Raw genomic sequence first — 141,622 nt, 5'->3', positions numbered from 1 at the left:
GATGGGGGATTTTAATTCCCTCGATATTGATTGGCATCTCTCTCGAGCCAAGGGTTTAGATGGGGTAGAGTTTGTCAGGTGTGTTCAGAAAGATTTTCTGACACAGTATGTAGATAAGCCTACAAGAGGAAAGGCTATACTTGATCTGGTATTGGGAAATGAACCTGGTCAGGAGAGCATTTTGGAGATAGGGATCACATTTCTATCTCCTTTACCATAGCATTGGAGAGGGATAGGAGCAGACAAGTTAGGAAAGCGTTTAATTGGAGTAAAGGGAAATATGAAGCTATCAGGCAGGAACTTGGAAGTATAAATTGGGAGCAGATGTTCTCAGGGAAATGTACAGCAGAAATGTGGCAAATGTTCTGGGGATATTCGCCTGGCATTCTGTATAGGTACGTTCCAATGAGACAGGGAAAGGAGTAGAGTACAGGAACCAGGGTGTACAAAATCTAGTCATGAAGAAAAGAAAAGCTTACGAATGGTTGAAAAAACTAGGTAATGATAGAGATCTAGAAGATTATAAAGCTAGTAGGAAGGAGCCTAGGAATGAAAATTGGAGAGCCAGAAGGGGCCATGCGAAGGCCTTTGCAAGCAGGATTAAGGAAAACCCCAAGGCATTCTACAAGTAAGTGAAGAGCAAGAGGATAAGATGTGAGAGAATAGGACCAATCAAGTTTGACAGTGGAGAAGTGTGTATGGAACCGCAGGAGGTAGCGGAGGTACTTAATTAATACTTTGCTCTAGTATTCACTACAGAAAAGGACCTTGGCGATTATAAGGATGATTTAAAGCGGACTGAACAGCTTGAGCATGTAGATATTAAAAAAGAGGATGTGCTGGATCTTTTGGAAAGCATCAAGTTGGATAAGTCACCAAGACCAGACGAGATATACCCCAGGTTACTATGGGAAGGGAAGGAGGAGATTTCTGAGCCTCCGGCAAAATGATCTTTGGATCATCAATGGGGAACGGAGAGGTTCCGGAGGATTGGAGGGTTGCTGATGTACAACAAACATTGACATTCTCTCTCTCTCTCTCTCTCTCTCTCTCTCTCTCTCACACACACACACACACACACACACACACACACACACAGTGCTTATTTCCTACACATACATCTCTGAATGTCCTATCCCTGTGAGAATCCTCCCATGGTTCTGTAGGAAACATGTTAGCCTGTATCTGGGATATACAGTTGTTGGGAAGGAGGGTAGGGGAATGATAACCAGTTTATTCTTGTCATTTTTACTGAGCCATTGTGTGAAGCTTTTATTCGCGTCCTACCATGGCAGATCATTCTGGTCGTACAGGGCAGTACAAAGGGAAAATTAATAAAACAATTTACAGTACCATTGTTACAGTTACAGAAAATGCCAAACCCAGCAATGGAACACCTCGGCCCACGTTTTGCATCACCGTGTACCTGTATCGTGAATGTCGAGGAAGGACAGATAAGAAGTTCAGCCAGTACAGCGAACTGGATAACGATGAAGACTTTCCGGAATACAGAACCTGAAGGATGAATGCTCTAAAATGCCGAGAAAAGTGGCGACATGACATACGTCTGAAAGCAGGATCAACGAAAATCCCAGAGCAACAGTTTCGGATGAGTACTGCAACCAGGTGAAGGGTATGGCTGTTGTCGAATTGAAGGGGAAACCTGTTGAGTCGATGAGGTTTCAAGTGGAGAAGGGCAGCAACGGATCGGAAGTGCGGGTACTTTGGGTTCGGATGGAAATGATGGCGTGAATAGACATCACTTTCCATAGGAGAGATTTGAGACCAAGAGGATGGGGGAGTTAATTGGTTAAAGGTGAGAATTTGGCGGTTCAAACGCGGGCCACGAGGTGGGAATCGGATCTGCTACGATTAATATTGTGACGCGTAGACCGACACGTCAAAGGGCAGGGCAAAGAGGGTGCAGTCCTCTGGGGGCAACTGCTGAGCAGATGGAGAAAAAGGACTTGTATGGACGTGGTGGGCCAAGAGGCGCGATTCACTGCTCTACTATTCTGCGTCGCCAGAACTCTAGTTATTATCTGTATTTGTGCTGTTTATAGAAACATAGAAAACCTACAGCACAATACAGGCCCTTCGGCCCACAAAGCTGTGCCGAACATGTCCTTACCTGCGAAATTACCCAGGGTTCTGTTTTTCTCAGTTCCATGTACTACCTCACAAACAGTTCTTTCAAATCTTTCACCAATTCGTTCCCATGACATTAACCGACCTATCAATTATCATGAGCAGCAGTCCCCCTCGACGTCTGGTCACTTTTCGAGGATGTGAGGCAAATCCAGATCTTTGGACCGAATGGGGATGAGAATTCAGTTGAAAAGGTGCAGTTGCTGCGTTCCCACAAGACCTGGACTCGGAGCATAAATATCTCCTCCACGTGGTTTGCTGTTACTGAACGAAGAGATGCTTGAGAAAGTACCGTTCTTCTGCGTCCGCATCATGCTTGAACGGATTCAAGAAGATGGCAGTGTTACAGAAAGGCAGGGTGAGAAATTGATTCCCTCCGACACATTGTATAGTCGGACAGCTTTGTCTCTCTGCTGAATAACGACCATTATGTTTTCGTACCCGTGACTGATCTATCTATACACAGAGGTGTATGGAGGGATATGGTCCGTGTGCAGGTCAGTAGGACTGGGCAGAAAATAGTTTGGCACAGCCAAGAAGGGCCAAAAGGCCTGTTTCTGTGCTGTAGTTTTTCTATGGTTTCTATCTGTGAAGTTGAAAATTATCACATTTTGCACGGTTTCCTCTCTGAAATGATTTAAGTTGATAGTTTGTTCCTCGCCAAAACCAAGGTAACAAATGTGTTCCGAATCTGGATGGAGTGCCATGATTTGTCTGTGCCCGTTTCTCAGTGGGATGCTGAGCTGAAATAATCTCTAGACTCAGTCAAAAATGGAAAGCGTTATCTACAAATCAGTGGCTGATTTTATATCCCGTTAACAACGCAAAACTGCAGTGGGGCCTGCCAGATGCAAATCGATGATAAAAATCAAGCCATTAATGAGATTGCGGGACGTCTTTGATGGTAGGGCAAAAGGAGTCGGTGGGCAGAAATAACAGGATATTAACCGGGTTATTCCACTGCACCATTGAAAGGTCCGCTGTGCCACGTACATAGGGGTGTCTTATGTTCAGATATGTATTGTGAAGGAAACGGTGTTTCCGGAAGCAAGAGGTAAGTAAGATGAATATTTAGGCTTTGTCTTAAATTTGATAGATAAATCATAATAAATTGACCAACTGAGATGAAAATTGGAAGACATCCAGATGACATCTTATACTGGTGTAATGCCCTGGTTCACATCTTTACTGTTATGCTGTAGGTATTTCATTTAGCAGTTCTGTAAGAACACTCCGTACTGCTTTCAGCCTGTTTGGGCTGTTGTTGAAGATAAGGGATGATGAGGAATACGTACCATCCAATTAGGATGGTGGAACTGGGAGGAGTTTTTCTGGTGAGTGTCACCAAGGTTGGTCTTGGGGTTTTTTGTTCGGTGGGAGATGGAGAGAGAAGATGCTGGGGAGAACAGGTCGTAGGACTGGACCCAGTGCGGAACCGTGATTCAATGAAGCAAGGGGCCAAGATCGATTGAGGATCGGTGATTATGATGAAACGTTGAGATCCAGCTTGTGCACATCTGACTGTTTAATTAGAATGGGCCCTTTTAGTTTTGTTTTTCTTTACTAACCCTTTAATTAAGTTAAGATTCATAAATATAACTGCTTTAATCATATGCCGTGTACTCTCTGTTATTTCGTGGCACAAATTTGTAACAGATGACCAATTTTTCCCCTTGCGCTCGTTTATCTCCGAATGAAATTTCAATTTTGATGGCCTTCCACTTTGCAAGTACCCTTGAACTGAATCTCCCGACCCAGGAAGGCTAACACACGATAAGTCTTCCTAACAACAGAAGTATCTTGGTTATGAGGTTTAAAGAATCTATGGACGTGTACTCAAAGAGCCCTCTGCTGTGAATCCTGTCGCCACCCTGTATTCTGCCTTCAAATTCGACCTTCAGAAGTCAAACATTATTTTACTCCATTTGCGGTTCTCAGCCCAGCGCTGCGTCTCGTCAATGTCCCGTTGTAATCAACGACAACCTTCCAAGCTACCAACAACAGCAACAACCTTCTTACCATCTGCAAACATACTAACCCAAACATGAAACCAGGTTGACTTTGGCTTATTTGGTCATGTGCATTCAAGTTCTTCGAAACCATGTCCTTAATAATGGACTCACAACCACTGAAATCAGGCTAACTAGACTGTAACACGCACAAAATGCTGGAGGGACTCGGCAGTATGAACAGGACGATGTTTATTAAGAATACCAGGGAAGTCAAGGAGGGAGGACAAGATAACAACATGGACGTAGACGTAGGATACAACCTGGGCTAGGACTTGGGACCTGGACCTGACTAGAAACTCGGTCATGACTCGGAACTCGGGTCTTGACTTGGCTCTTGACTTAGAACTCTGGCTTGGCTTGACCAGGAACTCGGGCCTAAGCTCAGACTCAGACTTGACTAGACTTTGACTCATCTTGGACACGGGGCCGGGATCCTTCTTAGACACAGGACACAGAGGCAACCTAGAGTCCACGATACTCAGTAGCTGCAGTAATGGTCGAGACTTACCACACTGGCTGAGGTTACGTGTTTCTAGTAACGAGTTCCTTGGTGTGGGGTTCTGATGCCGAGCTTCCTGGTGTGGGTTTCTGACGGGGATTCTAACGGGAACGGTCCAGCAAAGGAATAGCTGGACCCTGAGCTATTTCTGGTGCAAGCCCGAAATGCGGATCAGCTTCCTCAATTAAGGCGCCCACAGGAACAAGGGAAATCAGACACAACCGGAATACGGATTTCACGGACCGGACCCGTGACAACTAGCTATGTAGTCAAAAAAAAAAGCAAACTAAGAAAGAAATTTCCCCTCTTCTCCCCTAAGGCTCTTGGGCCGAATCCTCAAGCTAACCACTCTAACAATGTCCACTCACAAAATAGACGCTCCGCTTAAGCTAACTTCTTTCTGTTGGACGTTGCCAAATGCCGAATAAATCAGGAGGAGTGAAAGCCGTCGAGATGTCCCGAATGCCCGTCCTTGTTATAAGCCTGGAGCTGGTTCTACAATACTTGAACTTTACCCACCTACCCCCTCTGGTGGTGGAGCTGGCGGCAAAAGGGGCTTTCGGCCTGGACGTGATGCGTGGGAAATCAAGCGGTGAACGTGAAGAGCTGGGCCCGTCCTGGAGACACCGCGGCCACCACACGCCTGAATTCACGGCGCGGCTTTATTAATGAAATGAAGCAGTGAGGTGACCGGATACTTCACCGAGCTCTTCACCTGCTCCCTGAACTTGGACTGAGTCAGCGCGTAAACAAATGTGTTGGTGCGGCAGCTGAAATTCCTCAGCAAATACCCGACGTAGTTAAAGATCCACTCGGAATCATTGTAATATGTCCCTGTGATCTGATAATAGATGAATTCTATAACCACCGTCATCCACAGGAGGATGAAGCTGACGGAGAGGGTGAAGAGTAAAACGACGGACCGTCTCCTGCTCTCCATCTCCAGGCCACTGCGGTTCTCCCTCTTGGTATGAACTCTCAGCCCCTCACGGACCCGGCTGGCCACTATAATGTGCCTGACTGTCAGAACGTTGAACAGCAAAATTGCAGCGAAAGGGAGGAACGGAGTTAAAACTGTATGAAAGCAGTCAAATTTCACCCAGCCGGGGTCAGTGAAATAACTTTCCACCGTTGCACGTTGCACGTTCCATTGCACATTGCTGATTATCTCTCTGGGTTCTCGTGTGAAGTAGCGGGGAACGTTTTTCAGACAGCAGAGAACGCCAGTTGTTGTTAGAACCGCAGCCGCAGTTTTCCCGGTGCAATATTTTGTTTTCAGTCTCCGGCAGCAAATGGCGATAAAGCGATCAAAGGTGAAAGTGACAATGAACCAGACAAACAGTCCGTGGCTGTAAACATCAGCACGCCGGAAAACTGCACACAGGGGTGATCTCCAGGAAAGTCCCCGGAAAATAATGAGAAGCGAGCCGATGCAAAATGATTTCGGTGACAACGGTCAGTAGATCCGCCGCTGCCATGGCCACCAGGTAGCGAGTGGTGCAGGTGGAGAGGCCGCACTTCCCCCGGGACAGGATCACAACCGCCACTATGTTCACTGAAGAGAGAGGCGAGAACACATTCACGGGTGTGAAGGCACGCTCGGGTTTCCTGTGAAGAGCTCCTTTTGGAGTCGGTGAGTGGCTACAAATACATTATTAGACACGGGTGGAAACGTGTCCAAGGTGCCTTAGGGGTGAAGAAATTTTGTAAAAATTATTTATAGATTGGTTTAGAGATACAGCGTGGAACAGGCCCTTCTGGTTCAATGAATCGCACCGCACAGCAACCCATCTATTTAACCCTACCCTATTCACAGGACAGTTCACCGTGACGAATTAGTCTCCTAACCGGTACCGTCTATGGACTGTGGGAGGAAACTGGAGCAACTAGTGGAAACCCACGCTCTCCTGAGGAAGACGGACAAACTTCTCACCGAGGACATCGGAGTTGAACTCCGAACGCCGGTGCCCCGAGCTGTAACAGCGTGGCACTGCCCTCTACGCTGCCAATAAGGTGATGGGTGGTGAAAGGGCCGGGTAAATCGAGCTGCAATGAGTAACCTTGGACGGAATCGTTCTTTCGGTGCGAATCCTAATTGCGGATGGCACGGGCAACTGGGAACCAGCGACAGAGTGGCTCCGTTAATGGATTAATTCCACCGTGGAGTTCAATTCAGTAGCGGACGCCAACAGTTCCCTGGTTCAGATGATCGGACCAACAAGCAGCGGAATGACACCGTGACAGACCCCGCAGTGCGAGGTGTTCACGGGACCAGGTGATCGCTCTGATAAATACCCCATAAAAAGTCACCTCAGAATGTAGAACCCTCCCAGTCACACTTTCTTGGAGAGACGCCGGTCTCCAACACTGGAACTACTGTGGACAAACGTGCAGCCAAGTCGGTGGATTGTAGTGAATTACATGTTGGAACAAAAGTAGTTTATTTTCCGTTGTTTGAAAATGAGAAAACTCAGGGTTAATTTAGCAGAGACAATCCGTCTCACTTTTTGATTGCACAACGATCACCATTTGGGAATCCTGTGGCATCATTAAAACTGCATCAAAGCTGGTTAGAACGCATAGGTACTAATCACAAAATGCTGGAGGAACTCAGCAGTCCAGGCAGCATCTAGGAAAAGATTGCCGAAGGGTTTCGACGCCAAACGCCCACTGTACTTTTTTTTCCGAGACGCTGCCTGGCCTGCTGAGTTCCTCCAGCATTTTGTGTGTCTTGCTCGGATTCCCAGCATCTACAGATCTTCTCCTGTTTATGATTAGATAGTAATCATGAACTGCTCTGCTCACTTACCAGGAGCTCCAATGGCGGCAGTGATTGACTACAATATTTTCTCCACGCTGATATATCCTTCAAGCGTTTTCTCTGCCCGGCGATGCGTCCCCCTGTGCTACGGACGATCTGTCGGAATAAATTTTGAGTGAGAACGATCCTGGTGTTTTTATACCATTTAACGATCTCCACAGGGACAGATTTCAACAGAGCTAAAATATATAAAACAATAGAAACTAATTGTTTCAGTGAAATGAATATTCCGAGGTGACAGATTGTAATTAATTCGCTGAATTTATTATGAAACCCCAAACAATGGAAATTGTGACAGTACTGAGAGATGTAACTTGGAAGCGACGCTCTTCAAGCAAAAGGAATATTGTTTCAAACACCAGCAGACCAACTTCTCCACCTCATGTTGTGCGTGTGATCACTACAATCTGCTTCATTCAGCGAGACATTCGCAAATGTCCGAAGGCTTCTCAGGGCTTATGCCTTCCGAGTTAGAAAGTGGACTGTGCGATTCATAGGTTGAGTAATTAGCTTAACAGTCCGGAAGTACAACGGCCCGGCCACTCTGATTCTCCACTCACGATGAGCGCGGCTGTAACCTCGATCTCACTCTCGACATCAACAGCCGTTTTGCATGAAATATATCGAACTTAGTCCTGGATCGAAAACAAAATAAAACTCTCCGTCTTCATCACCATTAAAGGAATCGTGCAGTGTGAAAAAGAAACGTTGCTGCCTTATAATTATTTCGCACCTACACGGAACATGGTATACTGTACAAATAGATACAGAGCACATCAGACTACAAGGAAACACAGGCAGATGACAGGGCAGAATTGTAGTCTGCGGTTGAGTCCAAGTGTAACATAGGGCCAAGATCGAAAAGGGCGATGAATACAGGACTGAGGGAGTTATATTTGAATGTACGTAGTATATATGTTCTCCATGGACTGTCACCTTGTCGCGGTGGAGAAGCTTGTGTGGTCCTGTGATCCCGAGAGCAATGCCGCCTGGAGCTATGCTCCTGGTAGGGTCACCCATGGCGGTAAGGTCGAGGGTGAGGTCCCTGACAAAGAACAATCCAACCAAGACCTCAACGGTGGAACAGGGAGATGAAGTTACTTCGAACTCAAGGCGGATGAAGCTGCAACAAATCCATCAGCTCCAATCGTCGGGGTTTCCATGCCGTTGGAATCAGTTGGTTGATTTGTGAAATATCGTGTGCTTCTTGGAGTGCAACATCAAGTACACGTTAAACAAATACACGCACAGGTGTCTTCGCTCTGTGGGCCACTTCTTCAGAACGAAGACCATCACCCTCAACCTCGAGGGACAGCCACTGCGACGAGTGTACGCAAATCAGGTAGACGAAGTTGTGTCGCAATTAAATACTGGCAGGTGTAATGTTGTTGGCATCACTGAGCCGTGGCTGAAAGATATCTGGGAGCTGAACATTCAAGGATACACATTGTATCGAAAGGACAGGCAGGTAGGCAGATGGCTGGGGTGACTCTGTTGGTAAAAATAAAATCTAATCTCTGGAAAAAGGTGACATTGGATCGGAGGATGTAGAAGCCTAGTGCGTAGAATTAGGTAAATGTATGGCAGGGTATGGAGGGCTATGGTCCCGGTACGGGACGATGACAGGCCATGATCATGTTTGTGAATCAAAGTCGAACGAGATAATGCCCTGGAACAGGAGTGCCGGGTCAAAGGATCATTTCATTATTGATTATGGTGGGAGTGCCGATTCATTATTATCCTGAACTCCCCCTTTTTTACGACTGGAGATTCGAAGTGCTGTGGTAATCCGTTGAGCAGTTACGGGAATGCATAGCTTTGAGATTAGATGAAGGTAAATATCAGGCTCACCGTGGGTAAATAACTGTAAAGCATGTTCAGAATCAGAACACATAATCAGATTTATTTTCCCTGATATACAGTTTATCTGAAGTTTGTTTTCTGAGGTATAATAAAAGCGCATAACATAACATACACTGTAAATTACAATAATAACTAAATTAGTAGTGCGAAAATAGTGAAACTGTTTAAGGCATGTGCTTAGCTGGAATACTACGGGAGATAAAAAAACGAAAGGAATGAGGGGTTGAAAGGTATAAAAGGCTATTCCTTTGTGTAAGGCGGAGCAAGGTCGAGACCCCCGCTTAAGGGACAGACTGGCAGAGAGCAGCGAGACTGTTGGAGCAAGCTGCTGGGCACTTGGAATTCTGCTTCGGCGTTGTATCCGATTAGCTGATAATTATTTATTCCTCTGAATTTTATTGAAGTGGTTAACGTGCAGCTTTTATAAGTCTAATAAAGTAGTCTTATATCACTCAGCAGTGTAGCATGTCTCCTTTGTTTGTAAAAGAATCTTCAAAAGGTGGTGCCTCGAGAAGGCGGTATGTATCATAAAGAAATCAACGCCATGAAGGCTTTTCATTAGTACCATCGGGGAGGAGGTACAGCAGCCTGAAGACGAACACTCATCGTTTTAGGAACAGTTTCTTCCCCGTCGTCATCGTTCCTGAATGGTGCGTGGATCATGAACACTATCTCATTATTCCTCGTTGCCATGGTTATTTATTTCACTTCATTGCCACGTTTTGTAACACATCTGTTTTGCACTGTACTGCGGCAGAAAACAACAAATTTGACGATACGAGTCACTGATAATTAAATGTGATTCTGATTCTGAGCAGCATTTCTTGCTGAATCGGGTTAGGACATGGACGGACTGTAGAATATTAAATTGCGCTCCCAGTATTAGAGAGCTGGAAAGGACAGTGTTTCTAACACGTTGACACCCGGGCCCTGAACATGAAAGAGTTGTGTATGTAGAACCACGTTACACCTGTTTCGCGTGGACGAGTCAGTCGCTCGCACTGTGGCGCCTAAACGCAACGAACAAGTGAAAATTTCACCCGATGTAGCTCAACACCGTGTCGCAGAAAGGGCAACTCATGCATTGCACCCGGCGCTCAGGTACCCCTGTCCGAAACAACTAACTGAAGTCCATCAAACGAGTTTTTCATTCTTCGACAGGTGGGTTTGGGAATCGTAGCGAGGACACTCGGCACTTGAGTCTCATCTGGGCCAGGATATATTGTCCTCGTGCCACACTTAGAAAGAAGCGAATACTCTAGTTCATGTAAAAAGTGTAAATCTAAATCCAACGACATTCTTCGCTACTGATGGGACAATGCTCATTGCTTAACTATAACCAGTCCGATAGTTCATCATTCACACCTGCAGATAACAAGCAAAGAACCCAGATGAGTTAAACGTGGAAATATTGTCAACTTGATAGTGAAAGTCAACACGACTTAACTGTAATTGCCGTGGCTTTCCGCGCGTTCAGAGAGGGAGAGAAAGAGAGGCAAAATGGAAACGCGGTTTTAAATAGACACATTCTTTCGCAGATGATCGATCGGCAAAATAAAACAAACCAAATTCCAGAACGGCTGCCGTTTCAGATTCCTGATTGGTAAGACATTAGCCATGGTTGAAACTTAGGTCACGATTTGTTTCATCTCTTGGACATCAACAGGTACTTGCGGCTGATGAAATGTGGACAACTTCTACAGTTATTCCTTCTCCTAAGGCGACCATGCCAAGTCTCTGCTGAGAACTGACCTGGCAGGCAACTGAAATGTCAGGATTATCCGGAGCTTCTCTCCGAGAGTCTATGACCTCCCATCCCTTCCCTTCCAATTTGGTACTTTGGTAGCTTTTGGTACATTGGCCTTTGCTAATCAAAGTATTGAGTATAAGAGCTGGAATGTTATGATGAGGTTGTATAAGGCATTGGTGAGGCCAAATCTGGAGTATTGTGTTCAGTTTTGGTCACCAAATTACAGAAAGGATATTAGTAAGGTTGAAAGAGTGCAGAGAAGGTTTACAAGGATGTTGCCAGGACTTGAGAAACTCAGTTACAGGGAAAGGTTGAATAGGTTAGGACTTTATTCCCTGGAGCATAGAAGAATGAGTGGAGATTTGCTAGAGGTATATAAAATTATGATGGGTATAGATAGAGTGAATGCAAGCAGCTTTTTCCTCTGAGGCAAGGGGAGAAAAAAACCAGAGGACATGGATTGAGGTTGGGGGGGGGGGGAGATTTAATGGGAACATTGGGGGGCTTTTTCACACAGAGAGTGGTGGGAGTATGGAATGAGCTGCCAGACGAGGTGGTAAATGCGGGTTCTTTTTTAACATTTAAGAATAAATTGGACAGATACATGGATGGGAGGTGCATGGAGGGATATGGTCCGTGTGCAGGTCAGTGGGACTAGGCAGAAAATGGATCGGCACAGCCAAGAAGGGCCAAAAAGCCTGTTTCTGTTCTGTAGTTTCTATGGTTTCTATGGTTTCTGTGGTTTCTATGGCTCTAATTAAACGTACCCGTTCAGCAGTTGTGTTTACTTATTCAATCATCTGGCCTGGGGATTACGCCTTAGACCCAGCGACGATGAAGGACCGGCGAAGTACTTCCAAGTCGAGTTTATAAACGAGCGGGATGCCATTCTCCAGCATTTGCAGGTACTCCTCGTGCTCTACAATATTAGAGCCGCCGAGGCAGGTAACTTGCCCTGGCCCTGGCACCTTAGCTGCGTGCTATAGGTTCCCGCTCTACTTTCTGTCAGTTCTGTTGTATATAGAACCTGTTCTCCTCCAATCTCACCCTGAGCACCGGCGAGCCTCAAGGCTGTGTGCTGAGCCCTCTTCTGTACTCCCTTTTCACCCATGACTGCGTTCCTGTACATGGTTCTAACTCCATAATCAAGTTCGCAGACAACACCACGGTGGTTGGCCTGATCAGAGGGGATGACGAGACGGCCTACAGGGACGAGGTCCAGCACCTGGCCGCGTGGTGTGCCGACAACAACCTGGCCTTTAACACCCAGAAGACCAAGGAGATCATTGTGGACTTCGGGCATGCTAGGAGTCACAGTCATGTCCCCACCTACATCAATGGAGCTGTAGTGGAGCGTGTATCAAGTTTCAAATTCCTTGGTGTCCACATTTCCAAGGACCTCACCTGGTCCCTGAACTCCTCCATCCTCATCAAAAAGGCGCAACAGTGCCTTTGTTTCCTGCGGAGCATGAAGAAAGCTCACCTCTGTCCCAGGATACTGACGGACTTTTACCGCTATACCATTCAGAGCATACTCACCAACTGCATCTCAGTGTGGTATGGCAATTGTCCCATATCGGAGTGCAAAGCACTCCAGCGTGTGGTAAAAACTGCCCAGCGGATTATCGGCACCGAATTGCCCACCATTGAGAACATGTACCGTAAACGCTGCCTGGGCAGGGCGAAAAGCATTATCAAGGATGCATCTCACCCTAACCATGGGCTTTTTACTCTCCTCCCATCCGGTAGGCGCTACAAGAGCCTCCGCTCCCGCACCAGCAGGCACAGGAAGAGCTTCTTCCCTGAGGCTGTGACACTGCTGAACCTCACATCACAGCGCCAAGCAGTATTGCATCCGTATTGTACTGTCTCAGTACTTTTATATTTGTGTGCTGTAGCACTTACTTTTTATTCGCAGTTATTTTGTAAATAACACTATTCTTTGCATTTCTGGTCAGATGCTAACTACATTTCATTGGCTTTGTATCTGTACTCGGCACAATGACAATACAGTTGAATCTATTCTAATCTAATATATTGTGCATTCAGTGGTCCGCCGATAACATCCGCATTGTTTGACACACGTTGGAATAACAACATCAATCAAACGTTTTGAAGCTTTGTCTATTTTATGTATCTATTCACCTTCATGCATATAAATATTCAATGCCGTGATGCGCGGCTCTCTGGATTACAAAATAATTTCTTTCATGCAGAATGTAATTAAATCTTTTCCACAATTCTATATTTAGAAACTGGTTTGGGCCACGTTCTCTTGGCAAATACAGTAATATATTGAGCAGAATCTCGTCAAATCCACGAAAATCAATACAGCATACCTGTAGTCTTTCAATTTTTATTTCGAACAACAGGCGGGACATTTAAGTAGGATTTTACAATTCAGCCAAAGCTTTAGTCGGATGACCAAGCGTCGTGGTTGCATTCATGTCAGATGTTTCCTGTTAAGTATTGAACAACGATTGATTACTGGTTTTGGAGCCCAGTCTGCTGTATCATGTTTGTGAATCGAAGTCGAACGAGATAATGCCCTGGAACAGGAGTGCCGGGTCAAAGGATCGTTTCATTATTGATTATGGTGGGAGTGCCGGTTCATTATTATCCTGAACTCCCCTTTTTTTACGACTGGAGATTCGAAGGTGTCTGCCTAAATACGTCGGCTGAAGATCGAGCTGACGTGAAAGTGGAGGCCAATGTTGAATGGAAGACTCGATGAGTCGATTCACCTAATTCCATCCCGGTGCCACATCTGGTCCTATTGTTTCTGAAGTATCATTTTTACTCTTCTTTTATAAAATGCTTTAGCGAGGCGGCCGGGGTGTGCGTGAGAAGCGAAAATTATCTACCTACGAAATAGAAAATGTGGTTCTTCAAATTCCTCCAGCTGTGGTAAATATTTTAATCTCCATTGGAAATACAGCGCCAGAGACCAACCTGCAAGACGGAGCTTCGAAGTTCAAAGTTCAAAGTTCAAAATAAATTTATCAGCAGAATACGTGTAAGTCACCAAACAGCACCTTGGGAGTTATCTTCTTGCAAACATTCTCATTCGGGCAGAGAAATACAATATAACGTATGACAAACTACACAGAAACATACACTGACAATCACCAAGGTGGAAAAGAAGACAACCTGCAGATTAAAAAGTACAAAACAGAATAATAGTAAGAACATGCGTTGTAGAATCCTTGAAAGTGAGTCCATAGGTTGTGGAATTAGTTCAGAGTGAGGGTGAATGAAGTTAACCGCATAGATGGTTGAAGTTTCCATTTGTCCGGGTTCTCATGTGTTATTGGAACTGTACTCTTCGAAGCAACGGGAATGTATCTATTGCGAAATAACTTTGTACATGTATCACCGCAGAACAGATTTTTTAAATATCTGCCAATTCTCCCAAGTGCCAGGGGATATTGGGGCAACTGGACAAGTCAGAGGCACAACCATTCAAATAACGCACTCTGTACTACAGACGAAATAGAAAGTTTATTGAAAGCAACTGGCAGATCAGAGTGGTGGGGGATGGAACGTTGAGCATGTAGTGTCAGGAAATGTAATGGAAACTTGACCCAAAATCAGAGCCGCAGAGCCGATTCAGTGGGGAATGATAACTTTAGCAATAGGTAACAAGCTAGAGGAGACAACACGACAGGTAAGAAGGCAAACTTTACGCAAGGAGAGTGAAGGCCAGCAGCAACTGGGAGAGGCTGGTTGGTTCAAAAGTGAACAAGGACCGTGGCTGAGAACTGAGGTAAATAGCCTGCAGATTGTAAGTCTGGGACAAGTGGCTGGTGAATCGGATGAGCTGGGAGGACTGTGGGAGGTGCTTGCATGTGTAGGCTGAGAGGCATCAGCGGGAGCAGGCCTGACATGTAAATGGGATGTAGTCTGTGAAAAGTCGACGTACTTAATGGACGAGAACACAGTTGGGAGGACCAGAGCATCGGTCTCGTGCTGGTAACCTATAAAGAAAGAACTAAACTTTCAAGAATACATATCAGATTCCTCCTTGTCATATGGGAAAATGTGTAAAACTCTGTAATATTGCATTCTGGTATTTCCAGTATGTGCCATTCTGGTTTATTCCATATCAGAGTCGGCTGCAGTCAGGTGCTTCCAGTGGTGCTGCATCGGCAAGTTGTCGGCGCTTGGAGGTTCATGGCAGGGAGAGTTTCTCCCTTCTGCCGCCTGCGTTAGATGATGAGTCGATCGGAACTTGGAGACTTTTTTTTTTACCGTGCCCATGGTCTGCTCTTTATCAAATTAAGGTATTGCTTTGAACTGTTGTAACTATATGTTATAATTACGTGGTTTTGTCAGTTTTTGTCTTGGTTTGTCCTGTTTTTCTTGTGATATCACTCTGGAGGAACATTGTATCATTTTTAATGCATGCATTTCTAAATGAAAATAAACGAGGATTGAGTGTCCTCATAATCTAATCTAATCTAATCTGTATTTCATCTTCTGAAATTATTTTAATATAATCCCTTATTCTTCATAACTACTTAATGCTTTTTTTGTCGTATGTCGTGACCCGACCAACGCACCTGAGCAAACTTGTAAGTGTATTAGGTAATAAATTCCCTCCTTGATCTTTGATCATTGAGCAAAAAGCAAACAAAATAAAAAGATTTACGAAGTGATATTTGGTAATCCGTTGAGCAGTTACGGGAATGCATAGCTTTGAGATTAGATGAAGGTAAATATCAGGCTCACCGTGGGTAAATAACTGTAAAGCATGTTCAGAATCAGAACACATAATCAGATTTATTTTCCCTGATATACAGTTTATCTGAAGTTTGTTTTCTGAGGTATAATAAAAGCGCATAACATAACATACACTGTAAATTACAATAATAACTAAATTAGTAGTGCGAAAATAGTGAAACTGTTTAAGGCATGTGCTTAGCTGGAATACTACGGGAGATAAAAAAACGAAAGGAATGAGGGGTTGAAAGGTATAAAAGGCTATTCCTTTGTGTAAGGCGGAGCAAGGTCGAGACCCCCGCTTAAGGGACAGACTGGCAGAGAGCAGCGAGACTGTTGGAGCAAGCTGCTGGGCACTTGGAATTCTGCTTCGGCGTTGTATCCGATTAGCTGATAATTATTTATTCCTCTGAATTTTATTGAAGTGGTTAACGTGCAGCTTTTATAAGTCTAATAAAGTAGTCTTATATCACTCAGCAGTGTAGCATGTCTCCTTTGTTTGTAAAAGAATCTTCAAAAGGTGGTGCCTCGAGAAGGCGGTATGTATCATAAAGAAATCAACGCCATGAAGGCTTTTCATTAGTACCATCGGGGAGGAGGTACAGCAGCCTGAAGACGAACACTCATCGTTTTAGGAACAGTTTCTTCCCCGTCGTCATCGTTCCTGAATGGTGCGTGGATCATGAACACTATCTCATTATTCCTCGTTGCCATGGTTATTTATTTCACTTCATTGCCACGTTTTGTAACACATCTGTTTTGCACTGTACTGCGGCAGAAAACAACAAATTTGACGATACGAGTCACTGATAATTAAATGTGATTCTGATTCTGAGCAGCATTTCTTGCTGAATCGGGTTAGGACATGGACGGACTGTAGAATATTAAATTGCGCTCCCAGTATTAGAGAGCTGGAAAGGACAGTGTTTCTAACACGTTGACACCCGGGCCCTGAACATGAAAGAGTTGTGTATGTAGAACCACGTTACACCTGTTTCGCGTGGACGAGTCAGTCGCTCGCACTGTGGCGCCTAAACGCAACGAACAAGTGAAAATTTCACCCGATGTAGCTCAACACCGTGTCGCAGAAAGGGCAACTCATGCATTGCACCCGGCGCTCAGGTACCCCTGTCCGAAACAACTAACTGAAGTCCATCAAACGAGTTTTTCATTCTTCGACAGGTGGGTTTGGGAATCGTAGCGAGGACACTCGGCACTTGAGTCTCATCTGGGCCAGGATATATTGTCCTCGTGCCACACTTAGAAAGAAGCGAATACTCTAGTTCATGTAAAAAGTGTAAATCTAAATCCAACGACATTCTTCGCTACTGATGGGACAATGCTCATTGCTTAACTATAACCAGTCCGATAGTTCATCATTCACACCTGCAGATAACAAGCAAAGAACCCAGATGAGTTAAACGTGGAAATATTGTCAACTTGATAGTGAAAGTCAACACGACTTAACTGTAATTGCCGTGGCTTTCCGCGCGTTCAGAGAGGGAGAGAAAGAGAGGCAAAATGGAAACGCGGTTTTAAATAGACACATTCTTTCGCAGATGATCGATCGGCAAAATAAAACAAACCAAATTCCAGAACGGCTGCCGTTTCAGATTCCTGATTGGTAAGACATTAGCCATGGTTGAAACTTAGGTCACGATTTGTTTCATCTCTTGGACATCAACAGGTACTTGCGGCTGATGAAATGTGGACAACTTCTACAGTTATTCCTTCTCCTAAGGCGACCATGCCAAGTCTCTGCTGAGAACTGACCTGGCAGGCAACTGAAATGTCAGGATTATCCGGAGCTTCTCTCCGAGAGTCTATGACCTCCCATCCCTTCCCTTCCAATTTGGTACTTTGGTAGCTTTTGGTACATTGGCCTTTACTAATCAAAGTATTGAGTATAAGAGCTGGAATGTTATGATGAGATTGTATAAGGCATTGGTGAGGCCGAATCTGGAGTATTGTGTTCAGTTTTGGTCACCAAATTACAGGAAGGATATTAGTAAGGTTGAAAGAGTGCAGAGAAAGTTTACAAGGATGTTGCCAGGACTTGAGAAACTCAGTTACAGGGAAAGGTTGAATAGGTTAGGACTTTATTCCCTGGAGCGTAGAAGAATGAGTGGAGATTTGCTAGAGGTATATAAAATTATGATGGGTATAGATAGAGTGAATGCAAGCAGGCTTTTTCCACTGAGGCAAGGGGGAGAAAAAAACCAGAGGACATGGATTGAGATTGAGGGGGGGAAAGTTTAAAGCGAACATTGGGGGGGGGGCTTCTTCACACAGAGAGTGGTGGGAGTGTGGAATGAGCTGCCAGACGAGGTGGTAAATGCGGGTTCTTTTTTAACATTTAAGAATAAATTGGACAGATACATGGATGGGAGGTGTATGGAGGGACATGGTCCGTGTGCAGGTCAGTGGGACTAGGCAGAAAATGGATCGGCACAGCTAAGAAAGGCCAAAAAGCCTGTTTCTGTGCTGTAGTTTCTATGGTTTCTGTGGTTTCTATGGCTCTAATTAAATGTACCCGTTCAGCAGTTGTGTTTACTTATTCAATCATCTGGCCTGGGGATTACGCCTTAGACCCAGCGACGATGAAGGACCGGCGAAGTACTTCCAAGTCGAGTTTATAAACGAGCGGGATGCCATTCTCCAGCATTTGCAGGTACTCCTCGTGCTCTACAATATTAGAGCCGCCGAGGCAGGTAACTTGCCCTGGCCCTGGCACCTTAGCTGCGTGCTATAGGTTCCCGCTCTACTTAATGTCAGTTCTGTTGTATATAGAACCTGTTCTCCTCCAATCTCACCCTGAGCACCGGCGAGCCTCAAGGCTGTGTGCTGAGCCCTCTTCTGTACTCCCTTTTCACCCATGACTGCTTTCCTGTACATGGTTCTAATTCCGTAATCAAGTTCGCAGACGACACCACGGTGGTTGGCCTGATCAGAGGGGATGACGAGACGGCCTACAGGGACGAGGTCCAGCACCTGGTCGCGTGGTGTGCTAACAACAACCTGGCCTTTAACACCCAGAAGACCCAGGAGATCATTGTGGACTTCAGGCATGCTAGGAATCACAGTCATGTCCCCACCTACATCAACGGAGCTGTAGCGGAGCGTGTATCAAGTTTCAAATTCCTTGGTGTCCACATTTCCAAGGACTTCACCTGGTCCCTGAACTCCTCCATCCTGATCAAAAAGGCGCAACAGCGCCTTTATTTCCAGCGGAGCATGAAGAAAGCTCACCTCTGTCCCAGGATACTGACGGACTTTTACCGCTATACCATTGAGAGCATACTCACCAACTGCATCTCAGTGTGGTATGGCAATTGTCCCGTATTGGACCGCAGAGCACTCCAGCGTATGGTGAAAACTGCCCAGCGGATTATCGGCACCGAATTGCCCACCATCGAGAACATGTACCGTAAACGCTGCCTGGGCAGGGCGAAAAGCATTATCAAGGATGCATCTCACCCTAACCATGGGCTTTTTACTCTCCTCCCATCCAGTAGGCGCTACAGGAGCCTCCGCTCCCGCACCAGCAGGCACAGGAAGAGCTTCTTCCCTGAGGCTGTGACACTGCTGAACCTCACATCACAGCGCCAAGCAGTATTGCACCCACATTGTACTGTTTCAGTACTTTTATACTTGTGTGCTGTAGCACTTACTTTTTATTCGCAGTTATTTTGTAAATAACACTATTCTTTGCATTTCTGGTCAGATGCTAAATGCATTTCATTGGCTTTGTATCTGTACTCGGCACAATGACAATAAAGTTGAATCTATTCTAATCTAATATATTGTGCATTCAGTGGTCCGCCGATAACATCCACATTGTTTGACACACGTTGGAATAATAACATCAATCAAACGTTTTGAAGCTTTGTCTATTTTATGTATCTATTCACCTTCATGCATATAAATATTCAATGCCGTGATGCGCGGCTCTCTGGATTACAAAATAATTTATTTCATGCGGAATGTAATTAAATCTTTTCCACAATTCTATATTTAGAAACTGGTTTGGGCCACGTTCTCTTGGCAAATACAGTAATATATTGAGCAGAATCTCGTCAAATCCACGAAAATCAATACAGCATACCTGTAGTCTTTCAATTTTTATTTCGAACAACAGGCGGGACATTTAAGTAGGATTTTACAATTCAGCCAAAGCTTTAGTCGGATGACCAAGCGTCGTGGTTGCATTCATGTCAGATGTTCCTGTTAAGTATTGAACAACGATTGATTACTCGTTTTGGAGCCCAATCTGCTGTATCTTTGGATATGGAAATTTCTTAAGGTTGTCATAGCCGTGGCTGGGGGCCGTGGGTGGCTCGAGGGGATAAGCTCCCACTGTCTATTAAACGCTCCTAATGGCGTGCGTCTCAAACAGCCTCTGATAACCAAGTCCAACTCCTAGCCTTCACGTGTGGCTTAACTACTAACCCCGGCCGAACCGTTTCTAGTGAGAAATGACGGGAAAAAAGGCTGTTTTTTTTCGGAGGGCCTCACTAGGATATGGAGTTCCAAGATTTGGACTCAGACAACAGAGGAAAATTGGCTAACAGTTTGTTCAGGTATTTCAGCGATTGACTATGTATCTGCCATTGACATTCTTACAATGGAAATGCTGCTGAAAGATGCTGAATTATCCGTATATTTTGTGTGAATTGAAAACTGTGCTGTGGTAACGCGCTTTGGAAGGGGCTGGAGTTCTTAGGGTAATGCAGCGGAGGGGTGACCAATCCAGCTCCTGCTCCCTGATGCCCGTAACGTTTTCGTGCATCATTTGCCGAAAACAGTGTTAAACTACACCACAAAAGGAGTGTGCTATGTCGTATATCTTGCCCCCTTTACAGGTGTTCATAAAGAATGAATTGTACTGCCTCTTGTGCACTGGCACTACCCGTCAGACAGGGCAATGAACGGCAGATGGCGACAGGCCGTGGTTACACAGGAAAGGACCGGAGAAACGCGGCATCTGATTTTTATTGGGAATATAATGCACTTTGTTCTTCTTGTTATTCTCAGACACGCACGACAGTCCGGTATATCTGCTTATGTATCATGTGTAAATCAAAATCCAACGGGACTATTATAGTTTAAATGTGTGTTGGGCAATATTGATAATATCCATGCAAGTAACTAATTGTTAACTAGGACAGTCAATTATTCACTCCTGCGAGGCAACGTTCAATATAAAGTGGGTATTCGTATTTATAATGTGAGAGTGAAGTTGCAGCCGTCTCATTCATTTTCTGTTTCACAGGGATTGAAGCAAAGTTCAAAACAAAACAACTGATTTTCGCAGTGCTTCCATCTCTGCAAAGCATTAAACGATTCCCAGAGCAGGCAAGGCTTCATGTCACTGAATGGTAAGAAATATATTCCTCAATCTAAAATTAGGTCACTTTCTTTTGTATTTATTTATGGACTTCAGATGTCTTTATAGCGAATAACTTTCGCCGCGTTACACGTTAGTGTCGACTCCTTCAGGTATTTCCTCGCACGAGGAAGCCACGCGGCCAAGTCCTGCATGACCTCCTTATGTAAGAGAAGTTCAGGGTTACCTGTTTGAACCACTCTCAGTCAGAGACAGGTGAATTGCAGGATGCACATGCAGGGCAGACACAACATCGTGTGCTGCAGAAGGACATGATCCAGCTGGCTGCCGTTTGATTATACCGGGCGTATCGAAGTTCGGCGCTGCCTAATAACCCAACACGTTTATTTATTTTATTTTAATTTCATTTCTCTTTGGACATATGGCGCCGAATGGGCTCTCCTTGCCTAACGAGCCGCGCCGCTCAGCAACCCACATTTTAACCCCAGCATAATCACAGGACAATTTAGAATAACCCATTAACCTACTAACCGATATGTCTTTGGAAAACGACGCACTCGAAGATGACCAGTGCGCACATGGAAGGGACCCACGACCTTGCTTACGCTGGAATTGAACTGTGGCGCACCGGACATTAGCGCTTAACTTCAACGGGACATTGTGAAATCAGCAGTTGTCCAAACCTCCAGTCAATTATAGAAATGTCCACTGTCACCCATAGCTTTCTCAACCATGAGGACCATACTTTATCCACGGTCAGTCCGACTCCAATGTTTCAATGGTGGCTGCTTGACATTCTCTGACATTCCCTCTGTTTTTGTAAACACTTTTCTAGAAGTTGCGTTGCTAACTGAACTGCATTCCCCTCATAAACTTCCTCTTTGGAATATTCTAGTAATAACACAAGTATTATTTTCAAGGATGATTCTATCAATTCGTACCGTCTCTCTTTCGTGACAAAAGGCATACAAGTTGTGTAAGATGTTCGCATAATGAAGATGTAGTTAAAGAAAGCATGATCGTGAGCTTATTGGCAACTGAGGTGGGCTTGTGTTGGAACATCCAGAACGGAAGAGTACAACACGGGCACAGGCCCTTCGGCCCACAATATTATGCCGAGCCAATTAAAGTAGTCATCAAATGGCCAACCAAACTAATTCCCTCTGCCAATACAATGTCATTATTTTTAAATTTTCTTCACTTTAATGGGCCTATCTAAACGTCTCTTAAAATTCTCTAACGTATCTGCCTCTACCGCCCCAGGCAGCGCGTTCCAAGCACCCACCAGTCTCTATGTAAGAGGCTTGCCCCGACGTCGCCTTTGAAATTGCCCCTCTCACCTTAAATGCATGCCGTCGGGTTTTAAGCATTTGGTGGTTTGTTTTCGATGTTGTTTGGGCCACGCAAGGGAAAAGATCTCAGATTCAGCTCGGCGTTTGAAGAACACTTGCAATTGGCGCTGTCCATAAATTTTACATTTTAATTTTTAAAATCTGAGTTAAGTAACTTCAGGGTACAGATTATGTAACAATGCAGGCCAGGGGTAGTACCCGCCTGTGCTGTCGGAGGACACGGTCCAGCTGGCAGTTGTCAGTCCATGTCGAGGCTGTCCTATGCCGAACGCTTACATACGCTTTATGCGTGCTTATCAGTGTGCGCTGTCTAGAGCGAAATGGGAAGAAAGAGTTACGATAAGGCTCTGTCACGGACATGCCTTGTACAAAATAGAGAATGACAGGAGACTGTGCATAACCCACTGTAATACTTACTTTCGGCACGTTGAGGGGATGTTTTGCCAGAGGCATAGCTGGGGCTCTGCCCTGTTTGTAAAGCACCGTAATGCCAGCACCTGAATGAAACCCAATGTGTATCCAAGTATTTTTTTTCCTTCGGAGCGTGGGATAATGAAATACAGTGGATGGCGACAAGCTGTTTAATGCATCCTAACAAACAGTAGTTGAGTAGGATAAGACAGTGCCAATTCAGAGTTGAACATATATGTCTTCCTATTCTTTCTCCAGTTAGAAATCCTAGAATGGCTGCTGCTTCCATCGAAAGCGAATTGCAATCTCTCTTCATGAAGGGCGGATTGGTTGCGGTCGTTCAACGGGCGAAAGCAGTTCTCGAAAATGTGGAGAGTACGACGCTGAACATTGCTGTGATTGGAGAATCCGGCGGTGGGAAATCATCTTTCGTCAGTCTTTTGGGCGCGTCGGGCATCAAGGGACATTCGGCATTAACGGCTGGTAAGGAACCGCAGATGGAGCCAGTGCAATACCAGTTCTCCAGCGACGATAAAGTCAGCATCTGGGACGTCCCTGGGACACAGACAGTGAAATCCGACGCCGATGCCTACCTCAACAGTCTAACATTTGACAAGTATCATTTCTTCATTGTTCTCGGTGGTGCTGAGTTTGAGGAAACCGCATGGCAACTGACCAAGAAAATTCGGGAGAAGAAGAAGAAATGTTACTTCGTGCGTAATAAATTAGATTCTTACCTGGAGTCTGAAAAACAACGAGAAGAAAGCCAGTACGATGAGACGAAAGCTCTGGAACACCTCAGAAATACTTTTGTTGAGCGCTCGAAGAAGGAGGGGTTGGAACCTACTCAAATATTTCTGATCTCCAGCTTGCACCGAGACAAGTTTGACTTCGAAGAACTTCAGCGGACGCTAAAAGAAGAATTGCCTGCCTTGAAGAAGACTATCCGTTCGCATGTTCTGGACAAGCAAATATCATTACTAACATCACTAATCGATAAGAAGAAAGACGGCTTGTTAGCTGAAACTTGGAAAATTGCTGCTGCGGCGGCTTCATCTAGGGTCATGTCAATTCCAGGAGCTTCTTTTGTTTGTGACATCCCCTTGTTACTTTACAACATTTCCTCTTACCGTTCCTCCTTTGGTTTAGATCCCAGTGTTCTCGTGACATTGGCGTCAATGGTTGGGGAGGAGTTCGAGTATCTGAAGGCTGAGCTGCAGTCCGCCTTTTCGCAAGAAATTACCGTCAGCAGAATCTCCCAGGAACTCCTGCAGATGGCAGGTGAGGAGATAGTGCAGGGAACCATTCTGGAATTTGTACCTCTGATAGGCCAGGGCATATCGGCCAAGCGAGCTTACAGCACAATCAATGGTTTTTTAGGGGACACTGTGCGGAAACTCGCGGAGGACAGCAAGAGAATAATTAAGAAGGTTTTAATGCTAGACGATTGAGAACGGCGAAGACACATCCAGCAGACAGTTGTACAAACGGTGGAAATCTTCACGCTAAATGTCTCATTCAGATGTTAATTCGATTAAAATGTGTAGATGATTTATGTTTATTTTGTGGTCTGGTTTCTAGTCTCTCCTATTTTTCTTGCTAATTTAGATGACTTTAAATCGAGCCCGCTTGCGGATAATGAACTCTGAGCTGAACTGAAATACGCCTTTTGATTTCATGCTTTCTATCCCATGTTTCTCTCGATTTTCTTTTTCGTTGCTACTTGTGCGATTTGGGGTTTTTATTGCGCAAGGGGGAAAGGGTTAGAAGTTTTTATTTCTTTGAACGGGTTCCCTGGCTTCTCTTTGTTTCCTGGCTGCCAGTGGGAAGACGAATCTCAGGGTCGTATACTGCATGCATATTTTGATAATAAACGTACTTTGAATCTTTGAATATTAAATCTTTGATATTCACACAGACATGTAAAAGGTAACGCCATGTAGACACACATACACTCGCATATAATCAGGATATACTGCTCATGCTGGAAATCTTGACAAACATGCACAAATACTGGAAGACTACGGGTCAGATAACACATTAAAAGAGGAGTAAACATCCTACGTTTCGGGTCGAGGCCCTTCATCATGGGCCATACTCTCTTAAATGTGCCCGAATGTCCAACTGTTCTCAGAACATATCCAGTGTGGACACAAACTCGCACATAGGCAAATACATAGAGAAACATACACACAGCCACATGCACACACACGCACAGACTCTCACACAAAAACACGCACACATACACACACGCACTCATACATACTCTCACAGACACACGCACACTCACAAACATATTCTCTCTCTCACACACACACACTCATACATACTCTCACACACACACGCATACTCTCTCTCTCTCACCGACGGACACGCACGCACGCACACTCTCTCTCAATCACACACACACACTCATACCTACTCACACACACTCTCTCACACGCACGCACATACACACACTCTCTCTCACACACACTCATTCATATATTCTCACACACACGTATATACGCACGCGCGCACACGCACACACACATACATACTCTTACACATACATAAACACACGCGCGCACACACACTCACACATAGTCTCTCTCACACACACAGACTCTCTCTCTCACACAAACACTTATACATACTCTCACACATACGCACACACACACTCATACGTACTCTCACACACACATAAACACACGCACACACTCACATCCACGGACGCACATATATATACACACACTCACAATAGACAAAGGACAATAGGTGCAAGAGTAGGCCATTCGGCCCTTCGAGCCAGCACCCCCATTCACTGTGATCATGGCTGATCATCCACAATCAGTACCCTTTTCCTGCCTTCTCCCCATATCCCTTCACTCCGCTTTCTTTAAAAGCTCTATCTAACTCTTTCTTGAAAGAATCCAGAGAATTGGCCTCCACTGCCTTCTGAGGCAGAGCATTCCACAGAACCACAACCCTCTGTGTGAAAAAGTTTTTCCTGAACTCCGTTCTAAATGGCCTACTCCTTATTCTTAAACTGTGGCCACTGGTTAAGGACTCCCCCAACATCGGGAACATGTTTCCTGCCTGTAGCGAGTCCAATCCCTTTATAATCTTATATATTTCAATCAGATCCCCCTCACCCTTCTAAATTCCAGTGTATACAAGCCCAGTCTCTCCAATCTTTCAACATATGACAATCCCGCCATCCCTGGAATTAACCCAGTGAATCTGCGCTGCACTCCCTCCATAGTAAGAATGCCCTTCCTCAAATTTGGAGACCAAAAATGCACACAATTCTCCAGGTGTGGTCTCACCAGGGCCCTGTACAAATGCAGAAGGACCTCTTTGCTCCTATACTCAATTCCCCTTGTTATGAAGGCCAGCATGCCATTAGCTTTCTTCACTGCCTGCTGTACCTGCATGCTTACTTTCAGTGACTGATGACCAACGACACCCAGATCTCATTGTACTTCCCCTTTTCCTAACCTGACACCATTCCGATAGCAATCTGCCTTCCTGTTCCTGCCACCAAAGTGGATAACCTCACATTTATCCACGTTAAACTGCATCTGCCATGCATCTGCCCACTCACCCAACCTGTCCAAGTCACCCTGCATTCTCATAACATCCTCCTCACATTTTACACTGTCACCCAGCTTTGTGCCACCTGCAAATTTGCTAATGTTACTTTTAATCCCTTCATCTAAATCATTAATGTATATTGTAAATAGCTGCGGTCCCAGCACCGAGCCTTGTGGTACCCCACTAGTCACTGCCTGCCATTCTGAAAGGGACCCGTTAATCCCTACTCTTTGTTTCCTGTCTGCCAACCAATTTTCTATCACGACAGTACTCTGCCCCCAATACCATGTGCTCTAATTTTGCCCACTAATCTCCTATGGGGGAGCTTATCAAAGGCTTTCTGAAAGCCCAGGTACACCTGGCTTTCCCTTGTCCATTTCATACTAATGTCCCCCAAAAATTCCAGAAGATTAGTCAAGCATGATTTCCCCTTCGTAAATCTATGCTGACTCGGACCTATCCTGCTACTGCTATCCAAATATGCCGCTATTTCATCCTTTATAATTGACTCCAGCATCTTCTTAACAAAACATTTGTGTAATAATAAACGGAAGAGAAATAAACAGAGCATCTAACAGTCGAGTATAAATGGCATGGACATCGTGAAGGAAGTATAATAGATGCACACATTTTATATTAAAATAAAAATTCTTAAGATAATTGCACTTGTTTAAAACAATGATTGTAGGTCCGTACGTATCGCCTAAGCGTGTCAGGATGTTCCAAATGACGCAATGGCATTGATTAGGCTCCAATAATTCCGTGCTTCCGTTCAACAAAGTCTGAATAGCAACTGCGTGTAAATCTATTTATTTTGTTCAATAATCTCCCACTCACCTAAATCTTCCTCGAAAATCAGTATATATATATATCCGCATTTTTCATGAAACCTGTTTATACGCACAACTCTATATAGATTTGAGTGTAAACCGGTTTCATGAAAACGGCCATAAACAGGAGCATTGCGCCATCACGAGCCTCCTGACATGTTTCAATAGCAACGTAACTCCTCCCAACCGCACGCTTTCTCTCGTAATTATATTCTATTACTGTATGTAAAGGCGTCGTCCTTTAGCAGTTTAACTTCATGCGAGCAAGTGGAAACATTCCAGCTATTGCTGTTTTGCTCAAGTCTTTCACATTTTCTAAGGTTAGGTGCACATAAATGAACACAATATTGCAGCTATTGATGGATTCCAGCTTCAGTTTGAACTGTATACTAATACCCAGGAATATCAACAGCACGCCAACTTAATCGATCGATAGGCTCTGGTCAGTTCAAGCTTATTTCCGGTTTTCACGTTTTTTACTTAGCCTTCTGTAATAGAACTATAAAGTGGAGTATGGAGCTAAGCGAAGGGAGTGAGACAAAACTCTGTATCAAGAAAGCATACGGTGCATTGGCATTCATCAATCGTGCGATTAAGTTTAGGAGCCGAGAAGTAATGTTGCAGCTAAGTAAGACCCTGGGCAGACCCCACTTGGAGTACTGTGCTTAGTTCTGGTCGCCTCACTACAGGAAGGATGTGGAAACCATAGAAAGGATGCAGAGGAGATTTACACGGATGTTGCCTGGATTGGAGAGCATGCCTTATGAAAACAGGTTGAGTGAACTCGGTCTTTTCTCTTGGAAGATGAGAGGTGACCTGATAGAGGTGTATAAGATGATGAGAGGCATTGATCGTGTGGATAGTCAGAGGCTTTTTCCCAGGGCTGAAATGGCTGCCACCAGAGGGCACAGGTTTAAGGTGCTTGGGAGTAGGTACAGAGGAGATGTCAGGGGTAAGTTTTTTACTCAGAGAGTGGTGAGTGCGTGGAATGGGCTGCCGGCAACGGTGCTGGAGGCGAATACAATAGCGTCTTTTAAGAGACTTTTGGATAGGTACATGGAGCTTCGAAAAATAGAGGGCTATAGGTAACCCTAGTGATTTCTAAGGTAGAGGCATGTTCGGCACAGCTTTGAGGGCCGAAGGGCCTGTATTGTGCTGTAGGTTTTCTATGTTTCTATGTAACCTCTTCCCAGATGGGAGTGGGACAAACAGTCCACGGGCCATGTGTATAGAATACTTCATGATGTTGCTGGCTCTTTTCCGGCACCTTTCAGTATATATGCTCTTAACAGTGCGTAGGCCGGTGCCGGTGATGCGTTGGGCAGTTTCAACTACCTAGTGTAGAGCCTTCCTCTCCGTCACAGTACCGTTCCCGTACCGACCGGCGATGCCGCTCGTCGGGAAGCTGTCTACTGCGCATGTGTAGAATGACGTAAGTATGGATCTGCATAGTCCAGCTTTCAGTCAGATTCAGGTGAAATATCAGGGGCATACGTCATGAAATTTGTTGCAATTCATGATAATAAAACCTGCAAATTACAGTGAGATATATATTTGTGGAGATCTGTTTTCACTTTGACATGAATCTGTTTCTGTTAATCAGCGTCAAAGAAGCCAAATTACATCCACTGCGATTCAATGTTGTAAAACAATAAAACATGAAAACTTCCAAGTGGGGTGAGGTAGTGTTCAAGAGCTCGATGACGATTCAGAAATCTGATGGCAGAGGGGAAGAAGCTATTCCTAAATCTGCCTGTCTCTGATGGTACCAGTGAGAACAGGGCATGTCCTGGATGACAGAGACCTCAGTGACGGACGCCGCCTTTTTGAGGCATCGTTCCTTGAAGGTGTACGGGATGCTTGGAAGTCTAATGCCCATGTGGGAGCTGATTGAGTTCGCAACTTTCTCCAGCTTATTTCTGTGCAGTGCCCCCTCCCCTTAACTCCAAATGAAATACAGCCGCTGTCGTGCCTTCTTTGTAACGGTATCGATATGCTGGGCCCAGGATAGAGCCTCAGAGATATTGATTGCCAAAACTTGAAACCGCTCACCCTTTCTACTTCTAATCCCTTGGTGAGGACTGCCTCGGCTTACCCTTTCTGAAGTCCACGATGAATTCTTCGGTTTCTCCTCAGCCTCCTCGGAAACTGGAGGCGTTGGTGAGCAGTCCTGACTGTGTAGGATGTGCTCTGGGACGACGAGCGGTTGTGAGATGTGCAGTCCCAGGGGTTTCAAACTGCTTGTAGTTTCCACGACTGTGCCGCCGATCTAAAGGCCGGTGTGAGTGATGCGAGTTCTCCTGAAATCTATAACCGTCTCCGTTGTCTTGCAGACATCAAGGAAGAGATTTATTTTATAGTTCAAAGTGCATTTATTACCAAATTATGCACGCAGTAGACAACCCTGAGATTCGTCTTCCCCACAGACAGTCACTTAACAAAGAAAACCAATGAATCCTTTCAAACAGAAACATCCCCCACCACCACGCGCAAAAAAAAACGAATCGTGCAAACGGTAACAAAAGAAAACGAGCGAAAAACACAAAGTCGAAAGAGTCCAGGAATAATTCAGCTCAGCTCAGTGTTCGTTAACTGCAGGCCGCCCCGATCGAATATCATCCAAGTTAGCAACGAAACAGGAGGGCCCAAAAACCAGAAACACATCATAACGTCAACTACAGAGCCCAATCCACAAAGTGCATCGATTACACATTGCCCACGTCCTAGGGCTCCGGCACCATCCCCGACCGCGCAGAGGGAGAGTGAGGGACCATCCGACGCCTGGCTCTAGGCCTCCAACTCTTCCACCCCCTTTCGGCAGGCAGTTTCATTGCTGTTGGTGATGAACCTCGCCGCTATTGTGTCATCGGCGAACTTGCCAATGTGATTATTCGGGAATTAGTCTGCTCGGTCATGTGTGAGCGAAGTGTACGGCAATGGGCCCAGCACACAGCCCCGGGGGCGGGGGGGGGGCACCCGTGTTGAGGATGATGGGGAGGGAGAAGCTGTTGTGCATCCTGACTATCTGAAGCGTTAGGAAGTCCAAGTGGTACATTTAGACCGGGGAGTAGGACTTTGTTGACCAGAGTCTGTAGGACAATCGTGTTCAATGCCGAACCGAACTCCAGGAGCAGCAGTCTGATCAACGTGCCCTTGTTTTTCGAAGTGTGTCAGGGCTACCCGCACGAAAGACGATGTAGAACGGCATGTTGGTGGGTGTACATTGTGGCACAAATGGAGCATTTGATGTGTGCTAACATGCACCTGGGCGGTATATTAGTATTTACAGAGGTCACCATGGAGTCTATCATTATCTTACAGGAGTGACCGGGCAGTCCCAGGGTGTGTGTCAGTATCTGCAGCGTGTTCCAGGAAATATGTCAGTGGTTACATGGGGTCTCCTGCGTTGTGTCAGTATGTAGAGGGGTCTCCTTTGCAAGTTTTTATCTAGCTGGTGTCCCCACCTCTGTGTCTTTACTTACAGGAGGCCCCCCCGTCTGCATGTTTGTATCTAGAGGTGGGCGGTGTGTGACGGTCTGTATCTGGAGGCGGGATCCGTGTGAGAGTGATAAGGGAGTCACCGCATGCGTGTCTTTATTTAGAGGAAGTCACCGTGTACCTGTCTTTATTAACCAGGGTCCTGTGTTTGGGGTGTATTCCAGCGTGTCGGAATTTACAAGGAGTCGCGGAAAGAATGCCAATATTTACGGAGGGCTCCGTGGTGTGTGTGTGTTTGTTTGTGTGTGAGTGCTGTGTGTGAGTGTGAGTGTGAGTGTGTTCTGTGTGTGTTTGTATGTGTTGTGTGAGTGTGAGTGTGTTTTGTGTGTGAGTGTGTGTGTTGTGTGAGTGTGAGTGTGTTGTGTGTGTGAGTGTGTGTGTTGTGTGAATGTGAGTGTGAGTATGTTGTGTGTGTGAGTGTGAGTGTGCGAATGTGTGTGTTGTGTGTGTGTGAATGTGAGTGTGTGTGTGTATGCGTTGTGTGTGTGAGTGTAAGTGTGTGTGTATGTGTGTGTGTGTTCTGTGAGTGTGTGTGTGAGTGTGTGTGTTGTGTGAGTGTGAGTATGTTGTGTGTGTGAGTGTGTGTGTGCGAATGTGAGTGTGTTGTGTGTGTGTGCGAATGTGAGTGTGTTGTGTGTGTGTGTGTTGTGTTTGTGTTTGTATGTGTGTGTGTTTGTGTGTGAGTGTGTTGTGTGTGTGTGTGTTGTGTGTGTGAGTGTAAGTGTGTGTGTGAGTGTAAGTGTGTGTGTGAGTGTAAGTGTGTGTAAGTGTGTGTGTGTGTGTATATGTGTGTGTGTGTTTAGAGGATCCCGTGGAGTGTGTGGGTATTTGCAGGGTCTCGCTGGTGATATTTCTCTATTTAAAGTGGGTCCTTGTGGCGGTGTCTGTATTTTGTTGAATTGCCCGCCCACAGCACCACTCCACCCCCACGGTCATTCATGAAACCTCAAAGACACACGAGATTCTGCAGGTGTCAGACAGCCTGAGAAACATACATAAAATGCTGGAGAAACCCAGTAAATCAGGCAGCCTCTATGGAGGAGGGAGACCAGAGGGAGGAGGTTGACAGCTGAGGTGTAGCGCAGGAGTGAGAAGAGAAATGAAGGAAAGGAGAGAAGTGGAGGGGGAAGAGACGGCGATGTTCCTGCCGTCAGGTTGGAGGCTGATCGTAGGGAATGTGAGGTGTTGTGGGGAGTTGTGCACACAGCGCGTCACAGGAAACGGCCTCTCCTTTTGGACTGCCTATACTTCTTGATGCTTTGGTAAAGCACCAGCTTAATCAAAGTTCAAACCTACCCCGGACACCCTCTTTTCTCCCCTACCACTGTTAGGCAGAATATACCCGAAAGCACGTCCCTCCAACTGAAGGACAGCTCCTACCCTGCAGTTATAAGATGAATGAATGGAGCTCTTGTATGGTAAGGTGGACCTCATTGTTACCTGCAGTGCAAGTGGAACAGTTACATTCTACATTCCAGTATTGTTTAACCTTGTAGTACCTCAATGCTCCGTGCAATGATCTGACCCGTGTGGATGGCATGCAACACAAAGTATTTCTATCTATCTCGTCACGTGTGACAGTAATAAAACGATTTACCATTTGTAAGAAGTAGCAAATAAGCTGTACAGCGTGTTTGCCTCCCTCCGCTGGTGCGCAGCGGTTACGTTGCAAATCTGAAACACTTGTCGGGCTGCACCGGGGGTATTGCATTAATTTCTGGTCGTCCACTACAGAAAGAGTGTGTGTGTGTGTGTGTGTGTGTGTGTGTGTGTGTGTGTGTGTGTGTAGGGGAGGGGACGGGATTGAGAAGATGCCAAAGAGGTTCACCAGGTGAATTAGAGGGTGTATAGACAGAGCAGACAGCTGGTGACATTTTCCCCAGGGTGCAAACACTAGAGTGCTGCTCTTTCAGATGAGAGGGGTAAGTTCAAAAGAGATGTGCGGGGCAAGTTTTCTTCTACACGGAGAGCAGCGGGTGGAATGTGCTGCCGAAGGGGTGCTGCAGGCCGATCTGAAAGAGGCTGTTAGTCCAAAACACGGGTGTATACAGTGGAGGGATCGAGACAATGTGTAAGCGAATGGGATGGGTTGGCACGAGGAAATCTGCAGATGCTGGGATTTCAAGCAACACACATCAAAGTTGCTGGTGAATGCAGCAGGCCAGGCAGCATCTTTGGGAAGAGGTACAGTCGACGTTTCGGGCTGCTGCGTCACCAGCAACTTTTATGTGTGTTTGTTTGGGATGTGTTGAGTTGAGTGTTCCTAATGACCGGCTTGATTAGTTGAACACAAGATGGTAGGCGGAAGGGCGTGTTTCTCTGCTTTACGCCACACTCCCCCACACCCCCGACCCCCCACACACCCCTCCCCCATGGCCTGGCATCCTGACGCACGCGCATTTGTTCACCGCCAGTGTAACTCCGACACCCAGTGTCCGTCACGTGGATTCATTAGAGAACCGGCGGCTTGGCGGCCACGTCCTGCTCCTCGTAGGCCGAATTGGCGTAGGTGTAACCGTGGTGCACAGAGGGTTTGTAGTAGTCGATGTTCCGGACGGGCGGTAGGTATGGGACCATATAGGAATCCCATCGGTGGCCCTCGGGCACCAGGCTATGCAGCGGGTACATGTGGAAGCGATCGGGGTGTGCCCGTAGCCAATCTTCCCAGATCCTTGGGGCAGAGGAAACAGCGATCAGGGAGGAAAGGTTTTTGTCTCCTTGTCAATCCCTGAGATCCACCGTATCCCAACTCCTCCTCCTAGCAATCCACCCATTTCCCTCCTCCTCGACCCTCGTGATCCATTCGTCTCCCTCCTCCTCTTTGCCCCCGTGATTCACCATTCTGTCTCCTCGTCCACCCCCGATGCTCAACCATCATCACTCCTCCTCATCCCCCCATGATCCACCTGTCTCCCTCCTCCTCGTTCCCCCGTGATCCACCCTTCTCCTGCCTCCTTGTTGCCCCCGTGATCCACCCATCTTCCTCCTCGTCCGCCCGCCACCCACCCGCTCCTCCATGGCCCTCCCGTGAAACACTGATCTCCCTTTACGTCCCTACTGTGATCTACCCGCCTCCTCTACCTCCCCCCTCGTGAGTCACCTGTCTCCCTCCTCCTCATGCCTCTGAGTTCTATCCGAACCGCTCCTTTCCATCGCGCTTCCTCGGGATCCCGTGAGTAGTCTACTGGGTAGGGAAGGTAACGCTAGCAACTGCTGCGGTCACTGGCACATGCAATGGCATCTTACTTGTCAATGAAGGCATGGTGGAGAAGGAAGATGGGGTCGTTTGAGGCCGCGGCCACCTTGGAGATCGTGCCGTTGAGATAGATGTGAACTAGGTTGTGCAAAGTGCGACCCCTGGACCCAGAACGGCTGGGTTTCTGGTATCCTGAAAGGTGAGAGAGATCTGAGAGTCGTTGGCAATACAAAGATCCTGTAAGCGTGTTATGGGAAGGTGCAGAGGGAGATTCACTGTGTCTGACCCCGGGAGTGTGTGATGGGACGATGTGGAGGGAGACTCACTCTGTGTCTGACCCCGGGATTGTGTGATAGGACGGTGTGGAGGGAGCTTCACTCTGTGTCAAACCCTTGTGATGGGATGGAGTGGAGGGAATTTTACTCTGTGTCTAACCCCGGGAGTTTGTGATGGGACGGTGCAGAGGGAGTTTCACTGTGTGTCTGACCCCAGGAGTGTGTGATGGGACAGTGTGGAGGGAGTTTCACTCTGTGTCTGACCCCGGGAGTGTGTGATGGGACGGTGTGGAGGGAGATTCACTCTGTGTCCGACACCGGGAGAGTGTGATTGGACGGTGTGGAGGGAGATTCACTCTGTGTCTGACCCCGGGAGTGTGTGATGGGACGGTGTGGAGGGAGACTCACTCTGTGTCTGACCCTGGGAGTGTGTGATGGGACGGTGTGGAGGGAGACTCACTGTGTCTGACCCCGGGAGTGTGTGATGGGACGGTGTGGAGGGACATTCACTCTGTGTCAGACCGTGTGCAGGGTAATGGCTCTCTGCACCTTCTAGCACGTTGCGGAAGCTGGAGATGGCGAACTGGTTGTAGGGATAGCCATCGTAGTTCTGTAGACTCAGGGCGTTGGACACATCGCGGGCGGTGGGCAGACGCGGGGCTCGCGGGTCAGCCCCTGGCCGGCGCCTCAGCAGCTGGGTTTGTCGAGTGGGCTGGAGGCAGATGCTGTCCATGGATGCCTCTGTGTCTCCGTCGTAGGTGCACACCGTCTGTAGGGGGAGAGGAGTGGGAGAGAGAGGGTGTGGAAATGTGAGATGGAGGGGTTGGGAGGTTGATGGAGAGGTGGGGCGAATGAAAGGGTGTGAGTGATATGGAGGGAAAGAGATAAAAGGTGAGGAGGGAGGGAACAAGTGGGAGGGTGAGGGAGAGTGGAAGGAAAGGGGAAGAGAGTGGAGTGAATGACAGAGGAGGTGATGGAGAGGGGGAGGATGAGAAGGAAGGGGAGGAAGGAGAAGGAAGGGGAGGAAGGAGAAGGAAGGGGAGGAAGGAGGAGGGAGGGGAGGAAGGAGGAGGGAGGGGAGGAAGGAGGAGGGAGGGGAGGAAGGAGGAGGGAGGGGAGGAAGGAGGAGGGAGGGGAGGAAGGAGGAGGGAGGGGAGGAAGGAGGAGGGAGGGGAGAGGTGTGAGCAAGGGGATACAGTGAGCAAGGATATGGAAGAGGGGTTGAGTGGAGAACAAAGTTACTGTTAATCGGATATGCCGGGGGAATTGAGAAATAAGGCGTACTCCTGTTGTCCCCTATTTGCTCACATCATAGTCACAGTCATAGTCATACTTTATTGATCTCGAGGGAAATTGGGTTTCGTTACAGTTGCACCAACCAAGAATAGAGTATAAATATAGCAATATAAAACCATAAATAATTAAATAGTAACATGTAAATTATGCCAGGAAACATCCTCGGCATTTGGTCCATACTTTCCTATCCACGTACCTGTCCGAGTTAAATGTGAATGTACCTGTCTCAACCACTTCATCTGGCCTCCCAACCACTGAGCGCATCTACAGGAAGAAGGTACAGAAGCCTCAGGACTCACACCGGGAACAGTTACTACCCCTCAACCATCAGGCTCTTGAACAAAATTGAATACTTCACTCAACTTGCTTGCTCCTTTATTGAAATGTTTTCACAACCAATCGACTCACTTTCAAGGACTCTTATCCCATGTTCTCAATATTTATTGCTTATCTCTTTATTATAATTAATATTACTCTTTTTGTAATTGCACAGTTTATAGTCTTCTGCACTTTGAATGCCCTAGATGGCCGGTCTTTCATTGATTCTATTATGGTTGTTATTCTATAGATTTATTGAGTATGCCCACAAGAAAATGAATCTCGGGATGGTATATGGTGACATATATGTACTTTGATAATAAAATTAACTTCGAACTTTGATAGCACGTTCCATATACAGAGCACCCTCTGGGTACAAATGTGTCCCTCAGGTCCTTATTAAACATTCTCCTCTCACCTTAAACCCGTGTCCTCTGGTTATTGATAGAAAAAGACTGTGCGCATTCATCCTGTCTGTGCCCCTCATGATTTTATACACATCTTTAAGGTCATAAAGTCTGAACTTTGCCAAACTCTCTGTAACTCAGTCCATCGAGTCCTGGCAACATCCTCATAAATCTCCTCTACCATTTTCCTGTCAATGGGGGGCGTTGGTATGGACCCAAATGCAAGACTCAGACACTGAAGTACTAGGAACAGGACTAGGCGTGACAAGGCAGCAAGGGAAGAGGGGAAGAAATGACGCTGGACATTGACACAGGCCCTGGACGAGACAAGGATTCAGAGCCTGGACTAGGACATGGACAAGAAACACGGAACCTGGACAAGGATCTAGGAACAAAGAGCCTGGACTGGTGACACAGAACTCCAGAACCAGAGCCGGGACAAGGACCCAGAAGCCGGGTCTTGGTTGGGACTCAGAACCTGGGTCTAGGCTAGGACTCGTGACTAGGATCTTGGCAAGGACAGGACATGGCTACAGAACAGGATGTGGAACTCCAGCACAGGTCGAGGCACATGGTCAGGACGAGAACACAAAGCCTTGACTTGGACAGGACGAGAGACTCCTGGACAGTTCGAGGGAACTACTGCACCGGGCTGGGCGAGGCACATGGACAGGACGAGAACACGAAGTCTTGACTTGGTCGAGGGAGACAGGAATGCAGAGCTTTCGTAACCTTGAGAGACAGGAACATGGAACACAGAGCCGGGACCCCTCCTTGGAAACAGGACGTAGGGCCGGGACTCATACACTGAACATTGAGAGACAGATCTCCACTCAAGGTAGCGGCAAATGGCCGGAACTACCCAGCGAAGGCGAAGGCACAAGGAGACGGTACAACACAAGGTAGCGGTAAACACCCGGACCTACCTAGCAACGGCGTGGACACAGAGATAGTTCCCAACTCAAGGTAGCAGCAAACGATTGGACCTACCTAGAAACGGCGTGGACACAGAGACAGTTCCCAACTCAAGGTAGCGGCAAACGGCCGGACCTACCTAGTGAAGGCGTGGACACAGAGACAGTTCAAAACAACGATAGACAGTTCCTTATCTTGCTCCAGCGGTTGAACTTTACAACGGTACAGGCGAGGGTTACAGGCGAGGCGAGGCTTCAGGCGAGGCTAGGTTTCAGACACTAGTTGCAGGGCAAGGCTTCAGGAGGAAGGGTCCGAGAAGGGATTCAGACAGGGGATATGGACGTGAACAATCCAGCAGCCAAGCCCTGGTCTCCGGAGGTATTTATGTGTCTGCCCAAACGAGAATCATGTGCCTTAATTAGAGCACCCAGCAGAACAATGGAAAACCGGAAATCCTGGAATACAGATCGAAGGACCGGACCGTGAACCGGAATGCGGATTTCATGGACCGGACCATGACACTTCCAGATTAATGGCAGCTATTCTGTCGCAGGGCGACCAAAACTGAACAACAGCTGAGTGCGACCTGTACAACATGTTATCAACTGCAACATAACGTCCCAATTCCTGTACTCAGTGGCCTGACTAATGAAGGTCAGTGTGACAAAGAGCACCTTCACCACCCTATCTTACCGTGGCGCTACTTTCATGTAAACCATATCCCTGAACCCTTTGCACCAATTCATTCAAAGCGTGTGCAATCACTCGGATAATAGATTTGCAAACGCAACTAATTTTGAAATTGGGAAAGAGAATGGTGTACGACTGGCAACAAAATACTCAGCTAGTAGTACGTAACGTACTACGATGATAGCGCTGCCTAAAAATGCCACGGCAATATTGTGATTTCAACGTTATCCTTTCTGAGAGAGTTAAGATAGGTTTAATTAAGGCATTCACTCATATGTTGAACTTCGTGCTTAGAAACGCAGAATGTGAAGAACTGTCAATTCTTGTTGACACCGTTGGAACATTTCAAGCCTCTGGTGCTGGCTGCGAACGTGAATTCAGTCTTACAAATTCAATCAAATGGCAAATCCAGACACAGACCAGAAGTGGACCATTTGGACGATCTAATGAGGATTAAGACATATCTTTCATCCCGACCCAAAGTTACTCTGAATATTGTTTATCGACAACGGATTTGCAATAAAGACAGACCAGTATAAAGTTTATGAAACGTGAAAGCTCTTTTGTAATGTATTTCATTACACCTTTCAATTAATACATGAAATTAAAACTACTGATATTTAAATGTTCGTTCTAAATAATCAGAGTGTGCGTATTACAAAGAAGTAATAAAGTGCCTCCGCATTTGCCAGGCCGTGTAAATGTTTCCTTCGCAGAACAATGGCTGATCCTCACAGCCGTTTAAAAAACGGAGGCAACGCTGCTTTCCAGGGACCTGCCCTTCGCTCTGAAGGACCTGCCCTGGTTTGTCTTCCCGATGTTCATTATCTCAATTCACTTGTAACCCGCTTTATTTAGAATGGCTTCGGCGTTTAAAGGGAGGGGTAAATGGGCCCCGGTGGGTTTAAAGGGAACGGGAAGCAGGATCCCAATCGGTTTAATGGGGAGCGGGGTACGGAGTCCTGATAGGTTTAAAGGGAGCGGCAAACGGAATCTCGGTGGATTTAACTGGAGCGGGAAATGCGATCGCAGTGGGTTTAAGGAAAGCGGGGGAAGGGGTCCAGTTGAGTTTAATGGGAGTGGGGAACGAGCCCACGGGATCACACAGACGGGATGGCACATGGGAGACTCATTGACACTCAGAGGGGTGTAGGGGAGGAAGGGCTCTTGGAGACGGGAAGGGGCGTAAGGGAGGGAGGGCGTGACAGAGGGGTGTGGGTAGCGTATATTGATTGATAGGGTTGCGGCTGTTTTGTGTATGTTGTGTAAATAGGATCTGCACAAGGTTGGGGACTGAGGGATTTGGCAGGTCACCGTGTCCCTGACCAACTGCTGACCGTAGGTCCGAGGGCTAACATCCCGTGACTCTGCTCGTTCGCAGCTGCACTCGTCCGCAGGCAGCTAGTGAGATGTGACCGCGATAAACCCCTCCTTGCCCTTTACCCCTCTCCGTCTCCATCAGTTCTTCCTTTTCACTACACCCCCTTCCCGATCGGCAACCCCCGCCCTTCTTCCTCGTCTGCGCCAATCCCTCCCCGTCTCCATGACCCTCTCCCTCCCCTACATTCCTCCCCCTCTCTGTCACAGCACTCCGTCACCCTTTCCGGCCTCCGCGACCCTCTCCGTCCTCTCACCTTCCAGCCGGCGAGGAGGGCGGGCGCCCGTATCTTGCCGCTGTCGTCACTGCGCCCCATTTGGCTGCCCCGACAGACATCACAACCCGAGGTCCGCGTCCAGTTCCAGTAAGGCAAGCTGAACTCTTCGTTCCCCGACAGTAGCCTCAGCTCCTCCTCGAGGAACGCCAGGTAGCGCCGGTGCCAGGGCGTGAAGGCCGGACCCCCGTGGGCAAAGTTAGCGCCAGAGATCGCCCCCTCCCTCACACCCCCACCGGCTTTCCCACCCAGGGGCTTGGTGGCCAGGTAATGCATCCAGGTGATAAGGTCGTAGACTGTGGCGTCTCGGAAGGCCAGACCCCCTGGCAGCGAAGGGTCAGACGGGGAGGAAGGGGAGAAGGGGAACAGGGTGAATGAGAAATGGGACGAGGAAGCAAGTGGAGGGGAGGGGTCGGGAGATGGGGTGGCCAGCATGACGTATCGGCCGCTGACGGTGCCCTTCGCCTTTTTCAGCATCCAGAGGAGGGCCCGCCACTGCTGCCGGCTGAGCTGATGGACCCCCTTCCTCACCCGGACCGCCCAGCGCTCGCAGAAGGGACCCCGCCAGCCTCCCGCGCACCTTCCGCAATCGAATCCCGAGAAGTGCGGGCGGCATGCACAGACGTGGGCAAAGAAAGCGCTGGGCCAGGCCAGCCGGAAATCCCAGGGCGAGGGGAGCGCGGAGTGGGGTGTAGAAGGAGGAGGGGGGCGGAGGGGCATGCAGGACCCCCGGCCGCTGCGCTCCCCGCAGGGAGACCCATCCCCTGGCCAGTGGGGACAGCAGACACGCGAGTTCAGGGCGGAGAGCGAGGCGCAGGGACGGGGGAACTGGGCGAGAGGGGTGGGGGGCCGGGAGAGAAGCAGGAAGAGTGGGAGGAGGATGAGGGCGAGGGGGTTCGACTCCTGCATTGGTGAAGCGGGGAGGGAGGGATGAGGGGCTAGAAAGAGAGAGGAGGAAGGAGAGAGGAGGGGATGGAGCGATTGAAAGAGAGGTAGAGGGGTAGAGGGGTAGAGGGACAGAGGGAGGGAGAGGAGCTACGAGGGTGGAGGCGGGACAAGCAGCGAGGGGGAAGAGGGACGGAGAGAGAGAACGAGAGAAGGAGAGCGAGGCAGTCACCAGCCGGGAGGGTAGGGAGGAGATGGAGGGGTTTATAAAGGAGTGGGTGTTGGTTTGGCTGAGGGTTCATACGCGTGAAATAGGGCACCGAACCAGGACAGGATGTGTGAGTGATGTGGAGAGAGACAGGGCGAGAGAGAGAGAGAGGAGAAAGAGAGGGAGAGAGAGAGGGCGAGAGAGAGGGAGGGAGGGAGGGAGAGAGAGGGCGAGAGAGAGAGAGAGAGAGAGAGAGAGAGAGAGAGAGAGAGAGAGAGACAGAGAGAGAGAGAGAGAGAGAGAGAGAGAGAGATGGAGGAGCTAGAATCCACGGTCCGCCCTCTAAATACACACAAATACGGAGTTCCTTTCTAAATACAGACTCGAATCCGGGAGCCCCGCTAAATACAGACACGAATCCGGTGACCCCTCTAAATACAGACACAAATACGGGGTTCCCCTCTAAATACAGGCGCTCATATCACCCACACGGGACCTGCCTATAAATATTCACGCACATGGGAACTCATTAAAGACATGTAAAGACACCCACAATGACCAACCCCCCCCCAAATAAAGGCATGCACATGCCCCTCCAAATAAAGACACACACACTCCCTCTAAATGAAAGGATCTCTCACTGATCCATCGTCCCTCTCTCTGACTCAGACACCCCACGGCCGAGGTATGGCACCCCTGCACGGGCAAGCAACAGGCTGCAGCACTAGAAGATCCCAAGAATCTCCCAGCAATCTCCCAGTGGGCACTGGGCTGGACCACCAGCCCATGCCAGCCACTGTTCGGTAATCATTGCTTCCTCCCCGCCCCCCACAACCCATTCCACACCTGCCTCACTTCGCCCAACCAACACAAACGTAATCACCCCGTACATTCGGGAGTAGAGGATTGTGGGACTTGTAGTCCCAATGGCCAGGATAATCGATGGAGTTTTTTAGCCTCTACCACGTCGCTCACCAAGCCGCGCCTCTCATCCGATACAAAGGAAGAGGCACCAGCTGTTTGGAAGGCAAGGGATTATGGGTATTGTAGTCAATATTGGCTTAGCAACAACAGCAGAGATGGGCGATCGGACTACACTGCTCACAATGGGTCTGGCTGCATCGCCAGTCCGGTTCAAGAGTAGCAAAAAGCACCGTCCAACAAAGGGGAGCGCTCCATCTGTTTGAGAAACAGAGGGCTATGAGTCTGCAACAGCTGCGGAGAGGGAAGCAAGGACAATACTTCCCTCAGTGCCACCCGTCTGGTGGCATCGCCTGCACAGTTATTCAGAAAGTTTGTAGTCTCTGTTGGCAGGTCAACAAGGGCGGACATGGCATTTCGGACTACTTTGCCACAATAGCAACAGAGCTGCGGCTCTATAAATCCAATTCAAACTATCTATGCTCGACTCAATGGGCGCGGTAAAGATGGAGAGGAACGCATTTCTAAGGTAGCGCTCAGTTGGCAGCGGATTGCGGGTCATGTAGTCATTACACAAAACAACAGCAGAGGTAACGCCAGACTACACATCCCATGTTGCCAAGCTAGAGCCACTACGGTTGCGCAACTATCGGACCGTCGTTGGCGAATAGGACGAGAGGTATGCTGGGGATTATAGTCCATTGACGCCGGAAGCGTGGGTAGCCCCGCGCACTGGCATAACACGAACTACAAGTTCCGGCATGCCCAGCGCCGTTACTCGTCTCCGCCGGAGCGGCCTGAGGCAAAGAGGGAAAGATGTCCGGACGGCCCAAGCCGCGCACCGCCGCCAACGCCGAGCGTGGTACCGTGTCGGTCAACGAGCGAGTCCTACGCGAGTGCCACTCTCTCTACAGCGAGCCCGACACCGGTGAGTGAGGGTGGGAGCTGCCGGAGAGGAATTCAGCCGGCGCCGGACCGGATCCTGAGAAACGTAAAACTCGGACCGGTACCTAAACTGAATTCCGAAAGAAGACCTGCGGCTCCCGATCCTGCGGGTACTGCAACGCCGGGCTTTCGGAAATACAGCTACATCGTATCTTGTTTAAAACAACTTGCTCCCACTCTCTCCGCTAGTGAGGATTTAAACCCTCCCATTATGGGATGTTTTCACCTTAAAACTCGGGGTATTTTCCCCATACAAACAACAGTGGACGCAGAAGTGATCCCTGCAGCTTGATACTGTTCACCAGTCTCCAATCCCAAAAGCACACTTCCACTACATCCCTCGAATTCTATATAAAACTCTGGTCAGGCCGCATCTGGAATATTCCGGTCATTTCTGGTCACCCCATTACAGGAAGGGTAGGGGGGGCGTTGGAGAGGGCGCAGAGGAGGTTCACCAGGATGACTGCTCACTACTGTAGCTCCTCCACTTTAATATGTGCCTTCAGAGATGTTCTTCTGCACACCACTGTTGTAACACATGGTTATTTTGAGTTACTGTCACCTTCCTGACAGCTTGAACCAGTCTGGCCATTCTCCTCTGACCTCTCTCATTAACAAAGTGTTTTCACCCACAGAACTGCGGCTCACTGGATTTTTTTTTTTTTTGTTTTTCACACCATTCTCTGTAAACTCTAGAGACTTGTGCGTGAAAATCCCAGGAGATCGGCAGTTTCTGAGATGCTCAAACCACCCCATCTGGCACCGACAGTCATTCCACAGTGTGAAAGCCATTTAAATCACATTTCTTCCCTCATTCTGAGCAACAACTGAATCCCTTGACCACGTCTGCATGGAGTTGCTGCCACACAATTGGCTGATTAAATTTGCATTAATGGACAGGCATACCTTAATAAAGTGGCCACTGATTGTATATCATAGAGTCATACAACACAGAAGAAAGCCATTTGGCTTAACTGGTCCCTGCCAACATCAATTCCCATCTGCCCACGTTTGGCCCATATCCCTCCAAGCCTTCCCTATCCATGTGCCTGTCTGAGTGTCTTTTAAACATTGGTAATGTACCAGCCTCATCTACTTCCTCTGGCAGCTTGTTCCATATATAGACCACCATCTGGATGAAATTGTTACCCCAGAGGGTCCCTATTAAATCTCGCTCCATTTTCACCTTAAATGAGTGCCCTATATTTCTTGATTCCCCAACCCTGGGGAAAAGACTGTGCATATTCACCCTAACTGTGTAGGTTCAGTTGCTCGGCATTCAAGATGAGCAAGTAAATTAGGCTAGACATTGGCTTTGTGGGAGAAGCCACACAGAGAGGTGGTAGCAGGTTGCTTCTCTGACTGCAGGTCTGTAACCAGTGGAGTGCTGCTGCGATCGTTGCTGGGTCCTTTGTTGTTTGACATCTATATCAACTATTTGAGTGATAATGTGGTTAACTGGATCAGCAAATTTCGGGTTGACACTAGGATTGGAGGTGTAATGGACAGCGAGTAAGATTATCATGGCTTACAGAGCGATTTGCATTAGCTAGAAAAATGGGCTGAAAATCTTCACATAGAATTTAATGCAGACAAGTGCAAGGTTTTGCACTTCAGTGGGACCAACCAGGGTAGGTCTTACACAGTGAAGGATAGGGCACCGAGGAGTGTGGTAGAACAAATGTCCATAATTGGTTGAAAGTGGTTCGTAAGGAAAGGTTTTGGCACATTGGCCTTCATAAATGAATGTATTGAGTACAAGAGGTGGGATGTTATGTAGAATTTGAATAAGGCATTGGTGAGGCCTAATTTGGAGTATTGTGTGAAGTTTTGGTCACCTACCTGGAGGAGAGATGTAAAGAAGGTTGAAAGAGTGAAGAGAAAATTTACAAGGATGTCGTCGGGTCTGGAGAACCTGAGTTATTAGAAAAGATTAGGACTATATTCCTTAGAACATCAAAAGTTGAGAGGGGATTCGATAGGAGGTATACAAAGTGGAGGGGTAGATAGGGGAAATGCAAGTAGGCTTCTTCCACTTGCATTTGGTGGAACTGCAACCAGAGGTCATGGGTTAAGGGTGAAAGGTGTAAAATTTAAGGGGAACATGAGGGGAAGCTTCTTCACTCAGGGTCGTGAGAGTGTGGAACGAGCTGTCGGCACAAGCTCGATTTCATCGTTTAAGAGAAGTTTAGATAGGTATATGGATGGTCGGGGTGTGTAGGGCTATGGTCCCAGTGTGGGTCGATGGGAGTAGGCAGTTTAAATGGTTTTGGCATGGACTAGATGGGCTGAAGGGCCTGTTTCTGTGCTGTACTCTATGAGATTATTCCCTCGGTCTTTCATGCTCCAGAGAATAAAGTACTAACTTGGCCAACCTCTCTCCATAACTCGAGTTCCTCAAGTCCTGGCCATATCCTTATCAATCCTCTCAGCACCCTTTCCAACTCAATGACATCTTTTCTATAGCAGGGCAACCAAAACTGAACACGATACTCTAAGTGGAGCCTCAGTAATGTCTTGTGAATCTGCATGGTGCCCTGAATGATGAAGGTCAATGCCGAGCACCTCCTTCACCACCGTGTCTACCCGTGGCTCTGCTTTCAGGGAAGCATGCACTGTACCTGTACCCCTCAGTCCCTCTGTTCTACAGTACTTCCCAGGACTCTGATATTCACTGTGACTTGTCCTGAAATGCAACACCTCACACTTATCGGAATTAAACTGCATTTGCCATTCCTCGGCCCACTTCCCCAGCTGTTTGAGATCCCCCTATCAACCCTGATAACTATCCTTGCCATCAACCACACGGCCGATTTCAGTGTCGTCTGCATATTTACTAACCAGTTCTAGTACTTGCTCATCTGAACTGTTGATTCAGATGACAATGGCAATGGGCCCAGCACTGTCCTCTCGGGGACACCACTAATCACGATCCTCAAGTCCGAGAAACAACCTCCCACTGAGTTCCTTCCTGGGTCCCTCAGTTCTGCAACAGCCCTTGGGGCCTGACCGTTCACTGTGAAATTCCTGCTCGGATTAGAATCAGAACCAGGTTCATTTCTGCCAGCATATGAAATGTGTTGTTCTGCGGCAGCAATACGGTGCAAAATATTAAAAGTCACTGTGAGTTACAAACATTGGCAGTGCAAAAGGTGAATAGTGTTCGTGGGTTCAGGGGCCATTCAGAACTGCAATGGCAGAGGGAAGAAGCTCTTCCTGAATGAAGGAGTGTGGGTCTCTCAGCTCTAATGTATCTGTTTCTACTGTCACCCCTGCAGGGTGATACACACATCCACCCACTCTCTGTGTACTAAAACGTCCCTATTGTATCTGATTTTACATTCACCCTTGGCAGGGCAATCCGCACGCACCCACCACTCTCTGTGTAATAAAATGTCTGTAACGTATCTGCCTCTACCAACACCCCTGCAGGGTGATGCACACATCCACCACTCTCTGTATAATTTTTTTAAAAACTGCTTCTGACATCCCCCCAATGCTTTCCTCCGCTCACCTTAAAATTATGCCCCCTTAATAGCTGTTTCTGCTCTGTGAAAAAGACACTGGTTATCCACTCAATTTATCTTATACAAGTCACTTCCCATCCTCCTTCACTCCTCTTCGAGAGAAAAGCCTGAACTTGCTCACCCTCTCCTCTTAAAGTACCCTCTCTACTCCAGACGGCATCCTCTGCACCCTCTCTAAAGCTTACTGTAATGAGGAAACCAGAACTGATGAAGGGTCTAGGCCCGAAACGTCGACTCTTTAAACCTCTCCATGGAGGCTGTCTCATCTGCTGAGAATTTTATGTGTGTTATTCTTAAACCACTGCAGAGGAGGGCAGAAGGGATTTGGGCTAATATGGCACCATCTTTGTACTATTTGAAGACTCTCAACACGGGAAAAGTTTTATCTGCAGGCTAAGTCGGCCCAGATTCCGTGTGAGCCAGCCTCCTGGACCGAGGTTGGCACACAGTGTCGCTGTACAAACAACTGGCAACAGACCGGAACCAACACAATCAGTCAGAACAGCTACACCTTGTTCCCTGATAGTCAGCACTGATAATGTGGCAGAGCATATTATCCAGTTCCCAACCCCTCCCAACACGAGGAGCAGGGGAGCGAATCGTCCTGGTAGGGTGTGTAGTTGGCAGAGATGGCCTTCTCTGAATCCACAGGAGAGGGATGGCTTCACCAAGTACGGCTTGTGTAGAGGGAGCGGGGGTCACAAAGGTGGGAGGGAAGCAGGAGGCGGGGGTGTCATGGAGGCAGTGAGGATGTAGCGGAGGGTATGGCAGAGGTGTTGGAGACAGGGAGGGGTGGAGGGGAGGGAGGGGTGTAGGGTGGGGCAGAGGTGTTGGAGACAGGGAGGGGTGGAGGGGAGGGAGGGGGTGTAGGGTGGGGCAGAGGTGTTGGAGACAGGGAGGGGTGGAGGGGAGGGAGGGGGTATAGGGTGGGGCAGAGGTGCTGGAGACGGGGGTGGAGGGGAGGGAGGGGGTGTAGGGTGGGCAGAGGTGTTGGAGACGGGGGGGTGGAGGGGAGGGAGGGGGTGTAGGGTGGGGCAGAGGTGTTGGAGATGGGGAGGGAGGGGGTGTGGGGTGGGGCAGAGATGTTGGAGATGTGGGGTTGGAGGGGAGGGAGGGGGTGTGGGGTGGGGCAGAGATGTTGGAGATGGGGGGGTGGAGGGGAGGGAGGGGGTGTGGGGTGGGGCAGAGATGTTGGAGACGGGGGGGTGGAGGGGAGGGAGGGGGTGTGGGGTGTGGAGACGGGGGGGTGGAGGGGAGGGAGGGGGTGTGGGGTGGGGCAGAGGTGTTGGAGACGGGGGTGGAGGGGAGGGGGTGTGGGGTGGGGCAGAGATGTTGGAGACGGCGGGGTGGAGGGGAGGGAGGGGGTGTGGGGTGGGGCAGAGGTGTTGGAGACGGGGGGTGGAGGGGAGGGAGGGGGTGTGGGGTGGGGCAGAGGTGTTGGAGACGGGGGGTGGAGGGGAGGGAGGGGGTGTGGGGTGGGGCAGAGATGTTGGAGACGGGGGGTGGAGGGGAGGGAGGGGGTGTAGGGTGGGGCAGAGGTGTTGGAGACGGGGTGTGGAGGGGAGGGAGGGGGTGTGGGGTGGGGCAGAGGTGTTGGAGATGGGGAGGGAGGGGGTGTGGGGTGGGGCAGAGGTGTTGGAGATGGGGGGTGGAGGGGAGGGAGGGGGTGTGGGGTGGGGCAGAGATGTTGGAGATGGGGGGTGGAGGGGAGGGAGGGGGTGTAGGGTGGGGCAGAGGTGTTGGAGACGGGGGGTGGAGGGGAGGGAGGGGGTGTGGGGTGGGGCAGAGGTGTTGGAGATGGGGAGGGAGGGGGTGTGGGGTGGGGCAGAGGTGTTGGAGACAGGGAGGGGTGGAGGGGAGGGAGGGGGTATAGGGTGGGGCAGAGGTGCTGGAGACGGGGGTGGAGGGGAGGGAAGGGGTGTGGGGTGTGGAGACGGGGAGTGATGTTGGAGGGTGAACAAGCTGACAGTTTACATCCCTCTCCCCCAGGACTAATCAACATCGCGTCCCGTCTGGGGATGCAGCTCACTCCCCCCCAGAAGAAGATGACGGTGATGTTGATGGGGAATCACTCGGCTGGAAAAAGCTCGTTCATCAACTGGTAACCCTGCACCCTGCACCCTCGCCCTCCTGCTCCTCCTCTCCTCCTCTCCACCCCTCCCTCTGTCTCCAGCACCTTCCGTCTCTCCTCCCCCACCACTCCACCCGTATGCCCCCTTTCCCTTCGTCTCCTTCCCCCCCTACTCCCCATGTCTCCCTCCCCTCCATCTGCTCCCCTGTCCCGCAGAGAGTGCTGAACACCTCGGTGGGGGTGGGTTCTGTGTGGGTGGAGGGGAGGAGCGACAGGCTAAAGGAGGGAGGAAAAGTGAAGGGGAAGTTCAGTGGGAACAGTGATTGAGTAGGGGCTGAGTGGAGTGATTCGGGGATGGTGAAGATGTAGGAAGATGGAGGGGGTATTGATGAGACAGTAGGAGGGAGAGGGCCGGTGAGGAGGGAGAGGGCAGGGTCGGGGAGGAAGGAGAAGGGGTCGGGGAGGAAAGGGGGAGTGGTCAGTGTGGAGGGAGGGGACAGAGAGGGAGGAGGAGGGAGGACTGATGAATTGAGAGGGGTAGTGACAAAGGACAGTGAGGAAGGGGCGGAGGAAAGAGGGTGAGGACGAGGGCCAATGAAGAAAGGGGTAGTGAGGAGGGAAGCAGAGCAAGGGTATATATGGAAGAGCAAGAAGGGAGTGTGAGGAGGGAAGGAAAGCAAGGGTGCAGTGAGGTGGTAGCAGGGAGGGAGGGGTAGAGAGAACGAGGGGTTGGACGTAGTCGAGGGATGGAGGAGGGAGGGTGGTGAAGTTTGGAGAGGAAGGGCAGTGAGGGGAGGCAGGAGAACGAGGAGAGAGTGGTGGGCTGGAATGTTGAGGCAAGGGTTAGTGAGGCGGTATAGGGGCAGTGAAGTGGGAGGGATGGAGGGAAGGGTTTCCTTTCCTCGGCTGTATATGTACGACCCCCTCCCTCTTTTCCCTCCCCCTATCCCAGGTCTGCCCCTTCCCCACCCCCAACTCCCCCAGGTTTATCCAGTTCCTCACTCACTGCCACCTCCCTCACCCCCATCCCCTCTCCTCTACGCTCTCCCCCAAGTTCATCCCGTATCTTACTGTCAGCCCCCTTCCTCTCCCCCAGGTACGTGGAAGAACACATCCAACGCACAGGTGTGGCCATCGAGACTCAGGGCTTTACTTTCGTCACCAGTGGCCGCAAGAGGGAATCGCTGACCGTGAGTTGACCCAGAAGCATAATCACAGGAAACCTCACCTACCCCTTCCCAGACCTTCACTCTGTGTCTACCCCAGAGGGTGTGATGGGACAGCATGGAGGGAGCTTCACTCAGTGCCTGACCCCGGGAGTGTGTGATGGGACGGTGTGGAGGGAGCTTCACTCTGTGTCTGACCCCGGGAGTGTGTGATGGGACGGTGCGGAGGGAGTTTCACTCTGTGACCGACCCCAGGAGTGTGTGATGGGACGGTGTGGAGGGAGCTTCACTCTGTGTCTGACCCCAGGAGTGTGTGATGGGACGGTGCAGAGGGAGTTTCACTCTGTGACCGACCCCGGGAGTGTGTGATGGGACGGTGTGGAGGGAGTTTCACTCTGTGACCGACCCCGGGAGTGTGTGATGGGACGGTGTGGAGGGAGCTTCACTCTGTGTCTGACCCCAGGAGTGTGTGATGGGACGGTGTGGAGGGAGATTCACTCTGTGTCTGACCCCGGGAGTGTGATGGGACGGTGTGGAGGGAGATTCACTCTGTGTCTGACCCCAGGAGTGTGTGATGGGACGGTGTGGAGGGAGCTTCACTCTGTGTCTGACCCCGGGAGTGTGTGATGGGACGGTGTGGAGGGATCTCCCAGGTGGTCATATGCTGGTTCTGTAGATTTGGGTCGTCGGGAAGTGTGTGTAAAAGTGTTCCTTTCACCCAGACGTCTTTCTTCGTCTGTCCACCAGGGGAATGCAACGCTCCATCTGTATCCACACTTCAAACCACTGCAGAACATTGAAGGTAGGAATCACACAATATCCCCTGCTTTCACTGTCACCTGCAGACTGCCTTCCTCTTGGGGCTAGAAATGATGTACAGTCTTTAAATAATACTGTGTAGAGGACTGTTACTCTGTGTCTGACCCCTTTTTTTTTCTTTCTTTTTACAAAATTCTTTATTACAAATGTCGGTGCTATACAATACTTACAAAACCAGTGACTAACATATTTACTACACTACAAACAGACAATACATGTTAAACCAATATATTGCCATCCTCATCAATGATGGCATTTACACCCCGCGGAGCCCAACGGTCCCGGAACATCTCGACGGTCGCCGTGGACTGTGCGTATTCCTTTTCAATATTCACCCGGGCACGAACATACCCCCTAAACATAGCCAGGCAGTCCGCCGGGGGAGAACCTCCTGCCACCCTTTTCCAGGAGCCACGGATGGCAATTTTCGCCCGCCCCAGGAGCAAGTTGACAAGGACATCCTCATCCCTCTGTGCCCCCCTCCTTACTGGATGACCATATATGAATAGGGTGGGACTGAAATGCAACCAGAAGGCGAGAAGCAGCCCACGCAAATACGCCAAAAGGGGCTGCAGCCTCACACACTCCATGTACATATGGTACACGGTCTCCTCCAGCCCGCAGAAGTGACACGCGGCTGGGAGATCCGTGTACAAACTAAAGAACTTATCGCAGGGCACCGCTTTATGCAGCACCCTCCAGCCGAGATCCCCAAGGTGCATGGGAAGGACTCCCTTGTAGAGGGACTTCCATTGGGGACCCCCCTCACCTCCAGGTGGAAAGACCGACCGCCATGGCGTGTCGGGAAGGTGGACAAATGCTAGGAAGTGGAGGGTGTGGAGCAGCAGCCCATAAAGGTACCTCCTGCCTGCATCCCTGAATGGGATTGTGGGTGTCGATGAGAGACGGCTCAAGTTGTGTGGATTCGTCTCTCGGGTAAGGCTGCGGGGCCTGGGCCCGACGAGCAGCTCAGCCCGAGTCGTTCCACACACCCGAGCCGCACCGACATCCGTTGAGACAGGGCAAGGGTCAGCCAGGACCCCGCCCTCTGCCAGAGGAGGGGATTCCCGGCCTGAGGCAACCATGTTCCAGACTCTCAGTAGGTCCTGATAGAAGCCGGGCAGCCTCTGCAAAGCAGCACGGCTGACGCCCGCCGGTGGTAGCTGCATATCTTCATGAAGACAGCGGCCCCTCCGGAGGAAGAAAGTCGCCAACACGTGCCACCTGGGAGGGTGCACGGCGTACAGGAATCTCTGCAGAGTCCTGAGGCGGAGAGCCGCCAGTCGTGTGCGTACACACACCAGCGACTATCCGCCCTCTCCTTCTGGGAGACTCAGAACCGCTGCAGAGACCCAGTGCTTCCTGTTTCCCCAGAAGAAGTCCACTAGCTTCCTCTGCATTCTTGCGACAAAAGGAGCAGGGGGGGCCAAGGTGACCATCCGGTACCACAACATGGAGGCCACCAGCTCGTATATGACCACCACCCTGCCTCGATAGGAAAGCACCCTGAGAAGGCCTGACCAGCGCCCTAGCCGGGCCATGACCTTTGTCTCCAGGTCCTGCCAGTTCGCCAGCCAGGTCTCCCCAGAAGGACTCAGGTAGACTCCCAGATAGAGAAGACGTCTGGTGCTCCACTCAAAAGCTCTCATCTCCTTCGGCAGGGAGTCCACCTGCCACTGGCCTACTAAGAGTCTGGAACATTTCGCCCAGTTGATCCTGGCGGAGGATGCCGCCGAGAAAACATCTTGGCACTCGCGCATCCTCCACGGGTCACAGGGGTCTGTCATCATGAGGAGTACGTCATCGGCGTAGGCCGAGAGGACGACCCCCATGTCCGGTTCGCGCAGAACCAGACCTGTCAGCCTTCGCCGAAGAAGGCCGAGGAATGGCTCGACACAGATCGCATACAGTTGACCGGACATGGGGCACCCTTGACGCACTCCTCTTCGGAAGTGGATAGGTCCTGTCAATGATCCGTTAATCTTAACTAGGCACTCTGCGGCAGAGTACAGGAGCCGAACTCGGGCCACAAAGTGTGGTCCGAGCCCAAAAGCCTGCAGGATGCCCACCAGGAAACTGTGGTCCACCCGGTCAAAAGCCTTCTCCTGGTCAAGAGAAAGAAACGCTACCGGGGTCCCAGTCTCCTGGAGTAGATGGATCAGGTCCCGTACTAGGTGGACATTGTCCTGGATGGAGCGGCCCGGGACTGTGTAAGATTGGTCAGGATGGACCACCTGTCCAATTACCGAACCCAGATGGTTGGCCATTGCCCGGGCGAAGATCTTGTAGTCCGCGCACAAGAGGGAGACCGGCCACCAGTTCTTTAGCAGGCGGAGGTCTCCCTTCTTGGGCAGTAGGACCACAACAGCTCTTCGCCATGAGAGGGGCATTTCTCCGGTGGCTAGGCTCTCCCCTAGGACAAGGCTGTAATCATCCCCCAGGACATCCCAAAATGCCTGATAAAACTCAACACTCAGTCCATCCAAACCAGGGGACTTGCCCCTCCGGAGTTGCCGAAGGGCAGTGGACAGCTCCTCCCGAGTCAGGGGGGCATCCAGACACACTGCGTCCTCTGGGCTGACCTTAGGCAAATCCTTCCAGACCTCATTACACGCCTCCGCATTTGACGGACCAGGCGAGAATAAGGACCGATAGAATGAACGGACCTCGTTGTTAATTCCATCAGGGTCCGTGATGGAGGAGCCATCGGCAGCCAGCAGCTCCACTAGCTGCTTTTGAACTCCCCGCCACCTTTCCGAGTAGAAGAAGGGTGAGCCACGGTCCAAATCCTGCAGCATTTGGATCCGTGACCTCACGTACGCACCTCGGGACTGCTGGAGCTGCAGGTTCCTTAGTGCGTCCTTCTTCTCCTGGTATTCCTGCCACAGCTGCTGGTCTCCAGCGGTCGGACCGAGGCGGGACTCCAGGTCAAGCAACGCTCTCTCAAGCCGCTCAACCTCAGAGCTCCGCCTCTTTGTCGACCCCCTAGTGTACTCCCGACATAAAAACCGGATGTGGGCTTTGCCCACATCCCACCATAGCCGTAGGGAGCAGAACTCTCTCCGCCTCTCCTTCCAGGAGACCCAGAAAGCTCGGAACGAATCCCGGAATCGGCTGTCCTCCAGCAGCCGGTTGTTAAAATGCCAATACCCGGATCCCACCCGAGGGTGTAGTGGAATAAATTCCATCCACACAAGGTGATGATCCGAGCACGACACTGGCCGCATGGAGGACGCCGACACGCGGGAGACGTAGGCCCGAGAGATGTAAAAGCGGTCTATCCTGGAACCTCCTTCTCTAGACCTTCTCGAGAAGGCGCTAGAGTTGGGGTGAAGATTCCGCCAGCTGTCCACCAAGTCAAAGGAGCCGACTAGCTCCTTTAACTTTTTTGCCGATGCTGGGTCGCGTTGGAGGCCCGAACCGTCCTCCGCCTCGAGGGTACAATTGAAATCTCCCCCGAGGATGACGCAATCCCCAGGATCGATGGAGCTCAGCAGGGTGGACAGCTGACAGAATAGGCGCGTCTGCATCACACCGCGCCTGGGAGCATACACATTGATAAAATGCAATGGTACGCCATCTTGGCGCACAACCAGGTGGAGCAGACGGCCGGGCACAACGTCCTGGACTCTTTCAATTACTGGCTGGAAGGTCGGGGCCAACAGGATCGCCACTCCGCTAGAAATGGAGCTGAGGTGGCTCATGTAGACCCCGCCCCGCCACTCCAGGAGCCAAGCAGACTCGTCCCCAAGGATGGTATGGGTTTCCTGCAGGAAACTCACTGTATATCGCCCATCCCTGAGGGCTGAGAGATTGTTATGCCTGCGAAGTGGACCCCTGCTGCTGTTTACATTGAGACTAGCTATGGTAAGCTTCATGGCGGGAGCACACTAGGCTTCAGCAGCTGTGCCCATTTCGGTGAGAGCGGAGGCGCCCTCCATCACACTGTCCGGAAAGAAAGCAAGGTTACTTTTTGCCTTCCGGGCTTGAGCGGTACCAGCGACACCCTGTGACCCACCATCCCCCATAGGAGTGAGGCTGCTTCTCCCTCTAATGTCCCTTACTAGGTCATCTAGGAAAGATTTTAGTTGCCGTCTGTCGTTCCCCGCCACCGCATTCCTCTTTCCCTTTCCCTTTCGTCCGAGGATAACTCGCAGGGACCTCACCAGCCTCGGCATGCTGGGCCAGCGTAGCGAGGCTAGTTGAGGCCAGTGCTTGGCACCCTCAGAGGTGAGAATAAAATGCTTAATTTCCTCTACAGGTATCAATGGGGACTTCTCAGGAGGGGTGAGGATATCCATTATTTCACTATCGAAAGAGTCCCCCTCCAACCCGTCACTGCAGACAGAATCCCCATCGGCCTCCCCGCATGTTCCAAAAGATGGCTGCGCTTGTGACCCATACCGCGCAGTGGGCACCTCGCTCTTACCTGCCCGCTCCACCGTCGCATCAGCCTCATCCACATTTGCGACAGTGGAGGGACAATCCCCAGGGACTCCCTGCAAGTCATTAATTGCTGGGGTCGACGTGCACAGAAAATCGCCCTCCCCAGGGGGCAGGCATAGAGGGGAACCCGGCACCTTTGGTCCAAGGGATTCACAAGCAGCCTGGTGCTGAGAATGAGAGAGCTTTGTCTCGTCTCCTCTTACATTATTCGGTACACTGGCCTCCAGAGAGGCGCTGACTTGTAGGTCCTGGGTGGAGGCCTCCAGGGCTGCCTCATTTGTGCAAACAGGGCTATCACAAGCTTTTTGCACAACCACACCATCTACCCCAGGACTGGTGGCTACATCTGGGGACTCAGGTTTAGAACCAACCCCTACCCGGATTCCCACCCCTTCCTGGGACTCCCCCGCATCTACATCCCCTGCCCTCTTGCGGGAACGTTCCCTTCTCCTCTTCACGCCGGAGGAACACACAGGTGCAGGCTTCACCGATGGGGCGGCGCTTTCTGTTTCCATCGCCCTGTCTGCTTGCGCACCTCCCCGAGCCCCACGCTCCACTTCAGGCGAAATGGGCGTGACCTCTGCGGCCTCAAAGGCCCGCTTCTTACTGTGTTTGGATTTCCCCTTTGCCTTCTTACTCCGCACAGACTCCACCCCGTCCCCCACCTGAACCACAGGGAGAGGAGCAGGGACCGACGCAACCGTAGGAGTAGGGACAGGGGTAGGGGTAGGGGCAGGGTGAGGGGCTGGGGCAGGATCACGGACGGGGGCAGGGTCAGATGCAGGCGCAGACGCACGCGCAGGAGTAAGATCAGGGGCAGAGGTAGCTGGGGCACTGGTGCCCGAAATGGGCTCCCTCGGGTTCCGGGCGGCAGGACAGTCCCTCCGAAAGTGCCCCACCTCCCTGCACGCATGGCACCGTGGGCGCTCGGAGCTCCAGTACACCTGATAATCCACTCCCTCGTGCCGGATAGTAAACCAGCCCTCAACATCGTCCTCCCTTTCCAGCTGCATGAATACCTGACGCCGGAAAGAGATTACGGTGCGGAGGGTGCGTCTCTTAAATTTGTGTCGGATGGCAGTGATCTCCGACCTTACTTGCCCTAAACGGGCCAGTGGGGGAAGCAAGTCCTCATTTGGAATGAAAGGCTTAACATGCCCAAGCACGATACGTTGCGTGGGGGCCGTCACCAGCTCCATAGGTAAAAAGATGTTGTCTACCGTGACTCCCCTGCTTAGGGCCCGGTGCACTAGCTCTTCATTCGCCAGATAAAACACCGCCTTTCCGAACTCCTTCTCGGTGGCCAGAATACCACCTTTCCCAACAAGGTCCTCCATTGCCTCCGTACACTTTTCTAGTGTCATTCCACGCACAAAATACATTGCACCCCACGTTCCACCTTCACCGACTGAAACAGGGCGTTGTCCGAGGCCGGGGAGGCAGCCGCCCTTGCGTAACTCCCCGAAGGCCCGCGACTCCCTGGAGACCGGTCCGGCATGCTGGCGCTCTTTCCAGTCCGAGAATCCTACAGCGGTGCCGGTTAGAAGTCCTGGAACGAGTCGAATAACTGGCCGGGAAAGTTTGCAGTCGACAGTTCCTCGCTGGCTCGACGCCAGGAAAGGCTCCGTCGGACTTGCAGAGACCCAGGCCGGGAGAGGCCGAAACGCCCTTCCAGATGCTCCGGCACCAACACCGGACGAAAATCAGGAAAACAATGGAGGAGGAACGTTGCCCCGCTGTCAATGGGGGGGAACGACGGCGTTTGCCTCCGGTTTTGGAGCGAACCGGCTTCCTGGTGAGTTGCCAGCGGCCGCAGCTGGGAGCTACGCAGTTAGCAGCCGCCAACAAACCCAGCCCAAACCGGCAGTAAAACTGCACACCGAGTTTCCACACCAGCACCGTCACTCACTCGGTTGTCCAAGAGACTTTTAGAGCCACCTCCAAAGTATTCCACGAACTTTACCCAGTAGTTTTGCCTCGATTTCTCCCAGCTCAGTCAGCACAGGTCCTCTCTGTGTCTGACCCTGGGAGTGTGTGATGGGACGGTGTGGAGGAAGCTTCACTCTGTGTCTGACCCCGGGAGTGTGTGATGGGACGGTGTTGAGGGAGATTCACTCTGTGTCTGACCACGGGAGTGTGTGATGGGACGGTGTGGAGGGAGCTTCACTCTGTGTCTGACCCAGGGAGTGTGTGATGGGACGGTGTGGAGGGAGTTTCACTCTGTGTCTGACCCCGGGAGTGTGTGATGGGACGGTGTGGAGGGAGTTTCACTCTGTGTCTGACCCCGGGAGTGTGTGATGGGACGGTGTGGAGGGAGTTTCACTCTGTGTCTGACCCCGGGAGTGTGTGATTGGACAGCATGGAGGGAGATTCACTCTGTGTCTGACCCAGGGAGTGTGTGATGGGACGGTGTGGAGGGAGTTTCACTCAGTGTCTGACCCCGGGAGTGTGTGATGGGACGGTGTGGAGGAAGATTCACTCTGTGTCTGACCCCGGGAGCACTTTACGCCTGACCATGCGAGTGTATGACGGGATATTGTGAAGGGAGCCTCACCCCCTTCAGCCTCTCTCCACCTCTGGCAGGAGTGTCGGAGTACCTCAGCACAGAGATCTCCACTTCGAAGCAGAAGAAGTTCAGCCTGGTCACGTTCATCGATACTCCAGGACTGGTTGATGGCGACATGAAGTACCCATTCGATGTGGACCAAGCTATCCTCTGGCTGGGTGAGTGTCCAAGGCACCACAGGATGCTTCCCACCATGACTCCCCCTCTCCGTGAACCCCTCCCTAGTCTACATGACTCCCCCTCTCTGTGAACCCCTTACCTTCCTACCTCTGACCTTCTCCCTCCCCTACACCACTACAGGAGGGGCTGCCTCAAGAAGGCAATGTCTGCCGTCAAAATCCCAACCATCTGGGTCACGCCCTCTTCCTGCAGCTCCCATCGGGGCAGGAGGTACAGAAGCCTGACGTCCCACACCACCAGGTTCAGGAACAGAGACTTCCCTTCAACCGTTCGGTTCTTGAACCAACAGCACAATCCGAGTCACTGTCCCCGAACGGAAACACCCTGACCACTTTGCACTAAAATAGACTTTGGTTTTAATCCTAAATGTGCTCTTTCTTTTATAATTGTCCACAGTTGGAGTATTTTGAGCAGTTTTGGGCTTCTTATCTAAGAAAGGATGTGTTGGCATTGGAAAGAATCCAGAGGTGGTTCAGGGGAATTGTCCCAGAATGAAAGGGTCAATTTATATGGAGTGTTTGATGGCTCTGGACCTGTATTCACTGGTGTTTAGAAGGTTAAGTGAGGATTTGAACCTATCAGATATTGGAAGGCGTAGATAGAGAGGATATAGTGGGGGGAGTCCAGGACCACAGGGCACACCCTCAGAACACAAGAACATCCATTTACAACAGAGATGAGGAATTTTTCAGCCAGAGAGTATTAAATCCGTTGAAAGTTCATTGATGGCTGTGGAGGCCAAGTCATTGAGTATATTTAAAGCAGAGGTTGAGATGTTCCTGATTAGTAGGGGCATCAAAGGTTACGGGGAGAAGGCAGAGGAAAGGGGTTGAGAGAGATAATAAATCAGCCATGATGGAGAGACTCGGTGAGCCGATTGGCCTAATTGCCCCTGCATCTTATGGTCCATTGCCCAATCACTGACGTTTATCCATGAGTTGAATCTCCACTGGTTAGTTGATCCATGTTCTGCTTCAAGAAACCCTCTTGGACACATGCTATAAAGTTTGCCCCAGCTAAATTTTGCGTGTGAGGAGTTCCCAGCACAAAATACTTGAATGAGAGTTTATAACACTGCAGTGTAACCTCTCAACTCTTGAACAAACTGAGAGCATCGAGAGGAGAGAATTTTAGGAGAATTCCGACACAAACCATGGCTGCCAATGACCATAGATTAATTACCTTTCTTTCCTGTCTTCCTCTCCCTCTTCCCCCTGCCTCCCCCACCCTCTCTTCCCCCTGCCTCCCCCACCCTCTCTTCCCCCTGCCTCCCCCACCCTCTCTTCTCCCTGTCTCCCCCACCCTCTCTTCCCCCTGCCTTCCCCATCCCTTCTCTCCACCGCCTCCCTCACACTGTCCCACCCAACATCCTCCTCCCTCTGTCCCCATCCAATACTCCCTCCCTTCCCATCTGAACTCCTTCTCTCCATCCATCCCTCGCCATCTTTCCCCATCTTCCTCTTATCCCCTCACCAATCCCCCACCCCCAGGGCAACTGTGTGAGCTGGTGTTCGTTTTCTTCGACCCCATGGGTCAGGCACTGTGCAAGCGGACACTGAACATTGTGGAGCGGCTCAATGAGACCCAGGGGGACAAAATCCGATTCTACCTCAGCAAGGCCGACGAAGCAGGGATCGAGACCGACCGGCAGGTGGGGACGTGTGGCCCGGAACCTCCCTCGACCATCCGTCCCGTAGCTTCATACTTCCTGTTCCACTGGTTCTCCCAATGGCTCTGGGTAACCACAGTCCTTTCTGTTTCTGCTCCCCTCTCCTCCCTTTTGCACCCTTCCCTCCCCTCCCTCGCCTTCCCTGCCCTTTCCACCTCACCCTTCCTCCCACGTACAGCGAGTGATGATGCAGATCGTCCAGGAACTGTGCAAACGGCCCGGTCTGAACAAATGTGGCTTCGACATGCCCACCATCTACATCCCCCAACCCAACAAGGTGAGGCTGGTCCCTCTCTGGGAAGCGCTGGGGTGTGGGGCGGTTTGAGAGACAGAGAGAGAATGGAGACTTTAGTGTCAGGGACACAGGTATGCAGCTACACTGAAAATGTCTCAGCAGCAGCATCACAGGTAGGTTCAGACCACACGCAAGACATCAAAATACATTCATTTTAGACATAAGTCACTGGATACCCAGAACAACACACAGATTAGGCAGGAGGAACTCAACAGGTCACCTGTGGAAAGAAATAAACAGTTAAAATATCCGGACGAGTCTCTTCATCAGGACTGGAAAGGAAGGGGGAAGAAGGCAGAATAAGAAAGTGGAGTAGAGGAGTACAAATTGGCAAACTTCAAAGATGAAAGTGAATTTATTATTGAAGTATGTACTGTAAATGTTACAATATTCCACTTTTATGAAAAGCTGTTGTATTTATGTACGGACAATGAGTGACAAACTATCCTATCTATGTTCTCATCATTTTGTACACCTCGATAAGATCTCTGCTCATTCTCCTGCACACCAGGAAGTAAAGTCCAAACCTATTAGGACTTAATTAGGGCAGCGCAGTAGCTTAGCAGTGAGTGTTACACTTTATAGTGCCGGCAATCGTGATCGGGGTTCAGTTCCCACCACAGTTCGCACGTTCTTCCCACGGCCGTGTGGGTGCCCTCCTCCTGCTGCAGTTTCCTCCCGCACTCCAGAGCTGTGCAGCGACGTTTACTACATTGTGGATGCTACGTTGGTGCGAGAAGTGTGGTAACACTTGCAAGCTGCCCCAGCACATCCCTTGGATTGTTGACACACACTACACATTTCGCTGTACGTGTGACAAGTAAAGCTGATCTTGATCTTTTATCATCTTTATTCAACCTCTCCCTATAAGTCAGGTCCTCAAATCCAAGCTAATTCTGTGTAATTCTCTTCACACACTTTCAGTCTCATTCATATCTTTCCTATAAATAGGTGACCAGAACTGCACACAATACTCAAATTTGGTCACACCAACGCCCCTTCAGCAACTTCAACATAAAATCCCAGCTGCTGTATTCAGTGCCCTGATTTATGAAGGCCAATGTGTCAAAACCTCCCTATCGATCTGTGACACAGCATTCAAGGCATTATCCAGATCCTTCTGTTCTACAGCACTCCTCAGTTCTCTACTGTTTGCTGTGTAAGTCCTACCCTGGTTTGTCCTCCAAAAGTGCAACACCGCCAATTTGTCTGCGTTAAATTCCATCTGCCATTTTCAGCCCATTTCTCAGCTGGTCCAAATCCCACTGCAAGCTTTGATAGTCTTCCTCACAGGCCAATACACCCCCACTATTGGAAAGGAAACTTATTATCAAAAGTTGTGTTCATTTTCTTGCAAGCATTTATAGGCAAAAAGAAATGCAATAGAATTTTATAAAAATCAATGTGTGAACAGATGACAGACAAATAACCAATGTGCAAAAGACAAACTGCGAATAGAAATTCTAAAGATCTCCATAGATGCTGACAGGCTCGCTGAGTTCCTCCAGCATTTTGTGTGTGTGTGTTATACCAACGTTATACAAGGCAGTATATGACAGAAAACTGTATGAGACATCAAAGGGTATGGGGTGAAAGCAGGGGAGTGGGGATGACTGAATGGTGGAACAGACTCGATGGGCCGAATGGCCTACTTCTACTCCTATACCTTATGGTCTTATGAGACATTGGTGCCGTTGGAGTACTATGTGCATTTCTGTTTGCCAAGCTATGGGAAGGGTATGATTAAGCAGGAGAGATTAGAGAAAGATTCATGGGGGATTGAGTTATGAGAGACTGACAGGCAGCGGCTGAGAATGGAGCTGTTGAATTACAAGCAGAGGCAGTGTGTATTGAGATTGTCAGGGAAGACAGGCAGACGATGGGGCAAAATTGGAGTCAGTGAGATGAGTTGCAGTGGAAAAGGAAGACAAAATCAAAAAGGGTGATGGATACAAGACTGAAGGTGTATTTAAATGCACACAGTATAACAGAATAAAGTAGATGATCATGTAGCATAGTTAGAGAATGGCAGGTATAACGTTATGGACATCACTGAGTTGTGACTGAAAGAAGATTGTAATTGGGAGATTAATATCCAAGGATAAACTTTGTATTGAAACAACAGGCAGATGGGCAGGGCGTGGGGTGGCTCTGATGGTAAAATGTAAAATCAAATCCTTAGGCGGAGGTGACATAGGATCAGAAGATGTAGAATCCTTGCGGGTGGAGTTTAGGCGAAGGATGAAAAGATCTGGATGAGAGTTATGTTTAGGCCTCTGAACAGCAGCATAACATATGGGCTACAAATTACAATGGGAGATAGAAAAGACATGTAAAAAGGACAATGCTACAATAGTCATGGGGGGGTTCAATATGCAGGTAGATTGGAAAAAGCAGGTTGGTGCTGGATCCCAAGAGAGGGATTTTGTAGAATGCCTGCGAGAAGTCTTTTCAGAACAGCTCGTGGTTGAGCCCACTAGGGGATCAGCTATTTTGGATTGGGTGTTGTGTGATGAACTGGATTTGATTTAGGGTGCTTAAGGTCAAGGAACTCTTGGGGGCAGTGATCATAATATGATAGAATTTACCCTGTAATTTGACAGCGTGAAGCTAAAGTCAGATATATCAGTATTACATTGGAGTAAGGGAAATTATAAAGGCATGAGAGAGGAGCTGGTTAAAGTTGATTGGAAGGGTACACTAGCAGGGATGATGGCAGAGCAACAATGGCTGGAGTTTCTGGGAAGAATTCGGAAGGCGCAGGATGGATGCATCCCAAAGAGGAAGAAGTTTTCTAAAGGCAGGGTGATGCAACCTTAGCTGACAAGGAAAGTCAAGCCAACACAAAAGCAGAAGAAAGGGCACATCATAGAGCAAAAATTAGTGGGAAGTTTGAGGATTGGGAAGCTTTTAAAAACTATCAGAAAGCAACTAAGAAAGCCATGATGGGCAAAAAGGTGAAATATGAAGTTAAGCTAGCCAACGATATCAAAGAGAATACCAAAAGTTTTTTCAGATATATTAAGAGTAAAAGAGAGGTGAGAGTAGATATTGGACCACTGGAAAAATGATGCTCGAGAGGAAGTAATGGGGGAACAAGCAAATGGCAGATGAACTGAGTAAGTATTTTGCATGAGTCCTCACTGTAGAAGACACTAGCAATATTCCTGAAGTTCGAGAGAGTAGGGTGCAGAAGTGAGCGCAGTTGCTATTACTGGGGAGAAGATACTTGGGAAACTGAAAAGTCTGAAAGCTGGTAAGTCACCTGGATCAGTTGGACTACACCCCAGGGCTCTGAAAGAGGTAGCTGAAGAGATTGTGGGGGGATTAGTAATGATCTTTCAGTAATTACTAGATTTTGGAATGGTACCAGAGGACTGGAAAATTAAAAATGTCACTCCACTCTTCAAGAAGAGAGGAGTACAGAAAAAAAAAATAAATTATAGGCTAGCTACCCTGACCTTAGTGGTTGGGAAGATGTTGGAATCAATTGTAGGCATCCTGATAAAATAGGCCAAAGTCAGCAAAGTTTCCTTAAAGGAAATTTTTACCTGACAAATCTTTTGGAATTCTTTAAGGAAATAACAAGCAGGGTAGACAAAGGTGAATCAGTGGATGTTGTGTACTTGGATTTTCAGAGGACCTTTGACAAGTTGCTGTAAATGAAGCTGTTTAACAAGATAAGAGCGCATGGTATTACAGGAAAGATACTAGCATGGGATAGAGCATTAGTTGGTTGGCAGGAGTAAAGAGTGGGAATAAAGGGAGCCTTCTCTAATTGGCTGTTGGTGACCAGTGGTGGTCCGCGGAGGACAGTGCTTGGACTGATTCTTTTTACGCTCTGTGTCAATGATTTGGATCTTGGAATTGATGGCTTTGTAGCCAAGTTTGCGGACAATACAAAGATAAGTGCAGGGCAGGTAGTTTTGAGGAAATAGAGAGGCTACAGAAGGAGCTGGACAGACTAGGAGAACGAGCAAAGTGGCAGATGAAATAATGTCAGGAAGTGTGAGGTCATGCATTTTGGTAGAAGGAATAAAAGCACTGAATATTTCCTAAACAGAAAATTCAAAAATCCAAGGAACAAAGAGACTCGAGTCCTTCTGTAGGATTCCCTAAAGCTTAATTTGCAGGTTGGGTTGGTCCTGAGGAAGGCAAATGCAAAGCTGGCACTCATTTCAAGAGGACTGGAATATAAAAACAAGGATGTAACGTTAAGGGTCATAAGGCACTGTTCTCATTTGGACTGTGATCAATTTTGTGACCAGTTCTTACTTAAGAAAAGATGTGCTGATATTAGAGAGAGTTCAAAGGAGGTTCACAAAAATGATTCTGGGAAGAAAGGACTTATCGTATGAGGAGCGATTGATGAATCTGGGCCTTTACTCGGTGGAATTGAGAAAAATGTGGGGGATCTCATTGAAATCTACTGAATGTTGGAAGGTCTAGATCGCAACACACACAGAATGCTGGAGGAACTCAGCAGGACAAGCTGTATCTATGGAAATAAGTACTGCAGGCATTTTGGGCTGAGACCCTTCAGCAAGACTGGAGAAAAAAAAAGAGTAAAGTTAAAAGGGGAAGGAAAGAAGAAACACAAGGTGATAGGTGAAACCGGGAGGGGGAGGGGTGAAATAGTGAGCTGAGAAGTTGATTGGTGAAAAAGGTACAGGGCTAAGAAGGGGGATTGTAATAGAGGACAGAAGTCCCTGGGGAAAAGAAAAGGGGGGAGGAGCACCAGAGATAGGCAGGCAAGGAGATAAGGTGAGAGAGGGAAAGGGGAATGACGAATGGTGAAAGTAGTGGGGGGCATGAGTAGAGGTTAGAGAAGTCAATGTTCATGCCATCAGATTGGAGGCTACCCAGACGGAATATAAAGTGTTGCTCCTCCAACTCGAGTGTGGCCTGGTCACGACAGTATGGGAGGCCATGGACAGACATATCAGAAGAGCGATGAGGCCTACTCAGACTGGAGCAATTGAGGCCACACTCAGGCTGGAGGAACAACACCTTGCATTCCGTCTGGGTAGCCTCCAACCTGATGGCATGAACATTGACTTCTCTAACTTCCCGTAAGTTTTTTGATTTCCCCATTCTGAGTGTCTGTTACCTCCCTCTGTTGTTGCTCCTCCTTCTTCCTCTTCTCACGTGGCCCTCTCTAATCAGTTTCCCTCTTCTTAAGCCATTTACCTTTTCCGCCGATCACTTCCCAGATTCTCACACCATCCCCTTCTCCCCTACCCGCCACCTTCTCTTTCTGGTCTCACCTCTCACCTGCTAGATTGTACTACTCCCCCTTCCCCACCTTCTTATGCTGGCTCCTCAGTCCCGCTGAAGAGTCTTGACTGAAACAGCGGCTGCCAGCGCGTCCTTCCTTAGATAAGAGACCCAGAACTGCTCACAATACTCTGAATGTGGTCCGACAAGTGCTTTATGAAACATTGACATCACATCCTTTCCCCAGTGAGAAATGGTACATGGTCTCCCGATGTCCCTTCCTGGCGTCCGCCTTTCGCTCTTGGGTTCGGTTTCTGTTGAGTGTGAGCTGTACAGTCTGACAAGACAGGAACAAGCAATCAGGCCAACCTGTCCATGCAGCTTAGGTTCCTGTCTGAGCTGGTCCCACTCAAAAGAGGCGGTGTGGAGTTTGTCTGTGAGGTGCCTGCCATACTAGCTTAACCCTCTCTGACCCACCTTCAGCCCAGTCGGTGTGTGAATCAGATTGACGAGGTCTGTCGCACCATCGAAAAGGCCATCAGCCAGACAGTGCAGAAGACCCTGAACCAACTGGAGCGGGATTGTCTTCTCCTCACCAGCACGGTGGACCAGAGGCTACAGGAGGACAGGTGAGTTGCTCCCCCCTCTTGTTTACCCAGCTGGCTTTCTTTTTCCCTTCTGTCTCCCCATCCAGTATCTCTCTTCTCATCTGCTGTTTCCCCATCTGGTTTCTGTTTTCCTCTCTCTCAGACCAGAATCCATTTCCCTCTTCCATTTCCACATCCAGTTTCCCTTTCTCCTTTGCCATTTCCCTGTCTAGTTTCTGGTTTCCCCTCTCCCATCTCCCCAGCTGTTTTTTGTCTGGTTCCAGCTGGTGTCCATTTCCCTGGCTGAATTCCACGACCCACCTCCTGTCTCCCCAGTTTTCATTTTTCATCCTCCTAGACTGGTTTCCACGTCCCCCTCCCCAGCTTCCTGGCTGCTCTCTGTCTTCCCCCTTCCTGGCTTCTCTCCAACTTCCTCCTTCCCAGCTGGTTTCCATTTCTTCCCCCCTCCCCACTGCCACCTTCCTGCCTGCTTTCGATCAGATTCTGCCCCCCTCCTCCAAATCTCTGTCTGGTTTCCATTTCTCCTGTCCCAACTGATATCTAGTCCTCTTCCTATCTCTCTGCCTGGTTTCCATTTCCATTTCTGTTTCCTTTCTCCTGGCTATATTCTGTCTGTCTTTTCTCATCACTTTAGCTGGTTTCAGTTTACATTTCCCTTTCCTGTCTGGTTTTTGTTTCCAATGTCATGGCCAATTTCCATTTCCATTGTCTTCTGCTGCCCAGCTTCTGTCTCCCACCTCCTCAGATGGTTTCTGTTCCCATTTCTCCTTTACTGGCTAGTTTCCATTTTCCTTGTCCTGGAGGTTTCTATCTCTGCTCTCTCATCTCCTCAATTTGCTTCCATTTCCCTTTACCCTTTCCTGTCTGGTTTCTGTTTCCCCGTACCACCGGGTTTCCATCTCCCTGGCAGGTTTCCATTACTGTTTACCCTCTTCCCCACCCAGTTTATGATTTCCCTCTTCCATCTCCCTTACTGGTTTCTATCCCATCTCCCTGACAATTTCTTACTCTCCTTCCCAGCCTGGCCAGTGTCCGCAACCGGAGAGCCCAGTCCAAGGGCTGCCTGCTGGGATTTCTAGGTCTGCTGGTGCCCACCTTCCTGTTTGTCAGCGTGGTGCTGGGAAGTATGTCCACAGAGGTGGCCGGTATCCTGCTGGGTGAACAAGGGACCCAGACATTACAAGTTTACATGGTGAGACTAGAGGCTGCCATGGGATTGGTCAAGCCAGCAGTGTCCCTGAATGGGATTGGACTAGGATGGGATGGGAAGGGATTGGATGGAGCAGTCGGGGTGAGGTGGGTGGGTCTGTGATATGATTGGATGGAACATGGGCTGGGAGGAGATGAGGATTGGATGGGATACAAGTTGGTGGGAAGGGGATTGTACAGGGCTTGGAGTGGAACTGATGAGCAATCGGGATTGGTCAGAGCAAGGATGGGCTGGGAAAAGATTGCACGAGACAGGGTTGGGATGGGAAGGGATCGAATGAGGTGAGGTGGACTAGGAGACAATTCAACTGGGCTTTTGTGAACTGTCAAGAGATTGAAACAGGACGGAATGAACTGGGAGGGGGCAGTCAGGAGAGGATTGGGCAGGATAAACCAGGAGTGCTAGAGCAGGAGGGAATTGGACAGGAGTGGGCTGGGAGAGGCTTGGGCAGGACAGGGGCCATAAACTGAGCGGGGAAGGTACTGGACAGGGACGGAATTGGACATCACTGGCCAACATTGACCCACTCTCTCTCTCTGGTTCTCTGTTCCCACCACAACATCCTTCCCCACCTCAGAGTCCTGTCTCAACTTTCTGGACCCTGATTCCCCGGGACAAGGTAATCTACGTCCTGCTGGCGCTCGCCCTGCTCTCCCTAGGACTACTGCTGTCGGCCCACAGCTCCTTCCGGTGGGTTCAGGGTGGGGTGGAGGGGTACAGGATTTGAGGATGGGGCAGAGTGGGGGGGATGGAGGAAGGGGAGCGGAGGGAGGGATGGGTGGGAGGGAGAGGGAGCATGGGGGCGAAAAAGGGGGACAGATGGTGGATGAGGAGGGAGGGCGAAGGAGGGAGGTGATCGAAGGAAGTAGGTGTGACGAGTGTTACATACCCCGTAACTGGGTTGCCAAACCAGCAGAAATGGACCACTTGTTGGAGTCTGGTTTACTAAAAACTAATAAAGTTTTATTAAAGAAATAAGTAACACAGTACTCTAATCGTAAGGATATAAATGCAACAGGTTAGCAATAATAAAGCATACATGTACACAGAACTAGGGTAATAGGAATCAACTAAGCTCTATTGCAGTCTAGGTGTAAAATGATTAGTCTTAAGCGATGCAGAGTTCAGTTCAGCTTAGTGCAGTTGGCAGTAATCGCTGTTGTGCCGTTGAAGAGAGGGAGGGGGATGCAATTTGATTCAGCCAGACCTTTGATGTTCTTCGCAGTTGGATTCGGGCGGACCCTTTTATGTCTTCTATCCCACTGTGGTCACCAACTGTGACCCCTCCATTCCGGATACGATCATTCTTCCGTGGTGAACCCGGCACCCAGGCAAGGGCGGACACACACACCAGGTTCCCACCCATCGTACCTTTACACCCTGTGAGCCTCTGGTCGGTTCCCGCAAACCGGACCCCCAAACTCTCACCAACTTGTGGGGGCACACCGCTCTTCCAGGGTCTCGTTATCTCGTGATCTCGTGGTGTGTCGCGTGCCTTAGCGAACCTGCTCTTTTTATCCCCCTGCTAGGGTATTACCTGTCCATCAAACTTCAAACAGTTCAGGTTCAAAGTAACCGGTCTGTCAATATCTGAATTGTGTTTCTTTTCTGTTATCTCTCTCTCCTCCATCAAACATGTTGAACGTTTCTCCATTTGTCTCCCTTATCTCTCATCAGCATCAATCTTCTGATAACTTGGTTTGTCGTCACATGAGGAAGGGGGAGCGGAGGAGTGAGGAAAAGGGAAATAGTGGTCAAGGGAGGGATTGAGGAGGGTCAAGGGAAAGTAGGGGTGGGGATGACGGAGAGAGACAAAAGTGAAGAAGTGACAGAGAACTTCTGACTGCCCTCCCCTCCTCGCCTCTCCTGCCCCTCCCCGCCTATCCTTCCCCTCCCCTCCTCTCCTTCCCCTCCCCGCCTCTCCTTCCCCTCCCCGCCTCTCCTTCCCCTCCCCTCCTCTCCTTCCCCTCTCCTTCTCTCCTTCCCCTCTCCTTCTCTCCTTCCCGTCCCTGCCTCTCCTTCCCCTCCCCGCCTCTCCTTCCCCTCCCCGTCTCTCCTTCCCCTCCCCGTCTCTCCTTCCCCTCCCTGCCTCTCCTTCCCCTCCCCATCTCTCCTTCCCCTCTCCGCCTCTCCTTCCCCTCCCCGCCTCTCCTGCCCCTCCCCTCCTCTCCTTCCCCTCCCCTCCCCGTCTCTCCTTCCCCTCCCCGCCTCTCCTGCCCACTCCCCGCCTCTCCTTCCCCTCCCCTCCTGCCCCTGCAGGACGACCAGAACCCTGAGTAGGAGGCAGAGGAGGCAGCTGCTGGCGGAGCGAGAGTTCATACAGGACGTGGTGAGGGAAAGGAAGGTGAGTGGGAGTGGGAATACACAGATCGCTCTTGGGTCCCAGTTTGATCTCTCCCATCTCGCCCCGAACCTTGCCCTTTGGTCTTGATTCTCAACCCCTGGGTGCACACTCTCCTCGGGGGTTAGGGGTCGTTAATTCTGCACAACACTGTGGGCAAAGAAAGCTGTACCATTCAAAATTGTGTTAAATTCTCTCTGCCGATCCTCAGGGTCATAGAACTGAGGACAGGAACAGACCCTTCAACCCGCATTATCGTGTTCAATCAGTTCAACACCTAACTAACCCTTATGTCCATCGCCCTCCATTCTTTATATTCACATGTCTGTCTGGGGTGGGGGTGGAACGTGTTGCAGACATGATACAGGTACAGCATTTGTCTGCCTCCACCCCCACCCCAGACAGCACGTTCCAGCCCCACCCCAGACAGCACGTTGCACCCCCACCCCGAACAACTCGTTCCACCCCCCACCCAGACAGCACATTTCCCCCCACCCCCACTCAGACGGCATGTTCCCCCCCACCCCGAGCAGCACGTTCCACCCTCACCCCAGACAGCACATTCCAGCTCCACCCCAGACAGCACGATCCACCCCCACTCAGACAGCACATCCCACCCCCACCCCAGACAGCATGTTCCAGCCCCACCCAGACAGCACGTTCCCCCCCCACCCCGAGCAGCACATTCCACCCCCACCCCAGACAGCACATTGCAGCCCCACCCCAGACAGCACGTTCCCCCCCACCCAGACAGCACGTTCCCCCCACCCCGAGCAGCACATTCCCCCCCACCCCGAGCAGCACATTCCACCCCCACCCCAGACAGCACGTTGCAGCCCCACCCCAGACAGCACGTTCCCCTCCACCCCAGACAGCACGTTCCACCCCCACCCCTGACAGCACGTTTCACCCCCACCCAGACAGCATGTTCCACCCCCACCCAGACAGCACATTCCCCCCACCCCCACCCAGACAGCACGTTCCACCCCCACCCCTGACAGCACATTCCACCCCCACCCAGACAGCACATTTCCCCCCACCCACACCCAGACAGCACGTTCCCCCCCCACCCCAGACAGCACGTTCCACCCCCACCCCGAGCAACACATTCCACCCCCACCCCCAACAGCACGTTCCCCCTCTACTACAGACAGCACGTCCCAGCCCCACCCAGACAGCACATTCCTCCCCACCCCCACCCAGACAGCACGTTCCCCCCCACCCCAGACAGCACGTTCCACCCCCACCCTGGACAGCACGTCCCACCCCCACCCCGGACAGCACGTCCCACCCCACCCCGGACAGCACGTCCCACCCCTACCCCGGACAGCACGTTCCCCCCCCACCCCGGACAGCACGTCCCACCCCACCCCAGACAGCACATCCCACCCCCACCCTAGACAGCACGTTCCCCCCCACCCCAGACAGCACGTTCCACCCCCACCCCGAGCAACACGTCCCACCCCCACCCCCGACAGCACGTCCCACCCCCACCCAGACAGCACGTTCCTGCCCCACCCCAGACAACACGTTCCACCCCCAACCCTGACAGCACGTTCCACCCCCACACAGACAGCACGTTCCACCCCCACCCCAGACAGCACGTTCCGCTCCCACCCTAGACAGCATGTTTCCCCCCACCCCAGACAGCACGTTCCACCCCCACCCCTGACAGCATGTTCCACCCCCACCCCAGGCAACACGTTCCACCCCCACCCCAGGCAACACGTTCCACCCCCACCCCCAACAGCACGTTCCCCCCCACCCCAGACAGCACGTTCCACCCCCAGCCCAGACAGCACGTTCCACCTCCACCCCAGATAGCATGTTCCCCCCCACCCCAGACAGCACGTTCCACCCCCACCCCGAGCAACACGTTCCACCCCCCACCCCCGACAGCACGTTCCACCCTACCCCAGACAGCATGTTTCCCCCCACCCCAGACAGCACGTTCCACCCCCACCCAGACAGCACGTTCCACCCCCACCCAGACAGCACGTCCCCCCCACCCCAGACAGCACATCCCACCCCCACCCCAGACAGCACGTTCCCCCCCACCCCAGACAACACGTCCCAGCCCCACCCCAGACAGCACGTTCCCACCCACCCCAGACAGCACGTTCCACCCCCACCCCAGACAGCACGTTCCCCCCCACCCCAGACAGCACGTTCCACCCCCACCCCGGATAGCACGTCCCCCCCACCCCAGACAGCACATCCCACCCCCACCCCAGACAGCACGTTCCCCCCCACCCCAGACAACACGTCCCAGCCCCACCCCAGACAGCACGTTCCCACCCACCCCAGACAGCACGTTCCACCCCCACCCCAGACAGCACGTTCCCCCCCACCCCAGACAGCACGTTCCCCCCCACCCCAGACAGCACGTTCCACCCCCACCCCGAGCAACACGTTCCACCCCCACCCCCGACAGCACGTTCCACCCCACCCCAGACAGCACGTTCCAGCCCCACCCCAGACAACACGTTCCACCCCCAACCCTGACAGCACGTTCCACCCCCACCCAGACAGCACGTTCCACCCCCACCCAGACAGCACGTTCCAGCCCCACCCCAGACAGCACATTCCACCCCCAACCCTGACAGCACCATCCACCCCAACACAGACAGCACGTTCCACCCCCACCCCAGTCAGCACGTTCCACCCCCACCCCAGACAGCATGTTCCCCCCCACCCCAGACAGCACGTTCCACCCCCACCCCTGACAGCACGTTCCACCCCCACCCCGGGCAACACGTTCCACCCCCACCCCCAACAGCACGTTCCCCCCCACCCAGACAGCACGTTCCAGCCCCACCCCAGACAGCACATTCCCCTCCACCCCAGACAGCACATTCCCACCCCACCCCAGATAGCACGTTCCCCCCCACCCCAGACAGCACGTTCCACCCCCCACCCCGACAGCACGTTCCCCCCCACCCCAGATAGCACGTTCCACCCCCACCCCAGATAGCACGTTCCCCCCCACCCCAGACAGCACGTTCCACCCCCACCCGGACAGCACGTTCCAGCCCCACCCCAGACAGAACATTCCCCCCACCCCAGACAGCACGTTCCCACCCCACCCCAGATAGCACGTTCCCCCCCACCCCAGACAGCACGTTCCACCCCCCACACCGACAGTACGTTCCCCCCCACCCCAGACAGCACGTTCCACCCCCACCCCAGATAGCACGTTCCCCCCCACCCCAGACAGCACGTTCCACCCCCACCCCAGACAACAGGTTCCCCCCATCCCAGACAGCACGTTCCCCCCCACCCCCGACAGCACGTTCCCCCCACCCCAGACAGCACGTTCCCCCTCCATCCCAGGCAGCACGTTCCTCCTCCACCCCAGGCAGCACGTTTCCCCCCCCACCCCAGACAGCACGTCCCACCCCCACCCCTGACAGCACGTTCCACTCCCACCCCCGACAGCACACTTCAGGCACCCACCACTCTGTATTTGAAGAAAAAAAATTAAAAATTGAAAGAAAATGCCCTACGTATCTCCTTTGTACTTTCCCCCTCTCTCCTTAAGTGCATGCCCTCTGGTATTAGACAGTACTGGCCCTTCGCCCACCATGTAACCTTCAACATGGTCAATTTTTCCCTTCCCTCCCACAGTTCCACTTTTCAATCATCCATCTCGCTAATGTATCTGCCTCTACCACCACCTTGTCAGAACATTCCACAAACCCACCACTCCCTGTCTTTAAAAAAATAAAACCCCTCCCTCCCTCCCTCAGATACCTCCCCTATACCTCACACCATCACCTTAAATGGACGTCCTGTTGTATTAGCCAGTTCTGCTCTGGAAAAAAGCACCAGCTGTCCGCTCTATCCATGCCTCTTATCATCTTGTACATCTCCATCAAATCACCTCTCCTCCTCTTTCACTCCAAAGACAACAGCTCAAGCTTGCTCAGCCTTTCCTCTTAAGACATGCCCTCTAATCCAGGCAGCGTCCTGGTAAAGCTCAGCTCTAAAGCTTCCACGTCATTCCTACAATGAGGTGACCAGAAATGAACAAGATCAACCGCAGGGAAAAGGTACTGGCTGCAAGTCTAACTGTGCCTCTTGTACATCCCCTCAACTTCCACCCCTCCAGAGGAAAGAACCCAAGTTTGTGCAACCTCTCATTGTAGCTCACGCTCTCTAATCCAGGCAGCATCCTGGTGAACAACTTCTGCACCCTCTCCAAAGCCCCCACACCCTCTCCAAAGCCCCCACACCCTCTCCGAAGCCCCCACACCCTCTCCAAAGCCCCCACAACCTCTCAAAGGCTCCCACACCCTTCCTGTAACCGGGTGACCAGAAATGAACGTAATACTCCAGACGTCAGCCTGTGGAGCCACCTTCAGGGAGCTGTGGATTTGGACCCCAGGATCCCTCAGTAGGTCAACACTCAGTAGGTCCTGCTGTTAACTGGGCTCTGTCCCTTTCCATTTGACCTCGTAAAGTGCATCACCTCACTCTTGCCCGGATTAAACTCCGTCAGCCATTTCTCTGGCCATATTAGCAACTGATGTATATCCTGCTGTATCCTTTAGCAATCTTCTCCACTGCCCACACCACCACCAACATTGTGACAATCACAAGCTTACCAAACCACATCTTCTCCGGGGAGCCATGGACAGAGCGATTTGCCACCCATTCGTGTTAGGGATGAAGGGAGTGGGTGGAGGGGTTTGAGACCAGGGAGCTCGCTATCTGTGGAATTGTCCTATGCAGGCCTGTTGTCAGCCCCTCCCTTACACCCGCCCCCCCCCCGTCTGTGTTCCCACAGAGGCAGCTGTATGAGGAGTACCTGCGGCAGAGTGTGGGAGAGCACGAGGCCTTGTGACGGGTTACATCGACTGTTCACTGTCAACCGATCCATTTTACCCGGTACATTCCACAACTGGAACTCGAGACACGCACAGACACTAACAGTGTCCATCTCTTCCGACTGACAGTACCACCTCAGAAACTGTGAATTAAAGCATTCCCCTACCCCTCCCCGCCCACTCCTCTTCCCCCTCCCCTCCCTCTCTCCCCCTCCCCCTCTCCCTTCCTCCCTCTCACCCTCTCTCCCTCTCACCCTCTCTCCCTCCCCTCCCTCTCTCCCTCCCCTCCCTCTCTCCCTCCCCTCCCTCTCTCTCTCCCTCCCCTCCCTCTCTCTCTCCCTCCCCCTCCCCCTCTCCCCTCCCTCTCTCCCTTCCTCCCTCTCTCCCTTCCTCCCTCTCTCCCCTCCCTCTCTCCCTTCCTCCATCTCACCCTCTCTTCCTCCCCTCCCTCTCACCCTCTCTTCCTCCCCTCCCTTTCTCTCTTCTTCCTCCCCCCTCTCTCCCTTTCCCCCTCCCCCTCCCTCTCCCTCTCTCTCCCCCTCCCTCTCCCCCTCCCTCTCCCCCTCCCTCTCTCTCTTCTTCCTCTCCCACCCTCTCCCCCTCCCAAGTGCCTTGCGTCTGCTTCCCTGTGCAGTGTTGGGGTCAATGTGTGGTCAGGTGGGTATTAGTGGAGGTTGCCCCTCCTGCTCGTCACCCGCTCCACCTCGGGTGGGAACTTGCTGAGAATAACGTGGTTGCAACCTCCCCCCTCCTGACATGCCACTGGTACTGCTGCCCTGCCCTGCCCTGCCCTGCCCTGCCCTGCCCTGCCCTGCCCTGCCCTGTACTTTCTACACTTTGTACTGACCTGAATAAAATCTGCAACTGTGACACAACCCGTCTTCTGGGGTGAAAGAGTGGGACACACACACACACGCACACTCACACACACACCAACCACACACAGAAACACACACACAGGGCCGATGGAATTCTCTCTCTCTCTCTCTCTCTCTCTGTCTCTCTCTCACTCTCACTCTCTCTTTCTCACTCTCTCACTGTCACTCTCACTCTATCTCTCACTCTCTCACTCTCACTCTCTCTCACACTCTCTCTCACTCTCTCTCTCACTCTCACTCACACTCTCTCTCTTTCTCACTCACTCTCACTCTCTCTCCTCTCTCACTCTCTCACTCTCACTCTCTCTCTCTCTCTCTCTCTCTCTCTCACTCCCCCCCCATTGCAGCCTCCATCATGACACACTTTCTCTCTCCGTCTCTCGTATGCGTTCTCTTTCTCATTCAAGTTCTCCTTCTCTCTCACACACACGCATGAAGAAAGTACCAAGCCTGTGCTGTGCTTTGCAGTTTTTATTCAGTGTCTCGTGCACGTTCCATTTGTGTCTCAGCCCTCCCTTTCCGCTTGCTACGTGCCAGACCCCCTCCTTGTCCCAGGAGGTGAGGCAAGGTCCACAGCTACAAATTCTGGGCGATTGGGGGCAGGGAGGGCTGCAGCAGGAAAGCTGAGGGCAGCCTCACTCTGCAAAGGGACTGCGAGAGGGTGCGTGGAGGGTGACTGGGTGAACCTCTGGCTGGCCGGCATACTGCAAGGTGGGGAACCAAGGCCAGATGAATCTAAAGAGGATTATCCAAGGAGTGGGGAGAGGGTGGAGAGACAGGAGGCAGAGAGGAGATAAGGTATGAGGAGGAGGCAGATGGGTGGATCATGGGAGGACTGGGAGGTGGGATCACGGGGCATGAAGAGAGATTTTAGCAATCGGGATGAGAAAGCTTTATTAGAAGAATGGACAGAGTGACGGGGGAATAAAGTGTAGAGAAGTGTACAGTCGTGTGTTTGTTTTGGTAGAAGGAATAAAAGCACAGATTATTTTCTAAATGGGGAGCAAACTGAGAAATCGGAAGTGCAAAGAGACTGAAAGTCCAAGTGTAGGATTCCCAAGGTTGACCTGCAGGTTGAGTCGGTGGAGATGAACGCAAATGTAAGATTAGCATTCATTTCCAGAGGATTAGAGCATAAAAGCAAAGATGTAATGGTCAGGCTGATAAGGCATCACTTGGAGTATTGTCAGCAGTTTTGGGCTCTGATCTAAGAACGGATGTGTTAGAATCGCAGAGGGCTAAGAAGAGAATCACGAAAATTATTCTGAGAACGGAAGGATTAACTGTGAGGAGCGTCTGGCGGCTCTGGGCCTGTACTCACTGGAGTTTAGAAGAATGATGGGGAGGGGGACTGGGGGTGGAGTCTCGTTGAAGCTGACGGAACATTGAATCTGCAGAGGATGTTTCCAATAGTGAAGTAGTCTAGGACCAGAGGACACGTCCTCGATAGAAAGGCGCCCCTTTAGAACAGCGACTGGGGGAATTTCTTTAGCTAGAGGGTGGTGAATCTGTGTAATCCATCACACAGGAGGCCAAGTCATTGGGTATATTTAAAGCAGAGGTTGATGAGTTCTTGATTAGTCAGGGCATCAATGGTTACAGGGAGCAGGCAGGAGAATGGGGTGGAGAGCGATAATAAATCAGCCATGATGGAATGGGAAAGCAGACACGATGGGCCAAATGGCATAATTCTGCTACTGTCTTGTGGTCTATCCCTTCTGATTCCAAAGAGTCCCACGGCATTCCCAAGCCCACGTCCAGTCCGAGAGCTTCCTTGCATTCCGGTCCGATGTCCGCTGTGTCCAGTCCTGAGACGCCCTGCGGGAGATGGAGATAATATTGGGTGAAAAGCACTCTGGTTCGGGGTTCGATGGGACAAGGGGGCAGGTGATAGTGGGCTGGGGCTTCGGGGCAACAGGAACAACGTTGACAGAAAGGGGATCTGCGTGGGGTGGGATAGGTGAGAGGGGAGGGGAATGGCATGGGAGCAGGAGATTGGATGAGAGGAGAGAGTGGGGGCAGAAGGAGATTGGGGGCAGGACAGGGAGGGGGAAATTGGAGTTGTGAGGGAGAGGGAGGGAAGGAAGCAGCAGATAGGGGAGGAAGAAAATAGGTGGAAGGAATGTTGGGGATGATGGACAGGGAGCAAGGGAGAGCATGGATGGTGGAACGGAGGGTGAGGGTGGGTGGGAAAGAGGGAGAGGATGGCCAGCAGAGTGTCTGGGATCGGGGCAGCTCATTGTCGACGCCCCTGGACTCCATTCCTACCTGCCTTCATTTCTCCTTCCTCTTGCGCTCGCTCTGCTGGAGTTTAGCTGCCAGCTTCCTCTCGTGTCCGGCCGGGCTGTGGCGGTTGGTATGTTCACTCGCTTCCTTTTTACTCCTCCCCTTCCGGCTCCCACCACCTGTGGGACAGTCAGAAAGGGCTGAGTGTACGGTCTAACCCCACCCAGGGAAGTGGGGAGTGCCCCTCGCACCCCTGACCTGTAAATGGGGGAGAACTAATGTGGGTTTTGTGTGTAGGGTCTATCCCCACCGAGGGAAGAGGACAGTGTCCCCACATCTGTGGATGGGGTTCAGGTAATGTGGAGAGTGTCCCCTCACACCCGATGTGACGAAAGACTGGATCGATTAGGCTTATACTCGCTGGAATTTAGAAGATTGAGGGGGGATCTTATTGAAACGTATGAAATCCTAAATAAAGGGATTGGACAGGCTCGATGCAGGAAGATTGTTCCCGATGTTGGGGAAGTCCAGAACGAGGGGTCACAGTTTGAGGATAAAGGGGAAGCCTTTTAGGACCGAGATGAGGAAAAACTTCTTCACACAGAGAGTGGTGAATCTGTGGAATTCTCTGCCACAGGGAACAGTTGAGGCCAATTCATTGGCTATATTTAAGAGGGAGTTAGATATGGCCCTTGTGGCTAAAGGGATCAGGGGGTATGGAGAGAAGGCTGGTGCAGGGTTCTGAGTTGGATGATCAGCCATGATTGTACTGAATGGCGGTGCAGGCTCGAAGGGACGAATGGCCTACTCCTGCACCTATTTTCTATGTGTGAATGGGGTCTCGATAATGTGAGAGTCTCTCACACCCGAAGTGTGAATGGGTTCAGGTAATGTGAGAGTGTCTCCTCACACCCCTGATCAATGAATGGGGTCTGGGTAATATGGACAGTGTCCCTCTCTAAACGCGGGAACCGGGTAATGTGGGTTTGTGTGCATGGGCTAACACCACAAACGGAGGTGGGAGCTTCGGACTTGAGGTGTAAGGAAACACTGGACAGGCTGGGACTCTTTTCCCGGAACCCAGGAGACTGAGGGGTGCCCTGGTGGTTTTATAAAACCAATAGGAGTTTAGATAGGATGAATGTGCACAGTCCCCAAGGTTGGGGGATCAAGAGCGATGGAGCAGAGGTTTAACGTGAGAGGGAAGATGTTTAACAGGGACGCGAGGAGCATCTTTTTCACGCAGGTTCACGGATAGGAAAGGTTAAGGGGCTCAGGGCCACACGAGAAGCACCTTGGGGCGGCAGTGACGAGCAGGGAGGGAGACCGTCCTGTAGCTATTCCGCCAGTGTTCATCGGGGGAAGGGCAAAGGGGCGGCCCTGTCGTTGAGTTGGGCGTTGGGAAGGGAGGTGTGGGTTTCTGTGAAAGAGGTTCCGCGCTCGGAGGGAGCGGATACAGATTTGAACAGCAGGCGCAGAGGTGCATTGCTGGCCGCAACACTGCCTGTACGTCAACAAGCCAGCCGGCTGTGGACTTTGCCTCCAAGTCAAAACAAACTTTCTTGGAAACGAGAGTACAACAAACAGTTCGAGAGGTGCCGAGAACCTTCACAGCCTAAAAAAAGAACACGTCCTTTCTGGTCAAGGAGACCTACCTGTGTTTAAAGAATTGATTGATTGGAATGATAACATGCAGAGGGACTGTTAAAAATCTGGTTGAGTGGCGCCACGACTGCCTCTCGCTCAACACCAGCAAAGCTAATGAGCTGACTGTCGAGTACAGGAGGAAAAATATAGAACGGTACCGTGCAAGTCCGTGCAAGCCCACAATACTGTGCGGACCTTTTATTCTACCCAAGACCAATCTAACCCTTCCACATCTCCATTTTTCTTTCATCCACATGCCTAGCTAAGTGTATCTTAAATGTCCCTAATGTATCTACTTCTATACCTCCACCCAGCAGTGGGTTCGATCAATCACCCCTCTATTAGCTCTGTCGCCTTGGGAAAGAGGTACTGACTGTCCAATCTGTCCCTCTTGTCATTTTACTTCTATCAAATCACCTCTCAAAGAGAAAAGCCCGAGCTCATTCAACCTTTCCTCATCAGACATGCTCTCTCATCTAGACAGCATCCTGGCAAATCACATCTGCGTTTCTATAGCCTCTACATCCTTCCTACAATAAGGCGACCAGATCTGAACACGGTATTCCAAGCGAGGTCTAACCAAAGTTTCACAGAGCTGCAACATTACTTCGCTGCGCTTGAACTCAATCCCCTACAAACGAAGACATGCCTTCTTAACCATCCCATTGACTTGGAGGTATCTGGATTTGGACCCCAAGATCCCTCTGTTCCTGCCCACCGCTAAGAATCCTTATATTCTGCTTCATGTCTGATCTTCCAGAGTGGTATTTTGAAGTCATAGAACACTACAGCACAGAAAAGGTCCTTCGGCTCATCTAGTCTGTGCTGACTATTATTCTGTTCTGCCGACTTCTAGTGACCCACACCTGGGCCATACCCCTCCCATCCATGCAATTATTCAAATCTCTCTCAAAAATAGCAACCGAACTTGCATCCGTCACTTCCACTGGCAGCTCGTTCCAGGATCTCTCACCACCCTCTGAGCAGGAAAGTTCAACCTCAGTTTTCCTTAAGGCATTTCACCTTTTACCCTCAACCCATGACCTCTAATGCCTGCTTGCATTTTTCCAAGCTGTACCTCTGTTGATTTTATATTTATAAAATCTCTCCTCATTCTCCTTCGCTCTAGGGGGAAGAAAGTCCTAACCTATTCAACTTTCCCCAATACATCAGGCCTTCAAGTTCCAGCAACACCCTTGTAAACTTTCTCAGCACTATTTCAATATTATTGATATCTTTCCTGTAGATAGGTGACCAGAACTGCACACAATCCAACAAATTTGGCCTCAACAACGTCTTATGCAACTTCAATGTAACATCCCGCCTGGCGGGTTGACCTCTACCTTGCCAAGGCCAGGCGACCACTCCAGGCCATCAAAAAACTATCTCTGACACCATCACAGACCTCATCAAATCTGGAGAACTCCCATCCACTGCCACCAAACTCATAGTTCCCTTACCCCCCACTGCTCATTTCTAACTCTGGTTGATCTTTCATTGATCCTGTTATAATCACTACTTTATAGATTTGCTGAGTATGCCCGCAAGAAAATGAATCTCAGAGTAAAGATCCACAAACCTGACTGTCCAGGTAGGCAAGTTGTCTCTGCCTGCTCCTGCCACACTGAACTTGTGTCCTCAAACCTCAACTCCATTCTATCCCCCTTGCTTCAGTCCCTCCCCTGCTACATCCGTGTCGCTTCTTGTGGTCTCAATCTCCTGACTAACTTTTAAATTCCCTGAACTAGACCACCTCATTTTGACCATGGATGTCCAGTCTCTATGCACTTTTATACTCCATCAAGAAGGCCTTAAAGCTCTCAGTTTCTTTCTCAATAAGAACCAACCAGTTACCCTCCTCCATCTGGCGGAACTGGTCCTCACCCTCAACAACTTTTCCCTCAGCTTCTCCCACTTTCTCCAGACTCGAAGGGCAGCTTTTGCCCCAGCCCTGTCTGCTTTTTCATTGGCTACATAGAACAGTCCACGTTCCAAGCCTTTCCCAGGAATGCTGCTCAATTCTTCCTCCGCTACTCTGAAGACTGCATTAGTGCTGCTTCATGCACCCATGCTGAGTTTGTCAATTTCTTTAACTTCCCCCAATTTCCACCCTGCCCTTAAATTCACTCGGTCTATTTTTGACACCTCACTCCCCTTTCTCGATCTCTCTGTCTCCATCTCCAGAGACAAACGGTCAACCAACATATTTTATAAACCTATCAATTTCCAAGGCTATCTTGCCTGTACCCCTTCCCACCCTACCTCATGTAAAAATGCTATTCCCTCTTTGTCTCCACTGCATCTTTTACCAGGATGAGGCGTTCCTTTCCAGAAGTCCTCCCTCTTCAAAGAACGGAGTTTCCCTTCCTCCACAATTGATGCTGCCCTCACCTGCATCGCCTCCATTTCCCGAACATTTGTGCTCACCCCATCTTCCCGCCGCCTTAACAGTGATAGAGTCCCTCTTGTCCTTGAGTCCCATGAGTCTCCGGGTTCAACTCATCAGTTTCAGTACCGCCTGCCATGTCCAAAGGGATCCTACCGCCAAACATATCCTTACCCCTCTCCACTTTCCACAGGGAACTTTTCCTCCAATGTTCCCTTGTCCATTCATCCCTCCCAGTACTTATCCCTACAAGTGGCCAAAGTGCTACACCTGCCCATTGACCTCCATTCAGAGCCCTAGGCAGCCCTTCCTGTCCATTCAGAGCCCCAGGCAGCTCTTCCTGTCCATTCAGAGCCCCAGGCAGCCCTTCTTGTCCATTCAGAGCCCCAGGCAGCCCTTTTTGTCCATTCAGAGCCCCAGACAGCCCTTCCTGTCCATTCAGAGCCCCAGACAGCCCTTCCTGTCCATTCAGAGCCCCAGGCAGCCCTTCCTGTCCATTCAGAGCCCCAGGCAGCCCTTCCTGTCCATTCAGAGCCCCAGGCAGCCCTTCCTGTCCATTCAGAGCCTCAGGCAGCCCTTCCTGTCCATTCAGAGCCCCGGGCAGCCCTTCCTGTCCATTCAGAGCCCCGGGCAGCCCTTTCTGTCCATTCAGAGCCCCAGGCAGCCCTTCCTGTCCATTCAGAGCCCCAGGCAGCCCTTCCTGTCCCTTCAGAGCCCCAGGCAGTCCTTCCTGTCCATTCAGAGCCCCAGGCAGCCCTTCCTGTCCATTCAGAGCCTCAGGCAGCCCTTCCTGTCCATTCAGAGCCCCAGGCAGCCCTTCCTGTCAGTCTGCCAGTCGCCCATTATGCCTGCTGCTCCTCTACATTGATGAGGCCCATTGTAAATTGGGGAACCATTTGGTTGAGCACTTCTGCTCCGTCTGCAAAAAGTGGCACTTTCCAGTGGCCAAGCAGTTTAATTCCGATCCCTATTCCTGTTCTCTGACACGTTGGTCCAGTGACAATTCTTGTGCCAAGCTGAGGTTACCTTCAAGGTGAAGGAGCAACGCCTTATATTTCATCTGGATAGCTTCCAACCTGATAGTATGGACATCGATTTCCCCTTCAGGGAAAAAAATCCCCTCGCATTCCCCACTCTGCCCTCTTGCATCTTCTCACCTACCTGTCATCTCTCCATGTATCCCCTCCTCCTTCTCTTTCTAGATTCCTTTGTTCTGCTACACTCCTCGGTGCCCTGCCATTCTCTGTGTGAGATCTACTCTGGTTTGTCCTCCCAAAATGCAACACCTCACACTTGTCTGCATTGCATTCCATCTGCCACTTTTCCGTCCATATTTCCTGGTGGTTCAGACACTTCTGGGTTGAACTCCATCTGCGATGTCTCAGCCCAGCTCTGCGTCAATGTCCCATTGTGATCCACGACAACCTTCGAGACTATCCACAACAGCAGCAACCTTTGTGTTATCGGCAAACTGACTAACCCATCCTTCCACTTCCTCATCCAAGTCATTTATAAAAATCACAAGCCGTGATGCCCCAAATTACAAAAAAAAACCAGTCAGAATCCATGAGGTAACCCTCATGAGGGAATGAGAGGTCCAGAGGGTCAGTCGACTTAAATTCCTCTTATTAGACGACCTGTCTAGGGACCAAGATGCGTCATCACAAAGAAGGCATAGCAGCACCTAGACTTCCTTAGAAGCTTGTGTCGGTCCACATGCCACCCTAAACTTTGACAAACTTTTCCAGGTGCACTGCGGGCAGTATTCGGACTGGTTGCATCACGGCCTGGTATGGAAACACCGATGCCCAAGAACGGGGAAATAAAAACTACAATAAGTGGTGAACACAGCCCAGTCCATCACAGGGAAAAGCAGTGTCACCACTCAGCACATTTACAAGGAGCGCCGCCACAAAAAAGCGGCATCTGACACCCCACTGTCCGGGCCGTGCACTTTTCTATCATCAGTCAGGAGGTACAGAAGCCTTAGGTCCCACACCATCAGGTTCAGGAACAGATGTTGCCCTACAACCATCAGGATCCTAAAGAAAACTTCACTCACCTCGACTCTGAATTTATTTTACGAACTACAGACTCACTTTCGAGAACTCTTTACAACTCATTATCTCAGTCTTGTTTTTATTTGCATAACTTGTCTGCTGGCCATTGTCAGTCTTTTCCTGTTTATGTATAGTTTTCATAAAATTCTACCGCAATTCTTTTTTTTAAGTGTGAATGCCTACAAAAAATGAATCTCAATATCGTGTATTTGGTAAAACATACATATTTCGAAAATAGATTTACCTTGAAGTTAGTCCTTTTTTTCTGAGTAGAGTAGACTTCCGGTATTTTTCCCCCAGGGTGGAAATGTCTAACAGCAGAGGGCATGTATTTAATGTGAAAGGGAGTAAGTTCAGAGGAAATGTGCAGAGCTATTTTTGTTTACACAGAGAGTGGTGGGGTGCCTGGAATATGCCGCCCAGGGTGATGCTGAAGATAGATACGTTGAGGTGTTTTACAGCCTGTTAAACAGACACGAGGGTGTGCAGGGAATGGAGCGACGTGGACATTGTGTAGGCAGAGGGATCCAGTTTAATTCAGCTGGCACAAACTTGTTGGTATTTGTCTGGGCTTATTATAGTCACATCTACCGAGATGCGGTAAAAAGCTTATCTTTGTTGTGTTGAAACAGTTTACACAGTGCGCTGAGCTGGAGAAAGTGTAAACCAATGCCAATGCAGAGTGAAGTGTATTGGCTGCGGAAGGGGTGCGCTGCAGCTAAGGTGCAGGAACATATTAGAACGATTAGGTGAATTCTGAGGGCAAGTGCCAGCTAATAGCGGGTAAAGTTCTCCTTGAGCCAGGCGCTACCTGCTTTTGGGCTTTCAGATCTTCAGCCCGATCGGAGAGGGAACGTTTGGAGTTCGGAGAGGACTTTGGTTTTGCTGGCTGCTTTACCGAGGCAGTGAGAAGTGTGGAAGGGTTTCTGTGATGTGCTGAGCTGTGTCCGCAGCTCTGCAGTTTCCTTGCGGTCTCGGACGGGCAGGGCAGTTGCCGGACCACCCTGTGGTCTGTCCAAAAACAATGCTCGCACGGTGCATTGATAACAGCTGGGAAGGGTCGACGGGGACGTGTGGGATTTCTTTGGCCTCCCGAGGGGGTAGAGGCTCTGGTGAGCTTTCTTGGCCGTGACACCAGCGTGGATGGAGCAGGACAGGTTGTGAGTGAAGGAACCTGAAGCTCTCAACCCTCTCGGCCTCAGCACTGTTGATGTAGACAGAACTATGTGCACCCTCACCCCCCATCACCACACACACACACACACACACACACACACACACACACACACACACACCGTGAAAATGGAGACAGTGCAGAATCTGGCCACGTAGTCATGAATATACAGGGACTGGAGTAGGGGGTGAGGACGCAGCCTTTTCTTCTAGGTATTTCCAAATCTCTGATGCCAGAGAATGTGCTTTTAAGTTGAGGGAAGGAAAGTTTAAGGCCATGTGAAGGTTGATTTTTTTTTAATACAGAGAGTGGTTGGTGTCTGGAGTGGATTGCTAGGGCTGGAATCCCGAGTTGAAGAGACTTTTAGATACATTCATAAACATGAAGTGGATGGAAGGATAGTATCTGTTGGCATCAAGATCATACATAGTGGGCTGAGTGGCCTGATCATAGAACCATAAAACCACTTAGGCCAACAAGTGTGCTCCGCCATTCCATCATGACTGATTTATGAACCCCATTCTCCTGTCTTCTCCCCGTAACTTTTGACACCCTGACTAATCAAGAACCTTTCAACCTCCACTTCAAATACACCCAGTGACTTGGCTTCCTCAGTCTACTGTGGCAATGAATTCTGCAGTTTCACCGCCCTTCTGCTAAAGAATTTCCTCTTACCTTTCTTCTAAGCAGAGGTTCTGAGAGTTTCAGACGGGCTGCCGAACTTTCGCCGAGGTTGATAAACTTGGCGAAGTTGCCGAGACGAAGTTGGACAGAGGCGTTGTTGACTGCAAGGCTCGCCCAGACAATACAAACATCAGAGATTCTGCTGACGCTGGAAATCTTCACCGACACACACAACACACCGGAGGAACTCAGCAAGCCAGGCAGCGTCAATGGAGGGGAATTAACAGTCGAAGTTTCGGTTCGGTTCGAGTCCAGTTCTAGGTTCTGGTGAAGGGTCTCGGCCCGAAACGCCGACTGCCCGACCTGCTGAGTTCCTTCAGTAACTTGTTTGTGTTGCTCCACCCGCCCCACTGACACAAAAAATGCTCGACATAAATCTCAATGACACAGCTCTTAGCAAGTTACCGTATTCGGCTTCATTTAGGTTGTAATAATCGTATTTATCGTAGTACTCTTGTTCGAAGGTGCTGCCTCCGGAGTCCCGGGCTTTGGCGCAGTCAGCCATCCAGGTACCGACAGAGAAACGCACAAGCAGATCGCCACTCGAGCTTTGCGAACGATCTTTGCGCTAAGCTTGTTTACGGAGGTTACATCAGCCAGGGAGCGGGAGGTCTCCCTGCCCTTGTCTCGCTGCCAGCAGCCACGGCCCAACCAGTCGGGAGGGAGGGAGGGAACACTGGGTTTGCAGGGACGTCACGTTTACCACATACTGTATCACCACGGGACGGGGGCTGGTGGAGCGGCGAACTCAGCTGTTACCTTTGCTACTTTGTACACGGGACAAAGATAGAGGAAAAAGCAATGTGTCCATGTATGTGCGGTGAGTGAGTGAGTGAGAGAGAGAGGGATACCTGTACTGTGTGTGTGTGTGTGTGTGTGTGTGTACACCAGCCCAGAATGTACCTCCCATCCGTCCCACAGTCTCTTTGAGCTCCTACCGTCAGGCAGAAGATGCCGCTGTACACGGACAAGGTCCGTCAGGCTGGGTGACGGCTTCTCCAGGTTCTGCGTGGCAAAAAGGCCGTGACACTTCTCAACAAACCCCCCCCCCCCCCCGTAAACGTTACCTCTGACAGCAGCGGTAGCATTGTAATGTTGTGCATTTAACTGAATGCACTTTATGTCATCTTGTACAGTTACAGACCATGTTTTATCATTGTGTTAAGATTATTTCAAGTGATGTATGTACTGTGTTTCGAACCTGGCTTCCAATGGAACGTTGTGTATCGTTAAATGACAATAAAGCCGAACTGGAAACTGCAGTCGCAGTCAGTCTCCACGCACAGAGCCAATGCCCCTCTCTGTCTCCACAGCCCCCACTTTACACTACACCCCACCCGTAAACCCCTCCTTCCCCTACACCCGTCCCCGTCTCCGTTACCTCCTCCCTCCCCTACACCCGTCCCCGATACCCCCTCCCTCCCCTACACCCGTCCCCGATACCCCCTCCCTCCCCTACACCCGTCCCCGTTACCCCCTCCCTCCCCTACACCCGTCCCCGATACCCCCTCCCTCCCCTACACCCGTCCCCGATACCCCCTCCCTCCCCTACACCCGTCCCCATTACCCCCTCCCTCCCCTACGCCCGTCCCCGATACCCCCTCCCTCCCCTACACCCGTCTCCGTCCCCGATACCCCCTCCCTCCCCTACACCCGTCCCCGTCTCCGATACCCCCTCCCTCCCCTACACTCGTCCCCGTTACCCCCTCCCTCCCCTACACCCGTCCCCGTTACCCCCTCCATCCCTTACACCTGTCCCCATTATCCTCTCCCTCCCCTACAACATCCCCGTCCCCGTTACCCCCTCTTCCCTACACCCGCCCCCGTCACACCCTCCCTCGCCATTTTTGGACCCCCTGCGAATATTTGAATTGAATTGAATTGACCTACGAATGTTGAATTGAATTGAATTGAATTGACTTTATTACTTTCATTCCTCATGTACATGAAGAGTAAAAATCTTTACGTCATGTCTCTGTCTAAATTGGTGAGGCCAGATTTGGAGTATTGTGTACAGTTTTGGTCACCAAATTACAGGAAGGATATTAACAGGAATGAGCGGTCAAGAACAGGGAGATAATGGATCTGAATGTGTGGCTGAGGAACTGGTGCAGGAAGCAAGGATTTACATTCTTGGACCACTGGGGTATGTTTCGGGGTAAGGATGAATTGTACAAAAGGGACGGGTTGCACCTTAATAAGCCGGGCACCAGCATTCTGGCAGGCAGGTTTGCCTCTGCAACACGGGTGTGTTTAAACTAAGTAGTGGGGAGGAGGGGATGAACTGGAAACATAAGGATGGAGATAAAGGGAAAGTGAGAATAAGAAAAGTTAAGAAAGACAGCAGAATCAACAGAGCAGAAGGCTCAAGAAGGGATCGTACAGTATGGCCAAATGAAATAGGAATTGATATGGGAGGTGAGGGGAGTAATGAATTAAAAGTATTATATATAAATGCACGGAGTATAAGAAATAAAGTGGATGAGCTTGAGGCACAGTTGGAAATTGGTAAGTATGATGTTGTGGGAATAACAGAGACATGGCTTCAAGTGGACAGGGCCTGGGAAATGAATATTCAAGGGTATACATCCTATCGAAAGGACAGACTGATGGGCAGAGGGGGTGGGGTGGCTCTGTTGGTGAGGAATGATATTCAGTCCCTTGCGAGGGGGGACATAGAATCAGGAGACGTAGAGTCAGTCTGGATAGAACTGAGAAATTCTAAGGGTAGAAAGACCCTAATGGGAGTTACCTACAGGCCCCCAAACAGTAGTCTGGATGTAGGGTGTAAGTTGAATCAAGAGTTAAAATTGGCACGTCGCAAAGGTAATGCTACAGTTGTTATGGGGGATTTCAACATGCAGGTAGACTGGAGGAATCAGGTTGGTACTGGACCCCAAGAAAGGGAGTTTGTGGAGTCCCCCCGAGATGGATTCTTAGAACAGCTTGTACTGGAGCCTACCAGAGAGAAGGCAATTCTAGATTTAGTGTTGTGCAATGAAGCGGATTTGATCAGGGACCTCGAGGTAAAGGAGCCATTAGGAGGTAGTGACCATAATATGATAAGTTTTAATCTACAATTTGAGAGTGTGTGTGTGTGAGTGTGTGTGTGTGTGAGAGAGAGAGACATGCACTGAGTGTGTATGTGTGTGTGTGTGTGTGTGTTTATATGAGAGACAGAGAGAGACCCTCTCGCCCCCATCATTCCCGCTGGTCTAACTTCAATTCTCTCTCCCTCCCTCAGCTGATCTTCAAGTTGACTCACTTGACTTTCATGCAGTGGTGGGTGGTGTTGAAGATTTCCTTCCCAGTTATCCTTATAGATGAGGTGTTGAAATTCGTCGCCCGTAACTACCTGGAGGGTAAGCACAGCAGACGGGTGTACTCTCCCCACAATGCATCCGGATCCCACACAGTCTACAGATCCTCCATCCCCACCCCCCAGTCAAACAGAGACGGAGAGGGTGTAGGATCGGTGTGGGGAGGGAGGGGTTCACGGGGGGGATAGGTGTGGGGGAGGGAGGGGTTCACGGGGGGGAGGATCGATGTGGGGGAGGGAGGGGTTCACAGGGGGGGATTGGTGTGGGGAGGGAGGGATTCACGGGGGAGATCGGTGTGGGGGAGGGAGGGGTTCACAGGGGGGATTGGTGTGGGGAAGGGAGGGGTTCACAGGGGGATCGGTGTGGGGGAGGGAGCGGTTCACGGGGGGATCGGTGTGGAGGAGGGAGGGGTTCACAGGGGGGATTGGTGTGGGGAAGGGAGGGGTTCACAGGGGGATCGGTGTGGGGGAGGGAGCGGTTCACGGGGGGATCGGTGTGGAGGAGGGAGGGGTTCACAGGGGGGGATTGGTGTGGGGAAGGGAGGGGTTCACAGGGGGATCGGTGTGGGGGAGGGAGCGGTTCACGGGGGGATAGGTGTGAGGAGGGAGGGGTTCACGGGGGGGATCGGTGTGGGGGAGGGAGGGGTTCACGGGGGATCGGTGTGGGGGAGGGAGGGGTTCACAGGGGGAGATCGGTGTGGGGGAGGGAGGGGTTCACAGGTTTAATAGGGACTCAAGGGGCAACATGTTAACCCAGAGGGTGGTCCATCTATGGAACGAGCTGCCAGGGGAAGTGTTTCAGGCAGGGACATTAACATTAAAAATGCACTCAGACAGGTACATGGATAGGAAAGGAGAGATATGATCCAAACAAGGACTTAGATGGGGGTCTGGGCTGGCACGGAGCGGTGGGCCGATGCGCTGTGTGTGACTCTGCGGACTCTCCTAACCTCACCCTTCCCTCTCTGTTCTCTCTCAGCAACCAGCTAAGACAGAGGAACTCGGGCGGACGGAAGATTAGTATATTGCCGTCTAAAGCGGCTAAAGTAACGATAAAGCAAGTAATGCTCGCAAGAATTAAAGGGACAGAGGTCTTTCCATGGACCTTCGAGGAGCGTTTGGGGTTCAGCCTATGGACGGGAGGGGCTTTTTGTCCATTCCCATTTTGCACACGCTCGAAATTTCACCCTTTCCCCCCTCCTACAAACTCAACAAGAACTTACTTATCGCCTGTGAAGACAAAATAGACACAGCGCTCCGACTTTCTCTTGATTCTCTCTGTTGGGAAGATGGGGCACTAGAGAGAGTGGCACAAACCTCGCTCCCTCTCTCTCCTCCCACATCCCACAGCTGACCAACCTCGACACCTCCACTTCCCTGTCCCACCTCCTCTCGATTCCCTACACAAGTCCTGTCAGTCTCTATACTCCGCATCTGCCTCCTTTCCCTTGTGTTCCAGCAAAAAGTGTGGTTCGCCCTCCTGTGTGTCGGGAGCCTGGTTTCACAGGAGAGGGTGGGGAGGGGAGAGTCAGTGGGGTGAAAGCAGAGGCGGGGTGTGGATGAGTGAGGGAGGGAGGTGCCAGTGTCCTTTGAAGTGGGCAGGCTGCAGTCCGCCTAACTTCAAAGGGCACTCCCACCCCACCCTCCAACACACCCCACTGACAGCAAGGAAATTTCCCTTGTACCTGCCCTTCAGTGTTCCTATCCACCCCCCCCCCCCATGCAATATCCCTTGCCCACCAATCAGGGTAAGAGCGACCTCCAGTTTCCTCCCTTTTTACACCCTCTCTCTCACCGCCACTCTCCCTTCACCTTTCCACCCCTTTCTCTCCACTCTCCTCCAACCTCAGCTCCCTCTCTCTACCCCCTCTCTTCCCCTCTCCCCCCTTTCTTTACTTCTCACCCTCTCTCCCCCGTCTCACCACCCACTCTCCACCTTCTTTCCCTCCCCCGTCATCCCATCATTCTCTCCATATCCCTTCCCTTCCTCTCCCCACTCTTTCTCATCCTCTCCCCCCAACCCCTCACGATAAGTCACAGGAGCAGTATTTGGCCTCTTGGCCCATCATGTCTGTTACACTGTTCAATCATGGCTGGTATTTATTTTGAACTCCATTCCTTCGTCCTCTCACCATAACCCTGAGTTATCTCTCTCCTCCACTGCTCTCTCCCTCCCTTCTTCCTGTCCAGCTCCCTCTGCTGCAACTCCAGACTGTGTACCCTGTTCTATAATGAGAATAAAGTACAGCTCGTGGCTTGTTCCTCTGTCTCTGCGTATTTCTCTCTCACCCTCTCTCTCTCTCTCCCGTGTGCTGCTTTCTACCAGTATTCATCAAGATCGACCTCCACCACTGCAGATATGGAGGGGAGGATGGTAGGTCTCTCTCATTCCAAAGAAATTAAAGTGGAGTTTACTGTCAGCTGCAGTGGTGTAATGAGAAACATATTTGCAGCAACATCGCAGACACATAGCCTCAGGTACACAACATCCACAGGAAGACAGCAATGTAGTGTAAATTATGCCCAATTTTTACAGGAAAGAACACACAAAGGTAAAAGACCATTGTATCACAAATCAGTCAGGGTGTTTCCGTTCGGGGACAGTGACTCGGATTGTGTTGTTGGTTCAAGAACCGAATGGTTGAAGGGAAGTCACTGTTCCGGAACCTGATGGTGTGGGACGTCAGGCTTCTGTACCTCCTGCCCGATGGGAGCTGTGGGAAGAGAGTGTGGTCCGGGTGATAGGGATTTTGTTGGTGGACGTTGCCTTCCTGAGGCAGCCCCTCCTGTGAGGACTAGTGATGGTGGGGCGGGATGTGCCCGTGATGTATCAGGCTAAGTCCAGCACTCTCTGCAGCTTCTTTCATTCCGAGGCATTCAAATTCCCGTCCCAGACCATGATGCAGCCAGTCAGGACACTTCTAGAATCAAATCAGATTTAATATCACCGGCATATGTCATGAAATTTGTTAATTTAGTAGCAGTACAATGCTGTTATAAAGAAAACTGAATTGCAGTAAATATATGTGTGTGTGTGTGTGTGTGTGTGTGTGTGTGTGTGTATATGTTTTGCACTATTTATTTAATATATATATAGAGTTAAAAATGTGTATTTTTAACCCTATATATGTGTATATTGAATAAGTAGTGCAAAAACAGAAACAAATAAAGTAGTGAGGTAGTGTTCATTGGTTTAATGTCCATTTAGGATCAGATAGCAGAGGGGAAGAAGCTGTTCCTGAATCGCTGAGTGTGTGCCTTCAGGCTTCTGTACCTCCTTCCTGATGGTAACAGTGAGAAAAGGGCATGCCCTGGGTGCTGGGGGTCATTAGTGATGGACTCTGCCTTTCTGAGACACCGCTCCTTGAAGATGTCTTGGCTACTGCGGACATTAGTACCCATGATGGTGCTGACCAATTTTACCATTCTCTGCAGCTTTCGGTCCTGTGCAGTAACCCCCCATACCAGACAGTGATGCAGCCTGTCAGAATGCTCTCCACGTACATCTATAGACGTTTTCAAGTGTTTTAGGTGATAAACCAAATTTCCTCAAGCTCCTACTGAAGTATAGCCACTGCCTTGCCTTCTCTATAGCTGCATCGATATGTTGGGACCAGGTTAGATCCTCAGAGATATTGACAGCCAGGAATTTGAAATTGCTCTCTCTTCACTTCTGATCCCTCTATGAGGATTGGTATGTGTTCCCTTGTCTTACCCTTCCTGTACAACTGTAGAAATTTGTTGAGTTTTCAGTAACAAGCTGATCCTCCTCAACCTGGCTGGCATGGTAGTAGTGGTTGGCACAACGCTTCACCATACCAGCGACCCGGGCCCAATTCCTGCCGCTGCCTGTAGGGAGTTTGTACGTTCTCCCCGTGACCACGTGGGTTTCTCCCGGGTGCTCCGGTTTCCTCCCACAGAGGGGCATTGATTGTGTGGATAGCCAGAAGCTTTTTCCCAGGGTGAAATGGCTAATACGAGGGGGCACAGTTTTAAGGTGCTTGGAAGAAGGTACAAGGGGGATGTCAGAGGTAAGTTTTTCACACAGAGAGTGGTAGGTGTGTGGAATGCACTGCTGGCGAAGGTGGTGGAGGCGGGTATAATAGGGTCTTTGAAGAGACTCTTAGATAGGTAGCTGGAGCTGAGAAAAATAGAAAGCCATGCACTTCGAAATCCTAGGCAGTTTCTAGAGTCGTTTACGTGGTTGACACAACATTGTGGGCTGAAAGGCCTGTAATGTGCTGTAGATTTGTAAGTTCTATGTTCTGACAGATGGGAAGGGGTGAGAAAAGAAAATGTTTGGGAGGCTTCTTTTACACTTCAAAGTACGTTTAATTTGAAAGATGCATGCAGTATACAACTCTGAGATTCTGTAACAAAAACAAGGAAGACATCAATGGCACGTCTGGCCAAATCTACACATCATCCCTGCCCATTTGTAATGGCACCGTCTGTCTTGGTCTGAATACTCTGCAAATTCACGTACGTATAGGACTGCATTTGTTAGTGACCAGGCATTTGAAGCTGCTGACGCTTCAGTCCAAAACTCTCAGTGTGGAATGGCAGAAACTCAGTTGCACAGGGATCATGTCCACAAGTGTGAGTGAGGTCATTCAACACAGGAGGGAGAGGGAGAGGGGAGAGGGATTGGGGTCACTGAACACGGGAGGGAGAGGGAGGGGGGAGAGGGATTGGGGTCACTCAACACGGGAGGGAGAGGGACAGGGAGGATGTGTGCGAGGGGGAGATGGGGAGAGAGGGAGGGGATGGGAAAAGAGTTGGGGAGGAAATGTATGAGAGGGGAGGGGATGTGAGGGAGGGATAAGGAGGGGGAGACGGGGGCGAGGGAGAGAGAGATGGAGTGGGAGATGGGGAGAGAAAGAGTGGGAGGATATATGAGAGAAGGACAGGGAGATGGGGAGAGGGAGGGAGGGGATGTGAGGAAGGGGGAGATGGTGAGAGGGAGTAAGAGGAAGGGAGGGAGACAAGGAGGGAAGGGGGAGATGGAGGATGTATGTGAGGGGGAGATGGGGAGGGGATGTATGAGAGAGAGTGGGAGACGGAGAGAGTGATGGAGAGAGAGGTGAGGAGATGTGTGAGGGAGAGGGAGACAGAGAAGGAGTGGGAGACGGGGACAGAGGGGAGAGAAAGAGTGGGAGATGGGCTGAGAGAGGGAGGGGGAGATGGGAGGAGAGGGATGGGGTGGGGTTGTGTGAAAGGGAGAGGGAAGAGGAGATGGTGAGAGGAGGAGAGGGAGATGGGGAGTGTGGTGTGGATGAAGAAAATATGAGACAGAAAGAGGGATTGTGTGAGAGTGGGGGATCAAGGGAGAGAGAGTGGAGTGGAGAGAGATACAGAAATTGAGTGTAGGGGTGGCAGAGGGGAGTGTGAGAGAGGGAGAGAGATAGAGATTGAGTGTGGGAGAGAGATGGAGTAAGGGAATGGGGGAAGGGAGAATGGAGTGATGGCGAGAGATAGAAAGAGGGATGGGGTGAGGGATAGATGGGGTGTGTGAGGGGCATAAGAGGAGAGAATGATATGGGTGTGGGGGGACCCAGTGATTCGTTGGGTGACACCTCCCTCCCCCACCATAGAAGTGGGAGGACCATCAGTGGTCCTCCAGAGTCCCAGCAAGCCTCATTTCTAAGCGGGCTCCACACCAGAACCCCTCCCTGCTGAGGGGGGCTTTGGAGAGAGTGCGGACGAGCTTCACGGGGATTAGAGGCTGTGAGCTATCAGGAAAGCCTGTGAAACAGAGGGACCCAGGGGTACAAAGGCACAAAAATCTGCAGATGCTGGAAATGTAAACAACTCACACAAAATGCTGGAGGAACTCAGCAGGGCAGGCAGCATCTACGGAGAAGAGTCAACAGCTGATGTTTACAGGCTGAGACCCTTCATCAGGACCTAGGGGTACAGGTACACAGTTCATTGAAAGTGGTGTCATAGAACATAGAACAGTACAGCACAGTACAGGCCCTTCGTCCCACAATGTTGTGCCGACCCTTAAACCCTGCCTCCCATATAACCTCCCACCTAAAATTCCTCCATATACCTGTCTAGTAGTCTCTTAAGTTTCACTAGTGTATCTGCCTCCACCACTGACTCAGGCAGTGCGTTCCACGCACCAACCACTCTCTGAGTAAAAATCCTTCCTCTAATATCCCCCTTGAACTTCCCACCCCTTACCTTAAAGCCATGTCCTCTTGTATTGAGCAATGGTGCCCTGGGGAAGAGGTGCTGGCTGTCCACTCTATCTATTCCTCTTAATATTTTGTATATCTCTATCATGTCTCCTCTCATCCTCCTTCTCTCCAAAGAGTAAAGCCCTTGCTCCCTTAATCTCTGATCATACTCCATACTCTCTAAACCAGGCAGCATCCTGGTAAATCTCCTCTGTACCCTTTCCAATGCTTCCACATCCTTCCTATAGTGAGGCGACCAGAACTGGACACAGAACTCCAAGTGTGGCCTAACCAGAGTTTTATAGAGCTGCATCATTACATCGCGACTCTTAAACTCTGTCCCTCAACTTATGAAAGCTAACACCCCATAAGCTTTCTTAACTATCCTATCTATTTGTGAGGCAACTTTCAGGGAACTGTGCACATGTACCCCCAGATCCCTCTGCTCCACACTTCCAAGTATTCTGCCAGTTAGTTTGTACTCTGCCTTGGAGTTTGTCCTTCCAAAGTGTACCACCTCACACTTCTCTGGGTTGAACTCCATCTGCCACTTCTCAGCCCACTTCTGCATCCTATCAATGTCTCTCTGCAATCTTCGACAATCCTCTACACTATTTATAAAACCACCAACCTTTGTGTCATCTGCAAACTTGCCAACCCACTCTTCTACCCCCACATCCAAGTCGTTAATAAAAATCATGAAAAGTAGAGGTCCCAGAACCGATCCTTGTGGGACACCACTAATCACAACCCTCCAATCCGAATGTACTCCCTCCACCATGACCCTCTGCCTTCTGCAGGCAAGCCAATTCTGAATTCACCTGGCCAAACTTCCCTGGATCCCATGCCTTCTGACTTTCTGAATAAGCCTACCGTGTGGAACCTTGTCAAATGCCTTACTAAAATTCATGTAGATCATATCCACTGCACTACCCTCATCTATATGCCTGGTCACCTCCTCAAAGAACTCTATCAGGCTTGTTAGACACGATCTGCCCTTCACAAAGCCATGCTGACTGTCCCTGATCAGACCATGATTCTCTAAATGCCCGTAGATCCTATCTCTAAGAATCTTTTCCAACAGCTTTCCCACCACAGACGTAAGGCTCACTGGTCTATGATTACCCAGACTATCCCTACTACCTTTTTTGAACAAGGGAACAACATTCGCCTCCCTCCAATCCTCCGGTACCATTCCCGTGGACAACGAGGACATAAAGATCCTAGCCAGAGGCACAGCAATCTCTTCCCTCACCTTGTGGAGCAGCCTGGGGAATATTCCGTCAGGCCCAGGGGACTTATCCGTCCTAATGTATTTTAACAGCTCCAACAGTAGTCTGGATGTAGGCTGTAAGTTGAATCAAGAGTTAAAATTGGCATGTTGCAAAGGTAATGCTACAGTTGTTATGGGGGATTTCAACTTGCAGGTAGACTGGAGGAATCAGGTTGGTGCTGGACCCCAAGAAAGGGAGTTTATGGAGTCCCTCCGAGATGGATTCTTAGAACAGCTTGTACTGGAGCCTACCAGAGAGAACGCAATTCTAGATTTAGTGTTGTGCAATGAACCGGATTTGATCAGGGACCTCGAGGTAAAGGAGCCATTAGGAGGTAGTGACCATAATATGATAAGTTTTAATCTACAATTTGAGAGGGAGAAGGGAAACTCAGAAGTGTCAGTATTACAGTTGAACAAAGGGAACTATGGTGCTATGAGGGAGGAGCTGGCCAAAGTTCAATGGAACAATACCCTAGCAGGGATGACAGTGGAACAGCAATGGCAAGTGTTTCTGGGAATAATGCGGAAGGTGCAGGATCAGTTCGTTCCAAAGAGGAAGAAAGATCCTAAGAGGAGTAAGGGGAGGCCGTGGCTGACAAGGGAAGTAATGGACAGTATAAAAATAAAAGAGAAGAAGTATAACATAGCAAAGACGAGTGGGAAGCCAGAGGATTGGGAAACTTTTAAAGAGCAACAGAAGGTAACTAAAAAGGCAATACGCGGAGAGGAAATGAGGTACGAAGGTGAACTAGCCAAGAATATAAAGGAGGATAGTAAAAGCTTCTTCAGGTATGTGAAAAGGAAAAAAATAGTTAAGACCAAAATTGGGCCCTTGAAGACAGAAACGGGTGAATTTATTATGGGGAACAAGGAAATGGCAGATGAGTTGAACAGGTACTTTGGATCTGTCTTCACTAGGGAAGACACAAACAATCTCCCAGATATAATAGTAGCCAAAGGACCTAGAGTAATGGATGAATTGAAGGAAATTTATATTAGGCAGGAAATAGTGTTGGACAGGCTGTTGGGTCTGAAGGCTGATAAGTCCCCGGGACCTGATGGTCTGCATCCCAGGGTACTTAAGGAGGTGGCTTTAGAAATCGTGGACCCATTGGTAATCATTTTCCAATGTCCTATAGATTCAGGATCAGTTCCTGTGGATTGGAGGGTGGCTAATGTTGTCCCTCTCTTCAAGAAGGGAGGAAGAGAGAAAACAGGGAATTATAGACCGGTTAGCCTGACATCGGTGGTGGGAAAGATGCTGGAGTCAATTATAAAAGATGAAATTACGACACATCTGGATAGCAGTAACAGGATTGTTCCGAGTCAGAATGGATTTACGAAGGGGAAATCGTGCTTGACTAATCTTCTGGAATTTTTTGAGGATGTAACTATGAAAATGGACAAGGGAGAGCCAGTGGATGTAGTGTACCTGGACTTTCAGAAAGCCTTTGATAAAGTCCCACATAGGAGATTAGTGGGCAAAATTAGGGCACATGGTATTGGGGGCAGAGTACTGACATGGATTGAAAATTGGCTGGCTGACAGAAAACAAAGAGTAGTGATTAATGGGTCCCTTTCGGAATGGCAGCCGGTGACCAGTGGGGTACCGCAGGGTTCAGTGCTGGGATCGCAGCTGTTTACAGTATATATTAATGATTTAGATGAGGGAATTAAAAGTAACATTAGCAAATTTGCAGATGACACAAAGCTGGGTGGCAGTGTGAAATGTCTAAATGGAGTCAAGTTAGGAAAAGGGGAAGCACAACGAGATCTAGGTGTTCTTGTTCATCAGTCACCGAAAGTAAGCATGCAAGTACAGCAGGCAGTGAAGAAAGCTAATGGTATGCTGGCCTTCATAACAAGGGGAGCTGAGTATAACAGCAAAGAGGTCCTTCTGCAGCTGTACAGGGCCCTGGTGAGACCACACCTGGAGTACTGTGTGCAGTTTTGGTCTCCAAATTTGAGGAAGGACATTCTCGCTATTGAGGGAGTGCAGTGTAGGTTCACAAGGTTAATTCCCGGGATGGCGGGACTGTCCTATGTCGAAAGATTGGAGCAACTGGGCTTGTATACACTGGAATTTAGAAGGCTGAGAGGGGATGTTATTGAAACATATAAGGTTATTAAGGGATTGGACACGCTGGAGGCAGAAAGTATGTTCCCACTGATGGGTGAGTCCAGAACCAGAGGCCACAGTTTAAGAATTAGGGGTAAGCCATTTAGAAAGGAATTGAGGAAAAACTTTTTCACCCAGAGAGTGGTGGATATATGGAATGCTCTGCCCCAGAAGGCTGTGCAGGCCAAGTCTCTGGATGCTTTCAAAAAAGAGATGGATAGAGCTCTTAGAGATAGCGGAATCAAAGGTTATGGGGATAAGGCAGGAAATGGATACTGATTATGGATGATCAGCCATGATCACAGTGAATGGTGGTGCTGGCTCGAAGGGCTGAATGGCCTACTCCTGTACTTATTGTCTATTGTCTAATAAGGTTGAAAGAGTGCAGAGAAGGTTTACAAGGACGTTGCCGGGACTTGAGAAACTGAGTTACAGGGAAAGGTTGAGAAAGGACTTTATTCCCTGGAGCGTAGAAGAATGAGGGAAGATTTGATAGAGGTATATAAAATTATGATGGGTATAGACAGAGTGAATGCAAGCAGGCTTTTTCCACTGAGGCAAGGGGGGAAAAAAAACCAGAGGACATGGGTTAAGGGTGAAGGGAGAAAATTTTAAAGGAAACATTAGGGGGGCCTCTTCACACAGAGAGTGGTGGGAGTGTGGAATGAGCTGCCAGATGAAGTGGTAAATGCGGGCTCACTTTTTAATATTTAAGAATAACTTGGACAGGTACATGCATGGGAGGACTAGGCAGAAAAATGGTTCGGCACAGCCAAGAAGGGCCAAAAGGAGCTGTAATGTTCTATGGTTCTAAATGTGCAATGTGCAATTTATAGTAATTTGTTATAAATATTATGTACAACAGGACAGTCAATATAACATAGAAATACAGTTGTGTCAGCATGAATTAATCAGTCTGATGGCCTGCTGGAAGAAGCTGTCCCGGAGCCTGTTGGTCCTGGCTTTTATGCTGCGGTACCGTTTCCCGGGTGGTCGCAGCTGGGACAGTTTGCGGTTGGGGTGACTCGGGTCTCCAGTGATCCTTCGGGCGCTTTTCTCTGTAAATACCCTGAATAGTGGGGAGTTCACAGCTACAGATGCGCTGGGCTGTCCGCACCACTCTCTGCGGTTGCATTTCTTTAATCTGCAACTTTCTGGGCCGAATTTGGGACGAGCTGAGGTCTATGGCTGGGAGACGGTGTCTAACGCAGAGGTCTCGGTGATCAGTCCTGGACCGTTCCGGCCACCTTCGCTCACTTTCCCGACGCCCCGCCCCATCGCGGTTAGTCCGCCGGCGGACGCCGTCCAACGTGTGGGCCGGTCGCCGCCGTCTGATTGACAGGCTTCCTCACCAATCACTGTCACGCCTGCCCCCGGCCGACGACTGATGGGTGGAGCCTGCAGCGGAACGGCGCATGCGCGCTAATCCAGGACGAGGGCCGACTTGATTGGAACGGGTGTTCAGCCAGCCTTGGGATCAGGTAGCTGCATTCGTCCGGCGCACAGCACCCTAGGGTGCATTAGACCTAAAGATCCCACCCCGGCGTGTATTGGAATCCTCCGTATAGGAGGATTGGAGGCCGGGGACTAGCGGTGTGCCTCAGGGATCTGTGCTGGGTCCAATGTTGTTTGTCACATACATTAATGATCTGGATGATGGGGTGGTAAATTGGATTAGTAATTATTCAGATGATACTAAGATAGGTGGAGTTGTGGATGATGAGGTAGGATTTCAAAGCTTGCAGAGAGATTTAGGCCAGTTAGAAGAGTGGGCTGAAAGATGGCAGATGGAGTTTAATGCTGATAAATGCGAGGTGCTACATTTTGGTGGGACTAATCAAAATAGGACATAGATGGTAAATGGTAGGGCATTGAAGAATGCAGTAGAACAGAGGGATCTAGGAATCATGGTGCATAGTTCCCTGAAGGTGGAATCTCATGTGGATAGGGTGGTGAAGAAAGCTTTTGGTATGCTGGCCTTTATAAATCAGAGCATTGAGTATAGGAGTTGGGATGTAATGTTGAAATTGTATAAGGCATTGGTAAGGCCAAATCTGGAGTATTGTGTACAGTTCTGGTCACCGAATTATAGGAAAGATGTCAACAAAATTGAGAGAGTACAGAGGAGATTTACTAAAATGTTGCCTGGGTTTCATCTCCTAGGTTACAGAGAAAGGTTGAACAAGTTGGGTCTTTATTCTTTGGAGCATAGAAGGTTGAGGGGGGACTTGATAGAGGTGTTTAAAATTATGAGGGGGATAGATAGAGTTGACATGGATAGGCTTTTTCCATCGAGAGTGGGGAAGATTCAAACAAGAGGACATGAGTTGAGAGTTAAAGGGCAAAAGTTTAGGGGTAACATGAGGGGGGAACTTCTTTACTCAGAGAGTGGTAGCTGTGTAGAACGAGCTTCCAGCAGAAGTGGTTGAGGCAGGTTTGATGTTGTCATTTAAAGTTAAATTGGATAGATATAGGGACAGGAAAGGAATGGAGGGTTATGAGTTGAGTGCAGGTCGGTGGGACTAGGATAGGGTAAGAGTTCGGCACGGACTAGAAGGGCCGAGACGGCCTGTTTCCGTGCTGTAATGGTTATATGTCGGTATGGTGCCTCTTCCCTCGAGACATTGGATCCAAGACTCTCAAACCTGGGTGCATGTCTTGGGAATCCACTCGTCATGGGAGTACGTTCGACTCATGGGTGCGTCAAATACCTGGTGCTCCCACCCTTGGGTGCATTAAATCTGGGTTCACACCCTGGGGGTTAGACCCAGGGGTTAAAAGGACGGGGCAGGGGGTGTTGGAAGGGGCTGGGGACGGGAGTTCAGAGGTCAAGGACCCTGTTGTTTAATGGTTCTTCCCCCCCCCCTCCACCCCACAGTCCCCACATGGCTCTCGTATCTGCAGACACTCGAATTTCCGAACTGCTGACCGACCTCCACCAGCTGATCAGACAGACGCAGGTAAGCGGTAACCGGAAGACAGGAGGAGGGTGCATTGATTGTTACCAAAGTAAGTCACCGGGTACTGCCTTGGGGTTCATCCCCTTGCGGGAATTTACAGGAAAATACAACAGCATTCACGAAAAACATAAAGATGAGAAAGAATGTAAAAAGACAAACTGTTCAAATTTAAAGAGTAAATGTCGATAAGTAACTCCGGGAGCGCGAGTTGTAGAGTCCGTTACAGCAAGTCCATAGGCTGTGGAACGGGGTCAGAGTGGTGGTGAGTGAAGTTATTCACGCTGGGTCAGGAACCTGATGGTCTAGGGCAGTATCTGTTCCTGAACCCGGTGGTGTGGGGTCTGAGGATTCTGTATCTCCTGCCCGACGAGAGCATGGCCTTGCTGACGGACGCTGCTGTCCTGTGACAGTGCTCCTTGTAGACGTGTTCAATGGTGGGGAGGGCTTTTCCTGTGCTGGGGGTGGGGCTGGGCTGTGTTCGCCAGTTTCTGTTCCCGGGCCTCAGTGTGATGCAAGCATCAGGATACTCTCCACAGTGCAGCTATAGAAGCTTGTCAAAGTTCTAGATGACATGCCAAATCTACGCAAACTTCGAAGGAAGTAGACTCTTCCATGCCGCCTTTGTGGTGGCATCCAGATTGATCCTCGGGAATGATAACACCAAGGACTTTAAAGTTCCTGACCCTCTCCAGCTCAGATCTCCTGATGAGGACTGGCCCACGGACGTCTGCCTTGGCTCCACCCTCCTGGAGGATGCTGGGAGACCGAAATCACAGGGTTGTGGGGGTTTGTGATTGTTCCTCCGCATTTCGTCGGTCAAAGGGAGCATAAAGGCAGTCGAGCCAGTCACGGCACATATGTCGTGTGGCTTCACGTTGTGGGAGGTGATAGCATTCAAACCCTGCTTTAACTGTCAAGCAACCTGGTCCAGAATTGCCACTTTGCATGTGAGGTGGCTTTTTGGAGGTCCTCTCTGGGCTTCTTGTTCTTTCCATGGTCACCAGACTTGAACTCCACTTACCCTGACAGCAGTGCTGCCGGGATAATCAAGGACACGACCCACCCAGCCAACACACTTTTCGTCCCTCGTCCCTCTTCCCTCTGGGAGAAGGCTCAGGAGCCTGAAGACTTGTACGGCCAGATTTGGGAACAGCTTCTTTCCAACTGTGATAAGACTGCTGAACGGATCCTGACCCGGATCTGGGCCGTACCCTCCAAATATCCGGACCTGCCTTACTTTCCATTCTTCTATTTTCTATTTATGATGTATAATTTAAATTTTTAATATTTACTCTCGATTTGTAATCTGGGGAGCAGGAAGCACAGAATCAAATATCGCTGTGATGATTGTACGTTCTAGTATCAATTGTTTGGCGACAATAAAGTATAAAGTATCTAGCTCTTAGCAGATTGTGGATCTCTTGGTGCATACAGAGCTTCTGGTTATGGACGACTGAATGATTTGGGGTGACGCACTTACCCTTGACTGTGGTTATGAAGTCCGTGACAACAGGGTTCACTTATGTCCTCTGATGAGTCCGTGAACGTGGCCCAGTCCACTGATTGGATGCAAACTCTCACCACCCCTCTGCCTCCCGCAACTTACTCTTCGCGGTCCTTACCTCTGCTGCCTTGCCCCGTAGTCTCTGCCTCTATGCAGGTAGGAGCAGGACAGACAGATGATCAGACTTCCTGAAATGCAGTCCAGGGGTGCACCGGTAGGCATTCCTGATGGTCGTTTAGCAGTGGTGGGGTGTGTTGCAACCCCTGCTGCTGTAGGTGATGTACTGATGGTAATTGGGCCGAGATCTCTATAAGCAAGTCTGATTGAAGACCCTGCCAAGGATGTGGAAGGTGTCTGGGTAGGCTGTTTGTCTGCTAATGGTGGCTGTCCATACATTGAGTGCTTGCTTCAACACCTGCCTTTGGTGGTATGGAAAATGTGGTTAGGATCTTGGTGTATCCAGATAATCCACCTCGATGCATGTACGGGTCCCACACAGAGTTGTGGACAAGATAGCACCAACAACTCATGGCGACCTCCTGCAGGCAGTTCACAAAACTATTTCTTCTTCTTTTAAGTATACTGCTACTACTAATCTGTGTGTGATTGGAGTGATGATGTGGTTTTTTGGCTAACTGAGCGATCTGCTGCTCTTACTGTCTCAGGGAATTCAGCGTGGTTGGAACATAGAACATAGAACAGTACAGCACAGTACAGGCCCTTCGGCCCACAATGTTGTGCCAACCCTCAAACCCTGCCTCCCATATAACCCCCCACCTTAAATTCCTCCATATACCTGTCTAGTAGTCTCTTAAACTTCACTAGTGTATCTGCCTCCACCACTGACTCAGGCAGTGCATTCCACGCACCAACCACTCTCTGAGTAAAAAACCTTCCTCTAATATCCCCCTTGAACTTCCCACCCCTTACCTTAAAGCCATGTCCTCTTGTATTGAGCAGTGGTGCCCTGGGGAAGAGGTGCTGGCTGTCCACTCTATCTATTCCTCTTATTATCTTGTACACCTCTATCATGTCTCCTTTCATCCTCCTTCTCTCCAAAGAGTAAAGTCCTAGCTCCCTTAATCTCTGATCATAATGCATACTCTCTAAACCAGGCAGTGTCCTGGTAAATCTCCTCTGTATCCTTTCCAATGCTTCCACATACTTCCTATAGTGAGGTGACCAGAACTGGACACAGTACTCCAAGTGTGGCCTAACCAGAGTTTTATAGAGCTGCATCATTACATCGCGACTCTTAAACTCTATCCCTCGACTTATGAAAGCTAACACCCCATAAGCTTCCTTAACTACCCTATCCACCTGTGAGGCAACTTTCAGGGATCTGTGGACATGTACCCCGAAATCCCTCTGCTCCTCCACACTACCAAGTATCCTGCCATTTACTTTGTACTCTGCCTTGGAGTTTGTCCTTCCAAAGTGTACCACCTCACACTTCTCCGGGTTGATCTCCATCTGCCACTTCTCAGCCCACTTCTGCATCCTATCATTGTCTCTCTGCAATCTTTGACGATCCTCTACACTATCTACAACACCACTGGAAGTGGAGTGTGTGGCCCTAATGGTGGAGCGCAAAACCATCTATTTCTTGCCGATCTCGCCGATTACAGCGTCAGGCAAGATTGAAATCAATAAGAACGAGAGCAGCAGGTAAGCAACGATGTTCGGTGCCGTCTGCCCCCGTTTGACTGGACCCCCTCTCCACCTCACTTGCTGCTGCTGGAGGAAGGTACAGGAGTCTTGGGTCAGATTTGATCAGCGTGGTTTGTGGATTGGACTTGTTGTTAGAGGACTCTACAGTTCATGTTGTCTGTATTTCTGGTTACTCATTTTTTTATTGCTATTTTGTGCAATTTTGATCGGGGCAGACGGTCTCTGCTGCCGGCAGCTAACGGACAACACAGCGCTAAACTGGACTGAACTGAACAAGGACTATGTGTTTGATGTTTAATATTCTGTGTGTTATTCGCTCGTTTTTTTGCCCTTTGCATGATTTTTTTTTGCACATTGGGTGTTTTTCTCTGAGCAGGTTCCATGGTGTTTCTCTGTTCGGTGGCTGTCGGGGAAGATGAATCTCACGGTTACGTACTTTGATAATAAATGTACTTCGACTTTAGCACAGCTCAGAACATCATGGAAACAAGCCACCCCTCCTCAGACCCTGTCTACACTCCCAGCTGCCTCAGTGAAGCAGCCAACAGAATCAAAGCCCCCTCCCACCTCAAACATTCTCACTTCTCCCCTCTCTCATTGGGCAGAAGATACAAAAGCCTGAAAGCTCGTCCCACCAGGCTCGAGGACAGCTTCTACCCCTATTGACTGGTCCCCTGCTATGATAAGATGGATTCTTGTCCTCACAATCTACCTTGCACCCTGCTGTTTGCCTGCATTGACTCTCCCCTCCCTTCTTCCCATCCCCACCCCACCCCAGGAGGAGAGGTCCCGCAGTGAACACAACCTCGTGAACATTCAGAAAACCCACGAGCGGATGCAAACGGAACAAAAGAGTGAGAGACCCCGGGGGTGGGAGGGGTAGAGGTGGGGACGGAGGGGGTGAGCAGACAGGGGCGGGTGACAAATGGATAAGGGTGTAGAGGAGGGAGGTGGTGATGCAGATGGGGAGGGGTGTAGGCGAGGGAGCAGGTGATGCAGGCGGAGGGGGTGACACAGGTGGGGAAAGGTGTAGGGGAGGTAGCAGGCGATGCAGCCGGGGACGGGCGTAGGAGAGGGCGGTGCAGATGGGGAGGGAGTGGTGTCTGTGATGGGGAGGGGGCGACATAGATAGGGAAAGGCGTAGGGGAGGGCGATGCAGACAGGGAGGTAGCAGGTGATGCAGACGGGGAGGGAGGGGTGTCGGTGACGGAGGGGGTCTGTAGTGGGGAGAGAACACTCTCTGACATCAGTCTTCCCCCACCCCGCAGTATCCCCGTACTACCGCACCAAGCTCAGGGGTCTCTACACAACGGCCAAGGCAGATGGAGAGGCAGAGTGCAAGTGAGTGAACTCCCAACCATCTCCCCATCCCCTCTTCCTGCTTACCCTTCCCCACTATCCCTTCCATTTCCCCACCCACCTACCCCTTCCACACCCCATTTAGATCATTAGTTATGTCTAACCTCACAATTCTCCCCCTCGCTGACTTCCCCTGTGCCCTCCTACAACCCTCCCTTTCTCCCTCTTTCCCTACTCTCGCTTTCTCCTCCATCCCCTCTCCCTCAACCACTCAATCCCTCCACTATGGTCCCTCCCCTAGCATCCTACGGAAGGCACTGGACAAAATCGCAGAGATCAAATCAATCCTGGAGGAACGGCGGATTGGTGAGTGGGGAGGGGTGGAGGGTCAGAGTTGTGTAGAGGGGGAGGGAAGAGAGAGCAAGTTGTTGTCGCCGTTAACTGGGCTCTGAAAACTCACACTCATTCCTCAAACATACTTTATTTTATTTGTGCACAAGGAGAACCGCGTGGCCCCTGTCACCCACACTGTTCCGAAGGCTGAGCAGAGAAATGTCATTTTTATACAGAATTGACTTGCAGTTATGGATATTGACCATACAGTAAACTGTATGTTTGAATTCCTTAATTGCAAGATCAATTGGTGTTTAAAGTCAATAGAAACTACAAGCTGACAACCGATGATATTTGGAAGTTATTAAAGCAATTGTCCAGTGTTTGACATCCTTGCATTATTCTGATCTTCTCTCCGGTAAGTGAAAATGCTGGGCGAAGGAAAGCTCTGATCTTCAGACCTTTCTTGCCTGGGCTGTGCGCATTCTGTCTCAGCCTGGACATTATGTTAAGCCTTGCCTTACTGTAACTTCCACAAGTGGCAAGGCTGTGAGGGGTTGGGGTGGGGAGGGTAGAGGAGGGGACAGAATTAGCTGCAGGAGAGTCGGGGGAGGATGTTGGGAAGGGAGAGAGGGTGACGGGGAGAAAAGGCAGAGTGCAGGCTTTGTGCCCCACTCCAGCAGTTCAGCCAGGAGGAACCTCATTCTGTCCTTCACCCCAACTCTTTCCAACCCCCTCCCCACTCCCAGCCACTGATCCTCCCCCACCCTTTGGGATCATAGAAACATAGAAAACCTACAGCACAATACAGGCCCTTCGGCCCACGAAGCTGTGCCAAACATGTCCTTAGCTTAGAAATCACCTAGGGTTACCCATAGCCCTCTATTTTACTGAGCTCCGTGTACCTATCCAGGAGTCTCTTAAAAGACCCTACCGTATCTGCCTCCACCACCGTCGCCGGCAGCCCATTCCATGCACTCACCACGCTCTGTGCAAACAATTTACCCCTGACATCTCCTCTGTACCTTCTTCCAAGCACCTTAAAACTGTGCCCTCTTGTGGCAGCCATTTCAGCCCTGGGAAAAAGCTCTGACTATCCACACAATCAATGCCTCTCATCATCTTGTACACCTCTATCAGGCCACCTCTCATCCTCTGTCGCTCCAAGGAGAAAAGGCCGAGTTCACTCAACCTGTTTTCATAAGGCATGCTCACCAATCCAGGCAACATCCTTCTAAATCTCCTCTGCACCCTTTCTATGGTTTCCACATCCTTCCTGTAGTGAGGTGACCAGAACTGATCGTGTATTCAGATGGGCTGTGGAGGTTATGGTGGAGTGCGTCTGTACAGTGGGTAGGTGTGGTGAACACAGGCTGGCCCCAACTGGACATCGCTGACCCCAGTCCAAGAGTATACCCTTTGCCACAACTCGTTCACGCTGAGCCTGTCCCATCTGACCGTGTGTGGCCTTTCCTGTTCACACTGTCCAAATGTCTTTTAAATGTATTTAATGTACCTGGTGCAACTCGTTCCATGTACAGTCCACCCTCAGGATGAAAATGTTGCCTTCGGATCCCTAGTAAATCCCTTCCCTCTCACCTTAAATCTAGGTCTTCTGGTTCTTGATTCCCCAACCCTGGGGGAAAAGACCATGCACATTCACTCTGTCTGTGCCCCTCATGGTTTTATACACCTCTGTAAGGTCACCCCTTAGTCCCCTACGCTCCAGGGAGTAAAGTCCCAGCCTGCCCAACTTCTCTCTGTAACTCAGTCCCTCGAGTCCCAGCAACATCTTTGTAAATCTCCTATGCACGCTTTCCTATATCACTCATTGGTTATGTGCCGTGTCGTATGACGTGAGTCATCATGGGCTTTCTTTGACCATGATTGTTCTTCACAGATCTTTCTGCACAAGTGGTCTGGGGATTGTCTTTACGAGGCGATTGACCCCAGCCATTATCAATACCCTTCAAAGACTGTGGTTGCATGACCAGGAATTGAGATGTGCACCACCTGCACCCATAGCTTCACGTGACCCTGATCGGGGGGGGGGGGGGAGGAGGTGCTAAGCAGGTGCTGTACCTTGTGCAAGGGTGACCTGTGGAGTGAAGGAGCATCTTACATCTCCTTTGGTAGGGCTCTATCTCCACCCCTATAATGTATCTTCACTATGTCTGTGCCACACAAGGTTTTATACATCTCCACATTGGAGTTTGTTGGGGGGAAGAGGAGGGGAGGGATTAACGGGAAGTAATAGAGGAGGATGAAGGAGGTGGGACAGTCCGAGGGAAGGGTGGGGGGGATGGGGTGCTATTGAGGGAGGGGCTGGGAAGGGAAGGAGGGGAGGAGATGGGAGAGACGGAGGGTTGAAGGGATAGGGGGAAAGGGTTGGAGGTTTGGAGAGGAGTGGTGAAGGAGTGAGGGGTTTGGAGCAAGGGTGGGAAGAAGGGGGAGGAGAGAAGGGAGTGGAGGGACGGATGGTGGTGGAAGGAGGATGGAAGGTAAAGGTCAGGAACGGAGTGTGACAACTACCTGTCTCTCCTCCACCCCGTCAGCGGCAAGGAATGCGGGTCTGTACAATGAGGCAGAGCCCCCTCGGAAGACAATGAGACGGGGGGTGCTGATGACTCTTCTCCAGCAGTCAGCGATGACCCTCCCCCTCTGGATCGGCCGGCCTGGAGACAAGTAGGTACCTACTCCCTCCTTCCTCACCTCTCCATCGTCGTTGCCCCTCCATTTGTCCTCCTCGAGTACATCGAAACACAGTGAAATGCATCGTTTGCATTACAACCAGCACAACCTAAGGGTGTGCTGGGGGCAGACATCCTGGTGTCAACACAGCAAGCTCACAATGTTCAATAAACGGAACACGACATGCAACAAAACTCACCCTAGTCTCCCCCCGCCCAACCCCACCGTCTTTTTGCCTCCTACTACCCCATTCCTCTCCCTCCGTCCCTCCCCCAATACCTAACTGATGGGTATTGACTGAAGAGAAGCTCAAGTCTCTCCTTCCTTTCACCTCCCACTCCCCTGCCCACGGACAGACCTCCCCCGCTGTGCGGAGCAATCCCTGCGTCGGGGGATTATGTGGTGAAGCCAGGCGATAAGGTGGCGGCGAGAGTGAAGGGTCTGGACGCCGACGAGCAGTGGATTCTGGCCGAGGCTGTCAGCTATAACCACAGCACCAACAAGTGAGGGGGTACGGGGTGGGGGGGCGTGCCGAGAGGGGCAATGGGATGGAGTGATGGAATGTGGAGGCTGGAGGTGGTGGTGAGGGAGGAATGGAAGGAGATGACTGAAGGGAAGAGGGGAGAGGGAGGGGGGCAGGAATGGTGATGTGATGGAGAGGTTGGGTGGGAGGGTCTGAGGGTGCGTTGAGCGGGAAGGAGCGTTGGAAGTGATGGGGGTGTTGGTGAGGGGCTCAGTTGAGGTGGGCTGTTTGGGAGAGGGAAGGGGTTGCATTCTCTCTTGCCCTCCCTCTGATCTCGGTCCATTTTCACTCACAGGTACGAGGTTGATGACATTGATGAAGAAGGCAAAGAGTGAGTAGGAATTTTGACCCGTTTCGCTCACTTCCTGCCCATTCCCTCGCTGTCCTTCATCACTGCACCTCCCTTTCCTTCTCTAATTCCTTGCCGTCCCTCTCTCGCTCATGTAGGATACATAAGTATTTGGGTAGATGGGGCTTGATAGTCAACGTGGCTTGTGTATGGTAGGTCATGTCCAACCAACCCTATAGGGTTTATCAAAGACATTACCAGGAAAGGCAGTGGATGTTGTCTGCATGGATTTAAGCCAGAGGGTGGTAGTAGAGGGTTGCTTCTCTGACTGAAGACTGGTGTTTTGCTGCAGGGATTAGTGCTGGGTCCATTGTTGTTTGTCATTTAGATTAATGGTTTGAATGATAATGTGGTAAACTGGATCAGCAAGTTGGCAGAGATGACACCAAGACAGTGAGGAAGACTATCAAAGCTTGCATCAGGATCTGGACCAGCTAGAAAAATGGCAAATGGAATTTAAGGCAGACAAGTATGAAGTGTTCCACTTTGGGAGGACAAACCAGGGTAGGCCTTACACAAGGAATAGCAGGGCACTGAGGAGTGCAGTAGAACAAAGGGATCTGGGAATACAGATCCATAATTCCTCAAGTGCCGTCATAGGTAGATAGGGTCTTAAAAAGTTTTGGGCACATTGGCCCAGAGCCCTGAGTACAGGAGTTGAAGTTGTGCAAGACATTGGTGAGGCTAAATTTGGAGTATTGTGTGCAGTTCTGGTCACCTAGAGGAATGAAAATTAAGATTGAAAGAGTGCAGTGAAGATTTACAAAGACCTGAGTTACAGAGAAAGGTTGAATCGGTTTGACTGATGGGCAATGACAGGTATTGACTGAAGAGACACATAGCTCAGCCTGACCTGGAGTGCAGGAGATCTTATGGAGGTATGCAAAATAATGAGGGGGATAGTTAAGGTGAGTGCATGCAGGTTTTACCCTCTCAAGCTAGCCAAGAGTAGAACTAGAAGATCAAGTTGGGATGGACTAGGTGAGCCAAATAGCTTGTGTCTGTGCTGTCGTGCTTAATGACTATCCACCTTTCTCACCATCCCTTCAACTTCCATCACTCTTTGCCACCTGCCCCACCTTTCCTTCCTCAGTCTCCGTCCTGCATTCTCCATCCTCAACCCCTCCCACCTCATCACTCCTTCCTCCTTTCCTCAGTGCCCTCTCTTGCTCCTTCCCTTCTTCCTTCTGCCCAGCCCCTCTCCATAAGACCCACAGTCCGCCTTTGCTGACAGCTGACTGCCCTGTGTGTTTGACTGTGACAGCCGCCACACGCTGAGCCGAAGGCGGATAATCCCGCTGCCGCAGTGGAAGGCGAACCCGGAGACGGACCCAGAAGCCCTCTTCCAGAAGGACCAGTTAGTCCTTGCTCTCTACCCACAGACTACCTGCTTCTATCGAGCTCTCATCCACGCTCCTCCCCAGCGGGTGAGTGCGGGCAGGGTGGGGTCTCTCTGGGCCTTGACCTGGGACAAAGGAGCTGGCTGATCACTACATATCAAACTCAGTCACATCTCCTGTTCAGCTTCTGCCCTTCCAGAGGGGCTGGGGGACACTGGTCAGTTTACAGATCTCTCCGAAGGGAGAGGGACCAGTCAGTGAACAGAACAACTTCTAGGAGAGAGGGACTGCCCACTGTACGTTTCCACGTGCTGTAGGGCATGGTGGGGTTTCTGCTGGGGAAGGGTGGGTGAGGTAATACATAGCTGTCAACATACTGATTTCTACCATTTAATGTCTCCTCTGTCCCCAGCCCCAGGACGATTACTCAGTCCTCTTTGAGGACACCTCCTATGCTGATGGATACTCCCCTCCACTCAACGTGGCCCAGCGTTACGTTGTGGCTTGCAAAGAGACCAAGAAAAAGTGATGGACCTTTGGGCCTTACTGGAAAAGTGGAGTTGACTGGGGGGTGGAGTTGTTGGTGAGGTGTGTGTTCACATCCACTCATTTGAATAAATGCATTTGGAAGTTATTCTGGTCGAGTCCCTGGTCAGGCTGAGCTTTGGGTCTCGAGTGTGTGATGGGACGGTGTGGAGGGAGATTCACTCAGTGTCTGACCCCGGGAGTGTGCGATGGGACAAAGGAATTTCTGCCCAGTACTTTGATCCATCCAGCCATTCAACACTTTTCATTCGTCAATGAGTTTATTTTTAATAATAAAAAAGAACATTTTAAATAACATCTGAGAGTGAGACCTTGGGGAGGGATCAGTTGCAGAATTTGGTATGGGTGCGCTGAGGGGCACGGATCAGCCCCAGTTGATGTCCTCGGGCGTGCTCTGCAGGACATTGGTGACCAGACCTGTGCCGATGGTCTTGTTCCCATCCCTCAGGGTGAAACGCTGGCCTTTCTCCAACACCATGGGCTGCCGCAGGGTGAGGGTGAGGGAGGTGTCTTCCCCAGGCATGACCAGCTCCTGCAGAGAGAGGGAGAGGGAAGAGAAATGAGCGTGGGGAATGCTCAGTCGAGGTGCAGGCTCCTCCACAGCCTGGCTGTCCCAGCATCAGACACTGCACTGTGTGTGTGTGTGTGTGTGTGAGACAGACAGTGCAGGGAGGTGGTGCAGTCACACACCACACAAACATACCCAGACCCATCCCATCCAGTCCCATTTGTCTCCCATTACATGTACCCGCCTCAGCCACTTCCCCGGGGCCGTTCACTCCATATATGGAGCGCTCTCAGGGCGAATAATTTGCTCTTTGGGTCCCTTTTACATTCTCTCCCCTCACCTTAAACCTGTGCCATGGGGATGAAGACAGACATTCACCCCATGGTTTTACATGCCACTGAAAGGTCACCTCAGTCTCCTCAGCTCCACGAATAAAGTCCTAACCTTTCTGTGTGTGTCTACCAGTGTCCTGTACCCTCCCTCGGTGCCCACTAGCCCCCCCCCTCACCTTGTCCTTTGGCAGTTCCACCCGGCAGACCATGTCCCACGTAAGGGAGAACATCACTGGCATGAAGTTAGTGACGAACGGTTTGTGACGACCCCCTTCTTCCTTACTCAGTACATACACCTGTGCAGGGCGGAGAGAACCACTGCTAAATTGGCTTATGAGCGTCATCTTTACCAAGGCACAGTGCAGAGCTTGTGTATTGGCTTATTGTTGCATGTACCAACACACAGTGAAAAACTTGTCTTACAACTGTTCATACAGATCAGATTACCCAGTGCACTGAGGTACAAGAAGGCAAAATAACAGAATGCAGAATAAAGTTGGAACCACCACAGAGAAAGTGCAGACAATAAGGTGCAAAACCATAATAAGATAGATTGTACTGTGAACAGTGAGTTTTATCACACTAGGGAAGCATTCAACAGTCTATAACAACGAGGTAGAAGCTGTTGAGCTGGTGGGGTGGGATGGCCTCGGGCTTTTGTATCTTTCAGTGATAGGAGTGGGGGGTTGGGGGGGAGTGGGGGAGGAGAGAGAATGTCCAGGGTGGGGGGTTGGGGGGGGGAGAGAGAATGTCTGAGGTGGGGGGGGGTTGGGGAGGAGAGAGAATGTCTGGGGGAGGGGTCTCTAACTATCTTGGAGGGAGAAAGTGAAAGTGGAGGGAGGGAGCATCACTGCCTACCTGTGCCTCCACCTTCTGGTGGGGCCTGATGGAGTCAGGCTTACACAGCACCATCCCACGGCGCACGTCTTCCCGCTTCAGGCCGCGCACCAGAGCCCCCAGGTTGTCTCCCGCCTCGGCCCGCTCTAGGTTCTGGTGGAACATCTCGACCCCTGTGGGTGGGGAGAGGTGGCCATGAGTGGGGCAGGGGAGAGAGGGGGGCGGGAAGGCCTCGGGGTGCACCCCGACTTACCCGTGACCACAGAGCGCAGGCTCTTGTTGTGACCGATGAACTCACAGTCGTCCCCCTTCCTGATAATGCCTCTCTCCAGTGTTCCCGTCACCACCGTTCCTCGTCCTGTCAGTGGGGGGGGGGGGGGGTGCGACAGGAGAGACAAACATTAAGTGTAAACCTAGAGATCCGGGAGATCCTGGGTCCTCCTCCCCCTCCCCGGACCTGTGTGTGTGGGGTGGGTGGAGTGTGCAGCCCAGGGAGAGTCAACGGGGAGGAGTAAGGAGTAGAGTGAGCGGCAGAGTGAGGGGACGGAGGGGGGAGAGTGGGGGGACGGAGGGGGGGAGAGTAGGGGGACAGGGGGGGAGAGTGAGGGGACAGGGGGGGAGAGAGTGGGGGGACAGGGGGGGAGAGTGAGGGGACAGGGGGGGAGAGTGAGGGGACGGGGGGAATGATGTGAGGGGCAACAACTGTGCCAGATACCTGGGATGGAGTAGATCTGCTCGATGGGCAGCAGGAATGGGTGGTCCAGGTCCCGGTTGGGAAGAGGAATGAAGGTGTCCACAGCCTCCAGCAGTTTCAGGATCGACCCTCTGCCCATCTCTTCCTCCCGGTTCTGAGCACACAACAACACTTTAGACAGGAAAGATAGGCGGGAGAGATTTCTCCTTCCTCGCATTCAGCCCAACCAGTCTCTGCCAACCAAGATGCCCACCTGAGCAAGTCCTATTTGTTTTAATTTTACAGAGTGGAACAGCCCCTTCCAGCCCGACAAGCAGCATTGCCAACAACCCACCCATTTAACTTAGCCTAATCCCAGGACAATTTACAATGAACAATTAACCTATTAACCAATACAGCTTTAGACTGTTGGGAGGAAACTGGAGCACCCAGAGGACAGCCACACGTTCAGAGGGGTCGCCTTGGCTCATAACCTTTCCTATCCACTACCTGTCTGTTGTTTAAATGATGTTAATGTACCTATCTCAACCACTTCCTCTCTGTCTATATACAGACCACCCTGTGGGTGAAAAAGTTGCCCATCAGGCCCCTATTAAATTTCTCCTCTCTCACCTTATAGCTGTGCCCCCCGGGCCTCGATTCCCTAGCCCTGGGGAAAAAGACTGTGCACATTCACCCTATCTGTGCCCCTCGTAGTTTTATATATCTCTGTAAGGTCACCCCCTCAGTCTCCTATCTTCCAATAAATAAAATACCAACCTGCCAACTTCTCTTCATAACTGAGTTCCTCAAATGCCAGCAGCACCCTTGTGAATCCCCTGCACTCCCCAGTGTGTGGATCCTACCCTGGCTTGTTTTTGCAGTAGCCTCCTCCTCCCTCTCACCCCACCCCGCCCCCTTCGATCTCTCCCAGGACAGGGTGCAGCACTCACTTCCAGTGCACAGAGGGCAGAGCCACAGATCACAGGCGTCTTCTCCCCGTCATATCCAAACTCGCTGAGCAGCTCCCGGACCTCCAGTTCCACCAAGTCCAGCATCTCGCCATCCTCCACCGCGTCCGCCTTGTTCACGTACACCACAATGTGGTCCACTCCGATCTGGGGGTGAGAGTGCTCGCTGGTCATTCTTCTTGAAATGCATTTGGAAGGTCAAGGAGGGTGAGTGTGACACGTGGCCCAGTCTACACTGGAGGATCGCCAGCGCAGAAAGACAGCAGTGTTAACATCTCAGGTGGCCTGTCATGGGCGCAGCACACTGACACAATCACGAGGAAGCTGCGCCAGCATCTGTCGTGGGAGGTTCAGCAATGTGAATGCAGAGGACTATCAGAAGCTGTTTGGCACACTGGCCTTCATCGGTCAGGGCACTGAGTACAGGGTGTTACAGGACGTCACGTTGCAGTTGTACAAGTTGATGGGGCTGAACTTTTAATACTGTGTGCAGTTGTGGTCACCGTGTTCTAGGAAGGATGGGTTTAAGCTGGAGAGGGGGCAGGAGGGTTGTTGGGAATGAAAGGCCTGAGTTATAAGGGAAAGCTGGACAGGCTGGGATTGTTATCCCCAGAGTGAAGGAGGCTGAGCGGGGACCTTACAGAGGTTTATAAAACCATAAGGTGAGAGGGGAGAGGTTTAAAGGGACAGGTTTTCTCACCCAGTGAGTGGTCTGTATATGGAAAAGGCTGCCAGAGGTACATTAACAACCCTTAAAAGACACTTGTACAGGAATATGGATGGGAATGGCAGAGGGTTATGGGCAGATGGGACTGGCTTAGATGGGGAACTTTTTAATGCCTTTACTTCCTTCGGAGGTTAAGTAGGTTTTGTTTGTCACAAAGCACTAACAAACCTGTACAGATGCACTGATGGAAGTGTTGCATCATGGTCTGCTATGGAAATTCAAATCAGTAGGAATGTAGGAAGAGGCTCTGCCCAATGAAGCAGTGGAGGCTACCTCAGTAAATATATTTAAGACAAGATTGGATAGATTTTTGCATAGCAGGGGAATTAAGGGTTATGGGGAAGAGGCAGGGAGGTGGAAATGAGTCCATGGTCAGATCAGCCATGATCTTATTGAATGGTGGAGCAGGCTCGATGGGCCAGTTCGCCGACTCCCGCTCTTCTTTCTTATGTAGAGAGAAGCAGACTCAGCCCAATACATCACTGTCACACCCCTCCCCACCATCATTAATATTAATACATCACTGGCACATCCCTCCCCACCGTCATTAATATTAATACATCACTGGCACATCCCTCCCCACCGTCATTAATATTAATACATCACTGGCACATCCCTCCCCACCGTCATTAATATTAATACATCACTGGCACATCCCTCCCCACCGTCATTAATATTAATACATCACTGGCACATCCCTCCCCACCGTCATTAACATCTCCAGGAGGGGCAGCCTCCACCATCAGAGACCCCAGTCGTTCGTAATGTGCCACCTTCTCGAGGGCAAAGTGAAAGGGGGTGGAGGGGGAGACAAAGGAAAAGAAGGGGGGGTGGCGGGGGCAGATGGTGGAGAGAACTCAGAACAGGCTCCTACCTGCTTGGCCAACAAAAGGTGCTCCCGGGTCTGAGGCATCTGCCCGTCAGTAGCCGCGACAACCAGGATACATCCGTCCAGCTGCGCTGTGCCTGTGATCATGTTCTGGAACCGGGTACAAAGGGATGGAGGAGACGTGAGAGGCAGTCAATCCTCAAAGGCGAGATACACTCGCAAACTGTTCGAGCAAATACGCAAGGCAATCAGAAACCACCAACTGTTGATGGAGGACAGGTAATGTTGTGAATGTTACGTGCACAGACCAACCCCACCGGGGAGATGGAACGTGTTCTGTCACATCTCTCACCTGTAGATGTGGGATGGATATCGTGTACATTACAGAGCGGGAGGGGGGTGAAGAGAGGAGTGAGTAGAAGGGGTGCAAGAGAGGGGGACAGGCAGAGGTCAGCAACTGAACCCACCCTCCCCAGGTCCCACCCCTTCCTGCTGCTCACCTGTAGTTGGGGGTGAATGAACTTGTCCCCCCACCCCCACCGTCCTCCGATCCCCTCTCACCTTCACGTAGTCGGCGTGCCCAGGGCAGTCGGTGTGAGCGTAGTGGCGGTTGGGGGTTGTGTACTCCACGTGGGAGGCGTTGATTGTGATGCCCCGTGCCTTTTCCTCTGGTGCGTTGTCAATGTCCTCGTATTTCTTGAATCTGGCTCCTCCGGCCTCCGCCAGGACTGTCCGTTTGTTGGGGAAGGTGTTGGAAACAGAACAAAGGTGGGTTAACTTACCCTTGCTGAGCAACACCCTGATAACGTCTCTCTCCCACGAATGAATGCACTCATATCCCTCCAAACAGCTTAAGGGGAAAACATATGAGGACATGGAGGTGGGAAGATAAACCAGGGCAGGACTTTCAAAGTGAACGACAGGACCCCGGGGAGTGCTGTTGAACAGAGACCCAGGGATATGGCTCCCTGAAAGTGAGACAGGGCGGTGAAGAAGGCATTTAGCATGCTGGCCTTCATCAGTCAGGGCGCTCAGAGGATAGGTGTTGGGACACCATGTTCCAGGTTTTTAGAAAATGTTTATTTTATGTGGAGGTGCAGTGTGGAATAGGTCGTACCGGCCCTTTTGAGCCACACTGCCCAGCAACCTCCGACTTAACCCAGGCCTGACCACAGGACAATTTACAATCACCAACTCACCTGCTATCCGGAACGTGGACTGCAGGATGAAACTGGAGCACCTGGAAAAACCCACACATACCGCGGACTCCTCACAGGGAACATCGGAATTGAACTCGGAGGCCTCAAGCAGTAAAAGAATCGCGCTAACCCCCACACTACCGTGGTGCCCCACGTACGGATGCCACTTCTGGAGTATTGAGTTCAGTTCTGGTTGCCCCACTGAAGGAAAGGTGCCATTAGGCAGAGGAAATTTATGAGGATGTTGCCAGGACTCGACCGACTGAGAGGATGGGCAAGCTGGGACTTCATTCTTCAGGGTGTAGAAGACAGAGGTATGTAAAACCATGATATGGTGAATGTGCAGAGTCTTTCCCCCCAGTGTTGGGGAATCAAGAACCAGAGGGCACAGGTTTAAGCTAAGACTGGAGAGGTTTAGTAGGTATCCGATGAGACAGGGACATTAACAACATTTAAAAGACACTCAGACAGGTACACGGGTAGGAAAGGTTATGAACCAAGGCATCCTCCCTGTGAATGCACAGGTTCCTCCAGGTGCTCTGGTACATGGGTGGGAAAGGTGAAATGGATATGGGCCAAATGCAGGCAGATGGGATAGGCTGGGCTGGGAATCTGGGTTACCACGGGCCAGTTGGGCTGAAGTGCCTGTTTCTGTGCCGTACAACTCTGTGACTCTTAAAGTCATAGTTGTATCTGAACTCCATCGTGGATGGTCCCATGCCCGACTGCAAGAGGAGGGGCCGGCATTGCATTTGCAATCCCATCCTATAAAAACCCAAAGTTAAAGAAACACCAACAATCTCATCCCTGGGAGAAGGGTATACCCCATAAAAACCCATCCTGTGAAACCCAGTTACAGAAACGCCAACGATCTCATCCCTGAGAGAAGGATATAGTCCAGTGAAACTCATCCCGTAGAAACCCAGTAACAGAAACACCAACGATCTCATCCCTAGGAGAAGTCTCTTCAAGTCTATTGAAGATTGGACACTGGTGAGCTACTGTTGGCAGCCGTGCTCCAGTAGGACAAACGTAAAATAGTACAGCACAGGAACAGGCCCTTCAGCCCACAAAAGTAATTCAAAACCCGCCAAAATCTTATCCTCCTACCCACACAATGTCGATTTCCCTCCATCTTCTTCATATTCATGTGCCTGTCTAAACATCTCTCAAAAGCCTCCAACGTACAATTGCAAGAAAAAGTTTGTGAACCCTTGTATTTAATAACTGGTAGAACCTCCTTTGACAGCAATCACCTCCACCAAATGTTTCCTGTAGCTGCTGATCAGACTTGCACAATGTTTCTGTTCATCAATACTTCTGGGATACCTTGTATGAACAGCCCTCTTCAGGTCATGTCACAGCACCTCAATTGGGGTAAGGTCTGGACTCTGACTTGGCCATTCCAAAACACAAATTTTCTTCTTTTTAAACCATTCTGTTGTTGATTTACTCTTGTGTTTTGGATCTTTGTCTTGCTGCATCATCCAACTTCTATTAAGCTTCAGGTGACAGACTGCTACCCTGACATTCTCTGTAAAATGTCTTGGTGCAATTTTGAATTCCCTGTACCCTCAACAATGGCAAACTGTCCAGGCCCTAAGGCAGCAAAGCAGCTTCAAACCATGATCCACCTTCCACCACGCTTCACAGCTGCGATAAGGTGTTGGTATGCAGTGTCCTTTTTCCTCCAAAAATAGCAATGTGCATTTTTGCCAAAATGTTCATCTTTTATCTCATCTGTCCACAGGAGATTGTCCAGAAGCATCGCGGAACATCCAGGTGGTCTTCTGCAAACTTGACTTGCAGCAAAGTTTTTAATTTGGAGGGGAGAGGTTTTCTCCGTGGTGTCCTACCAATGCCTTCTTGTTCAGTGTTTTTCTTACAGTGGACACATGAACAGAGACTCTTGCAAGTTCCGGAGGTTTCTGCAGGTCTTTTGCTTGTTACCTCCTTCAGCATTGCACGTCGTAATGTAATCTTTGCAGGATGCCCACTTCTAGGGAGAGTAACAACATGTAGACAATTTCTCTCAGTGGACTGATGGATATTCAGGTGTTTAGAAGTGTGGCCGTAGCCCTTTCCAGCTTCATGCATCTCTACAATTCTTCTTCTAAGTTCCTCTGAAAGTTGTTTTGATCGAGGCATGATGCACATGAAGAAATCTTTCCTGAGAAGAGCCAGCTCTGTCAGTAACCTGACTGTGGGTGTCTTTTTTTTTATAGGGCAGGGCACCTCTGCAACCCACACCTCCAATCTCATCTCATTGATTGGAACGCCTGACTCCAAATAGCTTTTCTAGAAGGCATTACCCCGGAGGTTCACAGACTTTTTGAACCTAAACTGTGATTGTCTAAATGGTGCACTCAGTATTAACGAGAAGAGGTATAATTGTTTATGTGTTGTTAGTCTAGGCAGATTGTGTTTGTCTATTGTTGTAACGAAGATGATCAGACTACTATTAATGCAGAAAACCAGGTAACGGCAAAGGTTCACAAACCTTTTTCTTGGAACTGTATTTGCCTCTACCACCATACCAGGCAGCACATTCCAGAGATCCACCTCTCTCTGAGTAAAAAAACACTCTCTCTCACCTTCTTATCGTCTGGTATAACACATCTCAACCCTGGGAAAAAGATACTTCCTGTTCACTCTTATCTATGCCTCTCATAATCTTATAAACTTCATCAGATCTCCCCTCAGCCTCCACAGGTCAAAACAAATAACAAGTTTGTCCAGGCTCTCATGAAAGCTCATGCCCTCTAAACTAAGCGTCATTCTGGTGAACCTCTTCTGCATCCTCTCGAACATACCCTCCTTTCGTGGGGCGACCAGAGCTATGCAAAATTCCCGATGTGCCTTAACCAGCGTTTTATATGTCTGAGATGTTGGAATGGGAATGGGAAGTGGAACTTAAACAGGTGTTCAATTAAAATGGGAGTCAGTCCCCTCCTCTACTATTGCTTGGATTTCCAGCATTTGCAGATTTTCTCTTGTTTGTGATTGGACACCTCACATTTATCTGGGTTAAACTCTATCTGCCACTTCCCTGCCCATATCTGCAACTGATCTATATTGAGCTGTATTCTTTGCCAGCATTCTACACTATCCACAGCTCCACCAATCGTAGTGGTGATGGGTTAACTAAGCTCTTTCTGTGTCCCCCACCACCCCAGGCTGCACATCCCAGCCTCCCACCACTTTGTGTAAAAAAAAAAAACCTTGCACATCTCCTTTGAGCACACCCCTTCTCACCTTGAATGCATGCCCCCTATATTAGACATTTCTACCCCTGGGAAAATGATACTGCCTGTCCACTCTGTTTTATAATCTGCCCCCTCCATTGACTCTTTTAAGTCCAGGCTGAAATCTTACCTTTATTCACTAGTGTTTGAATTTTCCTGATGTGGCTGATTTTTGGCTTGTGTTGTTTATTTTGTGCTTATGAGCTGTGTGCCTTGTTGTTTATATCTGTGTTTCTTGTATTTGTGATTTTAGCTACCTGTTATGGTTTGTACAGCACTTTGGTCAAATGGGTTGTTTTTAAATGTGCTTAATAACTAAATTTGACCTGACATGACTTGACTTATGACCTTGCACCTTATTGTCCGCCTGCACCGCACCTTCTCTGTAACGGTTACACTTTACTCTGCATTCTGTTATTGTTTTACCTTGATCTTCCTCAATGCACGGTGTAATGATCTGATCTGCACAAACATTATAGAAGGCAAGTTCTTCACTGTATCTCCATACATGAGACAATAATAAATCAATTCCAATACCAAGTCCCACACCACTGGAACAGCTACTTCCCGTTAACTATTCACCACCCAACACAACCACAATCACTGCCTCAGTACAACAACACTCACTTTGCACTGCACTGTGTTCTGATTGTGTTACTTTTTGTACAATGTGTTTGGTTGATGTTTTCCTGTGGATCCTGTGCATCTGATGCTCTGTGCCTGCGATGCTGCTGCAGGGAAGTTTTCCATTGGACCTGAACGTCTGACAGTAGAACACAGAGCAGTTCAGAGTCGGGGGACAGGCCCTTTAGCCCACAAAGTTCTGCCAACCTTTTAACCTACTCTTCGTGCATCTCACTGTGAGGAAGTGGGAAAACTGTTTCTACCTTTGGTGATGGCAGCCGTTAGTGTAGTTTTCCCGTGGTCCACGTGTCCGATCGTCCCAATGTTCATGTGTGGCTTTTCTCGCAGGTATGTTTTCTTAGCCTCTGTCGCTAGGTTCTGCCTGAAAAGGGGAGCGGCAAAGGTGCAGGGAGCAAGGAGGGTGGGCTGCAGTCAGAGCAGAAATATATGAATTAACAATGTGTCCTGTCACACACTCCCGGGGCCTGATGTAGAGTGAAGCTCTATCAATACTGTTCCATCATACACTCCCGGGGTGAAACACTGAGTAAGGCTACCTCCTCACTGTCCCAAGTACAGACACAGAGTGAAGCTCCCTCCACTCCGTCCCATCACACACTCCCGGGGTCGGACACAGAGTGAATCTCCCTCCACACCCTCCCATCACACACTCCCGGCGTCAGACACAGAGTGAATCTCCCTCCACTCCGTCCCATCACACACTCCCAGGGTTAGATGCAGAGTGAATCTCCATCCACGCCGTCCCATCACACACTCCCGGGGTTAGATGCAGAGTGAATCTCCATCCACACCGTCCCATCACACACTCCCGGGGTTAGATGCAGAGTGAATCTCCATCCACACCGTCCCATCACACACTCCCGGGGTCAGACACAGAGTGAATCTCCCTCCACACCGTCCCATCACACACTCCCGAGGTTAGATGCAGAGTGAAGCTCCCTCCACACCGTCCCATCACACACTCCCGGGGTCAGACACAGAGTGAATCTCCCTCCACTCCGTCCCATCACACACTCCCGAGGTTAGATGCAGAGTGAAGCTCCCTCCACACCGTCCCATCACACACTCCCGGGGTCAGACACAGAGTGAATCTCCCTCCACTCCGTCCCATCACACACTCCCGAGGTTAGATGCAGAGTGAAGCTCCCTCCACACCGTCCCATCACACACTCCCGGGGTCAGACACAGAGTGAATCTCCCTCCACACCGTCCCATCACACACTCCCGGGGTCAGACACAGAGTGAAACACCCTCCACCCCGTCCCATCACACACTCCCGGGGTCAGACACAGAGTGAAGCTCCCTCCACACCGTCCCATCACACACTCCCGGGGTCAGACACAGAGTGAAGCTCCCTCCACACCGTCCCATCACACACTCCCGGGGTCAGACACAGAGTGAATCTCCCTCCACACCGTCCCATCACACACTCCCGGGGTCAGACACAGAGTGAATCTCCCTCCACACCGTCCCATCACACACTCCCGGGGTCAGACACAGAGTGAATCTCCCTCCACACCGTCCCATCACACACTCCCGGGGTCAGACACAGAGTGAATCTCCCTCCACAACGTCCCATCACACACTCCCGGGGTCAGACACAGAGTGAATCTCCCTCCACACCGTCCCATCACACACTCCCGGGGTCAGACACAGAGTGAACCCCCCTCCACACCGTCCCATCACACACTCCCGGGGTTAGACACAGAGTGAATCTCCCTCCACACCGTCCCATCACACACTCCCGGGGTTAGATGCAGAGTGAATCTCCCTCCACACCGTCCCATCACACACTCCCGGGGTCAGACACAGAGTGAATCTCCCTCCACACCGTCCCATCACACACTCCCGGGGTTAGATGCAGAGTGAAGTTTCCTCCACAGTTCTGTCACATTCTACACTATCGCTGTATTAGCAGCAGACCCCATCTGGTGGGGAAAGGTGGGGAAACTCACCATTCTCAGTCCCAGCAAGGCATGGATACATCCTCTGGGCACTGGAAGAGAGGGGGAGGGAGCCATCAGTCTAGATTCTGGGTTAAAGCTGGGAATGTCTATCTGCTTCTTCTACCCCTGACTCCATACCCTTTTACCTTCCGACGCCTGCCATCAGGCCTTCCTTCAGATGGAGGAACTGGGCCCTCCCTCTCGGCCTCCTCCCAGCTGCTCTCCCGAATATCGCAACTCCTCTGCAGACAGGCAGGATATTCCATCTGACAGTCCAAACTCTTCCATCTCTGATCCCTCGTCTACTCCGTCCCTCACACCCAGCCACCAACTCAATGCCCCTTCCTTCCCCTCATCTCACACGCAGCCCCTTTCTCTCTACATCCCTCTCCTCTCCTTTCACCCTGGGCCCCTCCGTCACCATTTCTCTGTCCCCCCGCTTTCCCTGTCATCATCTGTCCCCCGCTCCACCTCTACCTCACCTCCCGCACTGGCCCTCAACGCCGCCATCTTGCTCCCCAGCCCCGTCGCCGGCAGGAACTGACGTCAGGACGGCAGCGCGTGAAGCCCTGCGATGACGTCAGGACGCGCGACGCTACGCCTTGCCCCTGCTCCGCTATTTACTGGTAAATAGCCCGGGTCCCTTGTGATCTGCCCTCCCAGCCAGTGGGGGCGCTGTGCAGGAGAGCAGCGTCATGAGCTGGTTTGAACTGTATTACTTGATTCCTGGACCTTCATATGCATGAGGAGTAAAAATCTTTACGTCACGTCTCCGTCTAAATGTGCAATTTATAGTCATTTATCATAAATAGTCAATGTAACATAGAAATGCAGTTCTGTCAGCATGTGTTAATCGGTCTGATGGCCTGTTGGAAGAAGCTGTCCCGGAGCCTATTGGTGCGGTACCGTTTCCCAGATGGTTGCAGCTGCGCCAGTTTGTGGTTGGGGTGACTCGGGTCTCCAATGATCCTCCGGGCCCTTTTTACACACCTGTCTGTCCAGAATCATGGGAAATTCACAACTACAGATTCACTGGGCTGTCCGCACCACTCTCTGCAGAATCCTGCGGTTGAGGGACGTACAGTTCCCATACCAGTCAGGATGCTCTCAATTGTACCCCTATAGAAAGTTCTTAGAATTTGGTGGGCCATATGAAACTTCTTCAACTAGTATGTACAGACCACGTGTGATCCTCGGTGATGTTTACGCCGAGGAATTTAAAGCTGTTTACCCTCTCAGCCGCAGCTCCATTGATGTCTATAGGGGCTAGCCTGTCTCCATTCCTCCACAACCAGCTCCTTTGTTTTTGCGACGCTAAGGGAGAGGTTACTTTCTTGACACCACTGTGTCAGGGTGACGGCTTCCTCGCTGTAGGCTGCCTCATTATTAACTGCATTTGAGATTAGGTCAATCAGTGTCGTGGCGTCAAAAAATTTAATTTTTGGGGGTGGTAAGGCAGAGCCATCGTGTGGTCGCACCTCCCAACCGCGGGATACATGGATGTATGCCCTGCAATTAAGCCTCCCTGTCTGTGGGGACGCAGCTCTGAGTGGCGAACAGGTGTAATTGTCCCTCCCTGCCTGTGGAGGCGGTGTACACGACTCAGCCACGTGCAGTTACACCGCCCAGACAGGCGGGGGCGCGGAGGGATGGGAGGACTGCCTTCCTGTAATTAATCCTCCCCGACTTCGGCGGCGCAGCAAATGGGAGGTTCGCCCGCCTGCTCCTCGGCGACGGGGTTGCCGAAGGTAGGAGGCCCATTCACTGGAATTAAACCTCCTTGTACCCTGGGAATGCTGCCTGAGATTCTTCCTCTCCGCCCCACTACCCCTCTCAACCGCACTCTTATCCCTTCTCCCCGTTACCAGAGCCAGCAAACGCGAGTGGGTGGTCTGCTCTTTATAATTACATCTCCTTCCCTAGGCCTGAGTCGACGTAGTAGTAGTAATCCTCCCCGCGCGTGCGGCTTGGAGGACCGCTGCCTGCTCTCCTCTAGCTCGGGGCGCTGCGGCTTGGAGGACCGCTGCCTGCTCTCCTCCCCGCGCCGGGGCGCTGCGGCTTGGAGGACCGCTGCCTGCTCTCCTCCCCGCGCCGGGGCGCTGCGGCTTGGAGGACCGCTGCCTGCTCTCCTCCAGCTCGGGGCGCTGCGGCTTGGAGGGCCGCTGCCTGCTCTCCTCCAGCTCGGGGCGCTGCGGCGTGGAGGACCGCTGACGGCTCTCCTCCAGCTCGGGGCGCTGCGGCGTGGAGGACCGCTGACGGCTCTCCTCCAGCTCGGGGCGCTGCGGCTTGGAGGACCGCTGCCTGCTCTCCTCCAGCTCGGGGCGCTGCGGCTTGGAGGGCCGCTGCCTGCTCTCCTCCAGCTCGGGGCGCTGCGGCTTGGAGGGCCGCTGCCTGCTCTCCTCCAGCTCGGGGCGCTGCGGCTTGGAGGACCGCTGCCTGCTCTCCTCCAGCTCGGGGCGCTGCGGCTTGGAGGATCGCTGACGGCTCTCCTCCAGCTCGGGGCGCTGCGGCGTGGAGGACCGCTGACGGCTCTCCTCCAGCTCGGGGCGCTGCGGCGTGGAGGACCGCTGACGGCTCTCCTCCAGCTCGGGGCGCTGCGGCTTGGAGGACCGCTGCCTGCTGTCCTCCAGCTCGGGGCGCTTCTCTGAACCCTTGCAGCCATTGCAACAGCTTGCATTGACCCATTGCGTGGTGGGTTAGAAACTGGAAAACCTTTGGCCCACCCAGATGGGCTAAATGGCCTCACAGTTCCTGTGTGTTAATTTCCCTCGGGATCAGTAAAGTATGACTATGATTCAGCCAAGGGTGGTGGTGGTGGGTATTTACCCAGTTTACCCTGGCCCTTTAAGCTTTGGTGTTGGCAGCTGGGACTAATGGCTTCAGGTTCGTGCAGACAGAGAGGAGTGAAGGAGAGAGCTGGGGTCATGGAGAGTGGGGGAAGGGTGGGGTCGGGGACGAGAGGGGTTAGTGGAGATGGGAAGGGATGTAGGAAAGAAAGGTTGTACCTCTCCCCACCTCATTCCCCTCCTCCCCTTCCCGGTGGGCCACTCTCTCTGCCCCTGACGTGTGCAGTGATTATATTTGTCACCAGGATTATGGTGTGTAACCGATCACTTTCCGCAGCCCTAGATGCCAAACACTGAAGGATCGAAATCAGAATCCTCCCTGTCAGCTGATTCATAATCCGCTCAGAGTTTGTGCATCTCACCTTCCACCCTCCTTCTCCCAGTTAAAGAGTCCATGTATCATTGCCCCTTGCACGTGCTTTATGGTGGTGCTCCTTCCCTTCTTACTGCCTCAGCTGAAGTGGTCCCTCCCACCTCACTGCCCCTCAGCTGTGCAGCTCCCTCCCTCCCTCCTTGCAGCCCCTCTCATGCAGTCCTTCCTCCCTGGCCCTGCTGGCCAGCCTTCTCCATTTCAACCTCTCAGTGCCTCTCTCTCCTGAGGTGCTCCGTTCCCTCTTGTCCCCCTCTCCCATGGTGCTCCCTCCTTTCCTTTCCCTCTCCCTTGGTGTTCCCTCCTTTCTCACTCCTCCATTCTGCAGTCTCCATCCCTCCTCGCCGGCTCTCTCCAGTGTGCTCCCTCCTGCTTTGTTTCCCTTCTCTCTCAGCACTCCCTTGTGACCCCCCCGTGATAGCCCCTCTGTCCTTGCTGTCCCTTTTACCACTGTACTCCCTCTCTCCTTGCCCTCTATCTCCTGCTCTGCTCCTCACTCTCCGTCCTCACCTCCCCCCTCCCCCTCCCTCAATGCTCTCTCCTCGTCACCTGCTCACCATCGCTCCCTCCTTCCGCGCCTTCCCTCTCCCATGGCGCTGCCTCCCTCCTCGCTACCTCACTCTCCGTCTTTGACACCCCTCTCCCATGGTACTCCTTCCCTCCTCATGATTGCTCCACAAGAGGTAACTCCCACCCGTCATGAGAATGTGTAGTGAGCTGCCAGCACAGTGGATTTTAATGTTTAAGAGAAGGTTGGATAGGTACGTGGAAGGTTGGAGTATTGCAGGCCATGGTTCCAGTACAGGTAGATGGGAGTAGGCAGGTTAAATTGCTCAGTACAGACTAGATGGACTGAAGGGCCTGAATTTGTGATTCTATCTCTGGCTGGAAGCCGTCTCTCCCACACCCAACTGAGATTATTACTAATGCCTCCGCAGTCTCCTCAGCCTCCTCTTTCAGAATCCCGGGGTGAAGTCCACTTGACCTTCAGATCCTTCAGCTTCTCCTCCCCAACTCTCCCGAACTTCTGGCATTTTGCTGGTTCCTGACACAAAGTAGAATCAGAAACCAGAATCGTGTGTTACCATTGATGTATGCTGTGAAGTTTGTTGTTTTGCAGCAGCAGTACAGTGCAGGATTTGTAGAATATGTTTTTCTTTTATATAATCTTAGGTTACAAATGATGCAATAAGACATACAAAAGAGAAATGTGATGTGGTGTTCCTGGACCGTTCAGAAATCTGGTGGCAGAGGGGGAGAACCTGTTCTTGAACTGAATCGTTGAATGGGTGCTTTATGGACTTCTGTACCTCCTCATTGATGAAATCTTGATGAGGGGTCTCAGCCTGAAACGCAGAGTGTCCACTCCTTTCCATAGATGCTGCCTGGCCTGCCGAGTTCCGCCAGCATTTTGTGTGTGTTGCAGAGGAAGGCATGCACTGGATGCTCTTCTTTCTTGGGCTGTTAGCTCCCAGTGGACCACTGGCCATCAGCGACCTCCTATCTCCATCATCACAGTCCAAGAATTGACAGTTTGAACCTTTTCACCTCACTTGCTCTGATGGTGGATTTTCCTGCCCAGTACACGGTTCTCACGTTCCAGGTGCCCGAAGTAGATATGGACTTTGGTGACAAACAGAGTTGTCAGCTGTGCAGGATCCTGGTGACTTAGCCTGCGCTCACTCAAAAGTGAGCCGCCCCTGAAGTCGGTGGTCTGGGTGGAGCTCATCAATGTTTCTGTAATTCACTGTGTCCACTGTACAGGGGGTTGGCCTCTACAGCTTCACCAGAGCCCTGCTGGCCAGCCCTACCGTTTCCACCTCTCGCAATGGCGATGTAGGGTTGGACTTTGAAAGTCATGTTCTGGATAGCGAGGGTCCTTAATGGTGGATGCCGTTTTCTTGAAGCTGCCCTTTTTGGTGGAGAGGGCAATGCCCATGATGCCCTTGATGGTGGAGAGGGCTGTGCCCGTGATGCTCTTGGTGGTGGAGAGGGCAATGCCCGTGATGCCCTTGATGGTGGAGAGGGCTGTGCCCGTGATGCTCTTGGTGGTGGAGAGGGCAATGCCCGTGATGCCCTTGATGGTGGAGAGGGCTGTGCCCGTGATGCTGTTGGTGGTGGAGAGGGCTGTGCCCGTGATGCCCTTGATGGTGGAGAGGGCTGGGCCTGTGATGCCCTTGATGGTGGAGAGGGCAATGCCCGTGATGGAGCTGGCTGATTGTACAACTCTCTGCTGCCTCTTGTGACCCTGAGCATTGCAGCCTCCATACGAAGCGGAGATGCAACCAGTTGGAATGTTCTCCACAGTTCATCAGTAGACATTTGCTAGAGTCTTTAGTGACAATAAATCTCAAACTCCTAATGAAGGAGAGCTCTGAGATATTGACATCCAGGAATGCTGGGAGTTTGCCAGCATTTATATACCCATCCCTCATCACCCCTCGAGTTGAAGCATACTTGCCAGCATTCATCATCCATCTCCAGTCAGCCCTCTAGAAAGTGAGGAATTTGCCAGCATCTATCGTCCATCCCTAATCACCCCTCCAAGAAGGTTAGGGGTTTGCCTGCATTTATTGCTGATATTTCATCATCTCAAAAAGGTGGGGGGGGGGGCGGGAAAAAATTCCAGCATTTGTTGTCTATCCCTTATCACCCATCATGATAGGACAGCCTTTAACATCCGTCCCCAATCACTTCGCACCCCCCCAAAATGGGAGGTAGCAGGGTTTGGTAAGCCCTCCCCCCTTGAACTGCTAGTGTCCCGTCTGGTGTCAGGGCTCCCACAGCACTGTTGGCGAGCAGTCCAGAGATTCGGAATCTGGGTGGCACTGGTGGAAATGCCAGTCAGGATCAGTGAGGGTCAACAGCGACTGGATGGGCCAAAAGGACTGTGGCATTCTGTCTGACTCCATCAAAGTATTTCTTTGCACCAGAGTTTATGGTCTTAGGTTACAGAGCGCTGGGACGCACTAACACCAGATGCCAGTGACAGCTGCCTCCCAAACTGCCTGCTCTCTGTACATGCATGCCAAATGGTCCAATAGTGTACATACTAACACGCATGGATACAGAGACACATGCACATAGATACTAACACACACACACACACACACACACACACACGCATGGATACAGAGACACATGCACATAGATACTAACACACACACACACACACACACACACGCATGGATACAGAGACACATGCACATAGATACTAACACACACACACACACACACACACGCACGGATACAGAGACACATGCACATAGATACAAACACATGCGCACATATAAACACACTGTATAGGTATCTCTCTCTCTCACACACACACTCATACACACTCTGCAGGTCTGTATCTCTGTCTGTCTGTCTCTCACACACACACAGCAGTCATCTCCCTCTCCCTCTCTTCCTCTCCCCCTCTCCCTCTGCTCCTCACTCTTCCCCCTCTCTCTCTCTCTCAATCTCCCCATTTCTCTTTCACTCTCTCTCTCTCACTCACACTCTCCCTCTCTCAACCTCCCTCACTATCTCTAGACCTCCCATCACTTCCTCATTCTCTCTCTACTCCTCATCTCTCATTCCCTCTCTCTCAATGCACCCATCTCTCTCTCTCTTTGTCTCAACCTCCCCATCTCCCTCTCTCTCTCCATCTCTCACTCTTTTTCTGTCTCAACCCCTCACGGTCCCTCGTCTCAGCTTCTCCATCCTTGTCTGTCTCTCCATCTTTCTCCCTCTCACATCTTCATCACTTCTTCAAAATGTCTTCATCCCTCTCTTATCCTCCCTCTCAACATCTCCACCCCTTGCTCTCAACTGTCTATCACTCTCTCTTTCATTACTCAATCTCTCCATCGCTCTCTCAATATTCCTCATGCACCCTAACCCACCCACTCCACCCCTCCCTTGCTGCCAGGTTCCACTCTTTGTGGGGAGCTTAGCACCACTGGTTTCCCTGGGAATCCACTCCGTCCCCGCTTCTTAAGTTGAAATGACTCTGTCTGACCAAAATAACCCTGTAATGAGATGTAATCCAATCTGAGGAATCAGTGTCACTCTGATTCACAGCAGGAGGAAAAGAGGAAAGAAATGTATAGCCTAACTCCCCCCCTTCACTCAACATCTCCATCCCACCTCCCTCAACACTTGTATCTCACCACCTCTCCATCTCTCCTTGCTCAACCTCTTCATCTCTCCACCTCTCCACTCAATCTCATCTCTCCCACTCTCTATCCCTCCTCACTCAACCTTTCTTTTTCTCTCTGCCTCTCCATCTGTCTCCACCTCTCCAACTGCTTGTTCAGCCTCTCCATCTCTGCACCTCTCCACAATTTTTCCATCCCTCTTTTTACCTTTCCATCCTCCTCTTTCCCCTTCACCCTGTCCATCTGAACCTCTCGATATCACTCTTTCTCCATATCTATCTCTCACTCTCTCCATCTTAACCTCTCTCAACCTCCCTGTCTTTTCTTTCCACCTGCAACATCGCTCAAAAACTCCACCTCCTTCTCTCTCTTTTCCCGTCCCTCTCCAGCTCTCGCTCCCCCACTACTCCTCCTCCTCACTCACACTCCCAGTCCTCTCTACCCTACCCACCTCGCATTCTACCTCCCCCTCCCACTTCCACTGTACCTCTTACCTTCCCCCAATCCCCAACCCTCCTTTTCCACTGCCCCTTCTACTCTACCTGCGTCCCTGTCCTCTCTCTCCCACTACTCATCACCTTCATCCTACTCCTCACCATGTCCCTTAGCCTCACCCTACCCCTCAAATTTCTCCAAGCCCTCCCCTCCCCCCCAGTTGGGGAGCAGCAGAACTTAAGTCATAGGGTGCCAGATGTGATGTGTCTTCAACTGCAAGTTCTGCCTGGGGTAACCACAGGATAGGGCCACAAGGGGCAGCCCAAATCTGGTACCTTTCCTCTGGGTTATTGGGTGTCCATTTGAGAAACAGGTCTGCAGAGGGCTGTAGTCATTGTGGACAGAGCAAAAGTAGGGGGGGTGTTGAGATGGTGAGGGAAGGGGGGAAGAAGTTGTTTGGAGGGGTTAGGTGGAGGGAAGTGAGGGGATGGGGAGAAAGAGGGAGATGGCAGGAGAGGAGTGAGAGTGGGGAAGGGGAAGAGTGAGAAAGGGGTCTTGGGAAAGATGGGGAGAGATGAGAGAGGAGGTTGGGAGGGGGAAGGTGGGGAGAGATGAGAGAGGAGGTTGTGAGGAGGGAAGGTGGGGAGAGGTGAGAGAGGGGGTTGGGAGGGGGAAGGTGGGGAGAGGTGAGAGAGGAGGTTGGGAGGGGGGAAGGTGGGGAGAGGTGAGAGAGGAGTTTGGGAGGGGGAAGGTGGGGGGAGAGATGAGAGAGGAGGTTGGGAGGAGGGAAGGTGGGGAGAGGTGAGAGAGGGGGTTGGGAGGGGGAAGGTGAGGAGAGGTGAGAGAGGAGGTTGGGAGGAAGGAAGGTGGGGAGAGGTGAGAGAGAGGGTTGGAAGGGGGAAGGTGGGGAGAGAGAGGAAGGAGGGAAGAGGGTGGAGTGGACGGGGAGTGACCAGAAAGAGAGGAGGATTTGAAGGTCAGAGACGGGGAAGACTGGAAAGAGAGGGGGTACAAGGAGAGGGGAGAAAGAGTGGGGACTGGATGTGAGAGGTCCTCACCCCTATAGGTGATTCTGTTTTGCTCTGCAAAGTCCCCAAGACCCTGACATCTCCCCCACCCACTCCCAAAACAGTCTTCTTGGGAGATTGCTGCTCCGTCCCTGCCTGAACCCTGCAGCCCAGCAGACACGCAGGTTCGATTCCCAGTTTTGGCACTGTCTGTCTGTGGAGTGCACACGTTCTCCCAGACGTCGTGTGGGATTCCCCTGGTTGCTCTGGCTCCCTGCCACATCCCAACTAGCTGCAGGGCTGGCAGGTTGGCCATTGCCCCCAATGCGTGTGGGTGAGTGGGGAGAACTGATAAATTGGTTTATTATTGTTATAAAGTGAAAAGCTTGTCTTATATACTGTTCATACAGATCAGATCGTTACACAGTGCATTGAGGTAGAACAAGGTAAAATAATAGCAGAATGCAAAATAAACATAGAAACATAGAAAATAGAAAGTAGGCCATTCGGCCCTTCGAGCCTGCACCGCCATTTATTATGATCATGGCTGATCATCCAACTCAGAATCCCGCCCCAGCCTTCCCTCCATACCCCCTGACCCCCGTAACCACAAGGGCCATATCTAACTCCCTCTTAAATATAGCCAATGAACTGGCCTCAACTGTTTCCTGTGGCAGAGAATTCCACAGATTCACCACTCTCTGTGTGAAGAAGTTTTTCCTAATCTCGGTCCTAAAAGGCTTCCCCTTTATCCTCAAACTGTGACCCCTCGTTCTGGACTTCCCCAACATCGGGAACAATCTTCCTGCATCTAGCCTGTCCAATCCCTTTAGGATTTTATACGTTTCAATCAGATCCCCCCTCAATCTTCTAAATTCCAATGAGTACAAGCCCAGTTCATCCAGTCTTTCTTCATATGAAAGTCCTGCCATCCCAGGAATCAATCTGCTGAACCTTCCTGTGCTCCCTCTATGGCAAGGATGTCTTTCCTCAGATTAGGGGACCAAAACTGCACACAATACTCCAGGTGTGGCCTCACCAAGGCCTTGTACAACTGCAGTAGTACCTCCCTGCTCCTGTACTCGAACCTCTCGCTATAAATGCCGGCATACCATTCGCCTTTTTCACCGCCTGCTGTACCTGCATGCCCACTTTCAATGACTGGTGTATAATGACACCCAGGTCTCGTTGCACCTCCCCTTTTCCTAATCGTCCACCATTCAGATAATAATCTGTTTTCCTATTTTTGCCACCAAAGTGGATAACTTCACATTTATCCACATTAAATTGCATCTGCCATGAATTTGCCCACTCACCCAACCTATCCTAGTCACTCTGCATCCTCTTAGCATCCTCCTCACAGCTAACACTGCCACCCAGCTTCGTGTCATCTGCAAACTTGGAGATGCTGCATTTAATTCCCTCATCCAAGTCATTAATATATATTGTAAACAACTGGGGTCCCAGCACTGAGCCTTGCGGTACCCCACTAGTCACTGCCTGCCATTCTGGAAAAGTCCCGTTTATTCCCACTCTTTGCTTCCTGTCTGCTAACCAATTCTCTATCCACATCAATACCTTACCCCCAATACCGTGTGCTTTAAGTTTGCACACTAATCTCCTGTGTGGGACCTTGTCAAAAGCCTTTTGAAAATGCAAATTTACCACATCCACTGGCTCTCCCCTATCGACTCTACTAGTTACATCCTCAAAAAATTCTATGAGATTCGTCAGACATGATTTTCCTTTCACAAATCCATGCTGACTTTGTCCGATGATTTCACCGCTTTCCAAATGTGCTGTTATCACATCTTTGATAATTGACTCCAGCAGTTTCCCCACCACCGACGTTAGGCTAACCGGTCTATAGTTCCCTGGTTTCTCTCTCCCTCCTTTTTTAAAAAGTGGGGTTACATTAGCCACCCTCCAATCCTCAGGAACTAGTCCAGAATCTAACGAGTTTTGAAAAATTATCATGAATGCATCCACTATTTCTTGGGCTACTTCCTTAAGCACTCTGGGATGCAGACCATCTGGCGCTGGGGATTTATCTGCCTTCAATCCCTTCAATTTACCTAACACCACTTCCCTACTAACATGTATTTCGCTCAGTTCCTCCATCTCACTGGACCCTCTGTCCCCTACTATTTCTGGAAGATTATTTATGTCCTCCTTAGTGAAGACAGAACCAAAGTAATTATTCAATTGGTCTGCCATGTCCTTGCTCCTCATAATCAATTCACCTGTTTCTGTCTGTAGGGGACCTACATTTGTCTTTACCAGTCTTTTCCTTTTTACATATCTATAAAAGCTTTTACAGTCAGTTTTTATGTTCCCTGCCAGTTTTCTCTCATAATCTCTTTTTCCCTTCCTAATTAAGCCCTTTGTCCTCCTCTGCTGAACTCTGAATTTCTCCCAGTCCTCAGGTGAGCCACTTTCTCTGGCTAATTTGTATGCTTCTTCTTTGGAATTGATACTATCCCTAATTTCTCTTGTCAGCCACGGGTGCACTACCTTCCTTGATTTATTCTTTTGCCAAACTGGGATGAACAATTGTTGTAGTTCATCCATGCAACCTTTAAATGCTTGCCATTGCATATCCACCGTCAACCCTTTAAGTGTCATTTGCCAGTCTATCTTAGCTAATTCACGTCTCATACCTTCAAAGTTACCCCTCTTTAAGTTCAGAACCTTTGTTTCTGAATTAACTATGTCACTCTCCATCTTAATGAAGAATTCCACCATATTATGGTCACTCTTACCCAAGGGGCCTCTCATGACAAGATTGCTAATTAACCCTTCCTCATTGCTCAAAACCCAGTCTAGAATAGCCTGCTGTCTAGTTGGTTCCTCGACATGTTGGTTCAAAAAACCATCCCGCATACATTCCAAGAAATCCTCTTCCTCAGCACCTTTACCAATTTGGTTCACCCAATCTACATGTAGATTGAAGTCACCCATTGTAACTGCTGTTCCTTTATTGCACACATTTCTAATTTCCTGTTTAATACCATCTCCGACCTCACTACTACTGTTAGGTGGCCTGTACACAACTCCCACCAGCGTCTTCTGCCCCTTAGTGTTACGCAGCTCTACCCATATCGATTCCACATCTTCCCGGTTTATGTCCTTCCTTTCTATTGCGTTAATCTCATCTTTAACCAGCAATGCCACCCCACCTCCTTTTCTTTCATGTCTATCCCTCCTGAATATTGAATATCCCCGAACGTTGAGCTCCCATCCTTGGTCACCCTGGAGCCATGTCTCTGTGATCCCAACTATCTCATAATCATTAATAACAATCTGCACTTTCAATTCATCCACCTTATTACGAATGCCCCTTGCATTGACACAGAAAGCCTTCAGGCGCTCTTTTACAACTCTCTTAGCCCTTATACAATTACGTTGAAAAGTGGCCCTTTTTAATGCTTGCCCTGGAATTGTCGGCCTGCCACTTTTACTTTTCTCCTTAGTACTTTTTGCTTCCACCCTCACTTTACACCCCTCTGTCTCTCGTTCCCATCCCCCTGTCGTGAACTAACCTCCTCTCGCCTAGCCTCTTTAATTTGATTCCCACCCCCCAACCATTCTAGTTTAAAGTCACCTCAGTAGCCCTCGCTAATCTCCCTGCCAGGATATTGGTCCCCCTAGGATTCAAGTGTAACCCGTCCTTTTTGTACAGGTCACGCCTGCGCCAAAAGAGGTCCCAATGATCCAAAAACTTGAATCCCTGCCTCCTGCTCCAATCCCTCAGCCACGCATTTATCTTCCACCTCATTGCATTCCTACTCTCACTGTTGCGTGGCACAGGCAGTAATCCCGAGATTACTACCTTTGCGGTCCTTTTTCTCAACTTTCCTAGCTCCCTATATTCTCCTTTCAGGACCTCATCCCTTTTCCTACCTATGTCATTGGTACCTATATGTACCACGACCTCTGGCTCCTCACCCTCCCACTTCAGGATATCTTGAACACAATCAGAAATATCCCAGACTCTGGCACCAGGGAGGCAAACTACCATCCGGGTCTCTGGACTGCGTCCACAGAATCGCCTATCTGACCCCCTTACTATAAGGAGTAACAGTTATGGAGAAAGTGCATGACAGATGGATAATAACGTGCAAGCTACTGTAGGTTGTGAGATCGAGTTCATTTTATTGTACAGTTTAATTGTGTTAACGGTGGGGTAGAAACTGTCCTTGTGCCTGGTGATATGTGCTTTCAGGTTTTCGTACCTTCTACCCAAGGGGAGGGGAGAAACAGGATGGGTGGAGTCTTTGATTACGCTGGCAGTTGGAAGTGCAGACAGAGTCTGTGGAGGGGAGGCTGGTTTCTGTGATGAGCTGAGCTGTGTCCACAACCCTCTGCAGTTTCTTGCGGTCACTGGCAGAGCAGTTGCTGTTCCAAGCCTGGTCGCTCAGGCTCTCTTCTGGCTCCTGCCATCAGGAAGAAGGTACAGGAGCCTCAGGATGCACGCCGCCAGGTTCAGGAACAGTTATTACCACTCAACCATCAGGCTCTTGAACCAGAGGGGATAACTTCACTCAACTTCACTCGCCCCATCATCGAAATGTTCCCACAACCAATGGGCTCACTTTCAAGGACACTTCATCTCATATGCTTGATATTTATTCCTTATTTATTTATTATTATAACTTTTTTTTCTTTCTTTCTGTGATTGCACAGTTTGTTGCCCTGTTGATGAAGTCTTTCATTGATCTTGTTATGGTTATTGGATTTATTGAGATGCCTGCAGGAACACGTATGCCAGGATTGTATATGGTGACGGGTATATACTTTGATAATGAATGTAGTTTGAACTTTAGCGGTTGCTTAATTTCCTCAGCCTTTTGGGAAAGTAAAGACATTGATGAACTGTCTTGGCTCTGCCATCTATGTGGCTAGACCAGGACAGACAGGCTATTGGTGATGTTCACACTGAGGATCCTGAAGCTCTCGACCCTCTTGATCTCAGCACCGTTGAGAATAGAGGAGCGTGTGGTCCCCTCCCCACTCTTTCTGCCCTCTCTTTGTACCCCCTCTCTTTTGCCAGTCTTCCCCCTCTCTGACCTTCAACTCTTCCTCTCTTCCTGGTCCCTCTACACACGCACACACATGTTACGTACCCCGTAACTGGGTTGCCAAACCAGCAGAAATGGACCACTTAGTTGGAGTCTGGATTACTGGAACTAAGAAAGTTTTATTAAAGAAATAAGTAACACAGTACTCTAATAGTAAGGATATAAATGCAACAGGTTAGCAATGATAAAACACACATGTACACAGAACTAGGATAATAGGATCAATCAAGCTGTATCACAGTCTAGGGGTAAAATGACCAGTCTCAAGTGACACAGAGTTCAGTTCAGTTTAGTTCAGTTGGCAGTAATCGCTGTCGTGCCGTTGGGGAGAGAGAGAGCGAATGCTGATATTCAAATCGGATTCAACAGACCTTTGATATTCCTCTCAGTTAGCTTTCAGGCGAGCCCTTTTTAATGTCTTCTGAGGTCACCGACTGTGACCCCTCCATTCCGGATACGATCGTTCTTCTGTGGTGAACCTGGCACCCAGGCAAGGGCGGACACACACACCAGGTTCCCGCCGATCGTACCTTTTCACCTTGTGCGTCTATGGTCGGTTCCTGCGATCAGACCTCCAAAACTCCCACCAACTTGTGGAGGCACACCGCACTTCCAGAGTCTCGTTATCTCGTGGTGTCGTGGTGTCTCTTGCCTTAGTGAACCTGTTCCTTTTATCCCCCTGCTGGGGTACCGCCTGTCCATCAAACTTCAGACAGTTCAGGTTCAAAGCAACCGGTCTGAGGATACTCGGAACTGTGTCTCCTTTCAGTAATCTCTCTCGTCTCCCATTAACATTTCTGAATGTTCCCCCATTGTCTTTCCTATCGGCCTCAATCTTCTGATAACTTGGTATTTTGTCACACACAAGACACACACACACACACACACTCACACACACACAGACACACACACACACACACACACACACACACACACACACAAGACACACACACACTCACACACACACACACACACACACACACACACACTCACACACACAGACACACACACAGACACACTCACACACACAAGACACACACACACTCACACACACACACACACACAGACACACATGCACACAAGACACACACACACACACACAGACACACACACACACTCACGCTAATCAAGGGCACAGGCAGGAAGGGTGAGAAGTCAGCTCAGAGAGCTTGGTGCTAGGTTGTAAGACAGGACCTGAGGGTGGTGATGTAGTGATCTCAGGATCACTTCTTGTGTCACACGCCAGTGAGATTGCTTCTGCTCTAACTGGACCAGAAAATAATTTACAACATCGAATGTAAAACGGTTTAGCACAGTACGTGCCCTTTGGACTGCTGATATTTGCCAATCCACTCGAAGATCAGTCGAGCCATCTCCTCCTACATAGCCTCCATTCTTCTATCATCCAAGTGCCTATCTAAAGTATCTTAAATGTCACTAATGCATCTGCCTCTAGCACCACCTTGGCAACACGTTCCACACATCCACCACTTTCTGTGTAAAAACCCACCTCTGACATCCTCCTTATACTTTCCACCAATCACCTTAAAATTGTCTCCCTTCATATTAGTCATGGCCACCCTGGTGCTGGCTGTCCATGTTATCTATGCCTGTTATCATCATCCATCTCTGCCAAATCAGCTCCCATCCTTTGCCCCAAAGAGAAAAGCCCTAACTCACTCAACTTTTCCACATCAGACATGCTCTCTAATCCAGGCAGCAACTTGGTAAATTTCCTCTGCACCCTCTCTGATCCAGGCAGCATCCTGGTTAATCTCCTCTGCACCCTCTCTGATCCAGGCAACATCCTGGTGAATCTCCTCTGCACCCTCTCTAATCCAGGCAGCATCCTGGTGAATCTCCTCTGCACCCTCTCTGAAGGTTCTGCATCCTCCCTATAATAAGGTGACCAGAACTGAACACAATATTCTAAGTGTGATCTAACCAGGGCTTTATAAAGTTGAAACATCACCACTCTGCTCTTGAACCCAATCCCCCAACTAATGAAGGGCAAAACACTATATGCCACTTTAAACACCATTTTAATTTGCACAGAAACTTTGAGGGATCTATGATCATGGACCCCAAAATCCCTCTCTTCCTCCACAATGTTGAATCCAGCCATTAACCCTGTATGCTAAGGCTTCCAGTAAGATCCCAGCATGTGCAAATGCAGCAGCCTCTCACGGGCCAACCCAAGATGCTTTTCTCTTTGTAAAATTTGTTTTTTATGATCCAAAGACAATTCTTCTCCAAGAACATCAGGTACTGCAGGGCTACTCCATCAGTGATCTGCTTGTTGATCAGAGGAGCTGGTCGAGGTGTCGAAGGAGCTGGTCAGGATATCGGAGGAGCCCGTCGGGATATCAGAGAAGCCCATTGGGATATCGGATATGGCAGGAGCTGGTTGGGATATCACTGGAGTCTGCTGGGATATTGGAGAAGCCAGTTTGGGAATGGAGGAACACACATCAAAGTTGCTGGTGAACGCAGCAGACCAGGCAGCATCTCCAGGAAGAGGTACAGTTGACGTTTCAGGCCGAGACCCTTTGTCAGGACTAACTGAAGGAAGAGTGAGTAAGAGATTTGAAAGTGGGAGGGGGAGGGGGAGATCCAAAATGATAGAAGACAGGAGGGGGAGGGATGGAGCCAAGAGCTGGACAGGTGATTGGCAAAGGGGATATGAGAGGATCATGGGACAGGAGGCCCAGGGAGAAGGAAAAGGGGGAGCAGGGAGAAACCCAGAGGATGGGCAAGGGGTATAGTCAGAGGGACAGAGGGAGAAAAAGGAGAGAGAGAAAGAATGAATGTGTGTTTAAAAATAAATAACGGATGGGTTACGAGGAGGAGGTGGGGCATTAACGGAAGTTAGAGAAGTCGATGTTCATGCCATCAGGTTGGAGGCTACCCAGACGGAATATAAGGTGTTGTTCCTCCAACCTGAGTGTGGCTTCATCTTTACAGTAGAGGAGGCCGTGGATAGACATGTCAGAATGGGAATGGGACGTGGAATTAAAATGAGTGGCCACTGGGAGATCCTGCTTTCTCTGGCGGACAGAGCGTAGGTGTTCAGCAAAACGATCTCCCAGTCTGCGTCGGGTCTGGCCGCATCGGGAGTGGCCCTGCCATGTTTGCGTGGTGGAATGGCAGGCTGGATTGTGTGTGGGTACAGCACTGGGACACAGTACCACTGATTGCTGGACTATATATGTTTTTTTTTGGCGTGAATATGCTTCTTTCCCTGATATTTTGAATTACGTTACTAGCTATTTTGAATGTTTTGCTCCCTGGCCCGAGAGGAATGATATCTCGTTCAGCTGTGTCTATGTGTGGTTTGAATGATACCTAAACTTGATCTGATTTGATTCTGACTTCAAATTTGATCTTCCAAAGTGAATAACTTCACACTTTTCCAGACTGACCTCAATCTGCCTTCAGGTTTTCACATGAACTGCAGGGGGACCAATGAAACACATGAGGAGCATTTGATGGCTCTGGGCCTGTACTCACGAGTTTAGAAGAGTGAGGGGGATCTCACTGAAACTTATCAAATATTGAAAGGCCTAGATAGAGTGGATGTGGAGAGGATGCATCCTATAGTGGGGGAGTCTAGGACCAGAGGGCACGGCCTCAGAATTGAGGGATGTCCATTTAGAATGGAAATGAGGAGATTTTTCTTTAGCCAGAGGGTAGTGAATCTGTGAAATTCATTGCCACAGACGTCTGTACAGGACAAGTCATTGGGTATGTTCAAGGTGGAAGTTGATAGGTTCTTGATTAATCAGAGTATCAAAAGTTACTGGGAGAAGGTATGAGAATGGGGTTGAGAGGAATAATAAATCAGCCATGGTGGAATGGCAGAGCAGGATTGATGGGCCAAATGGCTTAATTCTGCTGCTATCTCTTATGGTCCTTGTGGGAAGAGTTAAGACCATTAAGATATAGGAGCAGAAATAGATCATTTGATTCTGTTATTTCATCACGGCTGATCCATTTTCCCTCTCAGCCCCAATCTCCCTCCTTCTCTCCACATCTCTTCATGCCCTGACCAATGAAGAATCTATGCCTTAAATATACCCAATGACTTGGCTTCCATAGCCACCTGTGGCAAAAGATTCCACACATTCACCACCCTCCAGCAAAAAGAAACTCCTCCTCGTCTCTGTTCTAAAAGGACACCCCTTTATTCTCAGGCTGTGTCCTCTGGTCTTAGACTCTCCCACCATAGGGAACCTCCTCTCCACATCCATTCTTTCATGGCCTTTCAACATTCAATAGGTTTCAATGAAATTCCCCCCTCATTCTTCTGAATTCCAGTGAGTACAGGACCAGAATGATCAAATGCTCTTCATATGACAAGCCGTTCAATCCCGGAATCATTTTTGTGCACGCTCTCCAATGTCAGCACATCATCTCTTAGATAAGGGGCCCATAATACTCCAAGTGAGGCCTCACCAGGTCTTTATAAAGCCTCAACATTACATCCTTTTGCCCATGCTGCTTGGGCGGGGGGTGGGGGGGGGGTGGGGAGTGAATATGAAGAATGACAGAAAGTGTACTGGCTGTGGGGCAAGTAGATCGTAAGCTTACAATGGAAGACAGAAATCGATGGGTTGATGAGCATGCTGGGGCTAATACTCTGAGATACTTTGAACTTTGTATGGCGACCGTAAGATGTGGTATGGCAAGAGGCAGCAGAGGGTTGTAGATTTACCCAGCTCCTTACTTACTGCCCATTAAGCCTGCTGGCATTTAGGGCAGCCACGAAGATCTTCCATTGCGGATGTAGAAGGATTCTTCGTTGCAGTTTTGTCTGACCGGTCAGGGCTGTTAGCCCTGAACTGATCTGCCAGTTCCGTTGCGAACACTATCCTCCCTACCACTGAGGTCGTCGTCAAGAGGCAGTGCCTCAGGAAGGTGGCATACATTATTAAGGACCCTCGCCAACCAGGACGTGCCCTCTGTTCGTTGGTACCATCGGGGAGGAGATGCAGGAGGCTGAAGGAACAGCTTTGAGAACATACCCGATCAAAACTTCTCCATGGACGGCTTCCAGACCATTCGGACTGACCGGAAGTGCACTGAGAGCAGTAAGTGTAAAGGAGTTGGGGGCTTGCTGTTCTGGTTAACAACGGACAGTGCAATGCGGGTCATATTACAATCGAGGAACGTGTT

At 50.3% G+C, this 141,622-nt stretch overlaps 6 protein-coding genes and 1 long non-coding RNA gene across 12 annotated transcripts; 4 read left to right on the top strand and 3 right to left on the bottom strand.

The window, feature by feature from the left end:
- The first annotated feature begins 23,197 nt into the window (after positions 1 to 23,197).
- Positions 23,198 to 24,376, top strand: LOC140205355 (interferon-gamma-inducible GTPase 10-like). The gene has a single exon (XM_072272950.1). The coding sequence runs from the start codon at positions 23,198 to 23,200 to the stop codon at positions 24,374 to 24,376; it is 1,179 nt and encodes a 392-aa protein (XP_072129051.1).
- An 8,904-nt stretch (positions 24,377 to 33,280) lies between these two features.
- Positions 33,281 to 40,487, bottom strand: LOC140205354 (tyrosinase-like). Its single transcript, XM_072272949.1, has 4 exons — positions 39,639 to 40,487; positions 34,850 to 34,994; positions 34,076 to 34,217; positions 33,281 to 33,500 (listed from the first exon to the last, which is right to left on the bottom strand). Exons 1-4 carry the CDS (start codon positions 40,485 to 40,487, stop codon positions 33,281 to 33,283), a joined length of 1,356 nt encoding a protein of 451 aa, XP_072129050.1.
- Positions 40,488 to 42,364: 1,877 nt separating this feature from the next.
- Positions 42,365 to 74,356, top strand: LOC140204717 (uncharacterized). 3 transcript variants are annotated; one of them, XM_072271417.1, is made up of 12 exons: positions 42,365 to 42,520; positions 48,054 to 48,165; positions 49,232 to 49,325; positions 50,049 to 50,103; positions 57,150 to 57,290; positions 58,803 to 58,963; positions 59,160 to 59,258; positions 64,977 to 65,122; positions 66,122 to 66,293; positions 66,889 to 67,001; positions 68,571 to 68,655; positions 73,442 to 74,356. In XM_072271417.1, exons 1-12 carry the CDS (start codon positions 42,409 to 42,411, stop codon positions 73,496 to 73,498), a joined length of 1,347 nt encoding a protein of 448 aa, XP_072127518.1. In that variant the 5' UTR covers positions 42,365 to 42,408; the 3' UTR covers positions 73,499 to 74,356. The 3 variants fall into 3 exon arrangements, 2 of the variants coding, with proteins under 2 accessions (XP_072127518.1, XP_072127519.1); XR_011887693.1 differs by lacking the exon at positions 66,889 to 67,001; XM_072271418.1 differs by lacking the exons at positions 66,122 to 66,293; positions 66,889 to 67,001.
- Positions 74,357 to 74,815: 459 nt separating this feature from the next.
- Positions 74,816 to 85,132, bottom strand: nupr1b (nuclear protein 1b). Of its 2 annotated transcripts, none has more exons than XM_072271419.1 (3): positions 84,942 to 85,132; positions 76,628 to 76,764; positions 74,816 to 76,177 (listed from the first exon to the last, which is right to left on the bottom strand). In XM_072271419.1, the coding sequence occupies exons 1-2, from the start codon at positions 85,039 to 85,041 to the stop codon at positions 76,634 to 76,636; spliced, it is 231 nt and encodes a 76-aa protein (XP_072127520.1). In that variant the 5' UTR covers positions 85,042 to 85,132; the 3' UTR covers positions 74,816 to 76,177; positions 76,628 to 76,633. The 2 variants fall into 2 exon arrangements, with proteins under 2 accessions (XP_072127520.1, XP_072127521.1); XM_072271420.1 differs by having other exon boundaries at positions 76,632 to 76,764.
- Positions 85,133 to 85,328: 196 nt separating this feature from the next.
- On the top strand, positions 85,329 to 90,116 carry LOC140205374 (uncharacterized). 2 transcript variants are annotated; one of them, XR_011887827.1, is made up of 3 exons: positions 85,329 to 85,347; positions 87,781 to 87,898; positions 88,835 to 90,116. It is a non-coding gene; the product is annotated as an uncharacterized lncRNA (long non-coding RNA). The 2 variants fall into 2 exon arrangements; XR_011887826.1 differs by having other exon boundaries at positions 85,338 to 85,356.
- Positions 90,117 to 98,846: 8,730 nt separating this feature from the next.
- sgf29 (SAGA complex associated factor 29) lies at positions 98,847 to 110,946 on the top strand. The gene is made up of 10 exons (XM_072271415.1): positions 98,847 to 98,916; positions 100,314 to 100,395; positions 104,349 to 104,424; positions 104,839 to 104,911; positions 105,171 to 105,235; positions 107,758 to 107,887; positions 108,250 to 108,396; positions 108,712 to 108,747; positions 110,030 to 110,192; positions 110,518 to 110,946. The coding sequence occupies exons 2-10, from the start codon at positions 100,321 to 100,323 to the stop codon at positions 110,632 to 110,634; spliced, it is 882 nt and encodes a 293-aa protein (XP_072127516.1). The 5' UTR covers positions 98,847 to 98,916; positions 100,314 to 100,320; the 3' UTR covers positions 110,635 to 110,946.
- On the bottom strand, positions 110,893 to 123,132 carry tufm (Tu translation elongation factor, mitochondrial). Of its 2 annotated transcripts, none has more exons than XM_072271413.1 (11): positions 123,046 to 123,132; positions 122,573 to 122,613; positions 120,860 to 121,022; positions 116,090 to 116,256; positions 115,574 to 115,678; positions 113,955 to 114,119; positions 113,044 to 113,176; positions 112,582 to 112,686; positions 112,350 to 112,501; positions 111,668 to 111,787; positions 110,893 to 111,183 (listed from the first exon to the last, which is right to left on the bottom strand). In XM_072271413.1, the coding sequence occupies exons 1-11, from the start codon at positions 123,071 to 123,073 to the stop codon at positions 111,016 to 111,018; spliced, it is 1,347 nt and encodes a 448-aa protein (XP_072127514.1). In that variant the 5' UTR covers positions 123,074 to 123,132; the 3' UTR covers positions 110,893 to 111,015. The 2 variants fall into 2 exon arrangements, with proteins under 2 accessions (XP_072127514.1, XP_072127515.1); XM_072271414.1 differs by lacking the exon at positions 123,046 to 123,132 and adding an exon at positions 122,710 to 122,913.
- Positions 123,133 to 141,622: the final 18,490 nt, after the last annotated feature.

The sequence above is a fragment of the Mobula birostris genome, chromosome 11, assembly GCF_030028105.1.
Source record: "Mobula birostris isolate sMobBir1 chromosome 11, sMobBir1.hap1, whole genome shotgun sequence".
Classification (NCBI taxonomy): domain Eukaryota; kingdom Metazoa; phylum Chordata; class Chondrichthyes; order Myliobatiformes; family Myliobatidae; genus Mobula; species Mobula birostris.
Note: the sequence above shows the minus strand (reverse complement) of the source record. Positions and strands in the feature narration are given on the sequence as shown.

Excerpts from the sequence above, each read along its gene's own strand:
- LOC140205355 (XM_072272950.1), top strand. The coding sequence starts at position 23,198 with ATGGCTGCTGCTTCCATCGAAAGCGAATTGCAATCTCTCTTCATGAAG.
- LOC140205354 (XM_072272949.1), bottom strand. The coding sequence starts at position 40,487 with ATGCAGGAGTCGAACCCCCTCGCCCTCATCCTCCTCCCACTCTTCCTG. Across the intron at positions 34,995-39,638 it reads CGCGGACCTCGGGTTGTGAT|CTGCTGAGGCGCCGGCCAGG; the intron begins GTCTGTCGGGGC and ends CGACAAACCCAG. Across the intron at positions 33,501-34,075 it reads CACCATGCCTTCATTGACAA|GATCTGGGAAGATTGGCTAC; the intron begins GTAAGATGCCAT and ends CTCTGCCCCAAG.
- LOC140204717 (XM_072271417.1), top strand. The coding sequence starts at position 42,409 with ATGTCCGGACGGCCCAAGCCGCGCACCGCCGCCAACGCCGAGCGTGGT. Across the intron at positions 42,521-48,053 it reads CTACAGCGAGCCCGACACCG|GACTAATCAACATCGCGTCC; the intron begins GTGAGTGAGGGT and ends CCTCTCCCCCAG. Across the intron at positions 49,326-50,048 it reads GCAAGAGGGAATCGCTGACC|GGGAATGCAACGCTCCATCT; the intron begins GTGAGTTGACCC and ends TCTGTCCACCAG.
- nupr1b (XM_072271419.1), bottom strand. The coding sequence starts at position 85,041 with ATGGCTGACTGCGCCAAAGCCCGGGACTCCGGAGGCAGCACCTTCGAA. Across the intron at positions 76,765-84,941 it reads CCTAAATGAAGCCGAATACG|GTGGTGGGAGCCGGAAGGGG; the intron begins GTAACTTGCTAA and ends ACTGTCCCACAG.
- sgf29 (XM_072271415.1), top strand. The coding sequence starts at position 100,321 with ATGGCTCTCGTATCTGCAGACACTCGAATTTCCGAACTGCTGACCGAC. Across the intron at positions 104,912-105,170 it reads GATGGAGAGGCAGAGTGCAA|CATCCTACGGAAGGCACTGG; the intron begins GTGAGTGAACTC and ends TCCCTCCCCTAG. Across the intron at positions 110,193-110,517 it reads TCCACGCTCCTCCCCAGCGG|CCCCAGGACGATTACTCAGT; the intron begins GTGAGTGCGGGC and ends CTCTGTCCCCAG.
- tufm (XM_072271413.1), bottom strand. The coding sequence starts at position 123,073 with ATGGCGGCGTTGAGGGCCAGTGCGGGAG. Across the intron at positions 122,614-123,045 it reads GTTGAGGGCCAGTGCGGGAG|TGCCCAGAGGATGTATCCAT; the intron begins GTGAGGTAGAGG and ends CCTCTCTTCCAG. Across the intron at positions 116,257-120,859 it reads AACGGCTGCCATCACCAAAG|TCCTGGCGGAGGCCGGAGGA; the intron begins GTAGAAACAGTT and ends ACAAACGGACAG.